Source organism: Carica papaya, chromosome 3, assembly GCF_054855325.1.
Source record: "Carica papaya isolate Zhongbai chromosome 3, ASM5485532v1, whole genome shotgun sequence".
Taxonomy (NCBI): Eukaryota; Viridiplantae; Streptophyta; class Magnoliopsida; order Brassicales; family Caricaceae; genus Carica; species Carica papaya.
Genome location: NC_142311.1, coordinates 32,054,177 through 32,183,069, shown reverse-complemented (window position 1 = coordinate 32,183,069; position 128,893 = coordinate 32,054,177). Strand labels below are relative to the sequence as shown.

The 128,893-nt window shown below is 34.4% G+C and overlaps 7 protein-coding genes and 1 pseudogene across 18 annotated transcripts; 6 read left to right on the top strand and 2 right to left on the bottom strand.

The window, feature by feature from the left end:
- The first annotated feature begins 1,896 nt into the window (after positions 1–1,896).
- Positions 1,897–2,595, top strand: LOC110819939 (protein RALF-like 33 pseudogene; annotated as a pseudogene).
- A 21,557-nt stretch (positions 2,596–24,152) lies between these two features.
- Positions 24,153–31,823, top strand: PPAN (PETER PAN-like protein). Of its 2 annotated transcripts, none has more exons than XM_088216561.1 (8): positions 24,153–24,544; positions 26,107–26,170; positions 26,499–26,678; positions 29,391–29,621; positions 29,951–30,043; positions 30,123–30,310; positions 30,495–30,688; positions 31,452–31,823. In XM_088216561.1, exons 2-8 carry the CDS (start codon positions 26,153–26,155, stop codon positions 31,598–31,600), a joined length of 1,053 nt encoding a protein of 350 aa, XP_088072687.1. In that variant the 5' UTR covers positions 24,153–24,544; positions 26,107–26,152; the 3' UTR covers positions 31,601–31,823. The 2 variants fall into 2 exon arrangements, with proteins under 2 accessions (XP_088072687.1, XP_088072688.1); XM_088216562.1 differs by having other exon boundaries at positions 24,404–24,544; positions 26,083–26,170.
- Positions 31,824–33,811: 1,988 nt separating this feature from the next.
- On the top strand, positions 33,812–52,210 carry LOC110819929 (autophagy-related protein 3-like). Of its 5 annotated transcripts, none has more exons than XM_022049276.2 (12): positions 33,812–34,051; positions 34,256–34,420; positions 34,953–35,155; positions 36,751–36,821; positions 36,986–37,102; positions 37,178–37,341; positions 48,340–48,425; positions 49,662–49,713; positions 50,009–50,074; positions 50,742–50,869; positions 51,179–51,281; positions 51,894–52,210. In XM_022049276.2, the coding sequence occupies exons 3-11, from the start codon at positions 34,995–34,997 to the stop codon at positions 51,273–51,275; spliced, it is 942 nt and encodes a 313-aa protein (XP_021904968.2). In that variant the 5' UTR covers positions 33,812–34,051; positions 34,256–34,420; positions 34,953–34,994; the 3' UTR covers positions 51,276–51,281; positions 51,894–52,210. The 5 variants fall into 5 exon arrangements, with proteins under 5 accessions (XP_021904968.2, XP_021904969.2, XP_021904971.2 ...); XM_022049277.2 differs by having other exon boundaries at positions 34,256–34,655; XM_022049279.2 differs by lacking the exon at positions 34,256–34,420 and having other exon boundaries at positions 33,812–34,047.
- An 11,221-nt stretch (positions 52,211–63,431) lies between these two features.
- Positions 63,432–67,161, top strand: LOC110819960 (threonyl and alanyl tRNA synthetase second additional domain-containing protein). 2 transcript variants are annotated; one of them, XM_088216557.1, is made up of 8 exons: positions 63,433–63,596; positions 63,701–63,847; positions 63,938–64,050; positions 64,421–64,513; positions 64,914–65,016; positions 65,105–65,179; positions 65,741–65,836; positions 66,821–67,161. In XM_088216557.1, exons 1-8 carry the CDS (start codon positions 63,513–63,515, stop codon positions 66,878–66,880), a joined length of 771 nt encoding a protein of 256 aa, XP_088072683.1. In that variant the 5' UTR covers positions 63,433–63,512; the 3' UTR covers positions 66,881–67,161. The 2 variants fall into 2 exon arrangements, with proteins under 2 accessions (XP_088072684.1, XP_088072683.1); XM_088216558.1 differs by lacking the exon at positions 65,105–65,179 and having other exon boundaries at positions 63,432–63,596; positions 66,821–67,074.
- A 2,948-nt stretch (positions 67,162–70,109) lies between these two features.
- LOC110819988 (Protein phosphatase 2C family protein) lies at positions 70,110–96,644 on the top strand. 6 transcript variants are annotated; one of them, XR_015818024.1, is made up of 6 exons: positions 70,110–70,494; positions 72,094–72,140; positions 72,749–73,943; positions 74,491–74,755; positions 75,498–75,702; positions 96,289–96,644. XR_015818024.1 is itself a non-coding variant. In XM_022049347.2 (6 exons), exons 3-6 carry the CDS (start codon positions 72,112–72,114, stop codon positions 75,623–75,625), a joined length of 1,617 nt encoding a protein of 538 aa, XP_021905039.1. In that variant the 5' UTR covers positions 70,110–70,250; positions 70,415–70,494; positions 72,094–72,111; the 3' UTR covers positions 75,626–75,793. The 6 variants fall into 6 exon arrangements, 4 of the variants coding, with proteins under 4 accessions (XP_021905039.1, XP_021905041.1, XP_021905038.1 ...); XR_015818023.1 differs by lacking the exon at positions 96,289–96,644 and adding an exon at positions 75,801–75,937; XM_022049347.2 differs by lacking the exon at positions 96,289–96,644 and having other exon boundaries at positions 70,110–70,250; positions 70,415–70,494; positions 75,498–75,793.
- Positions 76,909–81,783, bottom strand: LOC110819938 (uveal autoantigen with coiled-coil/ankyrin). The gene is made up of 7 exons (XM_022049292.2): positions 81,413–81,783; positions 81,203–81,241; positions 80,980–81,033; positions 80,806–80,859; positions 78,107–78,160; positions 77,959–78,030; positions 76,909–77,249 (listed from the first exon to the last, which is right to left on the bottom strand). The coding sequence occupies exons 1-7, from the start codon at positions 81,470–81,472 to the stop codon at positions 77,136–77,138; spliced, it is 447 nt and encodes a 148-aa protein (XP_021904984.1). The 5' UTR covers positions 81,473–81,783; the 3' UTR covers positions 76,909–77,135.
- Positions 96,645–97,774: 1,130 nt separating the features above from the next.
- On the top strand, positions 97,775–102,656 carry VAMP724 (vesicle-associated membrane protein 724). The gene is made up of 5 exons (XM_088216555.1): positions 97,775–98,107; positions 99,787–99,928; positions 100,037–100,157; positions 101,960–102,022; positions 102,113–102,656. Exons 1-5 carry the CDS (start codon positions 97,918–97,920, stop codon positions 102,260–102,262), a joined length of 666 nt encoding a protein of 221 aa, XP_088072681.1. The 5' UTR covers positions 97,775–97,917; the 3' UTR covers positions 102,263–102,656.
- An 8,246-nt stretch (positions 102,657–110,902) lies between these two features.
- Positions 110,903–111,823, bottom strand: LOC110824422 (flowering-promoting factor 1-like protein 1). The gene has a single exon (XM_022055008.2). The coding sequence runs from the start codon at positions 111,577–111,579 to the stop codon at positions 111,244–111,246; it is 336 nt and encodes a 111-aa protein (XP_021910700.1). The 5' UTR covers positions 111,580–111,823; the 3' UTR covers positions 110,903–111,243.
- Positions 111,824–128,893: the final 17,070 nt, after the last annotated feature.

Genomic DNA, 128,893 nt, shown 5'->3' with positions numbered 1-128,893 from the left:
ACGGCACCACCGGCCACGACGATAATTTACTTCGGCCTAGCCGTTTTTGGCCAATTTTGGGCGGTTTCGATCAGCTTTATACCTATTACTGCGAAAAAACACGTTATGAGGCCTTGGTTGGGCGAAAAAAAAAATCAAAAAACATAAACCTACCGGCAGTGGAGTTTTTCGGGTGTGGTGGCTTCACCGACTCACCTTTGCGGCTGAGAGTTTTTCTTCGGTCAACTTGTAGAAAATAAAACGGTAGAAAAATCGTACGAAACGGAAAACGGAAAGGAGCTCATTGGAGGAGGTTGTAAATTTTGCCCGCGGTAACGCTGCCGGACTTTGCCTGTGATTTCCGACTCACCCGTCGTTTTTTTTCTCCGATTTGGTCATGGGGGTGCTTGGAATTAAATTCCGAGTAGAACGAATAATTTTTTTCTTTTTTAGCAATCAAAGGAGGCTCTGGTGCGGCGGCGGTAGGCGGTCGACTCCCTTCTCAGGCGACTGGTTCTTCTTGTTTAGATAGAGAGTGATGGCTATGATTTGGGTTCAGTGTGTTGCGAAATATTTATACTAATCTTGCGTTAATCTGGACCGTCATCACGTTTGATCTAAATCATTTGATCACGTTTAAAGAAGAAATGAATATGAATCGTTCGATTATGTTTAAAGGATGAACAAATCCGAGTCATCCTCACGCGCGGGATTGATCTTGGGCTATTCGATCGCGGGGCGCGCGGATCACCCGCATGACATCCTGCGTGACATCAACGTCAGCTTGCCTTGCCACGGACCGTGCTCCGGTTTGTTGGGATCGCGACTGGGCAGTCCTACGTGGCAAATTTTTTTTTATTTGCATTTTGACCCCCAGTTTTTTATTTTTCTTTCAAAAATACCTCCGAACCCAAATTTTTACCAATTTTTTTCCAAAATTATTTTCAATTTCATCAATAACCTATTTTTTCCACAAATTCAACAAAAAATTAAAATAAATTAATTTTAAAATAAATTTTTTTATATATTAAAATTAATATCGAACTAAATTCCGGATCTAAGTATTACACACTTTTTTTTTTGCTCCAAAATGAACCAATCATGGATAACCTTATGTATTTTAACGAATTTCAAAATTTTACCACCTCAAAATCTATTTTCTCATCACTCATTTATCTTCTTTTTGTTTGTTCTCTTTTGGGTCATTTTCATAAAATAGGCAAATACCATGGTTAGAGAAAAAAAGATAAAACATATAACAAGTATTTGAGATGTGTTCAATGTTTATCACATAAAACGCCGCGTTTTATTTTCATATAACCATCATGTTTCTTTACAAATAAATATGTGGTAGCGATTGTCACCATCTACGAATTGGAGTTTGAAATGCCTCTTTCACACCCAAACGAAAAACCACAACATATACAATCAATAATTAAATAGATTTGTAAATAAGTTATTGTTTTTAAAATATTCAATTTTGCTTTATGTTAAAAATATTTTAAAATATTTAACCCATCAAAATAAATTATTCGACGAAGTATAATTTTTTTTTTACTAATATATATTAATTTTATTTAAAGTGAAAATCAAAATTAAATTTTTTATCTTAAACTAAAAATTGAGCAATTACGGGATAAAAACATTTTTTTAAGTACAATTTTATTTATGGAATTTGAATTATTTGGAATTTAATTTTTATAAATTTGGTAACAATTAGAAACGCGTTTTCGTATTAATAAAAGTTTTAACATTTTCAAATTTAGAAGTAAAATCTCCAAAAAAGTTTATTTACGCCCATGAATGGATTGACATCTTCAGCTACAAGCAAAAGCCAGTTGTTCAGTGTTCACGCACAATGTCAAAATTGTAAATTCGGTAGTGGCAAATTCATAATAAACTCTCAAACCCAGTGGCGTTTCTGTATTCTGCTCCGCTTATAATCCCTAAACCTGCCTTAACCTGTTTCTCTCCTTCAACTGTGAGAGACTTGGAAGAAAGAGAAGAGACCTGAGAAAGAAAATGGGAACCTCAAACAAACCCTTCGCATCCGTCCTGCTGATTTGCGCGATCCTCGCTGTCCTCGTGTCTCTGTCGGCGTCATCTTCGGTCGTTGGATTCGTCGGGGACCATCACCAGATGGGGTTTTTCCCGATGCAATCGGGATGCAGCGGATCGATCGCAGAGTGCTTCGGAAATGGCAGCGGCGAACTGTTCGACGATGAGGTCGAGTTCCAGATGACCTCGGAGAGCACGCGGCGCATCTTAGCCACCACAAGGTACATAAGCTACGGTGCGCTTAGGAGGAACAGTGTGCCTTGCTCCCGGCGAGGCGCCTCGTACTACAACTGCCGGCCTGGAGGTCAGGCCAACCCCTACACTCGCGGGTGCAGTGCTATTACTCGATGCAGACGTTGATTTATAATTTTTATTATTTTTTAAAATAAATATTCTCAGTTTTTTTTTTAATTCTCTTTAATTATTATTTCAAGTTTTTTTTTTTTTAATATTCCAGAATTAATTGATATTTTTTCTATATGTATGTTTGATGGTAATGCTGGTATTATCTGTGTTATTGTAATTTTTATACATATAAGGAGGAAGACATTGAAATAAGTCTGAAAATTCTTATGATTATTATTGGTATTATAATTTAATTTTTGTACTTGGAATGTAAATGTATTATATTTTGATTATTTAAACATTTATATGAAAATCTGTAATGGGTTATTTTAATTTGATTTGAAATGTATGTAATCTTATTTTTTATTTTTTATTTAGAATTTTCATGGTTTATTAGATAAATTAAATTTGGGTTTTTTTGGATAATTAATTTTTTCATGGTTTATTATTTTAGTTTTACTTAAATTTTTAAGGTGCTAAATCTTATTATTTTCTCAAACTCTTTTGCATTCTTCTAATTAAAATAAGTAGAAGTACATAAGTAAATTAAATTTTATTTTATTTATGACAGAGACACTCTCATTGCTAAGTTAATAATGTACAAGATGCAATCATTTACCCTGGTTGGTAAAATTTTCTAGTGCAAATGAAATTAAAATTTCCAAATTCAAAAGGCAGTAATTTTGTAGAATTAGATTTTTATACGGTGTATATATCTATATATATATATATAATATGGTTCATTTGGTAAATTTGGTGGAGACAGGAGCGGACAAGAACACAAGGTGGAAAAGGCTAGTGAAATTCATTAATTGCATGTCCCATCAAACTCAAAAACTTTCTTTTCTACACGGCGGTGGTTATAAGATTTGTGGGTTTTGAAATTTTACCGTGGAGTCCTTTTTCTTCTCTCTATTTTGATTTTAGGCAAGGAAAAGTTGATTATTTAAAATTGGGCCCAGCATTTCCGATAATTACGTCTCAGAATATAACGTAGAATAACACTTTTATTTGTTCTTATTTGGGTCAATCAAGAATCTATATGGGCACTTAACAGGTTGTCAAAGTCTTTAAAAAGAAAAGAATAACTTAAAATATTGAGGGGCCAATTTGGTATTTCCATAAGTCGCGTGTCCTGTAAAGAATAAAATTAATTTTTTGAGAGAGAAAAATAATGAAAATAAAATTGTTTTAGGTCCAAATTATAAATAATTTAAATTTTGAAAAGGAAATTAGTGGATGTCGAACGGTCTAAGCCAGCTAGCTAATAAGTAAAGAAGACGGAAAGAGCCAACTGTGGCCAACTAATATATATATATATATATACACACACACATATATGAATATATATATCCCTTTCGGCTAATTGTTAATAATTAGAAAAGAATACATAAAGAAATTATATAACAAAATTAATAATTTGGTTCAAAGTAAGAAATTTTGAAGATTTTATACTTTAGAATATTTAAATATAAAAAAATTGCAATATAAATTTTTTTTAAAAATACAATGATATGATTATATTGTGGTGTGGTCTAAACATAATTATGCAAGACTGTAGCTTTTTTTAAAAAAGAAAAAATGAAATGCAATATTATGGGATTGGTACAAGAACACATGAGATTTGATATATAATTATATATATTTTTTTATAAATATACCACCATGATGACGCCCATGTATTAGGAGTAAAGTAACATGTTAAACATGATATAATCTAAACTTTAAAATAAAAAAGAATTTTTAAATTAGTATTTTAATTATGAAAAACAAAGAAAAGTCAAGTAAATATTGATTTAAAGATCATTTTTATTGAATTATTTGGGATAAAACTATAAAAATGTTATTTATAAATCAAAATATTAGATTGAGTTCATTAATTTTTTTTAAAAAAATGTCATTTATGAATTAATAACAAGAATATACGATAAAGTTTAAAATATAAAAAAAAAATTAAATAATAAAAATATATTATTGTTATAATATAAATAATTGATTATATATTTTTTTATCAAACTATGAATTTAAATTTTTAAAATAATTAATTCAATTAATTATTTAAAATAGCATTAGAATTAGAAGTTTAGTGTTTGAATTTTGATAACTTTATTTTTATTAAAAAAATAATTAATTTAATGTTAAAGTTTGTTAGTCTTATATATGATTTATGATTTTAGCCTAGTTGATTAAAGGGTGTGTTAGAATATAAATAATTAATTAAATTATTTTTTTATTAATTTAAGTTAATCAATTATTTAATAACCAAACATCTAAGTCTCAAATAACATTAATTGTGTTTAATTAAAAGGTGAAAGAAGAAATCAATCATCATCCATGTCATGCTATCTTTGCTTATCTCATGGGTTGAATTGAAATTCAATTCAAATCTCAGAAACGCTTCTCATGCCTTTGTCATTTTACCCTTCTCTTATTTATTTATTTATTCAAAGGGAATCATATAAATAAAAATCAACCTCAGGACCACCATGGAGGGCCCAATTCAAAATTCTACATTCATTCAATCTTTACTTACATTACAATATATGTGTGTGTGTGTGTATATATATATATATTATTTTGTTTGAACATTGAAGTGGTGATTTCAATTAAGTCATTTGGTTAGTGGGATACCATGATGGGACACAAATTATGATTCCATTTACCCACCAAATTATTTTTAATGTGATGTTTAGAGCATAAAGAAAACATCTTATTGAAAAAAAACAAAAAAAGAACATACAAAATTCAAGTTAGCAGAAAAAGAAAAGAAAAGGGCAAAACAGAAATGAAATAATAGTACTTTACTAAAGTATTGAAAAGTTTAGGTCACTTATATATATCAAAGTTTTTTTAATAAAGAAAATAAATAAAACTTCTATTTATACAAATATGTATATATATATATATACACCTACTAATTGTGAAAAGAGTAATATAGAAAATAATAAAAATATAACAAATTTAAAAATATTCTTATTCTTTTTTAAACTTGTATAATTTTTGTAATTACTTTAAATATAATTTTGTAATAATCACCCAAGGCCCATGTAACACCCAACATTTATCTTCTTTTTTTTATATATAAATATAATTATTTATTAATTGAATTGAATTTATTTTAATTTAATTTAATAATAATAATAATAAAAATAATAATAAAAATGGTAAAAAATTGGTTAAACATTTAATTGAAAATAATTTTGAGAAAAATGAGTGAAAATTTGGGTTCTTGAGGTATTTTTGAAAGAAAAATCAGAAACCAGAGGTCAAAACGTAATTTAAAAAAGTTATGTCACGTCAGATGCCCGGTCATCAACCCCGACCAACCAGAACGCGCCAGGTGGCAGAGGCGCTGATGCGGGAGGTCACGTGGGTGATCCGCGTGCGCGCGATCGAACGGTTGAGATCTGTTCCCATACGCACGGACGACCCAGATTGAAAACGCGCACGGACGTCCCAGATTGCATTGCGTATGAACGGTTCAGATTAAATCGCGCATGGACGGTCCAGATTGAATCGCGCTGAACAGTCCAGATTCACTTCTTATTTAATCGCGATCGGAAAGTTTAGATTAAAAACAACGGACGGCCCAGATCAAAAGCGGATGGGTATAAATAACCCCATCTGCACCCAAACCCTAACCCTCGCTGCCAGAGCCCCTCACCGGAGAAGATAAATCAGCTGTCAGGGAGCCAACTGCAGCCACTCGCCGCCGCACTGGAGCAATTTTCGACTGCCAAACGAGGTAAAAAATTTTCATCTTGCACGAAATTCAATTTTGAACCCACACATGACTAAATCAGAGTGAAAGAACTGGCCAATTGGCTGACAAATGCTGTTGAAGCTCGACAGCGCCACCGCGGGGTGTTTCAAAAAACGTCTCCGACGAGACCCTTCTCGATTCCCGTTAAATGTAATTTTTTCACCGTTGTGATCACTGTTTCCTTCTCTACAGGTTGACCGAAGCAAAACACTCAACCGCAACGTGAGTCAGAGGAGCCGCCGCACCGAAAAGCCCCACCACCAGTGAGTTTCGGTTTCCTACATTTTTTTGGCCCATCGAGGGTCCTAAGTGTATTTTCTCGCAGGAACTGATGCAAGTTTGGTTGAATTCGGTCGAAAACAGCCAACCCGAGACGGGTCGCCGTACTGGATTTTCAAAATTGGCTGAATGGTCCCTGAGACTTATTTTTGGATTTATTTCTCGGTAGGTGCAGTAACCATTTAGTTTTCGGCGTCAAATCAGGTAAGGACCCCTTACCCTATTACCTATCATAGATGTGAAGTTTGAATAATTAATAATACGGTTTTTTGTACAAGTTAGATAAATATGCTAATGGAGCCCGAAATCGGACATTGTTCTCTGTTGATTTTTATTGATTTATTTTACAGTTTAAAGGTATGAGGGTATATGGTTTAGAGTTTTAAATGCATGTATTACTATCTTACTTGACCACTGTGTGATTTTGGAATTTAAGATATGATTGTATTGCCGGGTGCATGTTCATTGTTTATGTGATTGTGTTTAATTTGGTAACGAAGATTAAGGAGAAATAGGAAAGGAATATGATCTAATAAACATATAAGGTGACAGCCTCACTAGATATTATGGGAGATGGTGGACGAACCGGGTTTATAAGGAACCCTACCGTGAACGTTGTCTCATACCGGACATTATATGGAGACTTAGTCATTTGGTGCTTATACGAGACGGGGTATGGGGACGGCCCGCTTCACCCTCATACTGGACGGGGTATTGAGGTTTAATATTTTAGTGCTCATACCGGACTGAATATGGGGACGCCCCTGGAATTAAGATTGTTAAGAAAAATAGTTCACGTGTAGTGAAGACACCCCTATGAATCCCTATGGATACTAGTAGGCTGGTGAAATGATAAACAGTGATGATTAGTTATTGTTAATGAATATGAATTCATGATATGTTCTATGTTACTGATTATGCATGAAGTTATAATCTGTATGATGTTATTGTCTTTATAGGTTGTTTTCATAAATTCCCTAATAGTAAGTAAAAGGGTAAATGGTTTTATTTTAAATAAATGTATTTGTTTAAATTTACTGCTCTATTGGTTGTTTTGATTTTCTATCAACTTTTGCTTCTGTGACGGTGATATAGTGTGATGTCCTTATTGGGCTAGTATAGCTCATTCCTTATTTAATTATTTTAGATCAATATGACCTGGTTCCCGAGCTCGATCCGCAAGAAGACTGCGAGTAGATACTAGATACTTTATAGTTTCCTTTATTTTTCTCATTTCTCATGTTTCTTTCAGATAATTCATTCTGTAATGTTTGTTTACTACTTTTAAGTTATCGTGTAAGTGATATTAACCTTAACCTTTATTTCGCTTCCGCACTCGAATTATTATATGTATTTCTTTTTAAATTTTCGAGGCCGTTACAGTCCATGTATATTTATTTATATATATGTAGATATATATTAAAAAAGATTTAAATTAAAATAATTATCATTTACTTTAAGAAAGCTTTATAATTGTTTGATCGAATAAAATTTTAAACTTTAGTTTAGCATAGTTTATTTTATGCATAGAAATTAAGTATAGGTGTAAAATTATAATGTAAATAATTTTTTTTACAAAAAATTTAAAAGAAACTTTATTTCTTTTAGTTTACATATTATATATCCAATATTAATTTTAGAAGAAAATTTCATTAAGAAAAGAATAAATAAGAATTATATATAAAGCACCTAGTAATAGCCCTCTTGAATTCAACAACAATGAATAAGATTGTCTTTCTTTGAAACATAAAAACAAATAAACTCGTTGTGCGAGAGGATCTAGCAAGGTTGAAATACTCGGACATGAAACATGGTCTGGAATTAATTTTAAAATTAAAAAAATTTATAAAAATATATTTTTAAAATTAATAAATTTTAATTTAATATAGAATTATGAAAAAATAGGTTGAGGATGAAATTAAAAATAATATTAAAAAAAAAGTGTGAAATTTTGAGTTCGGATGGTGTTTTTGAAAGAAAAATCATAAACTAGGGGCTCAGAACGCAATTAAGAAAATTTACACAACGTAGGACTGCCCAGTCAACAATCCTGATAAACCGGAGCGCGCCACATGCTAAGGCATGTTGAATCGATGCCACGCAAGAGGCCACATCGGCGATCTACATTCATTCAATCTTTACTTACATTACAATATATGTGTGTGTGTGTGTATATATATATATATTATTTTGTTTGAACATTGAAGTGGTGATTTCAATTAAGTCATTTGGTTAGTGGGATACCATGATGGGACACAAATTATGATTCCATTTACCCACCAAATTATTTTTAATGTGATGTTTAGAGCATAAAGAAAACATCTTATTGAAAAAAAACAAAAAAAGAACATACAAAATTCAAGTTAGCAGAAAAAGAAAAGAAAAGGGCAAAACAGAAATGAAATAATAGTACTTTACTAAAGTATTGAAAAGTTTAGGTCACTTATATATATCAAAGTTTTTTTAATAAAGAAAATAAATAAAACTTCTATTTATACAAATATGTATATATATATATATACACCTACTAATTGTGAAAAGAGTAATATAGAAAATAATAAAAATATAACAAATTTAAAAATATTCTTATTCTTTTTTAAACTTGTATAATTTTTGTAATTACTTTAAATATAATTTTGTAATAATCACCCAAGGCCCATGTAACACCCAACATTTATCTTCTTTTTTTTATATATAAATATAATTATTTATTAATTGAATTGAATTTATTTTAATTTAATTTAATAATAATAATAATAAAAATAATAATAAAAATGGTAAAAAATTGGTTAAACATTTAATTGAAAATAATTTTGAGAAAAATGAGTGAAAATTTGGGTTCTTGAGGTATTTTTGAAAGAAAAATCAGAAACCAGAGGTCAAAACGTAATTTAAAAAAGTTATGTCACGTCAGATGCCCGGTCATCAACCCCGACCAACCAGAACGCGCCAGGTGGCAGAGGCGCTGATGCGGGAGGTCACGTGGGTGATCCGCGTGCGCGCGATCGAACGGTTGAGATCTGTTCCCATACGCACGGACGACCCAGATTGAAAACGCGCACGGACGTCCCAGATTGCATTGCGTATGAACGGTTCAGATTAAATCGCGCATGGACGGTCCAGATTGAATCGCGCTGAACAGTCCAGATTCACTTCTTATTTAATCGCGATCGGAAAGTTTAGATTAAAAACAACGGACGGCCCAGATCAAAAGCGGATGGGTATAAATAACCCCATCTGCACCCAAACCCTAACCCTCGCTGCCAGAGCCCCTCACCGGAGAAGATAAATCAGCTGTCAGGGAGCCAACTGCAGCCACTCGCCGCCGCACTGGAGCAATTTTCGACTGCCAAACGAGGTAAAAAATTTTCATCTTGCACGAAATTCAATTTTGAACCCACACATGACTAAATCAGAGTGAAAGAACTGGCCAATTGGCTGACAAATGCTGTTGAAGCTCGACAGCGCCACCGCGGGGTGTTTCAAAAAACGTCTCCGACGAGACCCTTCTCGATTCCCGTTAAATGTAATTTTTTCACCGTTGTGATCACTGTTTCCTTCTCTACAGGTTGACCGAAGCAAAACACTCAACCGCAACGTGAGTCAGAGGAGCCGCCGCACCGAAAAGCCCCACCACCAGTGAGTTTCGGTTTCCTACATTTTTTTGGCCCATCGAGGGTCCTAAGTGTATTTTCTCGCAGGAACTGATGCAAGTTTGGTTGAATTCGGTCGAAAACAGCCAACCCGAGACGGGTCGCCGTACTGGATTTTCAAAATTGGCTGAATGGTCCCTGAGACTTATTTTTGGATTTATTTCTCGGTAGGTGCAGTAACCATTTAGTTTTCGGCGTCAAATCAGGTAAGGACCCCTTACCCTATTACCTATCATAGATGTGAAGTTTGAATAATTAATAATACGGTTTTTTGTACAAGTTAGATAAATATGCTAATGGAGCCCGAAATCGGACATTGTTCTCTGTTGATTTTTATTGATTTATTTTACAGTTTAAAGGTATGAGGGTATATGGTTTAGAGTTTTAAATGCATGTATTACTATCTTACTTGACCACTGTGTGATTTTGGAATTTAAGATATGATTGTATTGCCGGGTGCATGTTCATTGTTTATGTGATTGTGTTTAATTTGGTAACGAAGATTAAGGAGAAATAGGAAAGGAATATGATCTAATAAACATATAAGGTGACAGCCTCACTAGATATTATGGGAGATGGTGGACGAACCGGGTTTATAAGGAACCCTACCGTGAACGTTGTCTCATACCGGACATTATATGGAGACTTAGTCATTTGGTGCTTATACGAGACGGGGTATGGGGACGGCCCGCTTCACCCTCATACTGGACGGGGTATTGAGGTTTAATATTTTAGTGCTCATACCGGACTGAATATGGGGACGCCCCTGGAATTAAGATTGTTAAGAAAAATAGTTCACGTGTAGTGAAGACACCCCTATGAATCCCTATGGATACTAGTAGGCTGGTGAAATGATAAACAGTGATGATTAGTTATTGTTAATGAATATGAATTCATGATATGTTCTATGTTACTGATTATGCATGAAGTTATAATCTGTATGATGTTATTGTCTTTATAGGTTGTTTTCATAAATTCCCTAATAGTAAGTAAAAGGGTAAATGGTTTTATTTTAAATAAATGTATTTGTTTAAATTTACTGCTCTATTGGTTGTTTTGATTTTCTATCAACTTTTGCTTCTGTGACGGTGATATAGTGTGATGTCCTTATTGGGCTAGTATAGCTCATTCCTTATTTAATTATTTTAGATCAATATGACCTGGTTCCCGAGCTCGATCCGCAAGAAGACTGCGAGTAGATACTAGATACTTTATAGTTTCCTTTATTTTTCTCATTTCTCATGTTTCTTTCAGATAATTCATTCTGTAATGTTTGTTTACTACTTTTAAGTTATCGTGTAAGTGATATTAACCTTAACCTTTATTTCGCTTCCGCACTCGAATTATTATATGTATTTCTTTTTAAATTTTCGAGGCCGTTACAGTCCATGTATATTTATTTATATATATGTAGATATATATTAAAAAAGATTTAAATTAAAATAATTATCATTTACTTTAAGAAAGCTTTATAATTGTTTGATCGAATAAAATTTTAAACTTTAGTTTAGCATAGTTTATTTTATGCATAGAAATTAAGTATAGGTGTAAAATTATAATGTAAATAATTTTTTTTACAAAAAATTTAAAAGAAACTTTATTTCTTTTAGTTTACATATTATATATCCAATATTAATTTTAGAAGAAAATTTCATTAAGAAAAGAATAAATAAGAATTATATATAAAGCACCTAGTAATAGCCCTCTTGAATTCAACAACAATGAATAAGATTGTCTTTCTTTGAAACATAAAAACAAATAAACTCGTTGTGCGAGAGGATCTAGCAAGGTTGAAATACTCGGACATGAAACATGGTCTGGAATTAATTTTAAAATTAAAAAAATTTATAAAAATCTATTTTTAAAATTAATAAATTTTAATTTAATATAGAATTATGAAAAAATAGGTTGAGGATGAAATTAAAAATAATATTAAAAAAAAAGTGTGAAATTTTGAGTTCGGATGGTGTTTTTGAAAGAAAAATCATAAACTAGGGGCTCAGAACGCAATTAAGAAAATTTACACAACGTAGGACTGCCCAGTCAACAATCCTGATAAACCGGAGCGCGCCACATGCTAAGGCATGTTGAATCGATGCCACGCAAGAGGCCACATCGGCGATCTACATCCCTGCGATCGGACGGCCTGGGAGAATTCCCGCGCGTGTGGATGGTCTGGATCCGTTCCCTCATCAAGCGCGATTGAACGGTCGCGATTAAACACGATAAACGATCAAGATTCATTTCCTATTTAAAAACGATCGGACAGTCGAGATCAAATCACGATGAACTATAATACCAAAGTTCAGAATTTGACTTGGGATTAGTTCTAAAATTTAAAAAATGTATAAAAATCTAATTTTGAAATTAATAAAATTTAATTTAATATGGAATTATGAAAAAAAAATGGGTTGAGGACGAAATTGAAAATAATTTTAGAAAAAATGGGTGAAATTTTGGGTTCGGATGCTGTTTTTCAAAGAAAAATCAGAAACTGGAGATTAAAATATAATTAAAGAAAACTATGTCATGTAAGACGGCCCAGTCAGCAGTTTTGACGAACCGGAGCACGCCACGTGGCAAGGCATGCTGACTAGGTGCCACGCGGGAGGCTATGCTGGCGATCCGCGTGCCCCGTGATCGGACGACTCGAAAGTGTTCCCGCGCGCGTGGACGGTCCGGATCTGTTCCCTCCTCAGACGCGATCAGGTAATCGTGATTAAACATGATGAATAGTTCAGATTCATTCCCTCCTTAAACGCAATCGGAAAATCGAGATTAAACACGATGAATGACTAAGATTTACGTGAGACTGGTATAAATATTTTGCATCACACCGAACCCAAATCCTAGCCGCTAGCCTTCCACCGGATAAGAAGAATCAATCGCCAAAGAAAGGAGCCGCCCACCGCTCGCCGCCGTGCTGGAGCCACCTCCGACCGCCAAAAAAGGTAAAAATTCTCTCATCTGCTCGAAATTTGATTCCGAGCAACTTCATGGTCAAATCGGAGCAAAAAAGAACGTCAGATGAGCAAACCACCACGGACAAAACCGCAACTATCTCCGACGAGCCACTTCCCGTTTTCCGTTTCGTCCGATTTTTTCACAAATGTGTTCACCGTTCTTTTTTATATAGGTTGACTGAAAAAAAAAAGTCTAGCCACAAAGGTGAGTCGACAGAGCCACAGCACCGAAAAATTCCACTACAATAGGTTTCCATTTTTTGATTTTTTTTTTTGGGCTAACCGAGTCCCCCTAACGTATTTTATCGCAGAGATATGTATAAAACTTGCCAAAATTGACTAAAACTGACTGAGGCAAACCCCTGATGATTCGGGTAAGAATCTCTCACCTTATTCTTTGTTATGGAATTGAAGCTTAATAATCGATAATATGGTATTTTGTGTAATTTAAAAAATTTTAAGAATAATTATAGGTTATTAATTGAGCCGAAATCAGTTAGTCATTTATTTGTTATTTTGTGTAACTAATTATTGAATTTACAACTTTAAATACAAGATGATATATTGAAATAGTTGAATGATTTAGTGGTGCTTCATTGATGTATATATATATATTGTTTATCTTGCGTGATTTACGGTTAATTTGTGAAATTAGAAATTAATATGCAAATGAAAAAATTTTTGGTCATGTGAATTAATGAATAACAGCTTTCCTGGATATCCTGGGAGATGGTGGATGGATCGGGTAAATAAAAAATTCTACCGTGAAGATTGCATCATACCAGACGAAGTATCAATGAATGATAATTTTGGCGTTCATACAGGACGGGGTGCCAGGTGTAAGGAATATAAACCCTAAACTCTATTATTTCGTTTCACATTTAATTCGTGACTTTATTTTCTTTTAATTTCTAGACTTTTACAGTTGGTATTAGAGACTCGTTTTTCGGAACCATTTCTTACACAAAAACCTTGAAAAATACCAAAAATATAAATTATCACTCAACCATTCCTTGTGAAATGCAGGTACAGATAGATGAAGAGAGGAAAACCCTCACTAAATCGAGTAGCTCGGGAGGGTTCACTTCGAGAGAATGTTGATCGATTATTCGGAATGATGGAGAGACTCATTACTGCCCAACAGGCCTGAAAGGAAAGGAGGGAGCTACCTGACCCTCCCCCGCTACCACAGTTTGAGTCACTCCTGTAGTGGGAGGATATTGAGCCACCCCGGTACAATCCTGCTCCTATACAGTACCATCTGGTATCATCACAGTATGGTTCGATGCCTCAACTACATCACCCTGCACAACCACAGTATAATCTGGTGCCTTTACTATATCATCCAGTACCACCACAAGGCCATTTAGTCTCTCCCCAGCACAATCTAATCTCTATCCCACGGGACCTAATTCCACCCATGATGGACCTAAGCTACATTGATAGATACAAACGACTAAACTCATCTATTTTTACAGAGACATCCTCTTTTGAAGAGGTTGAGTATTGGTTAGTTGAGACAGATAAGACTTTCACGACTCTTGGGGTGGTTCCCGAACAGAGAGTTATACTTGCCACTTACATACTGGTGGGAGAGACAGGTCGTTGGTGGCAACTCAAGCAGGACACCCTGCCCATTCTAGTCACTTGAAAATAGTTCCTCATGGTCTTCAATACAAAGTATCTCCCATAGTATCTCCGATATTTGAAGGAAATGGAGCTTGCACACATGATTCAGGGTGATATGACTGTATTAGAGTATGTTTGAAAGTTTTTAAAGTTGTGCTGATATTTCCCTGAGAGCATGATAGATGAAGGCAGAAAGGCAAGAAAATTTGAGTGGGGCTTCTATCTTAAGATTAAATAGCAGTTATATGTGTTAGAACTTTGTACTTATTTAACTGTTATGGCCAAGGCACAACTAGTGGAGAGGAACCTTCACATTTTTTCTCCAGAAGTAGGGAACCTCAAGCCCTCGGTTTCACACCGCACACCAACACCCATTGCACCTATTCAGCAGAACAAGAGACTTAAACTAGTGACTTAGGCTCATCCTCAGATTCAGGCAATAGGATGTGGTAGGACTTGCCCGAACTATGGCAAGAATCATGGAAACCAACCCTGATATCACCTCAATAATATTCGTCGTATATGTAGGAGTGTCCAACATTATGCGAGAGAGTACTCGAGAAATCAAAATCAGGCCAGACTTCTTATTTAGGGTAAAGCTTACAACCTCACTCAACAATATGCAGAAGCCAACCCATATGTGATACAGGGTATGTACACTATTTGTAATCATCTTATACATGTTTTGATTGATATTGGTGTTTCACATTCATTTGTCTCATATTTTTACACCAAACTTGAATGTATTACTTAAAAGACTTGATTTTGTGTTATTTGTGTCTACTCCTAGGAGTAGAACACTATTAGGGAGGTTATATATAGAGCATGTATCATAGATATAATAGATAAAAAATTGAATGTGGACCTAATAGAGATTGATACGGGGGACTTTGATGTAATCCTAGGAACGAACTGATTAATGGTGTGTCACACCCCGTAGATTATTTTTACAAGAAACTTGTATTCAATCCTCCTAATGAAAAGTCATTTACAAATTAATAAAATTTTTGAAACATTATTCCCTCATGGCAAATTTTCTATTACCGAGTGTTTTAACTCAGTTGTTTTCTCTAATTAGGTAAACCTAAAAAAAAATTATATTCGAGATATTATGTTAGTTCGAGACTTCTTAGATGTGGTTTCTGATAAACTACCCAGACTGCCAGTGAAAAGAGAAGTTGAATTTACTATAAATTTTTACCCAGACACCCAGCCTATCTCGGTTGCCCCTTACCGTATGAGTCGTATTGAGATAGAAGAGCTGAGGAAAGAGATTAATGAAGTGTAGGATAGTTGGTTCATCCAACATAATGAGTCTCATTGGGGTGCTAGAGTCACATTTGTAAAGAAAGAGGATGAGATGTTAAAGTTATGTATTGACTACAAGGAACTGAACAAAGTCACGATCGAGAATAAATACCCCACTCCCAGGATCGATTGCCTTTTTGATCAGTTTGATCAGTTATAGGGTGCCTAGGTCTTCTCCAAAATAGATATGGGTTCAAGTTATCACTAGGTAAAAAGCAAGACATAAGAGATTTCCAAAACAGCATTTTGAACCAAGTACGAACACTATGAGTTCCTGGTCATGCTATTTGGACTAACCAACGTACTAGACATCTTTATGGATTTAATGAACAAAATTTTCAGACAATTTCTGAATCAGTTTATCATGTATTTATTGATGATATCTTTATCTATTCAAAAAGTAGAGAGAAACACACTCACCATCTGACTCATATTTTGCAGGTTCTCATAGAAAATAAGTTGTATGTAAAGTTGAGTAAGTGTGGGTTCTGGCTCGAGCAGACTGCCTTCACAGGGCACATTATATCAAGGGATGAAGTGTCAGTGAACTCTGAAAAAATTGAGGCAGTACTTGATTGGAAAAATTTGACATCGGTCAAGGAAATTTGTAACTTTTTGAGAATGACAAGTTATTACCGCAGGTTCGTAGAAGGATTTTCTAGCCTAACTACTCATTTGACTCGGTTCACAAAGAAGAACGTCAAGTTTGAGTGGAACGAGAATTGTGAAATGAGCTTTTCAGAACTAAAGAAGCGATTAACTACTGCACATGTGTTGGCCTTGCCGAGTGGGATAGGTGCAGTAGTCACACATAGAGATAGGCCACATGAGAGCTAGAATTTGACTTCAGAACCCAGTATTCCCAACTGTTTGATTTAGTGAGAGGAAAACAAATTTGAGGGACTAAATTTCTTTTAAGGTTGGGAAAGTTATAATATCGGGTCTGAAATTTTGTACGAGATTCATTTTAATATTTAAATATATAAAAAAATTATTTTTAAATTAATTTATTTTAATTTTTTGTTGAATTTATGGAAAAAAATAGGTTAGAGATGAAATTGAAAATAATTTTGAGAAAAAATGGGTGAACATTTGGGTTCGAGGGGTATCTTTGAAAGAAAAATCAGAAACTTGGGTCATAATGCAAATAAAAATTTTTTTGCCACATAGGACTGCCTAATGAGCAACCTCGAGGAACCGGAGCACGCCGCGTGGTAAGACACACTGATGTCGATGCCATGCAGGCAATCTGCATGCCCCACGATCGAACGGCTCAAGATCGATCCCGTGCACGTGGACAGCCAGAATTTGTTCTCCTTTTAAACGCAATCGGACGGTTGAGATCAAATCGCAATAAACGGTTCAAATTTATTTTTTCTTTAAACGTGATCGGAATGTCGAGATTAAATATGATGAATGACCCAGAGGAATTCGAGATGGGTTTAAATATTTCGCATCACACTGAACTGAAATCCTAACCGCCAGCCTCCCAACGGTTTACATCCCTTACATAAGAACTTAAAAGTACTAACGGAATGAATTCTCTGAAAGAAACACGAGAAATAAGAAAGTAACGGAAAATATAAAGTATATAGCATTTACTCGCAATCTTATTGCGTATCAGGCTCTGGAACCAGGTCCTCCTAATCTGAAATGGTTAAATAAGAGATGATCTACACTAGTCCAATAAGGATATCACACTATATCACCAGCACAGAAGTAAAGGTTGGTAGAAAATCAAAACAACTAATGGAGCACTAAATTTAGCAAATTCGTTTACCAATCATAAAATTATTTACCATTCACTTACTAATATGGAATTTATGAAAACAACATGTAGAGGCAATAATATCATACAGATTATAACTTCATGTACGATCAGCAACATAAAACATATTATAAATTCATATTCATTAATAATAAACTAAATCATAACCGTTTCTCATTTCACCAGCCTACTAGTATCCATGGGGATCCATAGGGGTGTCCCCGCTACACGTGAACCCTTTCTCTTAACAATCTCAATCACAGAGCCGTCCCCATACCCCGTCCAGTATGAGCGCCAAGACATTAAACCTCAATACCCCGTCTAATATAAGGGTGAGGCGGGCTGTCCCTAGACGCTGTCCAGTATGAGCACCAAATTATCAAGTCTCCATACGCCGTCTAGTATGAGATAATATTCACGGTAGGGTTCCCTATGAACCCGGTCCGTCCACTATCTCCAGGATATCTAGTGAGGCTGTCATCTTATTTGTTTATTTGATCAGACCCCTTTTATATTTTCCCTTAATCTCCATTACCAAATCAAATATAATCACATAAATAGATAAACATGCATCCAGTAATGCAATCATGTCTTAAATCCCAAAATTAAACAGTGGTTAGGTAAGTCAGTAATACATGCATTTAAAACATAAAGTAGATAAGCTAGATACCATTATATTTTTAGACTATAAAACAGATCAACAGAAATCAATAAAGAACAATGTCCGGTTCGGGCTCCATTAGCAATCCGTAATTAATTATGCACATCTATTTAATTTGTACAAAATAATGTATTATTATTTATTCAAAATTCATATATATGATAGGAAATAGGGTGAGGGGCCCTTACTTGATTTGACGCCGAAAAACTAAATAGTTTACTGCACCTACGGGGGGTCTCTAGGTTCTCTGAATTTTCTCCGGGAACTGAAACGCACTTATGGTATCTACAAATGTCCCAAATGAGCCCAAAAATCAGTCTCAGGGCCTACTCGGCCAATTTCAGAAATCCAGCACGGCGGCTCCGCCGTGCACCAGCGACGGCGCTGCCGCCTGCGACGGTGGTCCACCTCGGGTCGGTCATTTTTAGCCAAATTCAGTTGATTTTACATCGATTCATACGAGCACACACGTTAAAGGGCTTCGGTGGACCAAAATAGAAAAATCGAAACTCACCGGCAACAGGGCTCTCTGGTGCGGCAGCTCCTCCGGCTCACATTGTGGTTGGGTGTTTCGCTTCAGTGAACCTATAGAGAAGAAAACGGTGATCACAACGATGAAAAAATTATACGAAACGAGAATTGAGAAGGGCCTCATTGGAGGCAATTTGTGAAATTCCCTACAGTAGTACAGCCGGGCTTTGGCAGTATTTTTCAGCCAATTGGTCAGTTCTTTCACTCTGATTTGGCCATGGGTTGGTGGGTTTAAAAATAAATTTCGTGCAAAATGAGAAAGTTTTACATTTTTTGGCGGTCAAAAAGGGTTCTGGTGCGGTGGCGGGTGGCGGCGGTTGGCTCCCTAGCAGGTGGATTGTCTTCTCTAGTGATGGGATCTGGCGGGTAGGGTTAGGGGTTGGGTGCGGATGGAGTTATTTATACCCATTCGCTTTTGATATGGACTGTCCATCGTATTTGATCTGAACCGTCCGATCGCGATTATATAGGAAATGAATCTGAACCGTTCATCGCGATTCAATCTCGGTCGTCCGTGCGCAATTCACTCTGGGCCGTCCATGCACGCTGGAATGGACCTGAGCCGTTCGATCGTGCGTACGCGGATTGCCCACATGACACTCCTGCGTGGCCTCCCGCGTCAGCGCCTCTTGGCGCGTCGTGATTGGTCGGGGCTGCTGACCAGGCGTCTGACGTGGTGCAATTTTTTTAAATTACGTTTTGACCCCCTGTTTTAGATTTTTCTTTTAAAAATACTATTAGAATCCAAAATTTCACCCCTTTTTCTCAAAATTATTTTCAATTTAATCTTTTATCAATTTACTCAATTTTTTATTAAATTAAAATAAAATAAAATATAAATAAATTAATTAAAAATTTATATTTATTAATAAAAAATAAAATAAAATACCTAATTTTTTTTTAGGTGGGTGTTATTGAACCAGTCGCATGAGAAAGGAGCCGATTGCCGACTGCCGTTGCACTTGGTCACATCCGACTGCCAAAATAGGTAAAAATTCTCATATCAGTTCAAAATTTAATTCTGAGCACTCCCATAATGAAATTAGAGCAAAAAAAATGGCGGGTGAGTAGAAAACCATGGGTAAATCCCGGCAGTACCGCCGCGGGCAAACCCGTAACCTCCTCTGATGAGCCGCTTTTCATTTTCCGTTTCATATTATTTTTTTACCATTGTGTTCACCGTTTTGTTTTCTACAAGTTGACCAAAAGAAAAATTCACAGCCGCGATGGTGAGCCGGCGAAGCCACCGCACCCAAAAAATTCTACCACTGGTAGGTTTTTGTTTTCTATTTTTTTTTTGCCAATCGAGATCTCCTAATGTATTTTGTTGCAGGGATATGTATAAAGCCGGCTGAAATCGGCCAAACTGGCCAAAAACAGCCGAGCTGAAGCAAACCGCCGCTGGAGCACGGCTGTGCTGCCTGCCGGAACCCTAAAATTGGCCGAAAATAATTTTTTACACCGATTTTGGATTCCTAAGGTATTTGTAGGTATGTGACAAGTGTTTTATATTTCGCATGGACTATTTAGGAAATCCAGGGACCGCTAGCGGATACAATAGAAAGTTGAATATTTTAAAAACTGATTCGGGTAAGAATCTCTCACTCTTTTCTCTGTTACGATAAATTAAAGATTAATAATTAATAATTGTGTATTTTTATAAAAATTAGAGAATGTTAAAAATAATTACAAGTTACTAGTGGAGTCGGAACTTGTTAGTACACGGTCATTTCGATTTTCTATTTATTTTCTCATATTGCTTATATTTATTTACTATTATATTGTGTGTAACTCAATTGATGGTTTTTATGATCTTTTTGATTATTTTGTTATTTATTTTTTCTACATTACTTGCTGGTATCCCGGTCATTGGTTATTTAGTGGTGTGAAATTATATTATTATTTAAATGAACGGTGAGTATAACATGAGATATTGTTATTGTATGGTTGATTATTATGCTGATGGAAATCTATATAGAAAATACTTAATAAGTACCTGGGAAAGGCAGACAGGTCGGGTACATAGGGAACCCCACCGTGAACGTTACATCAGTCGAACGGGGCTGAGAAGTCGCTTACCGATAAGGTTTGGGAGATACGATTCACATTCATACCGGACGGAGTATCGAGGTGGTGGAATGTTTGGCACCCATTATCGGAATAGGTGTGAGGATGATCGGTTAATTGTTTAATTAGATATTAGATTCACGAGTATAAGGGCATCCCTATAGACCCCCAAGAGTACCGATAAGCGGGTAAATATGTAAAATGATCGTTTCTTGTTATCTTTTACGTGAATATGAATTTTTATAAGTTATTGTTGAGAGATACTTGTTATACAAATGTAGAATAAATGACTTTTTTTTATAGTAAATGAATTTATATGAAATTAAGGGCTCAGTTGGTTGTTTTTCTGATTTTTACCAATATTTAGTTTTCCGTATATGTGATTAGTAGTATGATATTCTTACTGGGTTAGTGTAGCTCACCCATTTATTAATTATTTCATATTAAGAGAATCAAGATCCGGATCCGGATCCCGATCAACAAGAGGGTTGCGAATAGTTCACAACCTGGACTTCATCCAAAAGCTAGTGAAGGTCGTCATAGGATGCTTAGTGATTTGTGTTTTTTTTTATTTCTTTTATTTTCGTTTACTCTTTTAAAATGAATATTGTCGTATCTCTATTAGCCATTCTAAATTATTGTATAATAAATGTAAACCTTAATTCTATTATTTTACTTATGCATTTAATTTATAATTTTATTTTTATTTAAGTTTCGGGTCTTTTCAAAGTGTTTGTTGACCACTAATAATTTTATAACAAATTTTAAATACAATAAGCCAATGTATAACGAAATGCACCTTTAAAATTATTTTTTTAAAAAATATTTTTAATATATTTTAGTTCACTCATATTATAAACTTAAGCATATAATATTTAAAACTAACGAATTTTAATATAAATTTGTAATTATTGAGTAATATTTAAAAATTAAAATTTTTATAAATAAAAAAATTATATATATAATATTAACTGTGTGACATCCCGTAGTCTCACTAAAAAATTACAGTCGTTAACTACTGACTAAAATTGTTAGTAATTAATTAGTAGTTGACAACTGTGGTTTCTTAAATTTGACTGCAGATTATCACAAACTGTAAATATTAATATGCTAATTATTTGATTAAAATTTTATAAAATTATTTTTTAAGATATTAATATCTAAAAACTAAAAAAATTAGTGTTTTATAATTAAATATAACGTTAGGCTTATTGTAACACTAAAGACACGTCCAAACAAAATTATTGGTGCCATAATTTCTAAATTTTAATAAAAATATTTTAAATTTAATTGTTTGACTGTTTGAACTAATAACTTATTTAATGTGAAAGATAGTAATAAATTAATAAATATCGGAAAATATTACGTTAAAATACGAACATAATATAAAAAATATATATCATGAATTAAAAATAAAATAAATGATAAATTTATATTCCGTAATTTAATTAATAAAAGTATAGACTAAATTGGTTGAATTGAGAAACTGATCAAGTCACAAAATTTTTTTATTTTTAAAATTGCATAAAGTTTTAGAATTAAAATATTATTATATCAGAATATAAATTATACCAAAATGCAGATAAGTGTTATACACCATATTTTAAAGTCGAAAACATGTTATTATATATCGCTATGTTTTACTTGCATTGAAGGTAATACAATAATGGAAGTAAAACAAAATAGGTTAAAAGTAAGTAATGGAAGATCAGCAAGTAGTAGTAAGATTTTTGTGGATAAAATGAAAAGGTGAAAAAGGAAACAAAAAAATCTACAAAATTTTGGGACCTCTAAGATAATTAAAAAAAGAATCTGCAATAAAATCCAACCCAGAGAAGCAGATGTGCTGTGTCCATAGATAGACATTTCATGCCCCACACCCAAGATTGATCAAGACAAAATATATCATGCAATTTAAATATTATATATACATATATATATATATGCGCTATAACATTATGTAATATTTATATTTATGAAAAAGTTAAATATAATATTTTCACAATTATGATGCCAAAAAAAAAAATATATTGCAATTAGATATATTTTTGCTTTAGATTTTTCTGTGCATTCACACGGAACCAATTGGCAAACATGATCCTTCAAATTGATCTCAATACACACACATACATATATATATATATATATATGTATGTACAAATTTGTCTAGGAAGCTGGCCCAATATGGAACCCACTATTGGGCTAACCGTTGAGTCCATGCATGTCTTATATGTTGCTTTCTTAATAATTGTCCTGGTGCTTTCTTAGCCTTTTTCTTTAATCATATTTAAAAGAAATTTTAATATTTTGTAGAAACACTTATTTAGAGTTTTACAATATATCTAGAAGAAATCCAGAAATAACATGAAATTCAATTATCAATTGATATTTAAATTAAAATAACAAAAAATTATATATATATATATAGAATTTAATATGAACTGAATTTTCATCATTTTAATTTAAATAATTTATAAATTTACGGGTTTAATTTTATTCTATTGGAATTTTTATCCATCAATTTTAACTATTAAGTGTAATTGAAGAAGCTTATATTTTAAATTTTCATGATATTTAGAATATGTTGTTTTGATTTCACGAAAAAAATTATATAGTATTATTGTTATAATTTTAAGGGAGTATTTTAATAATTTATAATTGAATTAAATAAGGATACGTAAATAAATTCCATCAAAATTTTGAATTTGTTCATACATAATCTTAATCATTATTTACATATTTGATGAATAATAATCACTTATATCTTCATTACATGATAATGCATCTGTGTTTTTATTTGTAATAAAAGAATAATAAAAATACATAATTTCAATTAGGTTATTAATTAATTTTGAATTGAAATATTATTTCCATCCAAATTTTATCATACTTGTGTTATTAAATATATTACTTTTAATTTCATATAAATCCAGTTTTATTTTTATAAAAATATTTTTACTTTCTTTTAACAATTTTTAATAATTTTGGATTAAAAAAACAGATAAGTTAGCAAATGTTTATTTGTTCAAAATTATATATATATTTTTTTAAAGTTGCATTACGCAATTGAGGAAATTATTTTCTTAAAAGCTCAAATATGAAATATGCCCCTTTCCTTCCAACATAGGCTCCTCTTTTCCCTCCATATCAAAACCCTAAAACCCTGCGTCACCGGCACCTCATCGTCCAATCCCTTCCCGACGCACCTGCAAACCTCCTCAGTTTCCCACTCGCCGCCAGATTTCGTGCTCTCTTCGCCGCCTCTGTCGGCCTATTTCAACTTCTTTTAGAAGCATCAGGCGCCAACTTTGGTGGTTGTGCTGAACTGATTTCACAATCTCCTTCTCTCCAGCCGGCGGCTTCTTTGCTCTTGACAAGTTTCCCCGTTGCCTTGGGCATTATATTGGCTGGTTTCGTTTCCAGCTTTTTATTAAGGCACGTGAACCATCACCTCAAATAGCAACCTCGCCTACGTCGTTCTCCTTCGGCGGTGGTGTTCGTCGATAATGGAATAAAGTTCAGGTTTCCAGAAGCTCACGGGTAGCCTCTCTGTCCTCCCTTGAGTTTATGATTTCCGGAAGTTCAGTGTTTTATTTGGTGTTAAGTAGTAATTTGAATGATTAAGTCTATATGGTGTTATGTTCTAGATACTCTTGTTCTATATGTGACTATAAATGTACAGGTGATTATATACATCATTATTGTATATAGAATTGGAATTTAAGTTTAGGGGTGATTATGGTTTAATTATATATATCAAATGTGTTTATGTTGGATAATGTTAAACAAAATAAGGTGAGAAAAGAACGTTGTAGTCGAGGTTGGTTGTGTCGTTTACTTATTTTTTTTGATTGTAAATGGGATTTTGTGCGGGCGAGTTGCGTTGCTTTTCTTCTTTTGGTGTTTGTCGTGTCATTTGTGGAGCTCAATCAAGCTTGGTCGTGTCATTTTTGAGCCTATTCTATTACAACCGTTGAGTACATTGAGGCTCAGCTTTTTGCTGAGCTTTTTGGAATTGAGACAGAACTTTGTGTTTCTTCAATGAGCTAGCTTGAGCTGAATTCGAGCCCGAAGACCAAGCTTAAATACTAATATATTTTGGCTTGCCTAGACTTGTTTTGTTGCTGTCCTGAGAGAAAATTTGAGTTTAGATTACTTCTTTGTATGTGTATTATTTTTTTCATCAATTATATGAATATATTTGTTTACTTATTGTGATGACGTTTGACTATTGCATGTAAATAACCCTTATGTCAAAATTTTTTAGAATTTATGGGCTACTGAGTCTAATTCTGGAGACTAATATCTCCAATATTTACATGAACGTCCCACTCTAGGCCATGGATCAGAGTTTCACCTGGAACATGTCTAAGCCTCTGGTTGGTTGTGGCTTTGAGTTGTTTTTTCCCAAAGCATAATCTTGCATTTGGAGAATTAGCTTTTGACAATGTGTTTCTTAATTTCTTATGCTTTTTACACCACCAGTTAAGTCTAAACATGCTTCATCATATTATTTGTCCACTGCCTTTTGGGTGAGAAATTTGCTGTGACCTTGAGGTTATAATTATACCATCGTTGCTTGGGGCAAAGGATTTATCGCACTGATATGTAGGGGTCATTCATGGTGGTAAGAACCAGGCCTGAGTTCAATCTAGAGTTTAGCCTAGCATCTAAGACTTAATGTGGATTTGAGTACGGGCTTCCTTCCACGATTCACATGAATACTCTACTTTTTTTGGGTAGAAGAATACTCTATTTTAAGAATTGGGAATTTAGACAAGGTTATTATTCACAACATGGGCATGCTGCAATAACCTCTAAGAACTTGTATTGCGGTTATGATTATGTTTTTTGATAAGCATATGGTAACAAATCGGTCAGTTTACCTTACATGTTTGGCATAATTTCAGTTGCCTCGCTGACTCTAGAAATAGGGATTTCCTTCCGCTCTTTAATCTTTATACTATTTTGATTTGTTTCTGTTTTTCATTTTATGCTTTTTTTGAGGCCAAAGAAATGAGATTTATGATTCTAAGGTCGCTAAAGTTATGTTAATTGCTTTGTTACTTGTGGTTAAGTTATTAAGGCATTGAAGTTAGCAGGAATCTTTGAAGCTTTGGGCGAGACGTTATTATCCAGACTTCTTATATGGCTCGCTTCAAAAATGTGAGTGAATGCTGCATCTGCCTCCATCCCTTGTTTCTTTTCCTTTGTTCATAAACTTCCACACTCTGTTTGGTTGGTGAGATGATGAAGGAAATAAAATAAAAGCAAAGCAAACGTAGTGTATTATGCTTTCTTGTTGTTCAGACAAAAGAGAAACTGTAACATTGGAAATGCTGCCGTTCTAGTGTTGGATAAATATTTTTTGCTAACAAGTGGTTTTTCTATGTAGTGAATTTCCTTGTTTCTTCCATTTTATTTAGCATCAAAGCTAGGTATATGTTTCTGATAGGGTTTTGATAGTCACGTCCTATTATTTTAATTAATGCAGAAGAAGAAGTTATTTGTGAAGCCAGTTGTAAAGAAAAACCAGCCCAATGTGAACCATATAACCGGTGATAAGATCCCAAAGAGTTTTGTGTTTTCCAGGGGGAAGTTACCTGGTCCTGTCAGACAACTGCAAATGGACTTGAGAAAATTGATGCTTCCTTATACTGCTCTCAATCTCAAGGTAAATCTTCTCCTTTTTCTCTTATCTTCTTTCTTCCTGAATTAAGTAAAATCTAAAATTTTAGAAGAACAACTATAGTTATATTTTGCTCTTTGGTTGTTTCTTTTCTTAATCGCAATTTTCTTAGAAAAATAATTCGTCTGATGATAATGTGTAGAATGTCAAAGTTATTAGCCACACACAAATTCTTAGTTCTTAGATATAAAAAGATATTCGTTGTACATATTCTGCATAAAACAAATGAACTTAATATTTTCAAGTTTTCAGGAACATGCAATATGTTTTTCTTTCATCTACTTCTTGTTGTCGTGTAATGGCTTATAACATAAATCAACGGTACTTGAAGGAAATGCAATAATAGTTCAGGGAGGCATGGCTTATTTGCTTAACCAAGGGTTTGGATCTATACAAATGAATCATTTAGAGTAAATATGTTCTTAAACATCCCTAAAGTGCATTTCGGTAATATTATGATGCATTAGCGAGAATAAACGATGTATTAAGTAGGTGGACAAGTGTACTGGGGAGAATAGGTCAGTATGTGTTATGTGTAATGATGTGTTAAGACATGTCTATTGGGGATAATAAGTGTAGTAAAGACAAGGAGGTGGTTGATTCTGGAAATAACTTCCAGATAACTACTTTTTCGCTTGTATAAATACATGTTGTCTTTTTTGATAAATTTTTAGTCAAGAAGAAATTTATGAGAAAGTGTTGAGTACTTTCTCAGTCAAGAGATCGTTGTTTTCTCTCTTAATGAGCCTATAATATTAACAAAAAAAATCAGAAATCATTAGGTTCTTTCTTAACGAGCTCACACGATAACAAAATTCCATAACGAGATGCGTAAACTGGAACCATAACAATAGTGGGCTTTGAAGGATGACTTAAACAAATATATTTGGATTAAAAGTAAATTTAAGCTGAAGTATTTCTCTTGTAAGGATCTAAAGTTAAAGTGGCTTCCAATGGTGTCAACTTAAAGCACAAACCAATGTGAGATCCAGTGTCTCTATCCTTGCTAGTGTGGTGAAAAGTTTGGAGTCTCTTCAATGTCAATATTATTTTGAGAATCAGAGGATATATTACTTTGAGTCTGGAACAAGGTTAAGCTTTCGCCTTGCATGGACGACCTTTGTATTAGATCTTTTATTCATTTTGGCAACGTACTTCTTGAGAAATGGCGGTAGAGGTCTATAGCCTCAGCATGGATGACCTTGGGTATTAGATCTTTTTTTTTTTTTTCACTTCAGCAAAGCACTTGATGAAATGGCAGTGGAGATTATATCCTTAGGTGGTGATCTCTAGAGAAGGGTCTGAAAGCTAAATCTAGAGCTTTCTTGAGGAGCTAGAAGATCTGGCCTTCGGGTGGTCCTCATGGGATAGTTGGTGGAAGGTTATCAATAAGGAGTGGAGCATGTTTTCGAGTTTTATTATATTGAAGGTCAGCTTTGGTGAGGGGTTGAGTTTCTAGAAGGATGAGTCGTTTGAAAGGGGTGCCTTGTAGTCTCACTTCCCTGTCGTGCTTATCTTGGAAGAGGAAAGAAGGCCCTTTGTTGGTAAGTACTTTTCAGGCAGGTGGCGTGAAATGTTGATCTTGTGTTAGATCTGAATGATTGGGAAGAAAAATATGTGAACTCCTCTACAATCCTTGTTAAGTGGGGGGATGGTTTGGGGTGTGATGAGCCAGTATGGAGGTCGGGTAATAACTTCAATCTGAGATGCTTCTACTTACAGCTTCCCAACCTCATCTTGCCCAGTGTGTTTTTCTGTGGAATCAAATCTGGAAAATGAATGGATTGCCTAGAATTGCATTATTTGCTCTGGAGGCTGTGAGTGGCAGATCATCACTGCAGACAACCTTTGGAAAATCGCGAAGATTATAGTGAATCAACTCTATTGTGTAAGGGGACAGTTTAACTCTAGATCATTTACTTTTGTGGTGCTGCTTCTGTTACTGCATCTAGCGGATGGCTCTTCACTTGCAAAATTTGCATCTGAAAGTTGATGGGTCTTGTCAGATCACTGACTCATGAGTTGGCGAAGGATTGGCCTTGGTCGTATAGCACGACATTATAGGAGGAAATTTGTATATAAGAATTAGTTGAAGAAGGAGATGAGAAGATGATGAGAATTCGAGAGAAGAGAGGGAGTAGGGTAGAATGCAGAGAACGAGAAGGATCAAATCTTAGATATTTTTTGGATAGATCTTCCAATAATGTTGGAGAGTACATATGCACACACACATACATTGGAGGAGGTCTACACCGGAGGAGGTTATCTGGGTGACAACAAGAGAATAAAATTAATCTCTTTTATCTCTTCGGCGACATTGTTGGTTATTTGGAAGGAAAAAGGGGATTTTGCCTTTTGAGGATGTTTTTTTTTTTTGATAGAGCTAGAGCCTCTTCGCTCCTGACTCTTTTGTTCAAGAGTCATCCTCTTCACATTGACAAGAACTTTGAAGACCTTATTGATATTTTGACTGAGGTGAAAATTCTCTTCCATTGTAAATGAGCGGCATCCTTATGGTGCCTTCTTTAAATATATTCCCTTTTTTTTTTCCCTCTAAAATAGAAGTCGTTTAAGTACTCTGCACTCTTTAAGCTTCACTTTCTGTTGTTGGCTGTGACCAGTGTTTAACTTACTATGTGTTGTTTATTACTTTCAATTATCCAATTCATATCTTAATTTTTAACTTTATTGTTGCAGGAGAAGAGACGAAATAATCTCAAAGACTTTCTGAATGTTGCAGGACCCATGGGTGTTACACATTTCCTAATATTGTCAAAAGCAGAAACTGCACCATATCTAAGAGTTGCAAGGACTCCACAGGGACCGACACTTACATTTAAAATTCAAGAATATTCTTTGGCAGCTGATATTGCTCAGTCTCAGTTGCGTCCTCGATGTCCTCAAGATCTTTTCAAGACCCCCCCTTTGGTAATTTCTTCTTCTTCTTCTCTCTCTCTCTGAGGGACATGGGTGTTCACACATGCACAAACAGATGGACGCACTTGACTCACGTCTCTCCACTGTCCTGCTACAGTTTAGTGTTCTTACGCACGTAATGGTAAAGAACTTGATGTAGAATAACGGATATTTGTAACCACCTCCCTATTTTGTAGACGCTGTTCTTTTCACTTTCCTATTCGTCAAATATAGAGGGAGGGATTATAGCATATTGTTGGCATAAATGTGTACATATAAGTGACATTTCATTTTCATTTTTTTCATTGTAATAATGATCTTTGAATGTATATTTTTGGCAGATTGTTCTTTCTGGTTTTGGCACTGGAGAACAACATCTGAAGCTTGCCACTATTATGTTTCAGAACATATTCCCTGCGATTGATATCAACACTGTGAGTACCTAAGCTAATCTTATCCAGAGGCCAGAATTGGATGAACCTTCACTCTATTAATGTTACTGAATTTTTTCAGGTCAATCTTTCTTCTTGCCAGAGAATTGTGTTACTTAATTACAATAAGGACACAAAGCTTATTGATTTTCGGCATTATTCCATTCGTCTACAACCTGTGTGTGTCTCCCGTAGAATCAGAAAATTTGTTCAGAATCATCAAGTCCCTGACCTTCGAAACTTGCAAGATGTGAGTGATTTTGTAACAAAGTAAGTGTCCTCGCTTGTATGCTTGTCTGTTTCTATCTTATCTTGTATTTTCTTATTTGATAGATTGTAAATGTGATGCCTGGCATAACTGTTCTTAGTTTTAATAGACAACTAGTGGCTATGTTAATGGACCGGGTTATGTTTGTTCTCTCATTTTTCTTTATTTTCTGTTTGATCCTTAAAGGGCTGGTTATGGGTCAGAGAGTGAAGCAGATGATGAAGCTGCAACTGTGACTCTGACTAGTGATATTGGTAGAGTTAACCGGGCATCTGCAAAAAGTGCTGTACGGCTTCAAGAGATTGGCCCAAGAATGACCCTTCAACTTACTAAGGTTGAGGAAGGATTATGTTCTGGTGGAGTCATATTCAACGAATATGGTATGCCATCTTTTTTGACATTGTACTTGCAGTTTCTTGTAGAAAGGCGGCAATTAAAAACAATGTATCTGACCTTAAAAATAAAACAAAAGACACAGAATAATGTAGTTGAAAGAAAAGTTTGTCATTTGTCTTCCTGTGCTTTTCTTTTGTGGCGCCACTTAAGTTGCTCTACCACAACCCTGTTCGAAGTCCTTACTGGCTTATACTATCCGGGTTTTGTTTGTTAATCAACTACCACTTTAATGTTCCAGTTATCTGTGATACCTTGCCAAGCCTTTTACCTTCACTAACTTCAACAATTTCTGGTCCATTTTGTATGTGCTTTTCTTAGTGTTTGTTTAGTGGATTATACTAATTAGACACAGAAGTCACTATAATATGTTTATTAGCTTAAACACTTGGTATTTGACAGAAATGTACTGTAACAGTAAAAAAAGTTAGGTACAGGACCAGATACTATAAGATTGTCCAATATTATGTTTCTTTAAGCTCTGTATTGGCCAGAAACACGCTGTAGCAAGTAAAAAAAATGTTGTAACTATTATACTTTAAGACAAACTTTCTAATCCAGACATCAAGGATTATTATTAGTCCTGCACGCCACAAGAATATTTCTATTTGTATCATCTTCATCTTCAAGATATTTATGTTGTGCTCTATTGCAACACTACCGAATGCTATTATTTGTGTGTGCATGTGTTACTATGCAATTTTCTCTTTTCTAATTCCCATCTATTCTCACCACTCTTGTTGATTTTAGGAAATGTCAGTGAGAAGAAAAAGCATGAAGATGCTGATGAGAACATGGTGACAGATGAAGCAGATGAGGAAGAAGAAAATGAGGACAATGATGAAGATCAGGAAGAAGAGGACGGGGACAATGAAGCCGAAAGTGGTGATGAAGATTGATGTTTGACACAGGCCTGATCGTTCTCTGGAACCAGATGCTCAGAATGGAACGCTTGCCTGTTGGAACTCCCTCTGGACTATGATTTTATTCATGGAGGATCTGGGTATCAAAGGCAGTGGAAAAAGTACTCAGTATTGTACCCACTTGTCAGTTAAATTTTGACATGTGAATTTTCGAGCTTTTAATTAACCTAATTTTTGCAAGAGCTGTTTACTCTAAAAATCCCCTGTTGCAGCCACCTTTTCCTCTTTAACCTTCATTCTACCTGATCTTCGTCTCTTTTGTTTGGGATGACCATACGAGCAGTGGGTTATGTAAGATGTTAGACACTTCATGAAGATTTTAAAATTTTTAGGTATAATTATACATGACTTTACTATCACATTATTATGATAGAAATTAAAAATAAATTAAATGAAAGCTCATTATATCTAAGTCCAGCTTATTATTATTTTTCGCTGAAAATAATTATAATGATGGGTTTTTTCTGGGTGAATTTACAGTTCTATACAAAACTATAATAAGACTTTTATGTAAAATAATTATAAACTATTAGTAATTTAGTATTTTAACACAGTTCACTCTTTACAGGTTTCTATGTAGAGAGGTTGAGTTTTTTCTGGGTGAATTTGAAAAATGCAATTCACATTGTTGTAGGGTAGAGTGATTTTACTCAAAAATACAAGTTGTCAAACTAAGAAGTATATTTTTGTAGAGGTTAAACTAATCTTTGTGGTAATACACTATATTAATATTACTATTTTCTTTTAAGTTATAGTTACTGCCACATGATTTCCTCTTTTAAGTGTATATTTGGTATACCAAATAGGATAAGTTACCGAGTATATAAATTTTTTTTTATCATGTTAATTGTCCGAGAGTAAATTTTTTTATGAGTAGGTTAAGATATATATTGTCCTAAGTTAAGTGGTGTTTTTATATGTACTATTATTTAGATAATACTTTAAAGAAATTATCATTACAATTTTTATTATTACATACTATTATAATCATATCGCTATTTTTATTCTGTTAATATTATTGTTCCCAATTATTATTATGATTATTATTGTTACTACTATTACTATTATTATCACTATTACCACTATTGTTGTTATCGTATTTATCTTGATATTATTATTATTACTACTTTACCATCATTGTTGCCCCCACAACTAATATTTCACTATTATCGTCGTCATTATCCCCATTAGCATCAACATAGCCGTCATAACCATTTCTTTTATAGTTGTTGTTGTCATTGACTATTATTGCTGCCACTCTTGATGTTAGCTATCACCACCGTTGTCCTCTTCACCCTACCACAATTGTTACATTTTTTGAAATGTTTACTCTATTTTTATGCTCTTATAATCTCACTTCTAATATTATTATCGTCACTATTAATATTACTATTATTTCTACAATTCACCTATTAATGGTACCTTCATTTTTTTTTTACCATCATTATTATTGTTACTATCGTTATCATAAGTATTATCACATGTTAAAATTATTATTGTCATTACTATTGTTATTATTATTACTCCTAATTGTAAATATAAATTAAAAAAATTATATTGTGATTTTTGTTATATACTACTTATTTACTTATCTCGTCATTTCAAACATAGAATTAGAAAGAAATTCTTATCTTAAATCAATTATTCTATAATACTAAGTTACCTTAATTTATTTAACACACTACATTATTTATATACCATAAGTAATCTAAGTTGATATAATGTTAAAGAAACATCAATATTTTACTTATTTAATAACTTAATTAATGAAAAATATATCAATTAACATATAAAAATTATTTATTCAATAAAAAAATTGCACTGATTAAATTTTAGTCGTAACAATCAACTAAATATCTTATTTAATACATAATTTATTTACAAATATATGTGTTGAATACATTACAACTTTTGTTAAACATAACATTTTAAATAATTTATTTGAAAATTATCCATCAATAAATATTAAATTAAATACTTTTAAAATTTTATTAAATGGATAGAACTTAAAATATGTTGTTCCAATTTGTTTAAATTTTTTAAAAAATTAGTTTTATTAATTTTAATTAAAGTAACTATAAATTTCTAAATTAATTTTAAAAATTTTATTTATTCGCCTAAGCTTTTCGCCCAAAGTAACTGAATCCATCTCTATTTATCCGTGGAATCATGTGGTAATCCCAAACAAGTCAAATATAAAAAGCAAAGAAGTCGACTCATTCCTTTTTGATGAAGGCAAAATCCACTAGTAAACGAATCATCAAGTCCTGCTCTTCCTCTGCTTCTTCCGCTGCTTCTTCCTCTCTCCCTTTTCGCTTGAGCTCTCTCTCCTTCAATTATCTCAAGTCTCTAAGCCCTAAATTTCTCATTCCTTATAATTTCCGCTCAACTACCAGATTCTGTATAGAAGAGTTGTAAACACGGTTGGTAAGTTTTGCGATCATCTGGTTTTCGTTCCGGGTGTTTTCTATCGAATTTCATGCTAATCTGGTTTCCTCTTTGATTTTCTCATTGAATTTGAAGAGTTTGGATTATCAATTCAATTCTCTTCTTTTCCTTTTTTTTTTCCTATACACAGTGCATCGCCAGTTCAATTAATTTGCTCTTTATCTTTTTCTCTGTCATGGACAGGGATTTTTCTTGTTGTTTCCATGGTGGCGTGTTGATGTGCATTGTTTTTATGTTGGGGAAAGACACACTCGAGTCTGTTTGGAGAAGTAAAAAAGTCTAGGAAAGTACCTAAATAGAAGTTTTTCTAATTAAAAGCGAAAGTCAGCTTAAGCTCTATCAAAAAAGGTAATTTCAGAATTTAGTTATACTAGTGAACTGGTACTCGCAAACGCTAAGAGAATAATTAGACCAAAATGTGGTTAAAACTGGACTTGAAACAGTCATATATATATATATATATATAGATATAGATACCAGTGTGTATGTATACGTAAGCAACCTACTCCATGCACTTATCACGTCGCTAAAGTCACACGATGAGAGATTAGGGATCAGTCCTCACCTCTCGTTAATGCTCCTGGTATGTGTTTCTCACTTATGCAGCCTTTTAGATGCAAGTCTATCAAGTAGTTCACATTTTCCTCTCTGATCTTCAGTTTCATGCCCGGATATCTCCCATTGTTATAATGATCTAATGTAATTGTGGTCTCTCATCCAGATCATGAAATCTACTGAAAAATATAGTGATTTAATATTATGCTAAGAAGTGATATTGACTTTGTTTTCTACTTATATTTTCCAAGTTGTAATGACTTATTTATAACTTTGTATACGAATTTTTTTAATTCTTGTTACTTTGACTTTGGTTTTCATACAGGATTACTGCACGCTCGTCTCGATCTTCTCACTAAAGTAGAGGATGGTTTTGTCACAGAAACTCCACGAAGCATTCAAAGGAACTGTAGAAAGAATCACAGGGCCACGCACAGTCTCTGCTTTCAAAGAAAAAGGAGTGCTTAGCGTAAGTGAATTTATTCTTGCTGGAGATAATCTCGTGACTAAATGCCCCACCTGGTCCTGGTAATTTCCTTATCTTTGTTACTGTCTTACTAATTTATATATATATATATATTAATTTCCTATTTCAGTTATTTTCCAATTTTGACCATATCAATAAATTTCTGGACTAATCTGGATTTAATCTTATGGTGGTTAGCAATTTGGGGAAATTGAGATAAGCTGTTCCATGATACTTTTCTTACTTTCTTTGGATGTAGAGTTTGTTGGTTAGTATTTGTTTCAATTTTTGATGATTAAGGACTCGCTGTGATTTTACAGTGTAATTGATATGCCTTGCTATTTGTTTGTGCGCATGCATGCCTTGATGATAGAGAATGCCTTTCATGTCCTACCACTCGCTGCTACCCAATCTTTTTCAATAGTTATCTTAGGAGGTAAACTAATATAACTTGAGAGCTGACTGAACTTATGTGATGTGACACTAGATCTGATCTAACACAGTTGGCCAGCTACAAAAAAAATATGATTTAGGAACATCAAATATGATTCTTTCTTCACAATATTGATATTTTTTCTACTTCTATTCTTGCTCTTTTGCACCTTTAAGGGAGAACTTTTTTTTTTTTAATAATAATTATCAGAAACAGAGAGAACGATCTGCAAGTTTTGAAAGTCTTAGAATGTGTTTAATAGTTTATTATTTGGGGAATCGAAAGTAAAGTAAGGGATTTTTGTTTGATGATTTTTGAAGAAATAAGGATAAATTAGAGTTTCATTAAATCCCCTACTAACATTGTACCTTTCAATTTACCCAACACCCCAAATCTTTGAGGGTTTCGGAATTCATCTAAGATCATATATGAGGCAAACTTATACGAGTGTCCATTTTATTGTAATTATAACATATCTCTTTTAATGTAGATGGTAGTTTTATCATATTTATCAAATAAGCTACTTTACCCTATTTGACCAAACAAGATGGGGTTGAAAACTTCCCTTTACCTCTTTTAATTTAATTCTGAAACACAGATTGATTATAAACAATTATTTTATTTGTCCTATTTTATTTCTTCATTAACTCTCAGAAATAGTATTAGAAGCTGAGTAATAATGTATCTTGGCTCTTGATGGGTTGTCCTGTTCCTGCTATTTGGCCTTGATTGGTTTTGGCTTTTATGCATTTACCATCTAAATCTATGCTTTACTCAAGATGAGAAACACTGAAAGACAGGTCTAAATCTAGTTAAACCATCAACTTGTCATCTAGCACTATAGTTTTATGCATTTCCTTCTTATTCTGAGTACAGCTTTGCTTATAATAAACATTATATGTAAACTCTTTTATACATAGGTTTCTGCACCCCCTTGGTGCATGTAAGTAATACATTTCATACTTTTTATTTTTAAGAAAACATTATATTACACAATTTTAAACTTTGCAAGAAGAGTGATTTAAGGCATTATATGTCTGTCTCTCTTCAATTTTTAATTTTAATATTATTTTCTTTGTAACATACATATAAGAGTACATAATATACTTAGAAGAATTGGCCTCAATCTGCATTTTCAGTATCTTTTTTTTGAAGTGCTGAATTAATATCTTGATCTCATTTAGGTCGAATTTTTTTGGATACCTGTTTCTATATTCTTAATAGGGAATCAGGTGAGCCCAGCAAAAGGAAGCCATATTTGCCCCTAGACAAACAGTTTCTGATTACTAGAAATGGTAACTTCTTTCATGGTTCAGTTTTGTGTTTGTCCTCTTCAAGTTGGTTTCTTGATCAAGATTTTCATGAAGTTCCCAGATAGTTGTTACACATCCTTCTTTTTTCCCCTCTTTTTCTTTTCTTCCATATTAACTTTATCTGAGCTGACAACTTCCCCTTTCAGTCCCTTGCCTACGTAGAGCTGCATCTGTAGAAGAAGAATATGAAGCTGCTGGAGGTGAAGTTCTGCTTGATAATGAAGATAATGATGGCTGGCTGGCAACTCATGGAAAGCCAAAAGGTACATTTCCCTGTGGAACTGGATATTTCTAATTATATTTCACTTGTTTGACTCGGTACCTCAAATTTATTTTAGATAAATATGATGAGGGTGAGAACTTGCCCACCATGGAGCCCTTAGAAACCAACAAAAGAAACATTATTCAGTCAATCTCCACATATTTTGGAGGTGAGGAAGAGGAAGACATACCGGATATGGCAGGTTATGCAGAACCTGATAACATAATTGAGACAGATCCTGTAAGTTGATTTTGATAATGCTACTTCTGAAGGTCTTTGCTTTCTTAAAAAATATTTTCTACAGAGAGATGCAGAAGAGTTGTATGGAATATTCCCAATCTTTAATTTTCGCATCTTTTCTTTTTTGCCCATTTATTGAGCATTAGAAAATCAAAACTTCTAAAATAATCAAAAGGATGTTTGGCTGTAAAGGCCTAAAACTTGATGAAAATGAATACATTGAATTAGTGAAATAATTGCAGAAGCAATTATGAGTTTATGTTTTACATTCATTGTATAGTAAATCAGAATACTCAATAGAGTTACGGAAATGTCCCTTCAGCGAACTGAAAATAACGAAAATAAAGAATTTATAACTAAAATCCTATAGGGTTAACCTCCGCTGAACAATTATGATGGAATGCAGGAGACAAATCTTTAGTTTCAACCTTTTTGCTGTTTAGAATCTGAATTTTGGTTTTTTGATCTGAAATGGTTAAATAAAGAGAATGAGCTACACTAGTGTACTAAGAATGTCAATACTTAACACCGATACAAAAAATTAAAAGTTGGTAGAAATCATTAAAACAACCAATGGAACCATTTTCTTTCTTAAATAAATTCATTCAATACAAAACATGACTTTCATACCTACCCATTTTAAGTTTTCAAAACTGACTTATGAATGCAGTAATCAGAATAACAATTTATTACACATTTAAAGGAACAATAACAATAAACTTACATTTTTCACCAACATACCAGTACTTTTGGGGGGTCATAGGGATTTCTCCTATACGTGGACCCAATATCCAATTTATTAACTAACCGGCTATCCCCATACCCTATTCGGTGATGGACACCAAACATATCACCGCCTCAATACCTTATCCAGTATGAGGGTGAATTATACCTCATAATCCTTTCTGGTATGAGACTTCTCAGCCCCGTTCGATTGAGATAATGTTTGCGGTAGACTTCCCCTATGTACCTGGTCTGTACACCCATCCACAAGATACTCGATAAGCTTTTTATACACATTTTTACATCATCAATTACATACAACCGTTTCATATTTACAGATCAGTGATACAACATGCAAATAGACAGTACTCACAATCAAGAAAGTATGATTAGGACATTTACTTCAAATCAGTCAATAGGTAAGAATGATCGTAAAACAATCAATGAACGAGAAAGTGATTAAAGTTAATAAATAATAGCAATTTAGGCAGTATAGGAATAAATAGACAACACAGTTAGGGTAATTATACACTGATCGGTGTTGGCTCCAGTAGTGACCTGTCATTAATTTAGGGATATGTAATTTTTTTATAAAACACACCGTTATTTATTATTAAACTTTAATTTACTGTAACGGGACAAAAGAGTGAGAGATTCTTACTTTAGGTCGGTGTTTGAAACATCGCCTTTTTCATTGCGCTTCTTGGTGGTTCGCGGGTTTTCTAGATTTTTTTCTGCGGAATTCAAAAATACGCGTCACGTATTCTAAACTACCCGAAAAGACAAAAAATATGCATTTTTAAGCTTTTCGACCAGTTTAGGGTTCCGACACGGTGGCGGCGCAGTGCTCTGGCGGTGTCTCCTCTCAGCCTAGCCGTTTCCGGCCAGTTTATGCCAGTTTTACATGAAAACCTGCAAAGAATGGGGTTAAGCAGTCTCAGTCGGCCGGAAAAGAGAAAAACCAAAGCCTTACCGATAAGGGGTTTTCCGGTGCGGTGACTTCGTCGTTTCTCTCTTGCAGTCTGTTAACCTGCACCAGAAAAATGAGGAACACAAGGGTTAAAGAATCAAAGAAAATGGGAAACGAGAAAGGGTTCATCAGAGTGGTTTTTGGGTCGTGGCCGCGGCGACTCGGTCAAGCTCCGCTCACCTTTTTCGGCTTACCTGTTGGCCTTTTGGCTCCGATATGGATGTGGGGAGATTTAGAATCGAATTTTGAACGAGAAAGGGGAAAAAAATTACCTCTCCGGCGTCGACGGTGGCGATGACAGCTGGCCTTCTTCTCCGGTGACGGATTCGCTTCCGACCGCCCTTTTCTTCTTCTCTGATCTCCTCTTAACGGCTAGGGTTAGGGTTTCCTGTGGAAGAGGGGTTTAAATACTCATTTTCATTAAATCCGGGCCATCCGTTCGAGGAGACGTGACCCATTCTTAGCCATTGGATCAATCCTATCTAGAAAATGAATCTGGACCGCACGATTAGATGAAATCAGGATCGTCCGATCGTGTTTGAAGGAGAAACGAATCTGGACCGTCCGTGCGCGAGGGAGGAGATATGGGCTGTTGGATCTGCTGGCACGCAGATCGCCCGTGTGGCCTTCCACGTGTCTGCCACGCAGCACACGACGATCGGCCGCGCTGCTGACATGACGGTCCATGTGGCCAAAGTTTCATTATTTTCACTTTTACCCAAATTTTTCAGATTTATTTTCAAATAAGTCATTTATTTCTATTTTAGTAATGATTTTCGAAAATATTTTCAAATACATCCAAAACACAATTTTTCTTCAAAAATTCACTAAAAAGTAAAATTAAATTATTTTATTTTATTTTATTAATATTATTAAATTATTCCAGGCCTAATTTTTGGGTTCGGGTGTTACAACTCTCCTCTCCTTAAGAAAAAATTTGGTATATCAAATTTGCCACTCTCTCAGTAGTCAAATAGTTGAGGGTATAGTCTGATTCTATCTCCCAAGTGGCCTATCTTCAAATGATTATGCCATACGATTTTGATGAAATTTTTTTCTTGTTGCGAAGTACTCTACTATTCTAGTCCAAAATACCTATCGGTACCTTCTCGTAAGATAAATCCTCTTGAAGTGGAAGTGACTTATAAAACAAGATGTAAGGGGTCCGGGTTGTACTTACGTAGTATAGACACATGAAATACATTATGGACTCTGGATAGCTTTGGAGGTAGTGCTAGTCTATATGTTCAAGATCTCAAATGGTTCGATGAATCAGGGGTTTAACTTTCCCTTCTTTCCAAATCTGCTGATACCCTCAAAGGAAGTGACTTTAAGAAACACTTGATCGCCCTTCACAAGTTCCAACTCTCTCATTCGAGTGCCTGCATAAGTCTTCTGCCTGTTTTAGGCTGTTTGGATGTTCTTAATGATTTTGATTATCTTCGCTATGGTCTCATCTATAATGTTTAGGTTAATCAATTTTCTATCACCCACTTCTTCTTAACAGATCGACGACCTATAGGGTCGGTCATATAATGTCTTATACATAGCCATACCAATACTTGCTTGATAACTGTTATTGTAGGCGGACTCTATTAGGGATAGGTGATCATCCCAATGTCCCCCAAAGTCTAGAACACAAGTTATGAGTATATCCTCTAGTGTACGAACGGTTCATTCTGACTGTTTATCTGTTTGAGGGTAGAATACCGTGTTGAGGAACAGTTTCGTTCTCATTGCTTGCTGAAAACTTGACCAAAACCAATAGGTGAACATAGGATTCCTATCTAATACCACTGTCACTGGAACTCCATATAGCCTGACTATCTCTCGGATATAGATTCTTGCTAGCTTGTTTAAGGGGTCGGTCATTTTGATGACCAAGAAATGAGAGGACTTGGTGAGTCGGTCAACAATTACCTAGATTGCATCATGTTCCGAGCGTGCCTTAGACAACCCTGCTGCAAAATTCATAGTGATATGTTCCCATTTCTATTCCGGGATTGGTAGTGACTGAAGTAGCCCGTCTGGACGTTGATGCTCTGCTTTAACCTGTTGACATACAAGGCATTTGGAGATGAAAATGACAATTTTTCTTTTCATTCCGCTCCACTAGAATCAAAGTCGCATGCTTTGATACATTTTAGTACTTTCGGAATGCATGTTAAACTTTGTACTGTGAGCCTCTATCATGATATCCTTTTTTAGTTCACTGTCATTTGAAACACATAATCTGTCCTGCAACCTAAGTAACCTATTGGTAGAGACTTAAAATTTTGGATTTACACCTTGTTCTATATCTTTTTTGAGAGTTACTAGAGTGAGATCAGTCAGTTGAGCTTTTTTTATTCATTGAATCAATTCGGGTTGGACAGGTAGGTGGGTCAGGCATGTGGCTTTTTTCAAATTTTGAAACTATATCTGTTGCGCAACCTTTATTACCCTGCATTCAGAAATCATTATGTGAGCCAAAATACTTACACTTTTCCTGCTAAACGCGTCGGTTACCATATTACCCTTATTTGGGTGATACAAGATCTTAAATCGTAGTCCTTGAGAAGCTTTATTCAACGCTTTTGACGCATGTTGAGATCTTTTTGGGTGGATATATGCTTTAAGCTCTTATGGTCTGTATAAATTTCAAAAGCCTCCCTATACAGGTAGTGGTGTTAGGTATTTAAGGCGTAGATAATAGCAGTAAGCTTTAAGTCGTGGGTGAGATAATTCTTTTCATGACTTTTCAACTGTCTGGACTTATAGGTTATGACTTTTCCGTGCTGCATTAGGATACAACCCAAATCTAGGTAGGAAGTATCATTATACACTGTATATCCGCTTGTCCCATTCGGTAGAGCTAAAACTAGCGCGGTAGTCAATCGTTTCTTGAGTTCGGTAAAGTTTCTTTTACAGTCGTTAGTCCACTCAAACTTGACGTTATTTTTCGTAAGTCGGGTCAGGGGGGCGGCTAGGTTTTAAAACCATTCTATAAACATGCGGTAATAACCTGACATACCAAAAAAGTTACGAACTTTCTTAACCGAAATCAAATTTTCCCAATTCATTACTGTCTCAATCTTCTTGGGTTTTACTGACACCCAATCCTTTGATATTATGTGCCATAGGAAGGTAGTCTGCTCAAATTAAAACCCACACTTGTTCAGTTTTGCATATAGCTTTTTTTCCCTGAGAACCTGTAAAACTTGAGTCAGGTGCTAAGTGTGTTCCTCTCTGCTCTTTGAATTAATTAGGATATCATCAATAAATACTATAACGAATTGATCCAAGAACTGCCTGAAAATCCTATTCATCAAGTTCATAAAAAAGGCAGGTCCATTGGTTATCCCAAATGACATGATCAAGAACTCATAGTGTCCATACCTGGTTCTGAAGACCTAGTTGGGAATGTCCTCTGCTCTGATCTTTACTTGATAGTAACCCGAACGCAAGTCAATCTTGGAGAAAACTTGAACACCCTATAACTGATCGAAAAGATCATCAATCCTGGGGAAGGGTACTTGTTCTTGATTGTGACATTATTCAATTCCCTATAGTCAATACACAACCTTAAAGACCCATCATCTTTCCTTGCAAACGTAACTCTAGCACCCTAAGGAGATATACTGTGTTGGATGAATCCACTGTCATGCAATTCTTTGATCTGTTTTCTCAACTCTTTTATCTCAACACGACTCATTTGGTAAAGAGTAACTGAAATGGGTTGGGTGCTAGGTTGAAGATTTATGGTGAATTCAACTTCTCTATCCACTGGTAATCCTGATAGTTCACCAGGGAATATGTCCGAAAATTTTCGGAGCACAGGAATTTCTTAAATGCAAATTTCTTTTTTAGGCTTGTCTAACGTAAAAAAGAATAACTGGATTAAAGCATCAGATAAACAATGTAGTTACTATGAAGAAATAATATATAAAAATGTTTATTAATTTGTGAAGGGTTCTTCGTTAGAAAGGTTGAATACAATTTTCTTATGAAAACAATTCACGGTGGCGTGATACGCTGCTAAGTAGTTCATTCCCAGAATTACATCAAAATTCCCAGTGTCTAGTGCTATCAGATGTACACTCAATTTTCTACCTGCTATTTATACGATACAAACTTTGTATATGACATTTCCTAACAGTATTCCATTTCCGGGTGTAGACGCAAACAACACAGAATTAAGATTTTCAGATAACACATTCAAATTTTTTGTGAAAGTATGCGAAACGAAAGAATATGAAGCACCGATATCAATTAAAACATGTACAATGTGATTACAGACAATGTACATAGCCTATATCACTTCCGAGTTGGTTTCAGTATCCTGCTGGGTGAGGGTATAGACTCTGCCCTAGATTGGAGGTCTGACCTGATTTTAATTCCGCGGACACTCTCTCGCGTAGTGCTGGACACTTCCATATATGCGGTAGGTATTGTTGAGACGATAGTAGGGTCGGTCCCCATGATTCTTTCCGCAGTGCTGACTAGTCCTGCTGTGTCCTGTTGCCGGGGTTTGAGGAGGAGCTTGAGTCGCAGGCTTAGGCCTCTTATTCTGCTGAATCGGTGTAGTGGGTGTTGGTCTGCAATGTGGAACTGGGGTCCTGGAATTTTCCACCGCTGGAGGGAAGATGTGGACGTTCCTTTCTATTAGCTGTGTCTTACCTAGAACTACTAAGTAGGTACTAAGATCGAATACATACACCTGTTGTTTGATCTCAGGACGAAGACCCCACTCAAACTTCCTTACCTTTCTGCCTTCGTTCATCATGTTCTCGGGAGAGTATCAGCTCAACTCCAGAAATTTCCAAGTATATTCGGACATTGTTATATCACCTTGGATCAGGTGTGCAAACTCCATCTCCTTCAAATGTCGAAGGTGTTTTGGGAGGTACTTTGCATTGAAAGCTGTCAGGAACTGTTCTCCGATGATCGAAATGGGTAAGGTGAGCTGCTTCAGTTGCCACCAACGACCAGCCTTACCTACGAGCATGTAAGTATCAAGTATGACTTTCTGTTCGGGAACCGCTTCGAGAATTGTGAAGGTCTTTTCTGTCTCTGTCAACCAGTATTCAGCTTTTTCGAAAATAGATGCCCCTTTAAAGGTAAATGAGTTAAGTCTTTTGTACCTCTCAATGTAGTCTGAGTCCATCACGGGTGGAACTGGATCTTATTAAAGAGGAATTGGATTATACTGAGGAGGGACCGGGTGATCCTGTGGTAGAATCTAGTTGTATGGGAGCACCGGATTGTACTGTAGCGCTTTCGGATGATATAGTGGAGGACTAAGGTTGTACCAAGGTCGCATTGGATCTTCCTGTTACAGGGGTGGCTCATACTGTGGCAGAGGTGGAGTGTTAGATAGCTTCCTCCTCTTTTCCCTGGCCTGCTGAGTAGAGATGAGTCTCTCCAGCATCTCAAAGAGCTGATCGACATTCTCTCAAAGCGACCCATCCTGGGCTGCGTTGTTCAGTGAGGACCTTCCTCTTCTCATATCTTTGTACCTGTATTTCACAAGAAAGAATTGAGTGTCGAGTTGTATTGAATGATTCTATCCTCTGTGCAAGGAATGATTCCGAAGAACGCGACTTTAATACCAACTGTAAAGGTCCAAAACTTGATAGAAATGGATACATTGTATTAGTAAAATAATAGCGGAAGCAATTATGAGTTTAGAGTTTACATTTCTTGCACAGTAAATCAAGATACTCAATAGGATTATGAGAATGTCCCTTCAGCGAACTGAAAATAATGGAAATAAAGAATTCATAACTAAAGTCCTACAAGGTTAACCTCCACTAGGCAATTATATTAGAATGCGAGAGGCAAACCTTTAGTCGCAACATTTTTACTATTCAGGATCTGAATTTTGGTATTTTTGATCTAAAATGGTTAAATAAGGGGGCATGAGATACACTAGCTTAGTAAGAATGTTAACACTTAACACCGATACGGAAAACCAAAGGTTGGTAGAAATAATTAAAACAACCAATAAAACCATTTTCTTTCTTAAATAAATTCATTTAATACAAAATGTGACTTTCATACCTACCTTTTTAAGTTTTCAAAACCAACTTATGAAAACAATAATCAGGATAACAATTTATTACACATTTAAAGGAACAATAATAGTAAACTTACTTTTTTACCCACTTACCAGTACCTCTGGGGGGGGGGGGGGGGTGGGTCATAGGGATTTTCCCTACGCGTGGACCCAATATCCAATTTATCAACTAACCGGCCGTTTTCATACTCCGTCCAGTGATAGGTGCCAAATATAGTATCGCCTCAATACCCTGTTCGGTATGAGGGTGAACTATACCTCCCAATCCATTCCGATATGAGACTTCTCAGCGCTGTTTGACTGAGATAATGTTTACGGTAGGGTTCTCCTATGTACCGGGTCCGTACACTGATTCCCAGGATACCCGATAAGTCTTTTATACACATCTCCACATCATTAACCAGACACCAATTATATACAACCGTTTTATATTTACAGATCAGTAATATAACATGCAAATAGACAATACTAACAATTAAGAAAAGGTGATTAGAACATTTATTTCGAATAAGTTAATAGACGAGAATGACCGCCAAAGAATCAATAAACGAAAAAGCGATTAAAATCAATAAGCAATAGTAATTTAGGTAGTATGGGAATAAATAGACAACACAGTTAGGGCAATTGTACATTGAGTAGTTCTGGTTATACTGGTGACCTGTAATTAATTTAGGAACTTTTAACTTTTTTACAAAACACACTGTTATTAATTATTAAAATTTATTTTACTGTAACGGGAGAAAAAGGTGAGAAATTTTTATCCCGGGTTGGTGTTCAAAATACCACGTTTTTCACTACATTTCCTGGTGGTTCTCGGGTTTCCTGGGTTTTTTTTGCGGAATTCAAAAATACGCGTCATGTATTCTAAAATACTAAAAAAAATGCCAAAAATACGCATTTTTAAACTTTTCGGCCAGTTTAGGATTCTGGCACGGCTGTGGCTCCATTGCCCACGATGGCATCTTCTCTCGGCTTCGCCGTTTCCGGTCGGTTTTGGCCGATTTTACGCGAAAACCTACAAAGAATGAGGTTAGGCAGCCTTTGTCTGCTGGAAAAGGGAAAAACCGAAGCCTTACCAGCAAGGGGTTTCCCGGTGTGGCAGCTCTGCCGTTCCTCTTTCACGGTCGGAGGTTCTCTTCGGTTAACCTACACTAGAAAAAGATGAGGGGAACACAAGGGTCAAAGAATTGAAGAAAACAGGAAAGAGCTCATCAAAGTGGTTTTTGGGTCGCGGCTGCGGCGACTTAGCCGAACTCCACTCACCTTTTTCGGCTTACCCATTGGCCTTTTGGCTCCGATATAGATATGGGGAGGTTTAGAATAGAATTCCGAATGAGAAGGGGGAAAAAATTTACCTCTCTGGCGTCGGCGGTGGCTCTAGTGCGGTGGCGACGATGGCCAGTCTTATTCTCCGACGACTGGTTGGCTTCCGGCCGCCCTTCTTCTTCTTCTCTGATCTCCTCTTGGCGGCTAGGTTAGGGTTTTCTGTGGAAGAGGGGTTTAAATACTACTCTTCACTAAATCCGGGCCGTCCGTTCGAGGAGACATGACTTATTCTCAGCCGTTGGATCAATCTTATATGGGGAATAAATCTGGACACACGATCAATGAAATCAGGACCGTTCGATCATGCCTGAAGGGAAAACGAATCTGGGCCGTCCGTGTGCACGAAAGGAGATCTGAGCCGTTGGATTAGCTGGCACGTAGATCGCCCACGTCGCCTCCCGCGTAGATACGTGCCCACGTGTTTGCCACGCGGCACACGGCGACCGGCCACGCTGCTGATGTGGCGGTGCATGTGACCAAAGTTTTATTGTTTTCACTTTTGCATCAATTTTTTATATATTTTTTTAAAAATAAATCATCCCTTATTTTTAATTTATCCATAATTTTTTAAAATATTTTCAAATTCATACAAAACACAATTTTTCTTAAAAAATCTACTAAAAATTAAAATTAAATTATTTTATTTTATTTTATTAATATTATTAAATTATCTCAGACCTAATTTTCGGGCTCGGGTGCTACATTGGCAATACATTTTTTAACTTTCCAAGCTTACTCTCTGGTAGAGGGAAATGAGTTTTGTAAGAACTTAAAATATCTGGTGGTTTGTTTAGTAATTGATGAAAAGCTTATAAGCTATATAGTGTATAAGCTCTTGTAATAATGCTTTTCTAAAAGCTGGAGGGTGTAACTTTTCTTTTCCATTTTTGCTTCATGCCTGCTACTGGGGCAAATAGACCAGAACTCAAGCCGATATACTCCTGGAGAAGGGTGAAGTACTGACCACCCAGCCAATAAATAGTCTTGTGTTAGACTAAGTAAAGGACGTTTTTTATCCTTGAACTTTATACTTCAAGTTCAAAAACTTCTTTTTATCAGCTTCTTCAATTTTTATCAAATTAATAAGTGCGTTTAGCATTCTTTTTAATAAAAAAGTTCAACAGCTTAAACCTCATACAAGTTTAAGCTAGTGAAGAGCTTGTAAGCTCATTTATTTTAAGTTAAGCTCATACAAGTGTAATGTTTGTAAATTTGAGGGCTACAGTAAATAGGGGTTTGCTAATAAGGTTAGAAGAAATAGATTAGGCACTAAACTAGGAAATTGAAAATTATGAAATCATCTCAAACCCCCCAATTTTGGGGTTGAAAATTAGAGCTTTTGAGGGGTAATGAGGGGTTTGGATTACCGCTAGTTGTCTTTGTTGAACTTTTTGAAAACTACCATATGGAGTTTGATATCAAACCCCTATTAGCAAACCGCTACTTGCTAAGCTTATTAGCAAACCCCCATTTAGTGTCTTACTTTACTCTCCTTCACCCAGAGAAAATAAATCCTCAGGTAACTTATAAGACTACAATTCAAAAGGTCAAATCAAATTTATCTCTGCACCATGGTGCAACAATGATGATAATACTACAGGTTTCAACCATTCATTATGAAGACATGAACATCCTTTCTGGTACTTGAAATTTTAGATGCTGAGAAGTATCTTGAACAGGGGTTTGAAAATGAATATGTTTTCACTAAATGATTTGTCTTTGATTTGTATGCATGGTATCAGCTACTGATTATAATTATTGGCACACCCTTCTGATAATCTGTCGATTTCTAAATTTTGACCAATTTTTGAGCATAGGTTAAAAATGGCATAAGTTTGTATTAATATGATCTGTCTTTGTTGATGTGATTTTATTGTGCTACCTGTTTTTGCTATTTGAGCTTATTATTAGTTTTGCACAGGCAACACTTCAGACTACATATCTCGTGGCTCATGAACCTGCTGATGATAATATTCTGCGGACCCGAACTTATGATGTCAGCATCTCGTAAGTATAGTATCCACTGTGATTTTTGCACTGAAATGCTTTAGGTTCCAGGTGATATCTCCAGGGTTTTTGTCTTAGCTAGTTGTCTATTTTTGGTGGTGTTTGGGATTGCTCATTTTCTACTTGAGCACCTTTGTGCACTTGGTCTCAATCTCTCTTTTAGGTAGAAGGTACTTACTAGGTTAAAGTGATTTTAAAAAGGTAAAAAATAGATATATCATTCCTAACATTTTAGGTTCTGTTTTTTTTATAATACTGTACATTTTTATTATTTTTTTTACAAAAAAATACCACTCCTTTTTTGCAATTAGTACTTTATCCAACCGTATAATTGCTTATATTTGAAATAAAAATCTATCAGCTCTAAGCACATTTCTTGAAGCAATCCCAAACATCCTATTTGATTTGTGGTTTTTCATAAGGGTAAACGCATGTTATCTTATGTTTTAATGTTTAATGCTGAGGAGTCTTCATATATTGATAATTTGAGCCTATTGGCTTCTGTTAAGAGGATGTTTTGACAAGCAATATTACCTTGAAAAGGTCATAAGAGAGCACCTAACAAGTCTAGTAGTTTGGAGACTGATCTGCTGAGGACTCTATTCCTTTCTATAGATAACTTGTTGATAGATTCTGATGGGAGGATAAACTTGTATTTTTTCCTTGGGGCAAATTAACCTCTAATCTAAGTGTGGTTAGAGTGATGGGAGTTGGATCAACCAGGTTATTTAAAGTTATTCTGGATTATAAAGAGAGAAAATGTGTGGGGTTTGGAATTGAGCTGGGGTTTTGAATTGTTATAGATTTTAAAGCTGGTGCTGCTTCCCTAGTAAGATTGTTAGATTGCCCACAAAATTTTGTAGAATCCTGTAATAATTTTTTGGTCGATGAACATATGGTTGGCAATATTGCAAGAGCATAGCTCATTTGTTTTATTTATTATGGAAATTTTTTTCTGTTTGTCTTCTTTCCATATAAGTGGGAGATTTTTCCAGTGACCTTGCAAAAATGATTTCAACTTAAACTTTATAATCTAAAAGAAAGTGTGCCACTAGTCACTATTATCAATTTCTCCGGTGCAGTAACTTTTTACTGCTTAAAGAAAGAACAGTCTCTTCTGCCATTCATTCGTAATATTATTTTTCCTCAGAAAAGTGCATTTATTGGTGCACCAATCTTATTGAAATCCTTGAAGATCTTTTGACCATTGTGAAATGGCTTTCTTTTTCTTTTCAGGTATGATAAATACTACCAAACTCCACGCATTTGGCTCACTGGATATGATGAGGTCTCTCACCTAAGACATTCAACTTTGTGGCTTTGTTTTGTTAATCATCAGTTTCCAATTTTTTTTTTTTGAAGAGTATTTCATGTATTGATTTTTTTGTTGTAGACTTTTTATTTAATAAAAAAAAAGAAAAAAAAAGATTATTTGTCATGCTTGACAATCTCTCGCAAACTTTGACTGGTTCTTTCTTTTGTTTCAAATGTTCTGAAATAATTTCCTGAATGTATGCATATTTGCTGAACGAATTATAATTAACAACTATATTTATTTAGAATCTTCGGGTGTTTTGTGGCAGTCAAGGATGCTATTGCAGCCAGAACTTGTCCTTGAGGATGTTAGTCAAGACCATGCACGTAAAACGGTGAGATTTGGAGCACCATCTATGTCTGAGATTCATTGCACTCCCCTTAGAGAATTCATCTCTATTCCTTTATATTTGGTTCCTGATGACACAGATTTCAAGTATTTATAAAAATATTAATAAAGCTCCTGGAACATGGAGCTAAATAGTTGTTTTCCCTGGTGGTGGATAAATAATTTATGATACCTTCAAGTGGGGTTTTCAGTAGGAGCATTGAAGTTTTTTGTTCCCCTCTGATTAAGACATCTAAATCATTGAGCTAAAATATCGTTATAGTCTGTTGCATAAAATTTTAACCGGTCAATCTTTTTCCCATTCTCTGCCTGGCGGTTAGTAATCCATGTCCAAGAGCTAAGATTATATGAATAAGCTTGTCTGTGCATCAATGGAATTTACTTGTGCAAATTGATTTTACTTCGCTTAACATTTGCTTCTTAAATTGTTGCATGAAATGCTCTAAATGACCTCTTTGTAGAAATTTTAGAAATTTCGGATTGTCAAAGACTAATTTCTGAGTGCATATAATTTTTGTTTCATTAGTTTGTCTTCTACTAATTGTCAATTCACATCGAACTATTTTGAAAATGGTGGTTCTTTCATTTGACTGATTGTATTTCGTAAAGTTTTAAAAATTGTATCTTATGATCTGAACTTCTATCATATAAAGGTAACTATTGAAGATCATCCTCACTTGCCTGGGAAGCATGCGTCTGTTCATCCCTGTCGACATGGAGCTGTAATGAAGAAAATTATTGATGTTCTAATGTCACATGGCGTGGAGCCTGAAGTTGACAAGTACGTTTCCTTTTCTCATTGATAATAACATGATTTATCAATAGCTGTTGTACTCTACTTGTACAAGCTCTGACCAGATAAATTAAAACTGGTCATTTCAAAGCCAGTTAGATGCTCCTTTATATAATGCAAAATTACTATTTTATTGACCTTTTCAAATGCTTCCATAAGTATGCATGCTTATACATCTTTCTTGCTACTTAATTGCACAATTCAGGCTGGTTGCTGCTAACCAAATACATCTACTTTTCCCACGGATAAAACTTTGTAACCTAAATTATGGCTAATTTATTATCAATTACTTTGTAGGTACCTTGTCATATTCTTGAAATTCATGACCTCTGTAATTCCGACAATTGAGTATGATTACACCATGGATTTTGATCTTGGTAGCTCAAGCAACTGATCTAAGGTAATTTTCATTCTCAGTGTATTATTATTCTGCTCCCATTGTTCAAACGGCTACCAGAAGTAGTGGTTGTGACAGTGCTTGATTAGCTCTGGGAATTAGTGCTCATTACGCCTCAGGATTATGAGTGTTGGAATAGATTTGTGGTCAAAGGTGTTTAAAGTATACTTTGATTAAAAACCTGGTGTTTGCATCACCTTAATAATGCTAAAAGTTAATAGGGTTTTAGCCTAAAGAAAAAGAGTTCCAAAGTCAAACTTTTTAGAGCTGTTAAGTAAGAAACTTTAGTTTCTTTGATCTTTTTTTTCAATCAACACACCTCTATCAAACAAAATATTATGTTTAGATAACTGTTAATTAACAGACCAGCACATGCCATTTTTCTTCTTAAAAGTTCTGATTTTACCAAATACAGGGACAACTTATTAATATCTGAAAGTAAAGTATTCCAACTCTTTTTCTGCTTAAAGCATTACAAGTTTAAATCTCAATAGAGCTCAAAGTCCTGTGCTGAATTATGCATGTACTGTATTTGTGACTTTGATTTTTTCTTTTTCTTTTCCTATTATTCCTTTGGCGACTGTACCATTCTTTAATTTCTCTTTGTTTTGCCAGATAGCTTTTCGTTGAGGAACTAAAGCATTATTATGTTGCCACTGACTACTTCCCCTGCAACTATCCGATCTTGTGTATATATGTACAGACAAAAAATTCACTCACGGGTAACTCTTTTAAGGCTATGTCAAATTATGCAGTCACAAATTCATCTTGTATATCTGTATATTTAAAGATTGTATATAAAATAATTTCACAATAAATAAACTAAGTCTATGTGAGCACAACGCGAGTTACTGTTATCCCGAAGTGTTTAATTACATATCTGGCATTTTATTGTTTAAGGCTGAGTTTGGAGCCAATGAGCTTTATTTATATATATGGGTTCCATGTATTTTCTTTTAAGTTCTGATTAAAAAATTATATTATATTAGTGTGTTTGTTTCATATTATTAATTAAATATATGCATTTTCATTTATAATTCAAAAAAATATGAGAGTTTTATTTCTTTTTGCAAAATAATAAACTATTTTAAATGGAATAGAAAAGTAAAATATTTTGAATTTTATTAATGTTCCATCACCTATTCATTAAAAAATGGTGTGCTACGTTGTCGTTTTCATACTCTATATTGTTTTAGAGATAATACGTAAAGACACCCATGTATTTTTACATTTGTATTAAATTACATCTTCCCACCACCATACATTATGGTATTGAATCAAATTATATCTTTTGTTCACAAAAATCATTAGTTCTAACCGTAACCTTTTTAAGGAATTTTTTGTTAAAAAGTAATTATAATTCTTTACCCAATTTCATTTTTTTTTTTCATGTTTTAAAATATTTTATAAATATTTTGGATAAAAATACTATTACCTTATGTCATTCTTCTGTAATTTTAAAATGGCATGTGTCTGCAAAATTAAAGTTATTTATTTTATAAATGAAAAGAATAATTTAGTATAAAATTATAGAATTAAATTTAACAAAAATATAAAAATATGAAGATATTTTTAATTACTTTTATTTTATTAAAAATTAATTGTAAAATTCTAAAATGTAAAGAAAATAAATTTATATTTTAAATACGGAAGTAAATAAATAAATTAGGCTTTACATTTCTTACAAGTAAATTATATTAGCCAATAAGATTAAGAAAATGTTCTTTTTACAACAGTTCGTAAAAAAAAAATTATTGAAAACAAATAATTAAATGTTCTAGGGGGTTAACCTCCACTAACACTTAAAGGAGGTTCGAGAGAAAAATTACTCACAATTCTCTTACTGATCTGGTTCTGAATTTTTGTCTTTTTAATATGAAATGGTTAATAGAAGAGTGGATTACACTAGCCTACTAAGAATATCACACTAATCACTGATACAAAAAATAGAGGTTGGTAAAAATTACAAAACAATTAATGGAGCCCTTAATTTAGGTAAATTCATTTAATATTAAAAACATTATTCCCATACTTAACGTTACGAGTTTTTTAAAATCAACTTATGAGACAAATATTCATATAACATTATGATTTTATATACAAGTGAGTAAGGTAGCCAATTCTCCATTTTTTACCTGCTTACTAAAATCTTTATGGGTCTATAGGGATATTTTTCTACTCATGAATGCAATATCTAGATTTGTCAATTAGCTTGGCTGTCTCCATACATCGTTCGGTAATGGGTGCCAAACATACTATCGTCTTGATACCCCGTTCAGTATAAGGGTAAATCATATCTTTCAAATCCTTTGGGTATAAGACTTCTCAGCCTCGTCCGACTGAGGTAATGTCCACAGTAGGGTTCCTTAAGTACCGGATCTGTCGACTTGTTCTCAGGATACCTAGTAAGCCTTTATTACATGGAATCACACCACAAACTGATTACCAGTTACATACCAATATCTTATATTCTCATATCAATGACAAGTTATGCAAATGAGTGATACATACATTAAGAATATAATTGAGACAATTATTGCAGAATAGACCAGCAAAGGAATGTGCAGTAAGGTAAACAAAACAATCGAGAAAATAAATTAAAATTATCAACTTAATATGCACAATATAATAGTAAGTAATTTAAGTAGCATAGGAAAATAAACAGTGAATCAGGGCAAACATGAATTGACTGGTTTAAGCTCTACTAGTGATATGTAATTATTTTTAGGATTTTTTTAATTTTCATAAAATATAAGATTTATTGATTATTAAGCCTCAATTTATCATAACAGAGTATTTTGAAATACTGTATGTCTCCTACGCCTCCTAACGGTCCTCAAGTTTCTTGAATTTTCTTTGCGAAAATTAAAATACTCGTTATGTATTCAAAAATACTCCAAAATAACAAAATCGGTGTTGAAAAACTTTTCTAGCAAATTTTAGGGTTTCAGCACGACGGTGTTGCCATGCTCCGGCGCTGGCTGTCACCCACGGTGGTGGTTCGCCTAAGCCTGGTCGATTTTGATCAGTTTTACACGTATCTCTGTGAAAAAATATGTTAGGGAATCTTGGTTAGTCAAAAAAATAAAAAAACTAAAACCTACCGGCGGGGGTGTCTCTAGGTGTGGCGGCTCCGTAGGTCCTCATTCGTAGTTGGGGTTCCTCTTTGGCTAACCTGCATTAGAAAAAGATAGTGAATACTGTGGTCAAAGAATTGTGTGAAATGGGAAATGACAAAGGGATCATCAGAGAGGGTTTCGGGTTCTGGTCGTGGCGGCTTAGTCGAGTTTTGCCCCTGGTTTTTGACTCACCCATTGATCTTTTGGCTCCAATATGGACACATGGAGGTTCGAGATTGAATTTTGAGCTAGAAAAGGGGAAAAAGTACATGTTTTAGCATCGGCGGTGGCTTTGGTGCGACGGTGATAGTTGTCGGCCTCTTTCTCCAGCATCTGATTTTTTCTCCAACCGCCATTCTTCTTCTTCTCCAGTCACCCCTCTGTCGACTAGGGCTTTGGTTCCCTGCGAATAGGAGTTTAAATACTCATATTCTCTTCGATCTAAGTTGCTCATTTGAGCCGACGTGGGGTGAGGAGGGTCATTCAATGATTCCCCATTTAGGTTGATTGTGTTGACGAATTTGGACTGTCTATCGCAATCAATCTCGTCCATCCGATTGCGTCTAAAGAATGAATGCATCTTGGCTGTTTATGCACGTGGGATGAGGTTTGGACCGTTATATTTTCAGATACACGGATCGCTCGGGTGACCTCCCGCGTGATGCTAATGTCAGTGTGCCTTCCACGTGATGTACTCTAGTTCGCCATGACTGCTGATACGTCCCACTTAGCTAAATTTTTTATTTTGTGATTTTACTTTATGTGTTTAAGTTTTCTTTTAAAAACATTCTGTTATCCAAAATTTTACCCATTTTCTCTAAAATTATTTTTAATTTCGCGTCTAATTTATTTTTTGTAAAAAATTTAATAAAATTTAAATTAAATAATTTTTTTAAATTATTTATATATTTTATAAATGTAATAAAAATTATCTCGAGCCGATTTTCGAGCCCGGGTATTACAACTTTCTCCCATTAAAAAAAAATTTAGTCCTTCAAATTTATCACCTTCTCACTTAGTTAAATAGTTGAAGGTATTGGGTTTTGAAGTCCGATTCTCACTCCCAAGTGGCCTCTTCCTATGTGTGATTTTGCCATAGGACTTTGATGAAGGAAATTTATCTATTACAAAGTACTCTATTCTTCCAATCCACAATGTCTACTGGTACCTCCTTATAAGATAGATCCTCCTGAAGTGAAAGGGGCTTGTGAGATAAGATATGTGAGGGGTCCAGGTTGTACTTGCGTAGCATAGACATATTATGGACTCTAGATAGCGCTAGAGGTAGTGCTAGTCTATAAGCGGACGTACCAATCCTGTCTAAGATTTCAAACGGTCTAATTAATCGAGAATTTAATTTTTTTCTTTTACCAAACCTGCTGATTTCCTTGAAAGAAGTGACCTTAAGAAATACTCGATCGCTTTTCTCGAGTTCTAAATCTCTCTTCCAAGTGTTGGCATAACATAACTCTTTTGTTTACTCTAAGCTGTCTGGATATTCTTTCTGATTTTAACTATCTTAGTTGTAGTCTCCTCTATAAGATCAGGACCAAACAACTTTCTATCACCAATCTATTCATAACAGATTTGCGACCTACAGGGTCAGTCATACAATGTCTCATACGGGGTCATGCCGATACTCGATTGGTAGCTATTATTATAGGCGAACTCTATCAAGGTAGGTGATCATCCCAATGACCCCCGAATTCTAGAACATCTCGGAGCGTATCCTCAAGTGTGCGAATTATCCGTTATGATTGTCCATCGGTTTGAGAGTGGAATACAGTGTTGAAGGATAGTTTCATTCCCATTACTTGTTAAAAACTAGACCAAAATTGAGAGGTAAACCTAGGATCTCTGTCGGATACATCGTCATCGAAACTCCATGTAGCTTGGCTATATCCTCGATATAAATTTTTACTATCTTGTTTAAGGGGTCGGTCATTTTGATAGCTAAAAAATGAGAGGACTTAGTGAGTCGGTTGATAATTACTCAGATAGCATCATGTCTTGAGTGTACCTTAGGCAACACTGTCACAAAATTTATGGTGATATGTTCCCATTTCCACTCCGGGATCGGTAATGACTGAAGTATCATGTTTGGACGTTGATGCTCTGCCTTAACCTATTGACGTACAAGACATTTGGAGACGAAATTGACTATCTCTCTTTTCATCCCACTCCACCAGAAAACAGGGCCGCATACTTTGATACATCTTAGTACTTCTTAGATGCATGACAAACTTTGAGCTATGAATCTCTGTCATGATGTCTCTTTTTAGTTCACTGTCATCTAAAACACACACCCTGTCCTGGAACCTGAGCAACCCATCAGTAGAGACTCGGAATCCTAAATTTACTCCATGTTCTGCATCCTTCCTACAAACTGCTAGGGTGGAATCAGTCAGTTGGGCTTCCTTTATTCTCTGAATCAGTCCAAGTGGGACAGTAAGATGGGTCAGACATGTAACCCTCTTCAAGTCCTGAAGCCGTATTTGCTGTGCAGCCCCTATTACCTTGCATTCAGAAACTATTAAGTGAGCCTACATATCTGCATTTTTTTTGCTAAACGCATCAGCTACCATATTGTCCTTACCCGAATGATACAAGATCTTACAATCGTAATTCTTGAGAAGCTCTATCCAACGCCTCTGATGCATGTTGAGATCTATTTGAGTGAATATATGCTTTAAGTTCTTATGGTCTGTGTAAATATCAAAAGTCTCATCATACAAGTAGTGGCACTAGGTTTTTAAAGCGTGGATGATAGCGACAAGTTTCAAGTCATGGGTGGGTTAATTCTTTTTATGACTCTTCAACTGCATAGACTCATAGGCTATAATATTTTCACACTGTATCATAATACAATCTAATCCCATATAGGAGGCATCACTATACACTGTGTATCCACCTGTCTCACTTAGTAGATCCAAAATAGGTGCGATAGTCAACTGCTTCTTGAGTTCTGTAAAACTCATTTCGCAATTCTTATTCCACTTAAACTTAACGTTCTTCTTTGTAAGTAGGTTAAGGAGCAGCTATGCTAGAAAACTCTTCCACAAACTTGTAGTAATAACCTATTATTCTCAAAAAGCTACGAATCTCCTTAACCAAAGTTAATTTCTCCTACCAAATGGTGCCTCAATTTTCTCGGGATTCACTGACACTCCCTCTTTTGATATTATATACCCTAAAAAGGTAGTCTACTCGAGATAGAACTCACACTTGCTCAATTTTGTATATAATTTCTTTTTCCTGAGAACTTGTAAAACCTGAGTTAGGTAATGAGTGTGTTCTTCTCTGCTATTTGAATAGATTAGGATATCATCAATATACATAATGACGAATTGATTTAGGAATTCTTTAAAAACTCTATTCATCAAATTCATAAAAATAATTGACACATTGGTTAGTCTAAAAGCCATTACCAAAAATTTATAGTGTCTGTAGCTAGTTCTGAAAGCTATATTGAGAATGTCCTCTACCCTGATCTTTACTTGATGGTAACCCGAACGCAAATCTATCCTGGAGAAAACCTGTGCACTCTATAATTAGTCAAAAAGGTCATCAATTCTAAGAAGTGGATACTTGTTCTTGATTGTGACTCTGTTCAATCCCCTACAGTCAATACATAATCTCAATGCCCCATCCCTTTTCCTTGCAAACGTGACTCCAGCATGCCAAGGAGATACATTGTATTGGATGAACCCACTATCATGTAATTCTTTGATCTGTTTTATCAGTTCTTCCATCTTAACACAACTCATGCGGTAAGGGGCAACTGAGAAGGAATGGGTACCAAGCTGGAAATCTATGGTGAATTCAACTTTTCTATCCACTAACAATGCAGATAATTCATCAAGGAATACTTCTAAAAATTCTCAGATTATAAGGATCTCTTGAATACAAACTTTTTTTATTAGGTTTGCCTAATGTAGAAAAGACAACCAAGTTAAAACATCATATAACAAGAAAATTTCCATAGGGGAATAATATTTAAAACTTTTATTAATTTGTAAATGACTCTTCATTAGAAGAATTGAATACAAGTTTCTTGTGAAAATAATCTACGATGGCGTGATACGCCGCTAACTAGTTCATTCCCAGAATTATGTCAAAATTCCTTATGTCTATCTCTATCAAGTCTATACTCAATTTTTTATCTGTTATTCTACAAGATAAGCTTTGTATATGACATCCCCTAGTAGTTTTATATCCCCATGAGTAGACACAAATAGCACAGAATCAAGATTCTTAGGCAATACATTCAACTTTTTTTACAAAAGTATATGAGACAAACGAATATGAATCACCAGTATCAATCAAAATATGTGCAATATGATTACAGATAGTGTACGTACCCTGTATCACATATGGGTTGGCTTCAGCATCTTGTTGAGTGAGGTTTTAAGCTCTACCCTGGATAGGAGTTTTGGTCTAATTTTGATTTTGCGAGCACTCACTCGCGTAGTGTTGGGCACTCCCACATATGTGGCAGGTATTGTTAAGATGATAGCAGGGTTGGTCCCTATGATTTTTGCCACAGTACTAGTAAGTCCTGCCACGTCCTGTTGCTAGAGCTTGAGGAAGAGCTTTAGCCACAGACCTAGGCCTCTTGTTCTGTTGAACCGATACAGTGGGTGCTGGTCTGCGGTGTGAAACTAAAAGTCTGAAATTTCTCACTACTGGAGAGAAGATATGCAGGTTCCTCTCTACTACTTGTGTCTTGGCCAGAACAGCAGAGTAGGTACTGAGCTTAAACACATACAGCTGTTGTCTGATATCAAGACGGATGCCCCACTTGAACTTTCATGTTTTTCTACCTTCATCCATCATACTCTCGCAGGAATACCGATCCAACTCTAGGAACCTTCGAGCATACTCTGACATAGTCACATCACCATAGACTAGGTGTACAAACTTTATTTCCTTCAAATGCCAAAAGTGCTCTAGGAGGTACTCTGCATTAAAGGTCATCAGGAACTGTTCCCAAGAGACTGGAATGAGCAAGGTGGCCTGCTTTAATTGTCACCAATGACTTGCCTCTCTCACGAGCATGTAGGTAGTAAGTATCACCTTCTGTTCAAGAGTCATCTCAAGAGTCGCGAAAGCTTTCTTTATCTCAGCTAACTAATACTTGGTCTCTTCGAAAGAGGATGCTCTTGCAAAGGTAGATAAGTTTAGTCTCTTATACCTCTCAATGTAGTTTGGGTCCATTATGGGTGGAATCAGCTCTAATTGAAGAGGGATTAGATTGTGTTGGGGAAGGGCTGGGTAGCCCTGTGACGGCACTTGGTTATATGATGGGGGCACCGGATTGTACTGCAGTGGTGCTTGATGATATGGTGGAGGAGCAAGGCTGTACCGGGGTGACATTTGATCTTTTCGCTGTAAGGGTGGCTTAAACTGTGGCAGTAGTGGAGGGTCAAACAACTCTCTCCTTTCTTTTCAGGCCTACTGGACAGAGATAAGTCTCTCTAATATCTCAAAGATTCGATCGACATCCTCTCAAAGTGACCCATCATGGGCAGCTCAGTTTAGTGGATGTCTTCCTCTCCTTATATTCTTGGACTTGCATTTCATAAAAAAGGGTTGAACGAGAGTTTGTACTTTGGTGTTTTTAAATCTGTATAAGGAATGGTTTCAAGGAATACAACTCTGATACCAACTATAAAACCCTAAAACTTAAAGAAAATGAATTTATATTTTAAATGCAGAAGCAAACAAATAAGTTAGGATTTACATTTCTTATACAGTAAATTAGAATGCACAATAATACTACAGAAATATCCTTTCTATAGTGGTTCAAAAAAAAAGTAAATAAATTATTATAAATAAATATTCTAAGGGGTTAACCTCTACTAGTACTTAAACAGGGTCTGAGAGGTAAACTACTCACAACCCTCTTACTGATCGGATTTTGGATCTTGGTCATTTTAATATGAAATGGTTAATAGAAGAGTGATCTATATTATCTCAGTAAGAATATCACACTAAGAACCGATACGGAAATCGAACGTTGATAAAAATCATAAAACAACTAATAGAACCCTTAATTTAAGTAAATTCATTTAACATTAAAACATTATTCATATAAATATTACGAGTTTTTCAAAATCAACCTATGAGACAAATACTCATATAACATTATAATTTCATGTATAAGTGAGTAAGGTCGGCAATTCTCCCCTTTTTACCTACTTAGTGGAACCCCTTGAGGTTCATAGGGATATTCCCCTATTCATGAACTCAATATTTAGATTTATCAATTAATCCGGTCATTCCCATACCTCATTCAGTAATGGGTGTCAAACACACTATCGCCTTGATACCCCGTTCGGTATGAGGGTGAACTATATCTCCTAAACCCTTCAGGTATGAGACTTCTCAGCCCCATCTGACTGAAATAATGTCTATAGTAGGGTTCTCTACGTACTAGGTCCATCCACCCGTTCCTAGGGTAACTAGTAAGTCTTTCTTACATGGAATTATACCACGAACCGATTACCAGTTACATACTAATATCTTATATTTTCAGTTAATGAAAAGTTATGCAAATAGACGATACATACATTAAGAATATAATTGAGACAATTATTGCAGAACAGACCAGTAAAAGAATGTGCAATAAGGTAAACCAAAAAATCGAAAAAATAAATCAAAACTATCAATTTAATACGTACAATATAACAATAAGCAATTTAAGCAGTACAAAAAAATAAACGGTGAATCAGGGTAAATATGAACTGACTGGTTCCGACTTCACTAATAATCTATAATTATTTTTAAGATTTTTTAATTTTCACAAAACACAAGATTTATCGATTATTAAGCCTCAATTTATCGTAATAAGGAATAGAGTGAGGGATTCTTACCCATGTCGGAGTTTTGAAACACTATGTTATCTCATATGCCTCCTGACGGTCATCGGATTTTCTAAATTTTCTATGCGAAAATTAAAATATTCGTCACGTACTCAAAAATATCTAAAATACCAAAATTGTTGTTGAAAAATCTTTATGGCAAAATTTAGAGGTTTGGCATGGCGGCGTCGCCATGCTCCATCGCAGGCTCTGCTGTCCACGATAGTGGTTCACCTCGGCCTGACCAGTTTTGTTCAGTTTAGGCTTATTTTGGCCGGTTTTAGCCAGTTTTACACGTATCCCTGCGAAAAAAATACGTTAGGGAGCCTCAGTTAGTCGAAAGAAAATAAAAAACGGAAACCTATTGCAGGGGGGTGTTCGGGTGCGGTAGCTCTGCCGGTCTTCATTCGCAGTTGGAGTTCCTCTTCGGCTAACCTACATCAGAAAAAAAAACGGTGAATATGATGATCAAAGAATCGCGTAAAATGGGAAATGGGAAGGGGGTCATTTGAGAGGATTTCGGGTTTTGGCCGTGGCGGCTCGTCCGAACTTTATCTGCAGTTTTCGGCTCATCCATAGATCCTTTGGTTCCGATATGGTCATAGGGAGGCTCGGGATTGAATTTCGAGCGGGAAGGGGGTCATTAGATAGGGTTTCAAGTTTTGGCCGTGGCGGCTCAGCCGGGCTTTATTTGCAATTTTTGGCTCGTCGATCCTTTGGCTCCGATATGGTCACAGGAAGGCTTGGGATTGAATTTCGAGCGAAAAAGGGGAAAAAAGTACATGTTTTGGCATCAGTAGTGGCTCTAGTGGGGCGGCGACGGTGGTTGGTCTCCTTCTCCGGCGTCTAGTTCTTTTCTCGGCCACCATTCTTCTTCTTCGCCAGTCACCCCTCTGTCAGCTAAGGCTTTGGTTCCCTACGAAGTGGAGTTTAAATACTCATATCTTCTTCGATCCAAATCGCTCGTTTGAGTCGACGTGGGGTGAGGAAGGTCGTTCGATGATTTTCTGTTTAGGTTGATTGCATGAACAAATCTAGACCGTCTATCACGATTAATTTCGTCCGTCCGATCGCCTCTAAAGAGGGAATGCATTTGGGCTGTTCATGCACGCGGGATGAGGTCTAGACCGTCGGATTGTCAGACATGCAGATTGCTCGAATGACCTCTTACGTGGTGCCGATGTCAGCGTGCTTGCCAGGCGGCATCTTTTGGTTCGCCCTGGCTGTTGATTGGGTCGTTCCACCTGATCGAATTTTTGTTTGCGATTTTACTCAATGTTTTCAAGTTTTATTTCAAAAACACCTTATTAATTCAAAATTTCACCAATTTTTTTTTTAAATTATTTTCAATTTCGTCACTAATTCATTTTTTCTAAAAAATTTAATAAAATTTAAATTAAAATAAATTTTTTAATTATTTATATATTTTATAAATGTAATAAAAATTATATCGAACCAATTTTCGAATCCAATTATTATATTAATATTATTTTAAGATTACTTTGTATTTTTATCAATTGTATTAAATTGTTATTTGATAAGTTAACGGAATCAAATAGTAATTCCAACTCGACTATTTCTACTCCTCCCCATAAAAAGAGCGGAGACTCAAAGGTTATTACCCCTTTGGAGGCTATTAAAAATAAATAAATAGCAATTTATTTTTTCTTCTCCGTCCTTGGCTTTGCTCAGACGGTTAGTGTTCTCTACTTCCCCACATGGTTAATTCATCTGGGTCATTTCTATATTATGTTTTATAAATACTAATTAGCAAATTTTTATTTATTTATTTATTTATTTTTAAATTTCTCTATATCGAAGAGATGATAAATTTATAACTGGCTAATCAGTTTATGATAACTAATATATAAATTATTTACATAAATTGATCAACTGAAGAAAAATAATTAGAAATTTTGGTCAAAATAATAATAGAGAAGAAGAAATAACATACTGTGGTTATTTTAATTAAAATAATAATAATTATTGCATTTCTTTTATTTAAAAATATAATAAATTTATTAAAATTTAAATTAATTTAATAGTTGCTTAATTTATAAAACGAAATATCACTATGGATTTTTGAGTCCAACCTGGCATGTGAAGAGTCCATTGGCAACCTGCCACGTCACTGTCCACCTGGATTTTGGCCTGTAAGAAGTTATAGCGGAGCTCGACTGTTTCGCAGAAAGGAAGGTACTTTCGGCGAGGTGACTCAGTTTTGGCTCTGGCAACTCAATTGAACACCAAGAATGGAGGTGGCTCCAACAAGATTGGATTACTATGAAGATATGTGGAAACTACAATCCAAATCCATACTCGTCTCCTGCTTCAAGGTCTGATTTCCTTCAATATATTCAAATCCATTTTCTCTTTAATCAGGCATATTTCGTTTATAGTCACGATGTTAATATGCATATCAATGGCGTCTACTTGTTAGGGTGATGATGGTAGGCGTGCTCTAATATTGGAGTCAACGATATTCCACCCACAAGGCGGTGGTCAACCGTCCGACACAGGGTTCATTACAATATCCGATTTGAACCTCAAGTTCGTCGTGCAAGATGTTCGACCCAAAGATGGAATTGTAAATTAATCCCCTATTGGTAACTTATTTCTAGTTCTCGCCATGATTCTCTGGGGTTAACTTGTTGGTCTTGTTTGGTTGCTTGAATAGGTGTTTCATTATGGAGTTGTTGAGGGTGCGGATGAGGAATGTGAATTTGAGATGGAGAAAGGAAAAGAAGTTCTTTTGTTTGTTGATGAGTCAGGGCGCCACCTTAATTCCAGGCATACAGCTTAATTCCCCACTCAATTCTTAATCAAATTTTACATTTAATTTTTACGTTAGTGTTAACAGCATTATTAGAACATGATTTATTTTATTATTTTAAGCTATCTGTAACAAAGCTTGAATTTTTGAAGGTAAAGTCCATTAAATGTATTTCATGGCAGTAACTGAATTCATAATACCAAAGAATTTAAGTTTGGATGGTGATAAATTGAAAAATATATATGTTGTAGTATCAAGAACTAATAAAAAAATGGATTGAAAATTGGCTAGGAATTGAATGAGATATGAACGAAGGCAGAGTTAAAAAGTTTAAAAGATAAAGTTTTGCGGGTTTGAAAATGTTTCATTTTTTTTCCTTGTTTGCAGATTACACTCGGCTGGACATTTACTGGATGTATGTATGCAAAAAGTTGGGCTAGGGCATCTGGAGCCTGGCAAAGGATACCATTTTCCAGATGGGTATGCTATAAATAAGTATTAGAATTGCATTAGGACTGTCTATCATCTAATTTCCAGTTGTACAAGGAACACGTGAGCTTCAACATTTAATTACCTCTGATGTTTTGTTTCCTCTCGATATAATGGGTGTGGTTTGTTACAATTATATAATGTGACTAAGGAAAAACTTTCTCACTTGCTTATCTGCAACTACTGATGATTTTTCTCCAACAACTCATGATCAATGTTGGAAGTACTGCAGTCTTCATACTTCCTTTCCTTTATTCTTTTCTGTTCTCCCCTTCTCTATGGACTAGTTTGTCTAATAAACATACACATGTTCATGTCATTGAGATGCTGAGTTATTTCATTCAAAAGTTTGGTTCTTGATGTTGAATATACGTAGATGATTTCCTACCAGGCCATTTGTAGAATACAAAGGCACGATTCCACAGAATGAATTGCAAAGTAAGCAGAAAGAATTAGAGCTGGAAGCTAATGCATTAATATCCAGGGGAGGGAAAGTATGTTACAGCTTAATGTTCTCTGCTGAATGCACTTATTTGATTCTTGCATCATTATTTGGTAAAATGTTGTTCCCTATTTTTTTAGGTTTCCGCTGAAATTTTACCCTATGGAGATGCTACTGAACTGTGTGGTGGTTCACTTCCCCACTACATACCCAAGGTATATAAGAAATAACATGTAGTAGAACAGGAAGTTTGGAGAGTTATCTGCATAATGAGTCCTGTGTCTAGTATATCAAATCTATAGTTGGAGGTCAGTGAATATTCTGGGACTAAATGAACACACTGACTTTTATTTATGAAAATTATAAAAACTTAATCACATGACGAATTTTTAATCTTATGTATTCTTTGAATGAAGTCTGACATAATGGTTCCTCTCATGTTGGATGCTACATATGGTGTTGTAGGCATGATATTAACTTATGCTGTTGCATAATATATTCATGGGTGCAAAATATATAGATCGGCTGTATTTTCTTTTTTGGGGTGATAGGATGGACAGGTAGGCTGCTGCTTCATTGTAATGGGGTCTATTTCGTATATATCAGCTAATGGAGTTTATTAATGCTATCTGAGTTTGTATCTGCACATTTGAATACCCTAACAATGATGAAATCCTTCAGGGTTGCAAAACATAGAAATTTGGCCATCTTGTTTAGTTTGTATGTTAGGTTGGTTTAATCAAACATGTAATAGTTTGTTTTTATACATTTTGCAGGGCAGCTATCCTCGCATTGTACAATTAGGGAGTAATCCAGGTTGCCCTTGTGGTGGTACCCATGTCTCTGATATTTCAGAGATCCGGAGCATGAAGGTATAGTGTTATCTTCATTCAACTGGATGATATTTTGCTTTATGATCAACATTTCTTGTGATTTTACGTGGATAGTGTGATAATATACATAAACAAAGTTTATAGTGTTACCTAACAGCAGGAACTCTCCTAGCCAATGAAAAAAAAAGCACTGGCAGTGTTATTGCCAGTAATACTGCTTTGAGTTTCTTTTGAGATCAAGTGTAGTGACTATTGTATTGTGAAATAAATTATTTTGTGTCATTTGAAGCATCGTATTCGTCCACAATGTTATTGTAGCCTTTGAGCCATTGATTAACAGAAGGAGATTGCGATTAATAGGAACTCTTTTCACATTTGATTTTCTATCACCAGAGTGATTAAAAGGAGATTGTTTTTCTAAGAAACTCTTTGCACATACATATTAGTTGTTTACTTGTTTCCTGATGTTTGTGGCATTGCTTAGTCTCTTTTCTTTTTTTTGAAACTAAGCTTTGTTTCAACAGTAAAAAAGAGAGATTCTCTAGGAATTACTTGGACATAGGTCTATTATTAGTTAGAAATCTTATTTCATTATTGTCTTCCTATTTAGATTCTAGATATTTTAGGTTATTAGACACCGATAAATACATTTGTGAATTTTCATTGCCATAAAGATTGCTTACGTATTAACCATCTGGACATTCTACCGTTCTTTTGAGTTGAGCAACAAAACAACATCGTGATCGAGGTTCTGACAGTTCTGCAACTGTGGCTATTGGTTTCTCGTACTTCAAATCATTGAAAATTTATTATTATTACTATTTTTGTTTCTTATCTTTTCTAAACTCTACTCTGCAAGGCTACATCAGTTACCTAGGAGTGTATAATGCTATATGTATGTCTTGTTTAATTTTTGTTCTTTTGATATTACTCTTATAAAGCATCTATTGATGCTTGCGAGAGAGCGTCTGACTTTGACGGATGGAGTTAATATGGTTTCTCTATCAAATTCTGTTTGCTCAGGTTTCTCAAATACGGACAAAGAAGGGAACAACTAAAGTCTTTTACACAGTTGAATCCTGATTTCTGGTATCACATTCTTAATCATCATTAGTACAAATGTATGCTACTTATGTTAAGGACCAGTATGCACCCATCTGGACTAGTCCTCACATAGTTGAAATGAGGTATTGCACTTATCTGTTAACATTTAGCATGCTACCGGGATTTTGAAACCTCGAAAATTAGTAACAACGCCATGGCATTTCCCCCCTCTATATTATATCATTGCGAGTTCAAAGATAAGAAGAGATGAAATACTTTATCCTTGTAAATTCAGCAACTGTTTTCTCTTTTTGGCTCTTTCTCTCTCTCCTACTTCTACTTGCTGACTTATTTTGTGAGATAATTCACAAAACACCCTGTTATAACATAATTATAAAAATGTAGTATTATTTTATTTTAAAAATATCTTTTTATTTTATAATCTGTTATAAACTAAACAAGTGAATAATTTTATAATTATTTTAGATAACTGTTATACTCTATCGGACGATTGTATATTATTAAAATTTTTAAAATAAAGTGAATAAAATATTAATAAAAAAATATTTTTCGTAATTAAAAAAATAAAAGGCTTTATTATGATTATGATTAAACTAGAAGAATATTTTTTTGTAAATTAGCCTCTTTTATATGGTTCAATATCCTTGTTTCCATCATGTTTTCGCCTGGTTTCGTTCTCCTCAGTGGATCATGAAGCTTGACATGGAAATCTAGCATTCACGTATTTTGGACATGTATGGAGTGGGGTCTTTGGTTACAATCTTACGTTGAATGAGTTTTTTATTAATAAATTATTCTTCAATCCTAAGAATTATCTCTGATGATCATTAGATTAAGAGTCGCTTCCAATGCCTCAAAGAACCAAACTTTTTTATTTTTCATGGTCCCGCTGCTTTTGCTCAAGTCAAATATTTGAGAATTGCTAAGCCTTTTTATGTTGTTTCTATACTATAATTGCATATGTAAAATGATTCTAATTGTCTCCACTACGTGTACATGTACTATACTTTTATGCTCATATGCTCACTTTATCAGGGTTTTGATTTCTCAAATCGATGTTTATACTATTCTCGTTATAAAAATGATAGTATTACTGTAAATTCAAAGAGTTTACATTAGTGTAAATATAAATTTAGATATTAACATCTAATGATGAAAAAATTAGTCGTAAATTTGAATTTATTTAATTATTTTCTTTCATAAACTAGATTTAGATATTGTGTTGCATGGACAATCTAGAGACTGATGCCAAGAGCGTGCAAATGCAGAAGCACGCTGAACAGTGCCCACTACTAGTTACGATTGGGGTGGCAACGTCTCCATGGACATGTTTAGCACCCGAGCTTGAGCCATTGTCCCGATATGCGTTGTTCATGCTCTCCCAATCAAAACCGGCTCATCGCATTTCACATTTGACCAAACTACACTAATAAATTAATAATTTTATGTAAAATAATATAAAATCAAACAGTAAAAATTAAATTATTGCAAAAATAAAAAATGTGGAACTCGTCAGATCACAACACCATACCATATTTTAATTGATATTTTTAGTTAATACTCCATCTTTTTAATTAAAATCATTTTCTTTCCATTTTTCATGCATTTCACAAGTAAAATCTTCTTTAAAAAATTAAATATTGAACTAAAAGAAATGGTATAAACACAAAATAATATATATTTTTTGATCAATATAAATGTATGTGTGTTGAATTTTTTTTTTTAATTAGATGTTTGTAATTTTTATATTTTTTATGAAATTATAAATTTGAGTGGGAGTATATGATAAGATTGATTATATTAATTTTTGTATGTAAATATTACAAAATTAGTAAAAAGTAGAAGTATATATTAAAATAAAATGTGTATATGTGTCTGGTGAGGGTAGATTTTGTGCAGTGGGTCTAGTGGTTGGCACTGGACGCAACCTGGTACTTTACGTGGTCCACATTAGCAGTCTCTTCAGTTCAGCCATCTTTTGGTCTTGTCTGCGGACCCCACCATATCCAACCTTTCTGATTGCCCATCGCTTTTCTTTTTTATATTAAAAATTAAAACTCTTTTTTTTTCCCGAAAAATACAAAAAAGAAAAAAAAAAGTCTTAAAAAATACTACTAAAATAATTATTAATAAAAAAATATTTCAATAAAAAATCATCTAATATTTATTAAAATTAATTATAAAAAGTATTGTCATTTTTAAAAAAAAAAATTGAAGTTTTATGTTTTAAAATTTAAGTGTAAGTTGTTAATAAAATTTAAAATTATTTTTTAAGAATTACATATTGTATTTTTTTACTCCAAATTTATGAAAAATAAATTTTGAATTTAATTATTATAAAAAATATTTTATATTTTATTCTATTCGTTCAATTATAAAAATATTTTAAAACACAAAAATATGTGAAAATCACATTAGCTAATCTAGCAAAAAAGTCAAATTATCCACTTAAAAAATAAAAAGTCAATTTATCACATTAGCTAATCTTGCATAATGCTCTGTATATTTTTGTTTGTTTGTTTTTTTTTTGTTTTTTTGGGGTCTACTTGTTGCTTTGATATGCTTCTGATATGGGTTTGATGTATAACTTTCTCTTTATATAATAAATTTATTTTTATCTTATAAAAATTTAATCTTTAATTAATTATAAGCTATATAATATATAATTAATTTTTAAAATTATGACTTGTGTCTAGCACGAGACACTTTCTTTATTTGCAAAAGCTGAGATTTTTTTTTTTTTTCTAAAAAAGCCACATAGTTATATGGCCTGGCCAAATGTGATACATTATTGTTTTATTTTATACAAAGGAATGAAATCAAACCTTAATTATTTACGTTTTTTAATGAGATTTATTTCCATTTTCAAATAAATTTACCCATTTTTTTTCAGATTATGATTACATTATGCAAGTGTATAAAAATAGTATATGTATATGCATGCACCTTATATATTTTTTTAATATATAAGAGAGGCGTCCCTCTCTAACACCCAAGAGTTGAGACAAAAAAAAAAAAAAAAAAGAAAAAGAAAAAGTTCAACTTGTCCAAAACACAGTACAAAAAGAAAACAGGACTTTTCCGTACACACCGAAACGCGGTGGCAATAGTGTAAATAAGGAAAAGAAAGAGGGCCAATTAGTAAATTTTGCCCTTTCCATTAATTCAAAAGAAGAGAGAGGTGTAGAGGAGTTTTTGTAGAAAAAAGAGTTCAAATGTGACCCGGAAAACGGCATTACCGGTAATAGTGAATCTGACTGGAAAAAGAAAGCTCTCCCTGGTGCACCCCGAAAATTCCGCTATTTATAGCAAACCCCCCTCTAACAACATTTCTCCTAACCATCCAATCTTCTTCTTCTCAGATTCTCCACTCAATTTTCTCTTCACTGTAACAGATCTCTTCTTCTTCGTCTTCTTCTTCGCTTTTTTCTGCTCTTTTCACTCCTTTCACTCCTTTTATCTTCTTCTCCCCCCTTTCTTTTCTTTCTTTTTTTTTTTTTCAGACTCCGCGTCTTTTTCTATATTCTTCTCACTTTCTTCTTCAATATACAGAGGAAAACTCCACTTGTACACTTGCATTCTTCGTCGCTGTCTCTTCTCTGCTTCTGTTTGCTTTGCTGAGAATTCTCGAGGTAAGTTTCGTGTTATATTTTTTGGCCTTTTCAAATCGTAATTCGATTTCTCTTGTTTTCTCCTTTTGTGTTTAATTTTTGATCCTTCTATTCCTTGCTGGATCCCTCATTGAGTTGATTGAGAAAACTGGTTGAAAGTGACGGACGACGTGTATTACTTGCTTCGATTTTCTACATATTGTAACGTTTGGTGTCTCTGAGCTGTAGCTCTTTGTTTTGCTCGTCTCAATCTCCTCTTTTCCTTTTTCTATAAATAAATGTGTATGTATGTATTATATATTATGAAGAAGGAAGGTTTCGCATAGTTTGCCGTCCTTTTCTTTTTTTGTTGTATGTGCGATAAATAATAACTATATGCATGCCTATCTTGTGTTAGTGCCTTTTAATATACCTAAACTCTATTTGCAGAACTCGCTAGTGTTTCTAGTTAAAGAGAAAACAAGCCAAAGAACTGGTAGATGAAAATATTGTTTCTAACTTTTATTTTTGAAGATTAGAAAAGATATCAATTTTTTAGTTCTAAAATTTAAAGAACTTGCTTTTAATGATTAAATTCAGATATTATTTTTGGTAAATAGAGAAAAGGCACAGATATGAAAAGAAAAAGAATCAAACAAACTTCGGCTGCATTTGCTTTGGAAAAATTATTTTAGTTTTATTTCTATATTCATATATGTTTAGCTTAAAAACATACGTGGTGGTTAAAATGAAAAAGAATGTTTTCGATAATGAATGTAAAATTGGGACATGAACTTGAAAATAATAAAAAGAAATTAGGACCATATGTGTTAGTTGAGAGTTAAAACACTTTTAGCAAATAAAACTAAAATTATAACATGAATGTGGACTACTTAGTATTTTATAGAATTTGTTTTCATAAACTTAAGAATTATAGACACCCTTCCCAGAATGAAAAATAATTGACCCATACATAGACATATCAACATTAGACATAAACATAAGCATGTGCCGAAAAGAAAAACTTCACAACGTGTATCAAAACAGACCTTATTCCTAGTGTTCTCTGTAGAAATGTAATCTATTTGTACATAAAGTACCGTTCATATGTATATATACGAATTAGTACTTATATATGAATAGAAAATGAAAATTTAAAAATGTTTCTTGTATCATGTAGAAACCTTATTATTTTTCTCTAATTGTTTCATATATGTTTTTTAATACTTTATTTTATTTTCAACAGTCAAACGTATTGTTGTTGCATTGTTTTATTATCAAAGAAATTAGAGAAACCAGTTGGTTTTAGACAATGAAACACAACCTAGTATTTCCGTTCAACCCTTGCTCCATTTTGGCCTCAAAATGATCTTTGAAAAGTTTTTCAAATACTACGTAGTGATTTGATTAAACATCTTATGTCTATGTTGTTTGCTTAACGTTTGCAAACCTCAATTTTCTGTTAATTTGGATTTCTTCTGATCAAGCGTCAAGAAACTAAATGGATGTGGATGAATGAAAATCCTGAGGTGTAGCCTTAAATCATGGTTATAGCACAAACATATATACATGAGAAATTGAGAGATCAACTATCTTTTTTTTTAGTTCAAGTATTTATTCATTGATGTACTTCTGCTTCAGTTTCTTCGGGCAAAAAAGATGCATACCGATGGATATTTGAGTTGCAGGTAAACCAAGAAGGTTACTGTAAATTGTTATCAGTTTGTTCATAGCAGGACCATTCAATATCGTTTCTCTTACTGTAGTTCACTGAAAATAAATAAAGCTTAGATATCTCTGTTTTCATATGGCTAAAAAAATAAGTAGAAGTGGGGTGTGGAGCAAAAAGACCAGAGGTCAAGTAAATTGAGCCTCAGGGTGTAAGTAAGACACATAAACAGAAAAAATGGAACAATCATTCTTATCCGCAGAGAGAAGTAAATAAGGGAAGAAATGGCACTTGTTGAATATTGACCTGATCTGCATTGCACGTTCTGCTGAGTAATTTGCATTAGTTTTTTTTTTTTTCCTTCCTAAGCTTCAAGTTGAAGAGATGTTAATATCGTGATAACTTTCTGGAAAGGAGAGAGAAGTTTGCAATCGAGTTTATTAATTAATTTACCACAAAATGCTAAAGACCTTTGAGTAGTGTTCTTCATTCCAAGTTTATTTTTGATTAGATTTTCCAAACGATGATTACGGTGTTTTATCCCCGCAATTGTGGCCTCTCAAAATTCTGATCTTACTTTGAGAAATTTTTAGAGATATTATCATAATGTTGCTTGCACTGTTTCAGGCATACAATGCGAGGAGAAAATACTACTTATCCGGAAGGAGAAATTAAGATAAGTTTTGGCTATCAATGCAACAGCAGTAAAGGTAGCTCTTGTGAGGCCTCCAATGCTTGTGAAATCCTATCTGGCACTGGTCTCTCAAGGGCCAGCAGTTTTTCTTGTTTGTCTGGTGCTGCATTAAGTGCCAATGCTACATTGGCTAACACAAATATCTGCAATGGAGTGATTGGGGCAGAAATACTTCCCAGTTGGGATTCCCCTAATTCATTTCGTAGGATTCCATCTTCACCAACTCTTTCAAGGTTGGATATATTATCATCGTCTCTCCAAAGCAGTATGTCAAATTTAAGCTGCAGTCCTTCCAGTCCGACTGATGCACCTGAGTATGATTATTTGTTGAAATCCATGAGTGCTCCTTCCAGAAGTGAAGGTTTTCTTAGTGCTATGGAAGTACAAGTGGCAGGTGGCGCTGCTGGTGAGGACAGGGTTCAAGCTGTTTGTTCTGAAGAAAATGGCTGGCTATTTTGTGGTATCTATGATGGCTTTAATGGAAGAGATGCAGCTGATTTTTTGGCAGGAACATTATATGAAACCATCATGTTTTACTTTAATCTATTGAATTTCGAAACAAAGCAGGAGGCTATTAGAACATGTGAAGATTTCAACGTGGATAGATCTTTTCAATGTATTACTGAAGCTAATAATAGTAGCTATCAGAAAATTTCTTCAAGAACTGATAGCACTGAGGTTAATAATTTTACCAAAAAAAATCCATCTCCCAAAGTTGATGTCTCATCTGATTCATTTAGACAAGGGGTGCTTGATAGCCTCCAGCGTGCTTTAAGTCAGGCAGAGAATGACTTCTTATATATGGTAGAGCAGGAAATGGAGGACCGGCCTGACTTAGTTTCTGTAGGTTCTTGTGTTCTGGTCGTGTTTCTTGTTGGAAAGGATTTGTACACGCTCAATTTAGGTGACAGTAGAGCTGTTTTGGCATCATATGGTGAAGAAAATGAAATGAGCTACAGCGGAATGCTGAAAGCTGTTCAACTTACGGACAATCACACTGTTGAAAATGAAGTTGAAAGGAGGAGACTTTTGCACAATCATCCCGATGACCCCATGCCAATTATAGCGGGAAAAGTGAAAGGAAAATTGAAGGTCACACGTGCACTTGGAGTTGGTTACTTGAAAAAGGTAGGTATTGCTTGCAGCTCTTTTTTTCTCCTTTTAAGTTTGATCTTTTTGTTCTACCACATAAAAAATCAATTAAATTATGATCCATGTTTGACCAGTGAATTGACTATTAGATAGCCCACCTTTTGCTTTTGTCAGGAAAAGAAAAAAAAAGCTTTGTCATTTAGGTAACGGTGGTCTAGTGACTTGGTAGTCTTCCACCCTTCCAACTGTTTAGGGCATGAAAGGGAGAATCATTTTTAAATGGTATCCTTATTCATGGGATAAAGAATTTCTTTTAGAAATTGAGCTTAAAGATAGTTGGAATCTACTGCACCACCTAGCGAAGCTACCATGGGAAAATTAGCAGATAAATGGTTCAATGAATAACAACGATCATAATTCTCAACAAAGGTTTCCTGATTCATTTTGACTTAGCAAGATATTATAATAGAGTGAGCAGTATTTATGGCATGCTTCCTTTATGTGGAATGTAACCATTTTAAGGTGCAAAATCAATGTGGGAGTTTTCTTAATAGGATATAAACAAGCTTTTACTTTCCTGCAGAAAAATCTAAATGATGCATTGATGGGTATTCTTCGAGTTCGTAACCTCCAAAGCCCTCCCTATATCTCAACACAGCCATCAGCGAACGTGCATAGAATCTCAAAATCTGATCAGTTCATTATAGTCGCGAGTGATGGTCTATTTGACTTCTTTAGCAATGAGGAGGCAGTAAAGTTGGTCCATTCTTATATTTTGAGCAACCCTTCTGGTGACCCAGCAAAGTTTTTATTAGAGCAGCTTGTGGTGCGAGCTGCTGATTGTGCAGGTAAATAGCTTGATCTCTAATTTATTACTATTCTGAATAGAAGCTTCTGGTTTGGACATTTTTTTAATTAGGATGGGTCTTCTTGGAATGTAATTTATATGGTTGGTTGTTAGACACTATACCCTTATTACACGGGTATATTTTTTTAGTACAATAATAGGAAAATCAGATCGAGTTGTTAATCTGGGTATGGAAAATAGCTGGTTAATCCAATCTTTACTCAATTTGGTTAATCAGTTGCAAATTAAAACTGTGATAATATCTTTCTTTCACGTCTTGCCCGTAAGCAACTTTTGGATATCATCAATACAACCATTTTCTTGCAACTTCAAGGTGTAGAGTAATTTTCATTTTAGTGGCTGTTCCCATTATTTATGATAAAACATCTTGGTTAAATCTATGATAAACAAACTAAGTTACGGTACAATTCTAGTCTTTAGCCATCATTTGTGAGTAACTAGTGATGTTACCTTGACTCTATCTATCTTACATGTTCTGCGTAGTACATAAGGAGATAATTGTGCTATTCTCAACTTCCATGTGTTTCTCATTTCGATATTGAAACAGATCATGATATGAAACTAATTCCAACTTACATGTTCCATATTGAGCTCAGATGTTCATCAAATGAGAAAACATAAAGGTCATGTGGGATGGAATTGATTTCAGAAGCCAATCTCTGAACTCAGACATAAACAGTTAAGCTGTTTGTTTCTCAAAGCCATTGATTTTATTATTGCAGGTTTCAGTATGGAAGAATTGATGAATGTTCCAGCTGGTAGGAGGAGGAAATATCATGATGATGTCACTGTGATTGTGATTATTCTGGGAACAAATCACCGCACGTCAAAGGCATCGACTTGTCTATAAGATTTTTACAGCTGGTTTATCTGTCTAGCAACAGTATTCAATCTATTCCCTGCCTTCTGCCTGTATATATAGCTAAGGTTAGATGCATATCCTCTTGTACAAAAGCTTTTTATTGCCCAATTTTTGCATGGCACTCAATTTTGTCGAAACTTTTTTTTTTTTTTTTCCCTAATAGAAATTAAGCTTATTCCTTTAAAAAGAATGCTCTCAATTTTGCACTCAAGAGGGGTGCACCACCTGCATAGACGTATCTATACCAGATGCTGTTACATTTAAAGGGTATGCAATAAATTGTTCCATTTACTGTCATAATACATCCACTGCATTTAATAATTTCTTATTCAATGCTTCATATTCCATTTTAGTCTCAGTAAATATGCATAATCAAAATATAATTTACTGCATTCTAGTTAATATTGTTCCTACTGTCAATTATTTAACTTCGTGAATTCCGTTTTTACTTTAAAATATAAGAACTATATTTTTACTGTCAAGGTATTCAAGCTTGGACAGAGGGATTTGCAAACAAGTTATATTATAATTATACATATTAAGGCTAATATAACATTGAAACAGTAAATTGATCAGAAATCTGGATAATGAAACAAATAGAAGAAGAGCAGCTATTGACATTAGGTAAAGAGTTTCAGACATCAGGTAATTTTCCTCCCTATGAGCACAAAAAAAAGCACGTATCAAAAGTTTTTTGGAGACAAAAGAGTTGCTAATTGTTCGATCCAGCATTTCCTTGGAAAGCGTGTAAAATTAAGTTGAAGGACGGGTAAAAAATTAAGTGGTCACTATATTTTGGCACTGTAAAATTTTGAGAGAGAATTTTAATACGAATTAGTTATCAAATATTGAAATTTTAAAGACTGAAAACCCAATTGAAACCAAATTAAATTTTGTATGGATAAAAAATAAGATAATTTTAATCTGAACTAGATATCAGATATTGAAATTTTAGAGATTGAAAACCCAAATCTAAACCAAATTAAATTTTGTATGGGTGAAAAATAAGATAACTTAATCAGAGCTAGATATCAGATATTGAAATTTTAGAGACTGAAAACCCAAATTTAACACAAATTAAATTCAATCTAGTTTTAATGTTGTTAGTCCGAACCATTTTAAAGTTTTCCAACCCAAAACAAATAATAAAACTACTTTCCTCCCAGCATTAGAAGCTATGAATCTTTAATTGCTCAAAACAATTAAAGAAAACTGGCAACTTTAACACTCATTATTCCTGCCGAAGTTAAAGAAAATACTTTAAAATGCAATTGAACAAGGAAAGCGATTTCACTGGAGAAAAGAAACTACAGATATGAGATATTAGTTCCGTATCAATCATCTGCTTTCTGTCTTATGCTACACAAACACGTAGCTGCAGAATTTAATTTAACACAACTGTGAGATTGGGAGGAATAGGCCTCGTGGAGAGAATTCCCTCATCTTCTCTGGCAGGATAAAGTGCAAAAAAAGTGCATATTACAGCAAGAAAAGCTATTCAGTTTTCAGCCTCCTTAGTATTATCCTCTTTTGAATCATGTTCCACTTCCCCTTCTTTTTCCTCAACCTTTGGATCTTGGCCCTCTTTAGCATCTCCTGAGATATCCTGCAACTGCAACAAGCTCACATAATTAAGGTACTCGCACTGCTTCTTGTAAGAGTGTTTGATCAGCTTATTAGTTTTAGTACTTCAAATACATAGATCTTTAGCTTCAATGCTTTAAGTTCATTGTGCCTCAAGAAAAGAGTTTAGATTCCTAGGATGTTTTGAAAACATTTGCAAGTTCATGCTTAATTCAATTAGGTGAGAAAATAAATTGTATTAAAATAATAAAATTTTTGATCTCACAAAATTTCATAAATGAAATTACTCCAGTGACATAAGATTTGAGGTCAAATTTTTTAAGGAGAGTCTTATCATCTTCTTGAATTATGTATGGATTTGCAAATGAATTTCACGAAATCTCTAAAATTGTTAAAAACATACCTAAAGATAAAAATTTAATAAAATGAACAAAAATGATAATTATTTACTCAACAAAGTAAAAAATAGTTAAGTTTAACTTTGTTTTCTAGGAAGCATTCTGGTCGAATGTAATAGTCAAAAGAGCTTTTAGCTTCCTAGTTCAATCTCTAAAAGACACTTTTTATTTTGAGCAAAAACCTAACACTTCTAATAGCTATCTAAAGATAAAACCCTTATTTTTAACCAAATGTGTTTTAAGCATCTTTAACCACTAGCGATAATATTTTTAACAAAAATATATTTTAAGCATTTTTGACTTCTAACACTAAACTGAGATATTAGAAGATGGACTTACACCCAAATTCCTGAGGCTAGCAGTAACATCCTCTTGTTGCTGATGGAGAGTATCCTTAAGTTCTTTAAATTCCTACTTCCATAAAGATAAAAATAACATTAATATAGATGAATTTGGAAGGGAAAGAAACTATTGAAGCAGCACTTACTACTCGAAGCTGCTCCACTTCAACATTAAGCGTCTTCTTTAGCTCTGATAGCTCCTGCATAACGTGTAAACAATTATACCAAAATGAAAAACTGAAAAAGTTCTTACATAGTTTTGAGATACCCAAGAAGAAAGCATACTAGCAAGACAAGGACATAGGGGACAAAAGCAAAGAGCACCCCGGTAGTGGAGGACAAGTGAGGTGCAAAATTATTAAGTATAGGATTAATTTTGACTTTGGTTGCATTTTAAGAAAACTATTGAGTTTAGTTAAAATTCCAATTCTATAAAATAATGAGAATACAATATAAACAAAGCTAAATCAAACCAATTTCATGTCCAATTAAAGATACATAGTTTCATCCTTCATCAGTCAGTGGAAATATAAATCATTGTTGTAAAATTAAAAATAAGTATGTTAGTGTAATTATGGAGTAGATAATTAAATCACATACTGAAATTCAACTTATCAAATGATTAATATCTAAAGACATAGTAGAAATAGAAGAGATTTGAATCAAACACAATGTAGCAAAACAAAACACATTAAACTTCAGGAAATTTGAGAAAATAGAGAAATAAGAGAAAGATAAAAAAGAAACCTGGGATAGATAAAATAAGAACAAGGAGAGAGAATAACAGCAGGATAAACAAAAAAAATAAAACCTTAGCAGAAAGTAACTCAGCTCAAAGTCAAAGTCATACTGGCGTATAAGTTAGAATGGCATTAAGAAAACTACAACAACAATGAATACATAGTAAAAAGTTTATAAGTCCTAACTAAACTCAAAATCTACTTAATCTACCTAAGTAGCCTAAACAAGTTGAAGTTATTGAATACTAAGAATAATTAGAAAAATCTTCCTTCAAACTAAAATTGATCCAAATTTAATTTCTCTTCTTTGCAAATAAAATGTGATCTCGAATTTTGTAGTGAAAATGTATAAAATAATTATGGAAAAGATATAAGGTTGGCCAAAGTTGTGATTCTGAAGGACCTTGAGGTCAACTGGTAGAATGAAAACGGAAGGGCTGAATCTGTAGCAACAGTTGAAGGTACTTGTCCGAGAATTTACAAACTCGGCACAAGATATCAGCCTATAGAGATGGCATTCTGTCCAGAATACAGTTAACTCACCATCAAAAGTTGGCCACAGATCAAAGCTATGTTGGACCTTATGCAGTTGGTAAGATTCCAATTATCTAAAATTCCCCAGATCAAGTTGGGGAAAAAATAAGACAAGAAATAACAAGCAAGCTTTGATGCATATCAAAAATGCTTGGTCTGAATAACCAATGTTTATTTGAATAACCAACACTAGTAATTTGCCAAGGCAGTCTTAAATCATAGAGTCAAAATTTTAAACTTCACTATCTTATCTCAAAGGACGACCTGACCAAACCATTTGAATAAAAAAATTCTAATTTACAATGTTGCTGAAGAATATACCAATTTTTTTTTTTAGTGTGATCTTCAATTTAAACTTTTCTACCTTTATTTTTTTCAAGAACAACTAGGATAAATATTACAACAAAAGAAAATAGAGGATTTTGCTAGGTTCAGGTTCAGCAATGTCCCTGCTACTTAAAACAGTTAACATCACAATGCCTTTATCCGGAAGTGCATTAGAATCTGTTAACAATCTGATTCTATGTAAATTTTTACAATGCATAGTCAGAGTATCACTAAACTCAGCAATGCTTCTTTACCTTCAGTTTCTACATAATAGCTCAAATGAGAAGGGGCAAGATGACTTTATTGCAATTTCCGTTTGACTTAGAGTCACATATACACAGTGAAAGAAGTGTATAATCCTAAGATAAAAGTTTGGGAAAGAAACTCTAAAATTCCACACGAGAAGGCACAAAAAACTTCAGCCATTGACTACATTTTATCCCTGTACTAAGAAAAAGACAACCATACAACTGTCACAAGAAAAAAGTGAAGCATTAGAGGATGTTTGAGATTGCTGAAAGAAGCATGCGCCATAAAATAATATATGTTTTAAGTTACTACGAGTATATAGTTTCCTACTTAAAATAAAAGGTTATACGTGTGGATGAAATATATACATTGTTAAATTAAAGGATGTCGAGCATGATTAAATAAATTAGTTACATAAATAAAACAAAAATCTAAAAGGTTAGGCATTGTTTACTTAGTTTTTTCTCTGCAAAAGAGTAAGTAAAAAAACTAACAAGTTTCCTAATGTTTACATTAGCAAAGACTTAAGTTAGAACAACTTGCTTAAGAGGGTTTTTGGGTTTGCTGGCAGCTTAGGTGTTTTAGATCACTTCAAAAAATTAGGATTAGATGTGTTATTTTCTGATCTCTTGAAGTCAGTTATAAGAACTTAGTAAGTAGCATATTCTTTTATGTAATTAAACGGGAAAACGGAGCAAAACTGCTTAAAGCTACTTATAAGCACCAAATAAACAAATATCAAACCCCGTAAAACTACTAAGAAAAGAGCATATAAGCATCCCAAAAATCCTCCTAGAGAGCTATAGCTCCAACATCTGAAGAACATCATTCAAAAGTCCAAAAACTCAAAAAATAAGGTCAATTATCAAACTAAAGGAAATATCACAAAGTTGATCAATTGTCAAACAAAATGAAAATGACAAAAATTGCAAAAAGTGATAACATTGGGGGCAAAAAAAAACAAAGGAAATCGAACCAAAGAAAGCAAGACTCACATCGCGGTAAATCTTAACTTGGGTGTCTAGCTTTGATCTCCAATTTTGCAAATCCTAAGCAAACAAACATCCCCCTTGTGGTCAAATACGAAAAATCCACCAAGTAAAAAATCATCCATAAATTGTCAAACCTGTAAAGACAACAGAATCGATGAGAACAAATAATTTCCTCACCTGCTTCAACCCCTGAATCCGATTAAGCAGCTCAGTCCTCGACTCATTCAATTCCTAGCAATAAATAGATCACACTTTAGAAAAACTTCATCGGACTCTAAATCCTGATTTTAGCTATCAGAATCTTTAAGGAAAAAAAAAAGACATCAGTTAGCCTATACCAAGAAACCCAACAGAATTTTTAAAATTTGATAAAAAAATCTCGAAAATTAAATGAAGATACCGCGAGTTTTGAACCCATGGGAGTTACATTCTCTTTCTTCTGCAATAACAAGCAAAATCACACTGATTATCAGTACCACGGGAAAGTCATAAAATTCCTAAATTAATCCTTACTAATTCAAATCTTCTAAGTTACGAAAGAGTTGAGTGCAAAAAGAAAGTAAAAAAAAGTCTGAAATTGAATATGCAGAGAGAGAGAGAGAGAGAGTACGGGAGCGAGTGGAGCAGGGACGGGAAGAGGAGGAGTAGAATCGGAGGGGTTGGTTGCCATTACTGGAAGTTAAGATTGGACGAGTTGAGTAAATGAAGAGGAATTTGGGGATTTTAACTGGAGCGAAGATTGGATGAGTTGAGTAATGATGGCGGATTTCGGGGTAGAGATCTGAAGCGGAGACGGGCGAATGAAGATATGGAAAAGGGGTAGGTGGAGATTGAACTTGATGATGGAATTGAAGTAGATTTGCAGTGGGGGAGGAAACAAAATTCAATTTTTTGAATTTTGGTGGTTTAGGTTAAGGGCGTGTTTGGGCGGGCAAAAAAGAAATCTCAACTGGGGAACCTCATAATCTCTGTCTCTGTTTCTCCATCTTCTTTTAAACGTTAGATTGGATTGCTCCTTTCTAGAAGTTTCTCTGTAGAGGCGCACGCGTGGGACCCACTTGATGATCGTTTTAAAATCAGAACCGTTAATTCTAAATTGCCTGATAAAATAATTTAGTAAAAAATATTAAATTGTTAATTAACGTCGACAGTATACCTTTTAAATTAAAAAAGTATTATAATAAAAATGAGGAGAAAATAGAAAATTAATTTATAATTATCTCTTGATAATTAATTTTTTATAATTATTGTTGATAATGGAGTATGGAAGGAGGAGGTGTTTCCAATATAATCCAAAATGTCTCACTTTAGTAAGAAACATTGATTGGGTTTTTCCATCATCAAAGTCATAAAACAATAATTTAGTTCTTTCTTTCTCTTTAATTTGACAATGAAAATTAAAATGAGCTTAGAAGGTAAATTATCATGCCCAAAATAAAAAATAATAATATATTAAATTAGAAAACAAAAATAATAATAACAATAATAAAATAAAATTTGTATAAATGGTAAACGTATTTCTTGTATATATTTGTTTCCAAAATATTCTAAGCGAGCGTTCAAAATATATATACATATGTCTTTATAATTATAATATTTATTTTTAACGGCTAAAATAATATTTTAGCTTCTCCAATATTAATTTTTGCTATTAGTTCATATCTCAAATTTTCTATCTACCTTTAAAAAACTTTGGGTTTAGTATATTTCATTTTGTGTCTTTCTCTTTGGGTTTAGTATATTTCAAATTTTCTATCTACCTTTATATTTCATCTCAATTTTGACAAGATATTTCATCTCAACATCATATTTTTCTCTTTTTTTTTTATTTTTTTCTTTTACCTCTAATTATCTATTGATTTCTTTATCTTCCCTTAATCTCGTACTCTTATTTTATGTCCCCTTTTTTCTTTTTCTACCTATTCATTTTTAGGTCTTCATGTAGATTAATTTATAGGTTTGTTCATTTTTGTGTCTAAATTGATCTCTCTCCTTAACTTTTTTTTATCTCATTTTCTATTTGTTTTTATTAACAACATCTCTTTCTCTCTCTCTCTCTATATATGCATACGCCCCCCTTCAACAACAATGTCTCTCTTTTTTTGTCTAGAATATAGATATAGAAATTAGGATATAGACGACACAAAAAGAAAAAGACGAAGAACTATTAAGATATTTTTTCCTAATAGTCCAGTGTTGTTGAGTGTTAATAATGAAATGATAAAGGCTTACTAACTAAATTGAACATGGACCCATACCACAAAAATATGTGATTAATTGATCTTTATATAAGAGTTCGAGGTACAAAACTACTAAAAACTTGAGTTTAAACTTTGAATGCCAGTAATTTGAGTATAAAATACTATTGGCTAGTGGTACTTAAACATGTGCAAAGTGTTACAAATGATATTACAATATGTGGGCGACAAACCTGATGCCAGAGCTCGGCAATGCAACTGTAGCGACCCCGAAAATTAAAAAGGAAATATATAATAATTTAAGTGCGGAAGCAAAATAAAATATTAAGGTTTACATCCCTTACACAATAATTTAAAAGTATTGAACAACATTACGGAATGAATTATCTGAAATAAACACGAGAAATAAGAAAAATAATAGAAAATAGAAAGTATCTAGCATCTACTTGCAATATTCTTACGGATCGGGCTCTGGAACCAGGTGCTCTTGATCTGAAATAGTTAAATAAAGGATAAGGTACACTAACTCAGTAAGAATATGTAACGACCCCGGAAATATTAAAATGAAATGAGTATTTAAATATATCAAATGCGGAAGCGAGATCAAAATTTCAGTTAACATCCCTTACACGAAAAACCAAAAACGTACTTAAAATATAAAAGATTAAACTAACTAAGAGAGAAACTCGAAAATAAAACTATGAGTATGACTACAGAGTCTCTAGGCATCCCCTTCGTCGTCCTCCTGCGGAACGGGCTCGGGAACCACGTCTTCCTGATCTGAAATGGTTAAATAAGGAGTGAGCTACACTAGCTCAGTAAGAACATCACGATATCTCACCGTCACGGAGGTAAAGGTGGGTAGAAAAACACAAAAAGACCAATGGAGCATAATTTACAATAAACTCGTTTATTAACATGAAAACCTTCACCATCCACTTACCTCGGTGGAATTTATGAAAACAATATAAGAAAAATAATAACATTATCATAATTATGGAATAATATAAGCTGTAAAACATAACACTTATCACGCCTCTTGTAATTCAATCATTATACAACATATCCTTTTCTCATTTACCAGCCTACTAGTATCCATGGGGGTCCCTAGGGGTCCCGCTACCCGTTAACCTTTAACATTCATAATCAGTTTCCAGGGCCGTCCCCATACCCCGTCCGGTATGGGCGCCAAAACCATAAACCTCAATACCCCGTCCGGTATGAGGGTGAAACGAGCCGTCCCCATACCCCGTCCGGTATGGGCGCCAAAACCATAAGATCTCCATACCCCGTCCGGCATGTGAGACCACAATCCCGGTAGGGTTCCCTACGGACCTGGTCCGTCCACCATCTCCCAGGATATCTAGTCAAGCTGACCCCATCATACAATTATCAGTCTATACAATGTTTCATTTCCCTTTTCCTCAATAAGCATCATCAATTCACATTTAAACAAGCAAATCGTAATTCATGCCGAACAGACAACATACAGTATCAGTTCTTCAGTCATTCAACCCATAATTAATAAAACAGTAATATATGCATTCGAAACTATAAAATGAACACATCAAACCCCATAATGCATTTAAAGCTATAAAACAGTGTAAAACAGGCCAAATAACAGTAAATCATCAATCACACTAGACTCGGGCTCCATTAGCAACCTTAAGCAATTTCACACATGCGTTAATTCAAGAAATACCGTTTTATCATTTTGAACTTTAATACCGTGATAGGAAATAGGGTGAGGGGTCCTTACCTGTTTTCGGGATCCGAATACGATTCACAGTGCGCCTGCAGGCCGTCCCTAATTTTCCCTGAATTTTTTCCGGGGAACTGAAACACATTAACAGTACCTGCACGTGTTCCAAAAAAAATCCAAATTAGGCCCAGGGCCCTTTTCGGACCAAATCGCAACTCCGGCACGGCGGCTCCGCCGCTGGCGGCGGCGAGTCGCCTCGGGTTGGCTGTTTTCGGCCGTTTTCGGCCGAATTCGGCCACACTCGCATTGGTCCTTGTCAGAAAACAACCCTAGGGCCCTCGGGGGGCCAAAAATCACGGAAAAAATGGAGCTTACCGGCGGCGGCGCTCTCGGGTACGGCGGCTCTCCGGCGAGGTTCGTGTTTTGGTGATTCGGCTTCGGTCAACCTGTAGAGAAAAGAATGGTGATCACAGTGATATAAAAATTGCATCGAACGGAGGCCGGGAAGGACCTCGTCGGAGGCAAAAATCGAGAGGGGTGCGGCGGCGCCGCTGGGTTTCGGCCGCGTATTCCGGCTGTTTGGCCGGGATTTCGGCCTCAATTTGGCCATAGGAGGAATCAGCGGAGAAAAACGAGTCGGGGGTATGAAATTTACCTCGATCGGCGGTCGGAAATTTCCCCGGTGCGGCGGCGGTCGGCCTCTAGTTCGTCTTCTCCGGCGAGCGACGGGCGGCTAGGGTTTGTGGTCTGGTGTGGGGGTTCTATTTATAACCCCTTGCCTTTTGATCACAGCCGTTCATTTCGTTTTAATCTGTGCCGTTCGTTTTTGATTGAATCTGGGCCGTCCGTGCGATTGAATCTGGGCCGTCCGATCGCGCGATTGATCTGGGCCGTCGGATCGCACCCACGCGGATCGCCAACGTGGCTCCTTTTGGAGTGACGCGGTCTTGCCACGTGGCAGGCCCCGGTTGGCCGGGACTGCTGACCGGGCCTGCTGACGTGGCCCCTTTTTTTTTTTTTTCCTCCTTTCCAGGTGCTACAACTCTCCCCCCCATAAAGAAATTTGGTCCCCAAATTTGCCTCATTACTCTTGATCAAACAGATGAGGATATTGGGCCCTAAATTCTGATTCCAGCTCCCAAGTCGCCTCCCTAGGCGTGTGGTTCTGCCACAAGACTTTTACAAATGATATTTCTCGGTTACGGAGTATTCTGCTTTCTCGGTCCGTGATACTGACCGGTACTTCTTCATAAGACAAGTCCTCTCGGAGTGAAAGCGGTTCATGAGCCACGACATGAGAAGGGTCCGGATTGTACTTGCGCAGCATAGATACATGAAACACATTGTGAACCCGGGAGAGCTCAGGGGGCAGTGCAAGTCTGTAGGCAGTGGTACCAATCTTGTCTAAGATTTCAAAGGGTCCAATGTATCTGGGGTTTAATTTTCCCCTTCTGCCGAACCTACTAATTCCCTTGAAGGGGGTGACGTTAAAAAACACCCGGTCACCTTTCTCAAAGGCCAGGTCTCTCCTCCGGGTATCAGCATAGCTCTTCTGCCTACTCTGAGCTGTCTGGATGTTCTTCTTGATCTTAACTATCTTGGACGTGGTTTCTTCCACCAAATCCGGGCCAAACAATCTTCTATCGCCCACTTCCTCCCAACAAATCGGTGACCTGCACGGACGCCCGTATAGCGCCTCGTATGGGGCCATGCCGATGCTTGCTTGGTAACTGTTGTTGTAGGCAAACTCTATAAGGGGTAGATGGTCGTCCCAATGGCCTCCGGAGTCAAGGACACAAGCTCGGAGCATATCCTCCAGCGTACGGATTGTCCTCTCTGATTGTCCATCGGTTTGGGGGTGGAAGGCAGTACTAAGGGACAGCTTTGTTCCCATAGCTTGCTGGAAACTATTCCAGAACCGAGAAGTGAATCTGGGATCCCTGTCGGACACCACTGTTACTGGGACCCCATGCAGTCTGACTATTTCCCGGACATACATTCTTGCCAACTTGTCCAACGAATCAGTCATTCTGATGGCCAGGAAGTGGGAAGACTTAGTAAGTCGGTCAACAATTACCCATATGGCATCGTGTCCCGATCGTGCCTTGGGTAGTCCCGATACGAAGTCCATGGTGATGTGTTCCCACTTCTATTCTGGAATCGGTAAAGGCTGAAGCAACCCCCCTGGGCGTTGATGTTCTGCCTTGACCTGCTGACATACCAAGCACTTAGATACAAAGTCGGCTATATCTCTCTTCATCCCATTCCACCAGAATCGGGGTCGCATAGTTTGGTACATTTTTGTACTTCCTGGATGCATGGCGAACCTTGAACTATGGGACTCTGTCATGATGTCTCTTTTTAATTCATTGTCGTCTGGGACACACATTCTGTCCTTGAAACGAATCAATCCGTCGGCAGAGATATGAAATTCTGAGTTCACTCCCTGTTCTGCATCCTTCTTGCGGTTTACTAGGGCGGGGTCGATTGACTGGGCTTCCTTTATTCTTTGGATTAACTCGGGTTGGACTGCTAGGTGGCTCAAACATGTGGCCCTCTTCAGATCTTGCAGTCGAACCTGCTGCGTAGCCCCAATGGACCTGCATTCCGAAACCATCAGATGGGCTAGGGTGCCTGCACTCTTCCTACTGAGGGCATCGGCTACTACGTTGCCCTTACCTGGATGGTACAGGATGTCACAATCATAGTCCTTGAGGAGTTCCATCCACCTTCTCTGACGCATGTTGAGATCCTTCTGAGTGAAGATGTGCTTCAAGCTCTTATGATCGGTGTAGATCTGAAAGGTCTCTCCATACAAATAATGGCGCCAGATTTTCAAGGCGTGTATGATTGCGGCAAGCTCCAAGTCATGGGTAGGATAGTTCTTCTCATGATTCTTTAGCTGTCTAGACCCATATGCTATAACCTTTCCATGCTGCATCAGGACACAACCCAGGCCCAGATAGGAGGCATCACTATAGACTGTATACCCTCCTGATCCACTCGGTAGAGCCAGCACGGGTGCAGTAGTCAGTCGCTTCTTCAATTCGGAAAAACTCCTTTCGCAGTTCTCATTCTAATCAAACTTTGCATTCTTCTTTGTGAGTCGGGTTAGAGGGGCCGCTAGACTGGAGAACCCTTCGACAAACCGGCGGTAATAACCCGCCATCCCTAGGAAACTGCGAATTTCCTTAACTGTTGTCAGCCTTTCCCAACCAAGTACCGCTTCAACCTTTTCGGGGTTCACCGACACCCCTTCCTTCGATATAACATGTCCTAGGAAGGCGGTTTGCTTGAGCCAAAATCCACACTTGCTCAACTTTGCATACAACTTCTTTTCCTTGAGTACCTGGAGGACTTGGGCAAGATGATGAGCATGTTCTTCTCTACTTTTTGAGTAGACTAAGATATCATCGATGAACACGATGACAAATTTATCCAAAAACTCTCTGAAGATTCTGTTCATTAGATCCATAAAGATGGTCGGGGCGTTGGTTAGCCCAAACGGCATAACCAGGAACTCATAGTGTCCGTACCTGGTTCGGAATGCCGTCTTGGGGATGTCTTCAGCTCTCACCTTCACCTGATGGTAACCTGATCGTAGATCTATTTTAGAAAAGACCTGTGCACCCTGCAACTGATCGAAAAGGTCATCAATCCGGGGGAGAGGGTACTTGTTTTTAATTGTTACCTTGTTTATCCTTCTATAATCAATACACAGTCTCAACGTTCCATCTCCTTTCTTTGCAAAAGTAACCCCGGCACCCCATGGGGAAATGCTGTGTCTAATGAAGCCACTGTTTTGTAGCTCAGTGATTTGTTTCCTTAGCTCTTCCATCTCGATGCGGCTCATTCGGTAAGGAGCTACCGAGATGGGTTGGGTTCCTGGCTGTAAGTCTATGGTGAACTCGACCTCTCTGTCCCCTGGTAGACCGGGCAGTTCATCCGGAAATACGTCTGGAAAGTCTCGGACTACTGGAATCTCTTGGATACAAACTTCCTTCTTGGGTTTACCATGTACCACGTCCGGGTCTGCATCGGCATCCTTCTGGGTAAGGTTGTAAACTCTGCCCTGGATTGGAGGCCTCCCTTGATTCTGGTTCCTAGGGCACTCCCTCGCATAGTGCTGGGCACTGCCGCATATGCGACAGGTGTTGTTGAGGCGGTAGCAGGGTCGGTCCCCATGATCCCTGCCGCAGTACTGGCAGGTCTTCCCACGAGCTGCCCCCATAGCCTGAGGAGGGCCCTGAATGGCAGGCCTGGGTCTCTTACTGGGTTGGACAGGCATGGTAGGCGCTGGCCTGCGGAGCGGGGCTGAAGGTCGGGAACTTCCCGTTAGCTGAGGGCGGGTGTCGAAGCTCCTTTCTATGATCTGCGCCTTTGCCAGGACTGCCGAATATGTCTCGAGCTCCATCACCAACAAGTGCTGTCTGATCGCCGGGCGGAGACCCCACTGGAATTTCCTGGCCTTTCGGCCCTCATCCAACAATGTCTCCGGGGCATGTCGGCCCAGCTCCAGGAACTTGCGGGCATACTCCGACACTGTCATATTACCCTGGACCAACTGAGCAAATTCCATTTCCTTTAAATGTTGGATGTGTTTAGGGAGATACTCCGCATGGAAAGCCGCTAGGAACTGCTCCCAAGTAACTGGTACAGGCAGGGTGGCCCGCTTGAGCTCCCACCAGCGTACTGCTTCCCCTACCAGCATGTAGGAGGCAATGGCAGCCCTCTGCTCAGGAATTACTCCCAAGGTCTCAAAGGCTCTCTCAGTCTCCGCCAGCCAGTATTGGGCCTCTTCGAAAGAGGATCCCCCTGAAAAAGTAGAAGGGTTCAGTCTCCTGTACCTCTCTATGAAGCCGGGGTCGATCAAGGAGGGAGCGGGGTCCCGGGGTAGAGGGACTGGGGCCGGCTGAGGGTGAACTGGGGGACCCTGTGGTGGCGCCTGCTGATGGGGTGGGGGCACTGGAATGTGCTGTGGCGGTACCTGTTGGTACTGTGGCTGTGGTACCGGGTCGTACCGCGGCTGTGGTGCCGGGTGGTACTGCGGAGGAACAGGCTCCTGCCGGGGTGGTTCGGGATCAGCCTGCTGTAACGGGGGCTCAACCTGCGCTAGCGGAGGAGGTCCGGGTAACTCCCTTCTCTCCTCTTGCCTTCGCTGGGCAGCTACGAGAGCTTCCACCATCTCATATAATCTGTCCAAATCCTCCCGAAGCGAATTATCTTGGGCCGCTCGGTTTAGTGGGGGCCTTCCTCTCCTCATTTCTGTGTACCTGCATTTACAAGGAATGGTTGAGTAACGACCAATCGGTGAGTATTTCTTTAAAGGACTATAGTGTAAGGGATGGGTCCGAGGAAACGCGGCTCTGATACCAACTGTAACGACCCCGGAAATATTAAAATGAAATGAGTATTTAAATATATCAAATGCGGAAGCGAGATCAAAATTTCAGTTAACATCCCTTACACGAAAAACCAAAAACGTACTTAAAATATAAAAGATTAAACTAACTAAGAGAGAAACTCGAAAATAAAACTATGAGTATGACTACAGAGTCTCTAGGCATCCCCTTCGTCGTCCTCCTGCGGAACGGGCTCGGGAACCACGTCTTCCTGATCTGAAATGGTTAAATAAGGAGTGAGCTACACTAGCCCAGTAAGAACATCACGATATCTCACCGTCACGGAGGTAAAGGTGGGTAGAAAAACACAAAAAGACCAATGGAGCATAATTTACAATAAACTCGTTTATTAACATGAAAACCTTCACCATCCACTTACCTCGGTGGAATTTATGAAAACAATATAAGAAAAATAATAACATTATCATAATCATGGAATAATATAAGCTGTAAAACATAACACTTATCACGCCTCTTGTAATTCAATCATTATACAACATATCCTTTTCTCATTTACCAGCCTACTAGTATCCATGGGGGTCCCTAGGGGTCCCGCTACCCGTTAACCTTTAACATTCATAATCAGTTTCCAGGGCCGTCCCCATACCCCGTCCGGTATGGGCGCCAAAACCATAAACCTCAATACCCCGTCCGGTATGAGGGTGAAACGGGCCGTCCCCATACCCCGTCCGGTATGGGCGCCAAAACCATAAGATCTCCATACCCCGTCCGGCATGTGAGACCACAATCCCGGTAGGGTTCCCTACGGACCCGGTCCGTCCACCATCTCCCAGGATATCTAGTCAGGCTGACCCCATCATACAATTATCAGTCTATACAATGTTTCATTTCCCTTTTCCTCAATAAGCATCATCAATTCACATTTAAACAAGCAAATCGTAATTCATGCCGAACAGACAACATACAGTATCAGTTCTTCAGTCATTCAACCCATAATTAATAAAACAGTAATATATGCATTCGAAACTATAAAATGAACACATCAAACCCCATAATGCATTTAAAGCTGTAAAACAGTGTAAAACAGGCCAAATAACAGTAAATCATCAATCACACTAGACTCGGGCTCCATTAGCAACCTTAAGCAATTTCACACATGCGTTAATTCAAGAAATACCGTTTTATCATTTTGAACTTTAATACCGTGATAGGAAATAGGGTGAGGGGTCCTTACCTGTTTTCGGGATCCGAATACGATTCACAATGCGCCTGCAGGCCGTCCCTAATTTTCTCTGAATTTTTTCCGGGGAACTGAAACACACTAACAGTACCTGCACGTGTTCCAAAAAAAATCCAAATGAGGCCCAGGGCCCTTTTCGGACCAAATCGCAACTCCGGCACGGCGGCTCCGCCGTGCTCCGGCGACGGCGCCGCCGCTGGCGGCGGCGAGTCGCCTCGGGTTGGCTGTTTTCGGCCGTTTTCGGCCGAATTCGGCCACACACGCATTGGTCCTTGTCAGAAAACAACCCTAGGGCCCTCGGGGGGCCAAAAATCACAGAAAAAACGGAGCTTACCGGCGGCGGCGCTCTCGGGTACGGCGGCTCTCCGGCGAGGTTCGTGTTTTGGTGATTCGGCTTCGGTCAACCTGTAGAGAAAAGAATGGTGATCACGGTGATATAAAAATTGCATCGAACGGAGGCCGGGAAGGACCTTGTCGGAGGCAAAAACCGAGAGGGGCGCGGCGGCGCCGCTGGGTTTCGGCCGCGTATTCCGGCCGTTTGGCCGGGATTTCGGCCTCAATTTGGCCATAGGAGGAATCAGCGGAGAAAAACGAGTCGGGGGTATGAAATTTACCTCGATCGGCGGTCGGAAATTTCCCCGGTGCGGCGGCGGTCGGCCTCTGGTTCGTCTTCTCCGGCGAGCGGCGGGCAGCTAGGGTTTGTGGTCTGGTGTGGGGGTTCTATTTATAACCCCTTGCCTTTTGATCACAGCCGTTCATTTCGTTTTAATCTGTGCCGTTCGTTTTTGATTGAATCTGGGCCGTCCGTGCGATTGAATCTGGGCCGTCCGATCGCGCGATTGATCTGGGCCGTCGGATCGCACCCACGCGGATCGCCAACGTGGCTCCTTTTGGAGTGACGCGGTCTTGCCACGTGGCAGGCCCCGGTTGGCCGGGACTGCTGACCGGGCCTGCTAACGTGGCTGCTGACGTGGCCCCCTTTTTTTTTTTTTTTTTTTTTTCCTCCTTTCCGGGTGCTACAGAATATCACACTATATCACCGGCACAGAAGCAAATGTTGGTATAAAATCAAAACAACTAATGGAGCACTAAATTTAGCAAATTCGTTTATTAATCATAGAACCATTTACCGTTCACTTACCGTAGTGGAATTTATGAAAACAATCTATAGAGACAATAATACATACAAATCATAACTTCATGAACATCCAGCAACATAGAACATATCATAAATTCATATCCATTAACAATAAACTAAATCATATCTGTTTTTTATTTCACCAGCCTATTAGTATCCATGGGGGTTCAGAGGGATGTTCCCTCTACACGTGAACCCTTTCATTTAACAATCTCAATTACAGGGTCGTCCTCATACCCCGTCAGATGTGAGCGCCAAATTACCAAGTCTCTATACCCCATCTGGTATGAGACAACGTTCACGGTAGGGTTCCCTATGTACTCGGTCCATCCATCATCTCTCAGGATATCTAGTAACACTATCATTCCATCTGTTCATTTGATCATACCCATTTTCTAATTTTTCTTTAGTCTCTATTACCCAATCAAACATAATCACATAAACAAATAAACATACATCCGGTAATGCAATCATATTTCAAATCCCAAATCAAACAGTAGTCAGGTAAGACAATAATACATGCATTTAAACCATAAAATAAATAAATCAGATACTATTATATTTTTAAATTGTAAAATAAATCAACAGAGAACAATATCCGGTTCAGGCTCCATAAGCAATCTGTAATTAGTTATACACATATATTTAACTTATACAAAATATCATATTATTATTTATTTAAACTTCAATTTTATGATAGAGAATAGGGTGAGGGGTCCTTACTCGATTTGATGTCAAAAAGCTAAACGGTTTATTGCGTTTACGGGTAGCCCCTGAATTCCATGAATTTTTCTCCGGGAACTGAAACGCGCTTATAGTACCTACAAATATTCTAAATAAACCAAAAATCAATCACAGGGCCCGCTCGGCCGATTTTGCATCGATTCCTGCGAGCACAACGCTAAAGGGCCTCAGTGGGCCGAAAAAGTACGAAACATCGAAACTCACCTGCGGCGGGGCTCTCCAATGCGGCGGCTCCTCCGGCTCACGTTGTGGTTGGGTGTTTCGTTTCGGTCAACCTGTAGAGAAGAAAACAGTGATCACAATGGTGGAAAAATTACATGAAACGGGAATCGAAAATGGCCTTATAAGAAGCAGTTTGTGAAATTTTTCGCAGCGGCGCCGCCGGGCTTCGTCAATATTTTCCAGCCAATTGGCTGGTTCTTTCACTCTAATTTGGCCATGAGTGGGTTTAAAATTAAATTTCGTGCAAAAAAAATTTTTTTTTACCTTTTTTGACAGTCAGAAAGGGTTCCGATGCGGCGGCGGATGCCGGCGGTCGACTCCCCGATGGCTGTGTTATCTTCTCCAATGAGGAGTTCTGGCGACTAGGGTTAGGGTTCGGCGCAGATGGGGTTATTTATGTCTATTCGCTTTTGATTTGAACTGTCTATTGCATTTGATCTATACTGTCCGATCGCGATTAAATAGGAAATGAATCTGAAACGTTCATCGTGATCCAATCTGGACCATCCATCGCGATTCACTCTAGGCTGTCCATGCGCGTGGGAACGGACCTCAGTCGTTCGATCTTGCGCACGCCAATCGCCTACGTGGCTTCCCCCGCGTGGCCTCCCGCGTCAGCGCCTCTGCCACTTGGCGCGTCCTAGTTGGTCGGAGGTTGCTGACTGCAAGCATCTGACGTGGCAAATTTTTTCTAAATTGAGTTTTGACCCCCTGGTTTCTGATTTTTCTTTTAAAAATACCCAATGAACCCAATTTTTTACCCATTTTTCTCAAAATTATTTTTAATTTAATCATCTGTAAATTTTACTCCATTTTTTATTAAAATAAAATATAATAAAGTAAATAAATAATTATATTTATTAATTTTTAATAATCGATTTTAATTTTTTGGGGTATTTTTAGGTATGTGACGAGTGTTTTCGATTTTCACATGAAAAATTTAAGAAATTCGGTACCATTAGGAGGCGTAGTAGATAGTGCGACGTCTCAAAATACTGATGCGAGTAAGGATCCCTTACCCTATTCTCCGTTACGATAAATTAAGACTTAATGATGTATAATTTGTACTTTTGTAAAAAAATTAGAAAACTCTAAAAATAATTACAGGTCATCAGTGAAGTTGGAACTGGTTAGTTTACGATTATCCTTATAATACCCTTGATTAATTAATTTTAATGTAATTAAAATTAGCGTATAAATATAAAAAATTAAAAAGAGTGAAAATTTAGGTTCTCGAGATATTTTTGAAAAAAAAATTAGAAACTGAAGGTTAAAATACAATTTAGAAAAATTGTGTCACGTAGGACGCCTAGTCAGCAGACTCGACGAACCGGAGCGCACCACGTGGCAAGGGACACTGACACAGTACCACGCAGGAGGCCACACTGGTGATCTGCGTGCCCGTAATCGGACAATCCAGATTTATTTCTGTGCGCACGGACGGTCCGGATCCGTTTACTCCTCAGACGCAATTGGACGGTCACAATTAAATGCAATGAACAATTCAAATCTACTTCTTATTTAAATACGATCGGACGACTCATATCAAATTGCGATGAATAGTCCAGATTTACTTTCTATTTAAACGTGATCGGACGGTTTAGATCAAACGCGATAAACAGCTCAAAGTAAAAGGAGACATATATAAATGACTCTCTTCACACCAAACTCTAACCCTAGCCACCAGACCCCCCTTCCCCCCGGGAGAATAAGACTCAGTCGCTGAGAAGGAAGCCAACTACCGCCGCGACCGCGCCGGAGCCATTTCCAACCGCCAAAAGAGGTAAAAAAAATTTCATTTTCTTGAAATTTGATTTTAAACACCTTCATGGCTAATCAGAGCAAAAGGATCGACGGATTGGCCAAAAATTGCGGGCAAAACTCGATGACACTACTGCAGAAAAAGAAAAAATTGCCTCCAATGAGGGATGATATCTTTGGTAATTTGGTGCTCATACCGGACGGGGTACGGGGACGACCTGTTTCACCCTCATACCGGATGGGGTATTGAGGGATGGTATTTTTTGGCACTCATATTAGACGGAGTATGAGAACGACCCGTTAATTGAAAATGTTAAAAAATAGTTCACGCGTAGTGGGAATATCTCTATAGACCCCCATGAATACCAGTAGGCTGATAAAAGGGAAGGTTGTTATTCCGACTGATTGTATATGAAATTATGGTATGTGTTATGTTATTGACTCTATAGGTTGTTTTTGGAAATCTTGCTACGGTAAGTATGCAATAAATGATTTTATTTATGACAAACGAATTTACTTAAATTAAGAGCTCTACTAGTTGTTTTGATTATTTCTACAAACTTTCATTTTTGTGTCGGTGAGTAGTGTGATATTCTTACTGGGCTAGTGTAGTTCATTCTTTCATTAATCATTTTAGATCAAAATGACCAGGATCCAGAGCCCGATCCGCAAGAAGGTTGCGAGTAGGATGCCCAGTTGCTTATTTTTTGTTTATTTCTTTAATTTTTTGTTATTTTTTTAAAAGGATTATTTTTATAATTCTATTAGGTAATCTGAATTATTGTGTAAGGAATGTAAACCCTAACTATTTATTTCATTTCCGCACTAAATTTATAATTTATTAACTTTGGAGTTTTTGGAGTCGTTACAGTCCTAATTTTCTATTTATTTTTCTGTAATGCCCTACTTGCTTGTTATTATATAGTGCATGTTCTTAATTTGTAGTTTCTGTAGTCTTATCGATTTATTTAATTTATTCGGTTATCTGGTTACTCGATCCATTGTTATGACAAACTATATCATCTACATAAATATCGTCTAATTGATCGGTAAATATAATATGAGATATTGGTATGCGTTTGTTTATGATTTTGTTAATGAAAATCTTTATGTGAAAGACTTATTAGGTACTTAAAGAAAGAGTGGACATGTCCGGTACATAAGAAACTCTATCGTGAACGTTATCTCAATCGAACAGGATTGGAAAGTTCCTTACCGAAAAAGTTTGGGAGATATGGTTTACTCTCATACCGGACGAGATATTGAGGAGATGGAATATTTAGCACTAATTACCAGACGGGGTACAAGAACGACCGATTAATTATTTAAATTGGATATTGGGTTCATGAGTAAAGGGACATCCTCATGGACCCTTCAGGGGTACCAGTAAACAAGTAAGAAATGAAAGTTATCATCTTTTGTTCTCTTATGCATGAAAATAAAAAACGGTATGAATATGGATTTTTATAGTTTATTTTTGGAAAACTTATTACGGTAAATATAGAATAAACGAGTTTTTTTAATATTAAATAAATTTACTCAAATTAAGGGTTCAATTAGTTATTTTTCTATTCCATTAGTCATTTCAGATTAAGAAGACCAAAATTCAGATCCCGATAAGTAAGAGAATTATGAATAATTCACCACCCGGACTCTCTTTAAGTACTAATGAATGTTGTTTTAAAATGTTTATTTATTCGTTTTTCTTTTTATTTCTTTAATTTTTTAGAAAAAAATATTCTTATAAGCCTATTGAGTATTTTAAATTATTATGTAAATAATATAAATCATAACTCTATTTTTTACTTCCTATTAAAATTATAAATTTATTTTTTTAAAAAAAATTGGATCTTTACGAATGATACTATACTATTCTTATTAGAGAAAAAAAATACAAATTAAAAGAAGATATAAAAACTACTTTTGTATTTTAAAGATGTTGTCTAAATAGTACTTAGTCATTATAATAAATGTTGTTATAAAAATTTATTTTCAAATATTAAGTAAAATAAAATAAAATTTTATCCATTTATTACCATTTTTTGTTCTTTAAATATAATATACTTTAAGCAGCAAGAGAGATAAATCGTTTCCTAAAAAGATCAAATCGAGTACTAAATCCCTTTCACCATTTAGGGAGGCATCGACAAGGATATTGTTGTCATTTTGCAAACCGCAGAAGAAATAGCGATGGGTCACGGCCATTGGTGGGTCCATTTTGGTCCCACCTGAAAATAATTGATCATCACTAATTTTAATTTAATAAAATCCACAAGTTAAGAATAATGAATCGCCGCAACCCCTGTCTCAAGCCTTTTTATACTTTCCTTTTCTCCCTCAAATATCATAATTAATTAATTACTAAAACAAAACAAAATTATTTTCTTTTTTATATTTTTAATTGAAATGTACCAGGAGTTCCCCATTCAATTCACTCGTACGCAAAACGCTGTCGTATTTTTCATTAAACCAATTATTACTCGTCGAGATCGCTTTACGAAAATAAATATTCCATTAGTTTAATAGCACTAATTAGAAAAAATAAAATAAAAATAAAAATAAAAAACAAAGGCGTGTCTGCCTTTGCAGCAAAGAAACCAAACAGCGCCTTACAAAAAGTGTTAATGCAGTAGAGCAAGAACGAGCTCTCTTCTTCTCTCTCTCCCTTTCTCTCTCTCTTTCTGTGTCCTTGTGGTCCTCCCCTGTCTCGAATTTTTGTTCTTGCTGAGCTGACTCGGTGCAATTCAATGAGTCAGGAGTCGTTTATATACAGTTTTGTGGCTCGAGGCACGATGATCCTGGCCGAGTACACCGAGTTCACTGGGAATTTCCCGGCAATTGCAACTCAGTGCTTGCAGAAACTCCCCTCTTCCAACAACAAGTTCACCTACAACTGTGATCATCACACCTTTAATTTCCTCGTCGAAGATGGTTACGGTAATTCCACCATTTCTTTATTTCTCTAGCTATTTGTTTTTTTTTTTCTTCGAAAAGCAAACAGAGTGGGAGTTTGAATTGAAAGTGAGAGAGCTGTTGGATCTAGCTTGGTATGCTAAACACAACTAAGCATATAGCAAATACGAAGCTAAACCGCTGAGAAAAAGAGTTCTGGTGAATGGATGTTGCTTACTTTTCCGGATTTTTGCTGGTTTTATTCGTTGTTTGTTTAGCCGCGGGAGGAAAGAAGAAAGTCTAACAGATGACTATTTGGTGTTTGAGTTTGGTTTCCAGGAAATGAATTCAATAATTGAAATTTGCTTAGTAGTAATCCTTTATTCATTGAATGGCGGGACGTTATTGTTCTAGATCCTAAAGGGGTAGAAAGAGAAGATTGTATCCATTCTGTGTTTTTTCTTAATCTCGTTTTCTTGGATCAAAACTGTGGCTAAAGATTTTGTAGCTATTTTTAATATTAAGTTTATATGCTGGGGGCTTTTGTCCAAATTTATTTGAAGGATGATGCATAATCTATGATAATTTGGAAAGAGTATCTGATGCCTATGCTTTTGAAGGAAGATTAAAGAACTTCTATAATGAGAAAGTAGGTATAGATGGGCAAATCCTCAGCTGAATGTTGAAGCTTAATCTACATTTTGTTTTATTGTTTTCTCCATGTTAATGAATTCAAAGTATTGTATATTACTTAAATATAGTAGCATTTGATTCCTTGAGTGCCCCAAAAGAGATATGGGTTAGAAGGAATCTTCAATTTTAAAATGCCGGGTGTGTGCACGAGACTTAAAGATCTTTTCTCATGTAATGCATACCAGCCAAAGCTCATGGAAGCATTGGGGTCCTTAGACATCAATCTGTTTGATGTGATTAGTACTTGGGGCAGTTTTGAATCGCAAAGTCAACAAGAGATAAACTGTTAGGCATGAGCCCAAAGTTTTCTTGTTTATGCATGTGTTGAAGACTAGTCACTTCATCTGCACAGGATGTAGACTTTCGGTGTTATGCCTTATAGGAGAAGATTTATCTTTAGCACCCGATCCTTTTTATGTCACATTTCACTTCAACACCATGAATCTTGCACTATCACCGCAGAATTTGTTGTCAAAATGTTGGAGAAACTTCTAAACCCCTGATTTCTCTGAATATCAATGATTGAAAGCCTCACGAATCATTTCATGTTACTTCCTATGTCCTCTAGGGTAACCACTCAGATCATTCACATGGAAATACCTGTTTTAGTGTTACATGTTTGGGAAAATGTCAGTGATTCAGCTGTGTACAGATTTTATGCAACCATAAGCTTAGTCATGACTAGTGCATGTAGTGGCCTCAGGAACCAAGATAGCTGTAGCATTCGGTAATAGCTCTAATCTTTTTATCTTATTTGATTCCTGATGAGGGTCTAAATATTTTATCCTTATGTTTTTTCTCCTTATTGTTATATTTTTCAGCACCATCCAAGCCTATCGATTGCAAAATTCTAATATGTTTATGCCTGGGAAAACTAGTGCCGATAAGAGCAGTCTTGTGACCTTAATTAATTTATTGTATGCTTATTCACTGTTGATTTGTTGATATGAATCCGGTCATTTATGGTTGTGATTTCTTATTTCTTTTTTGCCCTTCAAACACCTTGACATGATCCATTATGCAATTGGCAGCATACTGTGGCGTTGCTAAAGATTCAGTCAGTAAGCAGATTTCCATTGCTTTTTTGGAACGCATGAAGGCAGACTTCAAAAAGAGATATGGGGGTGGAAAAGCAGATACGGCTATTGCCAAAAGTCTCAACAAGGAATTTGGGTATGCTAAATGATAGATAGATTCTCTTTGAGGACAACATTTCGGTATAATGAATTTATTTAAAAAACTTGTCGTTAAAAGTAAACTAACATTAACTTTAATTTACAGCCCAATTATGAAAGAGCATATGAAATATATTATTGACCATGCCGAAGAGATCGAAAAATTATTAAAAGTAAAGGCACAAGTTTCAGAAGTCAAAAGTATCATGCTGGAGAATATTGACAAGGTAAACTCAATGTAGTAGAAGAATGTAATTTCTTCCTTTAGTACCCTAAGCTCATCAACATCTGCATTTTTTGTTTTGACATTTTATTTTTTTGCATTTGCTAATAGCATTCTGACTATTGATGTGTTTGCATTTTGTGCCTTTTACATTTTATTTCGTGTGTTTGCCAACGTTATTCTGAGTAGTGATGTAATTTTATCAAATTTGTGGCCTCTGTCTTTTCTTTTCAGAAAATGATAGGGCTGTTAGAAGTCAGGTAACTATTTGCTAGAATAGAAATGATGGAGTTAGACAATTTTCTTTGTGTTTAAGCTTTTAGTACAATTCATTACTCAACTTGATTGTTTCATATGGTACCAAAATCGGATTCTTTTGTTTTTTTGAAATATATCAGAATCAAATTCTAGTCCTGAAACCTCTTAGTTATGGGCTCAAACTATATGAGAATCAGGTTTGATCTTAAAACCCATACATTATTAGTTTGCCGAGCTTATAGTATGCCTGATCTTATTATTTTATATTCTAAGAGAGACTAAGAGCCTTTCTATAAGGGCCCAGTTCTGCCAAACAAATTACTAAATGATGAGAGATCTTTAAATTTGAACCTACTACCTCTCTTTCTCTTTTCCCTTTTTTCCTTCAAAAAAATTTATTTTAGATTTAAGTCGATGATAAATGGTCAACTTTATTATTTATATCCTAAGTTTTAAAACAGTGAATCTCTTTATGGAGATGCATCTTTGTTCTTTGCTGAAAATTCATGTCAAAAGAAGGGATCTTTGCACACCATGCATTCCTAAAGTACTGGGCTAAGGTGATACTCTTCGTGGAAAACTCCCTCTAGAGAAAAAAAATACTTATATGCCTGTGCACTATTTATTCAGGATGATACTTTACAAGTAGAAAGTTGTTTGTTGTATGATAAAGGTTGGTGCATCTAAGTGCCTTTTCTCGGTCATAGATGTAAAGTGATGTAGAGAGACATCTTTGAGAGTATGATTTCTATTTTTTCATATGATTATGACTGAAATTTTCATGATCAAACTATGACAGGGAGATTTACTTCTGGCTTTGCAAGTGGACAACCAACTATTTTTAAATTTTAATGTCCTAATATTGGCTATTGCACTATCACTTAGTCAACTAGACATAAATAGTTAACTTTATGAGAGTAAGAGAGTGGATGCTGAGGGAGTTAGCAAGTTTGAAGTTATGTTTAGAATAAATCGATAATTCATGTGGAATTTATTTACAAATCTACACTTATTTTAACTAGAGAAAATAAAAAGTGTTTTAGGGAGATGATAAAATTAAGTTCCATATTAAATTCCATTTAAGCTCAAATTGCTTTACTTTATATAAGCATAACCTTCTAGTTGAAATAAGTATTGATTTGCAAATGATTCTCCCACAAATTTTGAATCTTAGCCTTGTGAAATTTTCGCATGGACTGACTAAAACTATCACCTAATCTTTCCTTTGAAGTTTGACCATTCTCTCTTTTCGGTAGCTGTTTGAATTCTCAATGCAACAAAATTATCCAGCGTATAACATCTTAAAGGTTGGGTGAGAGAAACTTAGTTTTCAAGCATCTAAGTGTTATCACATCTTAAATCACTACCTATATATGTAGAGTATTAGATCAATTAATTCCACTAGCAAAACTTTCTAAAAGTGATTCATTTTTTTTTCCTGTTCACTGCAATTCAATCTGACCAAAATTAGTTTCATGACTGGAATAAAACTAGAGCTAAAGGTGACTGCACTTCTTATTTAGTTGATCATATTTATATGCATTTCAGGCTCTTGACCGAGGGGAAAACCTAACAATTCTCGCAGACAAGACTGAAAATCTTCGTTCTCAGGTAAATCAATCAGAGCAGGGTTAACCGCACAATCAAATTCCTTCTCTTCTACGAGCTAAATGCTGACCAGATTTCTTTTGTGATTTTCAGGCCCAAGAATACCGGAAACAAGGAACGCAAATCCGTAGGAAGATGTGGTACCAGAATATGAAGATAAAGTTGGTTGTTCTTGGAATCTTACTACTTCTGGTACTGGTAATCTGGCTTTCAATTTGCCATGGATTTGATTGCACAAACTAGAACAATCATCAGAACATTAATAGAGCATACAGAAACTTTCAATTAAAACAAAGACGCATGTTTGGCAAGGGGTTTTCCAATTATTCCTTACTATCTTCCGGCATTCAGAGATTTTAGAGCCATCATTAGAGGAGAGGAATCTGTATAATGTGTTGTTGTATCAGGTAACAGAAATGAGGTGGTCTTGTATCTTATTTTGTTTGATTTATTGTAATAAAACTTTTGTTTTTCTTTTTTTTTTTTTCCCTTTATAAGACTCATATAAATATAGCTCCAGACATCCATGAAAACCATTTGGTTGCACTGTTAAAGAACTAAGGTACTTGTAATCAAGAACCTAAGGAACAAAAAACACATGAAAGTTTATAGAATTTATTCATATTTATTTTTACTATGAGATGGTAAAAGTTTTATTTTTTATTTTTTATTACATGGTGAAATTTACATCTTAACCAATTTATATGGAATTGAATTAATCTATTATAAATATCAATTAAATTAGTGAAATTTATAAAATATTCTTTGAATTCAAATTGGAATGATTTAAAATGTTTTTTTTTTTTCCGTTGTGTTTTAATCCCCATCCCCTAAGCTAAAATAAATATAGATAGATACATTTAACTATGTTATATGTATATATATATATAACAAATAAATTTTGTTAGTGAAATTTATTTTGACATTCATGTTTATTGTAACCATGTGAGGATAGAGATTTCTTATAAAATAATAACATTAAGGCACTAAATACTTTTTTTTAGAAATGATTAACAAATTATGTTTGTATTTTGCTAAATCAATTGAACTATGATCCTTCAAGACTTAAATAGGATCGCAAAAACCTCTTTCGAGCACTCTGGCATAATGGTGAAAAATAGAAAGGTAATGTCATAAATATACAAAATTGACTTACTACTCAGATAAATTTTAACAATTTTATTTTAGAATTTTAATAACACGAATATCATATTCAAGATCTAAAAAAGAAATATAATGATTCATAAGCTCGATATTTGTAAGTAATTAATATTTCATAATTAATTGTTATTGCCAAAAAAAAATATATTTATTTAGTTAATATGTATACTCAAAATAATTTTTTTCAATTTTTAATTTACATTTTTTATATTAAATATTCTTAAAATTTTGATTTTAAATGTATATACTTATGTATTCAAAATTTTATAAAATACATATAAAAAAATATTGTTTATAATATAAAGTAAAACCACACTTAACTTCAATGACATAAGTCACAAATAGGACATTACTTTGTCATCAACGTTATATTATTGAGACTAGTTTTGTGTAATACAAACATATTATTATAGTTAATGTTTAACCATCGTTACTAAAATTGTAACGCACAATGTTTAATTTTTATGACAGGATCATAAATTGTCAATCAATATTAACTCTCATTGTTAGGGTCAAAACTTACAATATTTAACCAATGATCACAATTTCACATAATAATATTAGGAGATTGCAATTTATCATTATTTTTAACTGAATTTTTATCATTTATCCAAAATAATTTGAAATCCCAATACATATTTTTCACAATACGTAAAAATAAAACTTATTGTATAGTTAAAATTATAAAAAAAAAACTATATTAGGCCCAATTTTCAAAATAGTTAAATGTTAGGAAGTAGATAAAAGAATAAAATATATCTTGAAATGAAATTTAACAAAGTATAAATAAATACAAACATATACATAACAACATCCTCAAAATATATACTCATATATATAATAGTAAAATTTGACATTCATAATTGAAATTATCTGTTTGTAAATTAATATATATCTATATTTTATTCAAAAAAATATCATTAGGAAGTATAAGTTACTTAATTATCAATTGCAATCTATTTGAAAGAAATACTTGAATTAAATTAAATTAAATTATCACTTAAAATCACATAAATTTTTTTTATTTATCGAAACAAATATAAATATATACTCATTAATTCTGAGCATCTAACTTTACTATATTGGACTCTCTATAGGTTAATCAACCTAAGTTTTATGGATGTATCAAAATTTTTACAAAAATGATATTTTTAGATTTAATTTAAACAAACTAGAAAATTAGGTTTCAGTATAAAATATATATCATAGTGTAGATCCCTTAGAATTATTAAGAGCATGTGAAAAAAGTATTTTCTATAAAATTTTGAAGTTCTAGAACATTAAAAATCAAGTACACTCTTCATGACAAACAAAATTATGAAATTCATGAATTTTTTAAAAATATATTACTTCAATAAAGATTATAAAAAATAGATAGAAATATTATTATATTTTTAAAAAACATATAAAAACTTCAACTTCAAATTCATTTAGAAAGATCGGGTTTGAATAAAATTCTTAGGGACTTGAGAATAGAATGTCTTCAATTTTTTTTTTTAAAAAAATTTAAATTAAGATGATGGGAAATCCAATTTTATATCATGATATCTCTCAATCTAGAATGAACCAAAATACAAACTTAGTATCATTAAAAAGTTTGTTCTAATAGCTATAAGATCTATCCAAGAATCACCCAAGATGATGGCTGGAAATATATTTTTCGACTCCATTAAGTTGGACCTCCTGTTTTTAAATTTAATTTTCTCTTACCACACAATTTAGTTGACTGCAATTTTGATATAAACTTTTTACTAGAAGCTTTCCAATGATATATAATTTGCTAAAATAATAAAGTTATAGTAGAAAAACTAAAAAAATTATATTACCAAACTCTCGTAGAAAATATATTGATTTCAAATTAATACAAAAAAAATCAATTAATATTAATTTCAATTTCAAATTTTTATTGTTAAATCTCTTTCTTCTCCTTGGAGTTTGTCACAAAGCTCTTTCAAAATTTGTTTAGAAAAATAAATTTAGAGTTTTAAAGTTTGAGATTTACTATAGTTTATTAAAAGGGTAATTTAAGGAAATGCTAACATCTTAATATTATAATTAATCAATTTTCTATTATTTATTTATTCATTATTTGAGTATCTATATGTTCTATATATATATATATATGTGGTCAAAGATAGTCAATTTTGTTAGGACTATAATGTAACATCCAATATCGTCACCTAAGTTATAATTTAGTCAAGAGATAAACCACCATGGAAGATAATAAACTCCACAAGCATAAGTTTTAAGACATTTTCATCACCCACTTCCTCATCATTATGTGGGATCCAATATCACTAAACAAAGAACTAAATCACTCATTTCATCGCAAAATTCTTTTGAACTTTTTTTAGAACATATGTTTTTTTCTCTCGAAGAACTCTAAATTCTTTTTATTCTTAGTTTTAGATTATGTAACATCTTTTGGGATTGTCATGGGTTAAGCTCTTTTAATTTCTTACTCATATATATCTACGTGTGTGTGTGTGTATATATATATATATATATATATATAGTTTAGATTATATGTCTGGTAGAGTTGTCTTAGATTCCCGTATACATCATTGCTCATGTCATGCATGAGGTGATCAAAAGTGAGAAATTATCCAATGGATAATGTGTTGTTGTCAATAAAAAGACAAAAAGGATCGAGGATAAACCCAGCTATACTCCTCTCTCTCTCTCTCTATATATATATATATATATACTTATTTTTTTGTATTATACCCTTTTATTTATTTAGAAAATTATAAAATAATATAATAATTTAAAGCATATATATGTGACGAAGAAGACAAAGAATCTGAAGAGAAGACAGCTACCATGATTCAAACTCATAAGAAGACAAAACAGGATCTCCCTTGCCCCATCCTCACTGGATAGGTTTGAAAGACCAGCTTTCTCTTCCCCATAACCTCCTTTATGACTTCCATTATTAAATCTCTCTTACTAAATGAACCCAAGTCAAGTCAAGTCAATGTTCATACACTGAAATTAATATAATAATTTATATATTTTTTTTATTGTAAATTATATATTTATATACTGACTAGATGATTGGAAATTTATATTAAAAAATATAGATTAATATCTAAAGAAAAATACACTTAATTATCTGCCAAGTAAACTCTTGTAATGGATAATATCTCTACCGGTAATATATATAGATATATGTATATGTATATAGCAAAACAAACATTAATTTAAGCAACAAGTACCGAAGCCCACGAAATGACTGTTCAATGAAAAAGTTCATACAACCCATTCAGTCCAGGGAATGGGCTCCCAGTGGCATGGAGCAGCAGCCATGCATGCATTCATCTTCATTATATTTCTACACCTTTTTAATGATTTTTTTCCTCTTCTTTTTCTGGGTTGATAAATGTCTTATCCGCACGAGTTTATTGTGCCACTACGTTCATAGAATGTCAATCCTATGCATGAGACTGTTCAAACGAATATATATGTATATATATATATGTACATGGAGGAATGTATATGTATATTCAGAAAATATAGCTGCTCTTAAAAGATCTTCTGAAGCACGTGTGGTTTGGAAGCTTGCGTTATTGCCCAAGAAGATTGGTGAGACTTAGGTTCATGAACTCTTACTCATGAATCAATCTGTATATACATATATATGTAGATATATATATATATATGCACGCACAAGAGAGTGGGTTGTCTTTGTTAATACGTATATATATATATATATATATTGGCTTGTAGTTGTCTCTCCAAGATTCTATATATATGGTTTGGACATGGACCATGTCTATTCGCTAAATAAATCTATATTCGCTAAATAAATCTATACGACGAGGCCAACTTGTCAACTCGACTCTATATCTTGATCAGAGCTTTTGATTCTACCCTCTATCCACATAAAACCGGTGAATTTGATAACGTGTGTATATACGGGTGTGTGTGATATATATATATATATATATATATACATATGTATATATAGTTTCCAAGAAATGTGGGCAAATTACGTCTTGTGTCAGAATTCGTCATGTCCTTTTTTTTTTCCGGGGCATCTCTTCCGTTTTGCTCAATTCAAATCGTTTTAATTTTTTTTAATCATTCCTAATTAATATATTTTAAAAATTCAATTTCATAATTAATTATTATTAAAAAATAAAAGTTGAATTGAACAAACTAAAATAAACTACGCCATTTTTAAAGACAAGCCCAAACTAATGAGTCATGTGTATATGTATCTATAAATTGAGTGATTATTATTAAATATTTCAAGAAAATATTAAAATTGATAGAATAAATAAAGATTGATAAGTAGAATAACTTAATAGATAAATCATAAATCTTCACATTTGTAACCCTCTTGTGGATCGAGATCTGAATCTTAATTCTTCTAATCTAAAATGGTTAATGAAAGAGTAAGTTATACTAACCCAGTAAGAATATCACGCTACTCACCGGTACAAAAATGAAAATAGGTAAAAATCATAAAAATAACTAATGAAACTCTTAATTTAGGTAAATTCATTTATCATAAATAAAATCATTTATTACATATTTACCGTAGTGAGATTTCCAAAACCAACATATTGAGACAATAACACAAAAAATATCATAATCTCATTTTCAGTTAGTCAGAATAACAACTTTTCATTTTTATCTAACTACTGGTATTTATGAGGGTTCATAGGGATGTTCCCACTACGCGTGAACCTTTATTCAATATTGTCAACTAACTAGTTGTTCCTATACCCCGTCCGATATGAACATCAAAACTACCATCCATCAATACTTCGTCCGGTATGAGAGTGAAACATGACGTCTTCATACCCTATTCGGTATGAGCACCAAAAATATCATCCCTCAATATCCCGTTCGGTATAAGCATGAAACGGGCCGTCACCATACCGCATCTGGTATGCGTGCCAAAATATCAATCATCGATACCCCGTCCGGTATAAAGGAACGTTCATGGTAGGATTTTCTATGTACCCGTTCTATTCACCATTTCTCAAGATATCCAATAAGGTTACCATTCATTCATTCACTTAATCAAACAATTTTTCGTTTACATTTAATTTTTAATTTCACAATTTAAATGTAAATTACGCAAAACAAGTAATACATGCATTAAGAAAATACAATCGAATCATCTTATTAATTTTATTATATTATCATGCATTCGAAATTGTAATATCAAACAATTAGTTAAAAAATGACAAACAGTAATAAATAATCGGTTCCGCCTCCATTAGTAACTTGCAATTAATTATCGATATTTTCTAAATTATGCAAAATACGGTGTTATTTATAATTAAATTTCAATTTCATAACAGAGAATAAGGTGAGAGATTCTTACTCGAATCGGTGTCCAAAACACTAAATTTTCAGTTGCACCTACTGGCGGTCCTGAGTTTCCTAAATTTTCATTCGGAGGTTAAAACACACTTCAAGTACCTAAAAATACCCAAAAAAATCCAAAATCAGTGTTAAAAATCTTTTCTGCCCAATTTTAGAATTTCAGCACGGAGGTGACGATTTGAATCGAATTGGCCGTTTTTAACATTTTTTGGCAGATTTCGACCGATTTTATACTCATCCCTGTGAGAAATTTTCCGGTGACGAAATTTTGGCAGATTTCGCAGTTGAACATTTTTTTTGGCCAACCTATAGAAAACATAATGGTGATTACAATAGTGAAAAAATCGTGCGAAACGAAAATCGAAAAGTGGCTCTTCGGAGGCAGCTTTGGTTTTTCCTGTGGTGGCACCGCTAGGCTTTACTTGCAGTTTTTGACTCATCCACCGGTCCTTTTGCTCTGATTTAGTTATGGAGGTGTTTATAATCAAATTTCAAGAGAATAAATTTTTTTTACCTTTTTTGGCAGTCTGAGGTGGCTCCGGTGCGGTGGTGGGCTGCAGTTGGTTCCCTTCTCCAACAACTGATTTTTCTTCTCTGGCGGGGGGCTGGCGGGTAAGGTTAGAGTTTGGTGTGAAGTAAAGTATTTATATCCGTCTTCCTTTAACCTATGTCGTTCATCGCGTTCTGGTTCGTCGGGCCTGCTGATTAGTCAGTTTTACGTGACACATTTTTTTAAAATTGTGTTGACCCCTAGTTTCTAATTTTTCTTTCAAAAATATCATAAGAACCCAAAATTTTACTCTTTTTTACAAAAAATATTTTCAATTTTATTCTCAACCTATTTTTTTTCTAATTTTTACATTAAATAAAAATTCATAATTTTAAAATTTATATTTTATATATTAATTTAAAAATTTTAAAATCAATTTTAGGTATTATATTTTTACTAAAAAAATGTAATTTGAATGAATTTATTTGATGTGAAATATCATAGTTAAGATTGTAACAAGGTGGCCGCCATGTCTAAGTAAATGAGACAAGTTAAAATCGTAAGGAGTCCAAAAAGAAGTAACACATCGGCCCATATTGTTTATTAACATGGATTCATTAAAGGACAATTTTATAGATGCTGTTCCCCTACAAATATGCATATACATACATATATATATATATATGGGGTAAAGAATTATTAATCATAACTTCAAAGATGTGGACAAAATCCCACAAATTATCATGTTACTTATATATATATATATATATTTATATAAAGCCACTTCCTTAGTTGAGATTGAAAATTTGTCTTTCATGTTACAATCAATGTTAATTCAAAATAAATTAACCACAACATACGATTCATTCATTTTTTTTTTGGTATATTTCCTTTTTTAATTAGTATGTTTTAGTTAAATTTTAAATTAAAACTAAAATTTAGTTTTTGACATTTTAATTTATTTCGAATATTTATTTATTTTTTGATGGGTATGTCATATTTAAATATTTTAGAAAATAATTAAAAAATAAATTGAATAATTAATTAAATTATTGGTTGAAATAATTTGAGAAATATTACTTTAACAAAAATAAAAAATAAAATAAAAATTTATGCATGGTTGAGAAATTTGGGGGCCGGATATGGTTTGGCGTCATTTGGTTAATGGAATTGGTTTCCAGCTGGCAACATCTACATCGGGTATGGGCTAAACAGCCAAGAGCCTCAACACTACAACTTAACTCATCCTTTTCCATTTTTAGACATTAACTACTTTCCATTTTTAGTAACATTTGGTTCCTATATGGGACACGTGTCTCTTTTTTATTGGTTTTCTCTAATTATAAGCATGGGCAATTTAGGAATTTCACTCACTGCCTTAAAAGTACTAGAACGGATCGAGAGCAGCATTATTAAGCTCTCGCAGTCTCCCTATAAACGGGGATGAATGAACAGAGACGTCTATCCAATCAGGAAATGACACTTGTCAACACCACGTTATTGGTAAACAAAACCAAATTTTTTATGTATCTTACTACCTTTATTACAATTCCGTCTTCCGTCTCGTCATGCCAAATTATTGGCATAATTAACATATATATATATATGTGACGTGATTCAGCCGTATCTGTATATATCTACATATGTATACATGAAATTCCAATGACATGTCAACGCACTTTTGTCCACGTTATTATAACTCCAGCTTCCACGTTAAACGAAAACACTCATGTCACCCTCAACAACATGGGCTATATAGCTACAGCTTCTTCCTCTATGTATACACATATACATATACATATTTATATAGATGGAGAGAGAGGAGGGAGAAGGAGAAAAATATCCCAATTCTCATTGCAATAAAGATTTACGTAGAAATTTGACAAATATCACATCAAAGTCACACTTTTTTATATAGCAAACTACATTTTCTTCCTGCAAAACCTAGTAATTATGACCAAAATCAACCCACTATACATACATACATATATATACACACACACACATACACCTGAATACATATATGTATATATATCCGCTTACAGATGAAAATCCAGCAGCACAAACTCACGTAGGAGAAGTATTATGAGAAGAAACCAACTAAATTTGATCATAATTAGAGACTAATTATTAAAAAGCACACTGAGATTCACACTTACAAACACAAGCACACAGTGGACGGACCGATACATACATATCTGTGTATGTATATATATATATATATATGGCGCTACATATCTCTGACTTCAAAGACGTTACGGTTCTTGACGACGATATCGTACATGTGCATGGATTTGAACTTGTTGAAGTCCTTGGGGAGGGAGATCAAATGGATGGTGGATCTTTTGTGGAACTGTAGAAGATCAGGGTCGTCGTAGTACCTCTCCCACCCAAGTGACGTCAGCTTCCGCTCAAGAACGGCGTATGACGTAATCACCTCATTGCTGGGCGTGTGTACCAGGACCTTCCGCCGGCTGTTCGTTGACCGGCTTCCGTCCAATGACTCCACCCCTGGGTTCTCCACCAACCGAACGACGCCGTTTTTGAACACCCATACACCAGACATTCTCTCTCTCTCTCTCTCTCTCTCTATGAAGCCTGTTATATATATATATATATATCTCTCTCTATATATATATATGTAGTACTGAGGTTTTGTGAGGTTGAAGATGAAGGTGGTGATGGGGTAGTAGGGGGTTATGGGTGTATATATATATATATAGAGAGAGAGAGGGAGACACACACACACACACAGAGAAGTGAAGTGAGTTGTGAGATAAAATTTATTTTAGTAAACACGACCCATATACTTTTATGAAGAAGGTGATAGTATTTTCGGTTTACGGCAAGGGGGGATGTGGATATAAGGGGGGTGATTGGACACAGGGATAGCATACTGTGGGCCCCAGTGGGAGAGCTTGACTCTTTTGACATTTCGGAATTAGGGTTTAAAGTTTGTACAGGAAGGAGAGAGGACTAAAAAATCAAGCTTTCTATAAATTTCAATAAGTTGAAATTTTTTTTAATTATTATAATTAATTTTTTAAATAAAATTTAAATAATTATAATTAATTTTCTAAAATTACTTAAATAATTAAAAGTATTTATTATGCCACGTGGACATGTAGCAGGATTGAATCGAATCCGGTTTGTTCCTTTGTATTTTTCTCTTCTATATACAAATTAAAGTGTCGGGTAATTATAAAAATAATTTCTTTTTTTAAAGATAAAAATAAAAATAAAAACAGTAGGAATCTTCATTCCATTTTGTTTTGTTAAAAAAACAAATAGTACCGTGAATAAGAATGATTCTAGAGGAGGCTATAAAGAAAAAGACTTGTACATGCTTCTATATATATATATATATATATGTATATTTGTGTGTGTGTATATATATATATATACTAAATGGGTATTGTGGGCGTAACTATCAAAATTTGTACACTACTGATATCACATTCAATATATATGTGTGTATGTATATGTATGTGTATAGACAAAGATTCCGGTATTCCATGAGTTTACGTGGTATCTTGGAAAGAGAGAGTTAGAGATAATTGATTCTAATTAATTATATATACATATATATGTATATATTATAATATATTTTTTTCATCATAAAAAATTGAATAATAGTAATTTTTATTTCACATGAAAAATATGTTATAATTTTACTGATGTTGGAATAGTTTATTTTAGTTAAATACATTATTTATTTCCCCCCCCCCCCCCCCACATTAATTTTTATTCCTTACGTTTCTACTAACTAAAGTAATAATAAAAAAATTAAGTATATATTTGAGATGAATATATAACGTGTTACTAAATTAAGCCACCTTATTATATTTTAATTAATTTTTTTAAAAAAAATTATTGAATAATTTTACTTATTTATATAGGAGGATATGTATTTAACTTTATGGTATGATAATATTTAATTATAAGGTGATTAATAACAATTACCAAAATAAATTTTACAATTACTAACTTTTTCAGTTATATCAGCTTTACTTATTTGCATACAAAAGTATATTTGAATCTATTTTATTATTATTAATATGTAAATCTTGTTTAATAGCATTGAATTATAAAATGGATTGTTCAATATATTACATCATTAATAATTATTTAAATATCTCTATATATGTAGAATAATAATATTCTATATATATTAATTAGGTAATTATGGTATAACTAACGAAGAAATGCAAATATAACCATTAATTATATTTAAAATAAACACTAAATTAAATTACAGAAATTTTAATTTATATAACAAGAAAAAAAAACAAAAATTAAAATGTAATAACATAATAATTATAAGAAGTTACTAAATTGTTTCTTTTTTTAATGGAAAAAAAATGTAAATGAGATTTTCAACTATTATTTTTATCATAATTAAAAAAATTTAATTAATGTAAAATATTTAAAAATTAATAAATTTATTAAAATTTAATTTAACTTAATTATCACTGTAGTTCCATCGATATATTAATAAATTAAATTCTTATTTATATTAAATTAAAAATTATACATCAATTACCGTCAATTCATAATATACCTAAAATAGTAATTTTAAATTTATATATTTATGTTTTTATATTATCAAATTATAAATGTATGCTAAATTACTATTTTCATTTAATTTTTTTTTTCTAAAAGCAAAAAACAAAAACAAAAAGGATGTTAGTGTAAAAGTTTCTAAGCCTAAATAGCTAATAGGCCAAATCCCACCTAATGGACGGTGTAGTTGTAAGTCTTCCCAAGGAATTGGTCAATTGTCATGCCAAATTTGACCTCACGTCTAATTCCACATTTATGAACATAAAGATTTAGTGATTGAATAATTAGAATTTGTTTGCATAAAAACATGTATTAATGTGACGATAACATGAAAAAGATTTTGCCACTTCTTTTTGTTGAATTATTTATTTTTCGGTACATATAATATTATTAATAACATTCTTATTTTTTATCGATTGAATGGTTGTCATCTATCTTCCTTTCTACGAGCAAAAACCCAAAATAATTTTAAGGTTAGACTAAATATGACCCGATTGCTATCTCTAAAATCTTTAATTTATTAATGCCAAAACTTTAGAAAATGTAGCTTATCTTGTTATACAACATGAGAGTTGTTGTATTGAAAAAGAATGCTTCTCTTAATAAAGTACACCCAGAGCGGAGTTGAAGGTTAACAAAATTCACTCAACGTTAAAAATAATATTTTTATCACAATATTTTATGTAAAACTTTATTAGTTGATTGGGATAATTTTAATATTTATATGCTCGAATATTAAAGAATTTACGAATAAAAATTGTCTTAATTATTTATTACTTAATACAATTACACTTATTAAAGTTTAAGATAAACTTGAAATTATGAAAATCTAGACGAGTGAATTAGTATATTATACGAATTTATAAGTAAAATTAGGATTAACTATATAAGACAAGATCATCTAGGAAGATATGACTTCCTTTATAGGATAGGTGTGGTTAGTTATTCTAATTATCATATACAATATTTTTTAAATGTAAAAGATATACATAATCTAATGAGGAAAAAGGAGAGAGATGATACATACATATATATATATATACATACATACATACATAATTTAATGATAGAATTAGATGGTCATGGAATATAATTTAATTAAGGAGGAAAGAGAGATGCCCATTTTGGCATGAAAGGATTTAGTAGAAGTATATAAACATGCATATGTAATACCCTACAAATTTCCAAAATTTCTGAATGGTCCGTAGGCAAAGATCAAATATTGTGGAGAGGGTGGGACCAAAACTTGGAAGGGATTCTCAATTCTTTTTCTTTTTTTTTTTTTTAAAATTTTTGGAAGAATATTAATTAATTAATTAATTAATTAGTCAATTTAATCTTTTTGGCAATGGGAATTGAACCAGTGTGGGGTTTTCCTGACATGCCTAACTGTTGTTGACTAACGCCTCTCATTTGCCTTCCAATTTCTCCATTTGGAACCATGATGAAAATGATAGTAGCATATATATATATATATATATATATACATATATACATACATACACGCCCGCACTTATATATATATTATCAGACACACACACACATATATATATAGTAAATTCTTTTTTTTAAAAGCATATATGCCTATCACGTTTTCTGTAAATTCTGTTAAAAAAAAAAAAAAAGCAAGCACGATATAGATATATAAAAGCAGTTGCTTATAGTACATATGGATGGTATATGTTATATAGGTTGAACTTTTAATATTAATTTCTTTCATTATTTTGAGTTGTAACTGCGTGTGAAAGAGTTGATGTGTTTCCTGTATTTTTATTAAAAATTTAATTATATTATTATAACAAAAAATATTAATTAATAACTAAAGTTAGGGATTTTTAATTACAATATTAGTAATATTTTAATATATGTGTGTACATATATATATATTTATATATGTATAATATGTATACTGTGGCCTCCAATAATATTCCTAAGTGCCCTGGTAGCTAGCTCCATGTATTGTCTTCAGTGTGCTTGTCAATTATATATACATATATATATGTATAGGTTGAAGAAGAAGCTTCAAGCTTAAAAGCTAATGAGATTGAGATAGGTACAATGATATTTTTATAGAATCCTCTGCCATTTCTAATATAGAAAATGATGAAGTAAACAAGATTAGAAATAATTACATATCTTTAAAACAAATTTGTTATCTTTTTAAAAGATTTATACAGTAAATCTTTCTATAAATGGAAGTAAGAAACTAAATACACATGTTTACATATGTATATGTATATACATAGAGTTATCATTTGAGAAATGCCCATATAGAGGGAAAAGAGGTAAATAAATATGCATACATGTAAGGATATACGTGTATATATATATATATATATATATGTGAAAGGAATTAGGAGTCATTGAAAAGGAGGAAAGTGAAGAGTGTAGGGCTTTAGGGCACATATATAATCACTTTATATTAAGAAGGAGAGGTAGATGGTTATGCTTGACACAGACTTAACCTTTCTCTTCTCAGACATGCATATCCCATGGATTACTTATTCCACTCTCTTGCCTTCTTTCAAGAGATTTTTCTTTTTTACTAATTCATCTCTTTGGACCACCCCATTTTCATTTTCTCTCAATTACTTTCTTATTTTGTATACCATCTTTATTATTCTCAAATATATTCTTCAAAATCTTATTATTTTTTCCTCATATTGTTGACTCGTTCATCCTTTTAATTTGTTATGATTACTTATTAACAACGTTACAGAATTTTACTTACGCTATTTACATTAATATGTGAGTAATTCTTAAAAGGGCGCAAGAAGATGCGAGTTATATAAAGTTTGAAACAAGCTTTGCATAGTTTAAAAGTCCAATAATTGATTCTTTTCGTGTCAAATTTTTTTTGTCACTTATGAGTTAGATTTTTTTAGATGCGCACTTTAATAATTATTATGTATAATGAAAAAAGATATTTTGTATGTTATTGGTATACTTTTATTATGATGAAATTCATTCTTTCTGCATAAACTCATGCTATCTGTATTTGATATATAAAGATTTTATCAATCATATTATGAAGTAGATTTGTAATATTCAGAGGACGTAGGTCCCAAATACGTATTCTAAAACTTTTTTTTTTAATTTGACTGCTTGATTTTTTTTTTATATTAATAACAAATTTATTTTAAAAATAAAATAAAATACTCTGCTTAGATCGGAGCCTAGAAATCTTTTGAAGGAAGAAAAGCCAATGACACAAAGGATGAGGTGGAAGAAGGAATATTATGAATGTCCACATCATACAAAGACGAATCTCTATATCCCACCAAGGAATTCCACATTGGCTTTTTTCTCATATAATGTTTATATAAAGTTATTTTTATTTGTTGAATTAACTTTTTAGATTTTGATATAGTTATTTTGTTTTGCCATAATTAAATTTCTAGACCTCAAAACGACAAAACTTTCTCAAACATGCTTTGGCTTTTGATCCCCTAGAAATGAAACATTTGAGGATCATAATTGGAAAACATTCACTCATCATGCCCTACAAACCCATGTGATTGTCCCTTCAAACTCCATCTTGCATTTTTCCCTCCTTGTTTTTAACCCAACATGTACCTTATTCACCTTTTACATATATTTTCCCCTCTTTTTCTATATGTTTGTATATATATAGATATATGTAAAAGTGTGTATATTTGAAAAAACATCTTAATCAATCAAAACAACTTGTTGGTTTTTCCTTAAAACACAAAACTAAGCCATTGCATGAAATTTATGGTGTGTATTGTAAAGGAGTTTTATTAGGTGTCCACAAAATTTTAGTGGATATTAGTGTGAATGTTCTTATTTTTTTCTCTTATAATGTTAATGGTATCTTATTTAATTTTATATACATTTATATTTATGTTATTTACTTTTATATAATTAATATTTACGTATTTTTTAGAAAATTATGTTATCAATAATGGTGTATAAGTGTTAATTAATAAGATATATAATTTTTTTTATTTAAAAAGGAGTGTCATTTTTACAATTTAGATATACATATACACACATGAATGTAATTTTAGGTAGTGAGTTTGGACAAGTAAATAAAGAAACAAAATAGTTTAACTTTCATATATCTCTCTTGATTCCTCCACATGTTGTGTGGGGTATTTGGTGGTGTCAAGACCAATGAATTCATCAAGCCATGTGGATACCTCCAAAAGAGCTTATTTCTAGATTGCATGGCAAAGTTGACAAGTTAGAATCGGCAAGTAACCTCATACCTATACTCATTGAATTACTATGATTAAGAGATAACATTGGCAAATTATGGTGTTCTCAGCAAAATGATACATATAAGATTAACTACAACGTATATATTAGAGAGAATAAGTGCTTCCAATTAAGAGTGGTTTGTCAAGGTTTTGATGGGGAAGTTTTATTTGCAGGAATGAGGACAATTCCAACCCTACCATATATTATTATAACTAAAGCACGAGCTCTGATCTATGACTTCAAATAACAAATTGAGAGACTTAAAATAGTGTTTAATTTTTTAAAAGTTTCGGTTATCACCAACCGGAGTTACTGATAAAAGATCTTAATCGCTTAAAATAAATATTTGTTTTGATTTTCTTTGATTAAATTTTTAAAAATTACGAAGAAGTTGCCCATTATTTAGCTAATTTCTTTTAAGCTCTTATTAGCACTTTTAAAATCCTAATTAATTAGTATGCATCACTGTTTGTTAAAATTGAAAAGCTAAAGACTTTAGGTTATAACTTTATGATTGTTTTTTTTTTTTTTAATTATGCCCATAAAGAATTAAGCTTTCTAATCACACCATTATTACAAGTATAGCTACCCATTTACATATATATATATATATATATATAAAGATAAGTTATAGCTACCCAAATTTTAATTAATTAATTGTGTGGTTAGGGTTTTAAATGTACTTAATTATAGGATGATGCCTTAATCTTGATTTCCTGCCAAGAGAAGCAACTGGATTCCACTATTCATGCAACTACCTCACTTAATTAGCGTAATTAATCATTCAAAAATCCAAGAGCAAATTCTTTCATAAAGGTTCCAATTTGCAGAACCGAATTAAAATGTATATGAACTTATTCTCCATAAACCACTTGAATTAATAATAGGACAAAAAATTTCATTGGGTAATTTAATTTATTAAAGGAACTTGGGTGTACATACATTTTAATATAGTTAATTATCCATGAGAATTTAGGTCATTTCTTGAAAGACTAATTATAAAAGAAAGATATACAAAGTTAATTTTTGCTATTAAGGGAATAAAATTAAAGCTAATGAAGAATGATTTGCTTATCTATATATTGTTATGTTTATGCCTAACTTTGAATTTTAAAAATAAAATAAATAAAAGATAGAATGTGACCATTTACATTGATTTTGAGAATAAAGTTATTAAACATTTGGAATGTGGGATCAATTCCCTCAAAAGAACAAATCATTTGAAGGGTATTTTTTTTAAAAAAAAAATCATAATATATATTCTATAATTCATCGAACTATATCTGAAGGATTAATGTATTCTAATTTAATCAGGGACAAGACTAATTAGAAGTTGTTACATTCCCTCACATAAGAACAAATCATTATAAGGGTATTTTTTATCAAATTAAAAGTGAGTTAAATTCTCTAGTAAAAATATATTATTGGATAGTATTCTTTATATTATAATACATATTTTTATTTGTAACGACTCTGAACTTGAAAAGAAATAAATTATAAATTGAATGCGGAAGCGAAATAATAACGTTAGGATTTTCATTACACAATAATTTAGAATACTCAATAAGGTTACGAGAATAACCATTCTAAAAGGACAACGAAAAAGCAAAGAAATAATGGAAAGCAAATAATTGAGCATCGTATTCGTAACCCTCTTATGGATCGAGATCTGGATATTGGTCATCTTAATTTGAAATGATTAATGAATGAGTGAGCTATACTAACGCAGTAAAAATATCATGTTACTCACCGATACAGAAATGAAGGTTGGTAAAAAATCATGAAATCAACTGATGAAGTTCTTAATTTAAGTAAATTCATTTATCATAAGTAAAATTATTTATTGTACACTTACCGTAGCAAAATTTTCAAAACTGACCTATAGAGGCAATAACACAAATAATATCATAATCTCATATTCAATTAACGAGAATAATAATTTTCTCTTTTTATCTACCTATTGGTATCTATTGGGGTCCATAGGGATGTGTTCACTATGCATAAACCCTTATTTAACATTTTCAAGTAACCGACCGTCTCCATATCCCGTTCGGTATGAACGCTAAAAGTGTCATCCATCAATACTCCGTCTGGTATGAGGATGAAACAGGTCATCATCATACTCTGTTCGGTATGAATGCCAAAATACCAATTCTCGATACCCCGTCCAGTATGAGGCAATGTTCATGGTAGGATTTCTTATGCACCTGATCCGTCCACCATCTCCTAAGATATTCAGTAAAGCTATTATTCATTAATCAAATAATTTTTCGTTTATATTTAATTTCTAGTTTCACAATTTAACTGTAAATCACGCAGAACAAGCAATACATGCATCAAGAAAACACCATTGAATCATCATAATAACTTCAATATAATATTATGCATTTGAAACAATAAAATCAATCAAACAGGATCAATAATGAATAGTAACCGGTTCCGGCTCTATTATTAACATGTGATTAATTATCGAGATTTTTAAAATTGTACAAAATACCACATTATTTATAATTAAATTTTAATTCCATAACAAAGAATACAATAAAAAATTCTTACTCGAATCGATGTTAGAAATGCTAAACTTTCAGTTGTGCCTTCTTGTTGTCCCCAGGTTCATTGAATTTTTCTTCAGAGATTAAAAGACGCTGCAAGTACTTAAAAATACTCTAAAAACTCCAAAATCGGAGTTATAAACCATTTCCAGCCAATTTTAGAATTTCGGTACGTTGGCGCTGCTGACTGGTGGTCCTACATGACATTTTTTTTAAATTACGTTTTGACCTCCAATTTTTTATTTTTATTTTCGAAAACCCCCATAAAACCCAAATTTTTACCCTTTTTTCTCAAAATTATTTTTAATTTCATCTTCCACCTATTTTTCTTAATTTTTACATTAAATAAAAATTCATAAATTTAAAAATTATATTTTATACATTAATTTTAAACATTTTAAAATTAATTCCGGTTATTACAACTCTTTCTCCCCCCCTCCCTAAAAGAAATTTGGTCCCTCAAATTTGTCTCTCGCTTACTCAATCAAATAATTGGGAATACTGGGCTCTAAAGTCTTATTGTAACTCCCAAGAAGTCTCTCCCTATGTGTAATTCTGTCATAGAACCTTAACGAAAGAAATTTCTCAGTTGCGGAGTACTATGCTTTTTCGGTCCATAATATCGACCGGTACCTCATCGTAAAGCAGATCCTCCTGGAGTGAAAGAGGCTTGTGAGCTAAAACATGAGAGAGGTTCGGGTTGTACTTGCATAGCATGGACATATGAAACACGTTATGGACCCTAAAAAGTTCTGAAGGTAGTGCCAGTTTGTAGGCAGCGGTGCCAATTCTGTCTAAGATTTCAAATGGCCTAATAAAGTGGGGATTTAGTTTTTCTCTCTTGCCAAACTTACTAATTTTCTTGAACGGAGTGACTTTAAGGAACACATGTTCACCTTTCTCAAATTCTAAATCCCTCATCCGGGTATCCGAATAACTTTTCTATCTGCTCTAAGTTATCTGGATATTCTTTCTGATCTTAACTATTTTGACTGTAATCTCCTCAACAAGATCTGAAGCAAACAATCTTTTATCACTCATATCTTCCCAACAGATCGGTGATCTGCATGTGCGACCATACAACGTCTCGTACGGAGCCACGCTGATACTTGCTTGGTAGCTGTTATTGCAGGTGAACTATATTAGGGGTAAATGATCATCCCAATGGCCCCCGAAATCAAGAATACAAGCTCGAAGCATATCCTTCAGTGTGCGGATTGTCATTTCTGATTGTCCATCAGTATGAGAGTGGAATACAGTACTAAGGGACGGTTTCATTTCCATGACCTGTTAGAAACTAGACCAGAACAGAGAAGTGAACCTAGGGTCCCTATCGGATAACTACTGTCACTGACACTCTGTGTAACCTGACTATCTCTCGGATATACATTCTTGCTACCTTGTCCAAGGAGTCAGTCATCCTGATGACTAAGAAGTGAAAAAACTTGGTGATTCGGTCAATAATTACCCAAATGACATCATGTCCCGGGTGTGCCCTAAGCAATCCTGTCACGAAATCCATTGTGATATGTTTCCACTTCCACTCTAGAATCGATAATGGCTGAAGTAGCCTGCCTGGGCGTTGATGATCTGCCTTGACTTGTGACATACCAAACACTTGGAAACAAAGTCGATCACATCTCTTTTCATCTCGTTCTACCAAAATCGGAGGTCATATACTTTAATACATCTTAGTGCTTCTGAGATACATGACAAACTTTGAGTTATGAGTCTCTGTTATGATGTCCATTTTCAGCTCACTGTCACATGGAACACACACCCTGTCCTAAAATCTATGCAACCCATCAGCAGAGACTCGAAATTCTGAATTAATTCTATGTTCTGCATCTTTCTTGAGTGCTGCTAGGGTAGAATTGACGGATTGAACTTCCTTTATTCTCTGCATCAACTCCGGTTGAATAGTCAGGTAGGCTAAATATGTGACTCTATTCAGGTCCTAAAGTCGTACCTATTGTGCGACCCCTATTGCCCTGCATTCTGAAACCATTAAGTGATGTAATATACCTGTACTTTTTTCGCTTAGTGCTTCGGCTACCATATTACTCTTACCCAGGTGATATAAGATGTTGCAATTGTAGTCTTTGAGGAGTTCTATCTATATTCTCTGACACATGTTAAGATATTTTTAATTGAATATGTATTTCAAGCTCTTATTATCGATATAAATATGAAAGGTCTTCCCATACAAGTAATGACGCTAGTCTTCAAAGTGTAAATAATCGCGGTAACTTTTATGTCATGGGTATGGTAGTTTTTCTCATGACTCTTCAACTGCATGCACCCATAAGTTATGACCTTCTTATGCTGCATCAAAACACAACCCAACCCCCGGTAAGAGGCATCACTATAAACTGTATATCCTCATGTCCCGCTCGACAAGGCCAACACATGTGCAGTAGTCAACTGCTTCTTTAGTTTTAAAACACTCCTTTCACAATTTTCGTTCCACTCAAATTTGACGTTCTTCTTTGTGAGCCGAGTCAAAGAAGCGACTAGGCTAGAAAATCGTTCCACGAACCTATGGTAATAATCTACCATTCCCAGAAAGCTCCGAATCTCTTTGACCGAGATTAATTTTTTCCAGTCGAGCACTGTCTCAACCTTTTCAGGGTTCATCGACACTCCATCCCTTGATATGATATGCCCTACGAAAGTAGTCTGCTTGAGGCAGAACCCACACTTGCTCAGCTTTGCATGCAACTTCTTTTCTCTAAGAACCTGCAAAACCTGAGTCAGATGGTGAACGTGCTCATCTCTACTTTTTGAATAGATCAGGATATCATCGATAAATATAATGACGAACTAATATAAGAATTGTCTAAAAATCCTGTTTATCAAATCCATGAAGATGGCTGGTGCGTTGGTTAATATAAATAGCATGACTAACAACTCATAGTGTCCGTACCTGGTTCGAAAAGCTATTTTGAGAATGTCTTCTGCCTTAATCTTTACCTTATAGTAACCTAAACATAAGTCTATTTTGGAGAAAATCTGGGTACCCTGCAACTAATCAAAAAGGTCACTAATCCTGGGAAAGGAGTACTTGTCTTGACAGTGATACTACTCAGTCCTCTATAGTCAAACATAACCTTAACGTCTCATCCCCCTTCATTGCAAATGTGACTTCAACACCCCAATGGGACACACTATGTCAAATGAATCAACTATCCTGTAATTTTTTGATCTATTTTCTCAACTCTTCCATCTTCACATGACTTATGCAGTAAGGAAAAACTAAGATAGGTTACGTGTCAGGCTAAATGTCTATGGTGAACTCAACTTTCCTGTCCACTGGTAGTCTGGAAAGTTTATCAGGAAACATATTCAGGAATTCTCGGACTACTGGGATCTCTTGTATGTAAACTTTTTTCTTAAGTTTGCCTAGTTAGAGAAAACAATCGAGTTAAAGTGCTATGTAATAAGGAAATTACTATGAGGAAATAATATTCAAAACTTTTATTGGCTTGTAAATAACTTTTCGTTAGGAGGCTTAAATACAATTTTTCTTGTGGGAGCAATCCACGGTAGCGTGATACGTTGCTAACCAGTTCATCCTTGAAAATACATTAGGATCCTCAGTGTCAATCTCTATCAGGTCCATCATGGGTGAATCCGAGTTCTGTGGAAGAGGGGCCAGATGTTGCTGGGGAGGGACCGGGTGGCTTTGTAACGGTGTCGAATGATACGGTGGGGGCTCTGAATTGTATTATGACGTTGTTGGATGATATGACGGAGGAGCAAGGTTGCATCGACGTAACGTTAGATCCTCTCATTGTAGGAGTGGCTCATTTTATGGAAGTGGTGGAGGGTCAGACAGTTTCCTCCTCTCTTTTCTGGCCTACTGGATAGAGATGATTCTCTTTAAAAATCTCGACGAGCCGATCGACATTCTCTCGAAGCAACCCGTCTTGGGCTACCCTATTCAGTAAGGGACCTCATCTCCTTATGTCTTTGTACTCATTTTTCACAAGAAAAGGTTGGACGTTAGTTTGTATTTGGTGTTTCTAAATCTTTGTGTAGGGAATAGTTCTGAGGAATGCGGCTTTGATACCAACGATAACAGTCTGATACTTGAAAATAAATAAATTATAAATTGAATGCGAAAGCAAAATAATAGTGTTATGATTTTCATTCCTTACACAATAATTCAGAATACCCAATAGTGCTATAGGAATAATCCTTTTTAAAGGACAACAAAAAAGTAAATAAATAAAGCAAATAATTGAACATCCTATTCGCAACCCTCTTGTGGATCTGAATATGGATATTGGTACTCTTGATCTGAAATTGTTAATAAAAGAATTAGTTACACTAGCCCGGTAAGAATATCACGCTACTCACCGATATAAAAATGAAGATTGGTAAAAAATCATGAAATCAACTAATGGAGCTCTTAATTTAAGTAAATTCATTTATTATAAGTAAAATCATTTATTGTACATTTATTGTAACGAAAATTTCAAAACTGACCTATAAAGGTAATATCACAAACAATATTATAATCTCATATTCAATTGATCAGAACAACAATTTTTCCTTTTTATCTGCCTATTGGTATCCATGGGGGTCCATAGGGGTGTCACCACTACGCGTGAACCGTTATTTAATATTTTCAAGTAACTGGTCGGCCCCATACCCCATCTGGTATGAGCACAAAAAATGTTATCCCTCAATACCCCGTTCGGTTTGAGAGTGAAACGGGTGGTTCCCATACCTCATCTGGTATGAGTGCCAAAATACCAATCATCAATACCCCATCCGGTGTGAGACAATGTTCACAGTAGAGTTTCCTATGCACCCAATTCGTCCACTATCTCATAAGATATCCAATAAGCCTACCATTCAATCATTCACTTAATCAAATAATTTCTCATTTATATTTAATTTTCAGTTTCATAATTTAACTATAAATCACGCAGAATAAGCAATTAATGCATCAAAGAAATGCCACTAAATCATCATAACAACTCTAGTGTAATATTATGCATTTGAAACAGTAAAATCAATCAAATAGGATCAACAGTGAATAGTAACTGGTTCCAGTTCCATTAGTAACCTATGATTAATTATCGAGATTTTCTAAATTGTACAAAAAACTACATTATTTATAATTAAACTTAATTCCATAATAAAAAATAGAGTAATGGATTCTTACTCGAATCGATGTTCGAAACGCTGAGTTTTCAGTTGCGCCTATTGGCAGTTCCTGGGTTCTCTAATTTTTTTTTCTGGGATTAAAACACGCTTTAAGTATCTAGAAATAACAAAAAAATTCTAAATCGGTGTTAGAACCGTTATTTAATATTGTTTTCGGCCAGTTTCGGTCGATTTCAGCCGATTTTGTACTCATCTCTGTGAGAAAATATATTAAGGGGTCTCGGTTGGCCGAAAAAAGTCGAAAAACTGAAGCTTATCGGCGGCGAAATTTTTTGGTGTCGCGGCTCCGCCGGCTCACCTTCGCGGTTAGGTATTTTTCTTAAGTCAACCTATGGAAAACAAAATAGTGAATACAATAGTGGAAAAATTGCACGAAACGGGAATCGAGAAGGGCCTCATTGGAGGCGGTTTTTGATTTTTCTCGCGGCGGCGGCGCTAGGCTTTACCCGTGATTTTCGGCTCACATCCACCAGTCCTTTTGCTCTGATTTGGCCATGTAGGTGTTCAAAATTAAATTTCGAGCGACTAGGAAAAATTTTGAACTTTTTGGCGGTTGGCTCCCTTCCCGACGACTGGTTCTTCTTCTCCAGCGCGCCGGGGGAGGGGGGTTATTGGCGACTAGGGTTAGGATTTGGTATAAAGTGAAGTATTTATATCCATCCCCTTTTAATCTAGGCCGTTTATCGCATTTGATCTAGACCGTCCGATCGCATTTAAATAGAAAGTGAATCTGGACCGTTCATCGTGATTTAATCTGGACGGTACGATCGCATTTAAAGAAAGAAAAAATCTATACCATTCATCGCATTTAATCGCGACTGTCTGATCGCGCCTGAAGAGGAAACGGATCCGGACCGTCCACACGAGCGGGAACAAATTTGGACCGTCCAATCGCGGGCATGTGGATTGCCAGCGTGGCCTCCCGCGTGGTACCGCGTCAGCGTGCTTTGCCACGCGGTCTGCTCCGGTTCATCGGGGCTGCTGATTGGGCAATTTTAAGTGGCACATTTTTTTCAAATTGTATTTTGACTCTCAGTTTTTAATTTTTCTTTCAAAAACACTCGTATAATCTAAATTTTCACCCATTTTTTCCAAAATTATTTTTAATTTCATTATCCACCTATTTTTCTTAATTTTATATTAAATAAAAATTTATAAATTTAAAAATTATATTTTATATATTAATTTTAAATATTTTAAAATTAATTCTGGATATTACATTATTAATTAAATTAAGTGAATTATAAGATACATTGATGTATATATAACAAATTGAATATTTTATATTAATTTAAATTTTTAGAAAAAAATAATGATAACATATTTATGTATGTAATGTCATAGCTCAAAATTTTGATTTTGTGAAAACAAATTCATAAGTGCGAAAAAATAATTGAAATGAACAATCATTCTTACATTCTAGGTATATAAGATTAATAATTTTCTCATAGAGAGTGAGCTTTTAATTAATAAGTACAAAGTAATATTTAAAACATAAAAATTTAAATTACTAAAAATAAATCATAAAGTCTTGAAAATCTTAGATTATGTTAAGTATGAAATTGTATTCCATACTTAAATTACTTTATGTATAACTTGGGAAGTTATATTGGAAAATTAGTTTTATAAATTGTGATATACAAATATTTTGTTGTGAATAAAATATAAAGAATGTATGTAGTAATCACACCGGCCAAAACAATGTTTTTTTTACTCCTCGTGTGAGTATTTGGTCTACATCATGCCTAACTAGTTTTGAAAATTTGATGGAAAGTTTGAATGGTAAATTACTTTTTCACCATTTTTGATGGTATCATCATTGTCAATTCCCAAATATTAGGGCATGGTCGAGAATTAGAGACAATAGAGAAACTAATATATATATATATATATACATATACATATAAGAAATCATTTGGTTTGGTTGATTTTTTAATTTATAAATAGGTGAGGTATATAACTTATAAAGCTTATAAATTGTTGTGAATAAATAAAATAGGTGCTTTGATAATACATTTTTGTTTCTTTTATAATTTTTTAATATAAATAATTTGTATTTTGATAAAATAACATAAAATAATATTGGGATACTATCGATGGTAAAGTATTTGATTATAATAATAATAATCTCTATTAAATACCATTAGTTCAATAATTCTATAATATTATATTTGGAGCATTGACTATATATTATTTGACGATTAATTTATTAATACTTTTAGTAATATAGAATATATATTACACCAATTGCCTTAAATTTTATTTAAACTTAAAGTTTTATATTTTGTATTTGAATTAAATAATTTATTTGTTCCAAACATATAATTGGTTTTTATGTTTATGATTAAATTTATTAAAAACAAATTTAAAATTATGTACTTGAGAAAACGAATTAAACATAAATAGGCACAAATTAGTCCTTAAACTTTAATTAGTTTATAATTAGCTTGAATTCTCTTATGCTTTACCTCATTTATTTGAAAGTAAATCCACTACAAGATTAGTCTTGAAATTTAAAAAAAAAAAAAAATCTCTTCATTTTTTATGATTTAGGTAAAAGAACACCCAAAATGTTGTTTGAATTCGTCAAACATGCTCTAACAACAATACATTATAGTTTCATCATATCGAAATGAATGTATTGTGTACATATATATATATATGTATATTATAATAACCCAAAAAAAGAAGAAGTAAATCTAATAGAAAATTTTAAGAAGGAATGAGATATTAAGCCCAAGCCCATTTAACTGGCAAAAACGTTCATTACAATTTTGGACGAGCGCAGCTGGGGTAGTGGTATCATAGTACCCACCCACGGAGCTGACCCGGTTTCGATTCCCCGGACGCGCAGGATTTTATTTTTTTACGCTATATGTTTAGAATAAATTCTGTACTTCATTTAGAAATTTATACTTTGGTTTATTAGATTGGCAAAATAAACTTACAATTTGATAAACTTTGAATGCACTTTTATGTTGAATTTGAAAATTCTTCAAATTCAATTATATCATTTTAGTTAATTATCAGCCTCATCTATTCATACATGACCCATAATGCTATATGTAGATAGCATATAACTATATCGACCATCATGTTAGGCAAACCTTTATAAATCATATCAGCATCAACTATTTTCATAAGTGCAGACAACCACAATAACTATCATCAAGGTGTCCGAGGAACCTAATCAAGCACCCGAATGATAACACACAGACTTTCCGAGGTACTAGAGTTCATGCATATTTGATGAATCCTCTTTTGCCTGTTTAGTTGGGTGGAAATCAAAAAATGGTTCAGCTTCAAATAAATGTGGAAGGGAAGTTCATCTAGATGTCAATACAAAAGCTTTTCTATGTAAAT

Coding starts and splice junctions, on each gene's coding strand:
- LOC110819960 (XM_088216557.1), top strand. CDS start 63,513: ATGGAGGTGGCTCCAACAAGATTGGATTACTATGAAGATATGTGGAAA. Junction 65,017..65,104: donor TAATATCCAGGGGAGGGAAA/GTATGTTACAGC, acceptor CTATTTTTTTAG/GTTTCCGCTGAAATTTTACC. Junction 65,837..66,820: donor CAGAGATCCGGAGCATGAAG/GTATAGTGTTAT, acceptor CTGTTTGCTCAG/GTTTCTCAAATACGGACAAA.
- LOC110824422 (XM_022055008.2), bottom strand. CDS start 111,579: ATGTCTGGTGTATGGGTGTTCAAAAACGGCGTCGTTCGGTTGGTGGAG.
- LOC110819929 (XM_022049279.2), top strand. CDS start 34,995: ATGGTTTTGTCACAGAAACTCCACGAAGCATTCAAAGGAACTGTAGAA. Junction 35,156..36,750: donor AAATGCCCCACCTGGTCCTG/GTAATTTCCTTA, acceptor TATTCTTAATAG/GGAATCAGGTGAGCCCAGCA. Junction 36,822..36,985: donor GTTTCTGATTACTAGAAATG/GTAACTTCTTTC, acceptor TTCCCCTTTCAG/TCCCTTGCCTACGTAGAGCT.
- PPAN (XM_088216561.1), top strand. Junction 30,044..30,122: donor CTGCGATTGATATCAACACT/GTGAGTACCTAA, acceptor GAATTTTTTCAG/GTCAATCTTTCTTCTTGCCA. Junction 30,311..30,494: donor GTGAGTGATTTTGTAACAAA/GTAAGTGTCCTC, acceptor TGATCCTTAAAG/GGCTGGTTATGGGTCAGAGA.
- VAMP724 (XM_088216555.1), top strand. CDS start 97,918: ATGAGTCAGGAGTCGTTTATATACAGTTTTGTGGCTCGAGGCACGATG. Junction 98,108..99,786: donor CCTCGTCGAAGATGGTTACG/GTAATTCCACCA, acceptor TGCAATTGGCAG/CATACTGTGGCGTTGCTAAA. Junction 99,929..100,036: donor AGTCTCAACAAGGAATTTGG/GTATGCTAAATG, acceptor TTTAATTTACAG/CCCAATTATGAAAGAGCATA.
- LOC110819938 (XM_022049292.2), bottom strand. CDS start 81,472: ATGGCAACCAACCCCTCCGATTCTACTCCTCCTCTTCCCGTCCCTGCT. Junction 81,242..81,412: donor TCCCTGCTCCACTCGCTCCC/GTACTCTCTCTC, acceptor TTGTTATTGCAG/AAGAAAGAGAATGTAACTCC. Junction 78,031..78,106: donor AAGTGGAGCAGCTTCGAGTA/GTAAGTGCTGCT, acceptor TTATGGAAGTAG/GAATTTAAAGAACTTAAGGA.
- LOC110819988 (XM_022049347.2), top strand. CDS start 72,112: ATGCATACCGATGGATATTTGAGTTGCAG. Junction 72,141..72,748: donor GATGGATATTTGAGTTGCAG/GTAAACCAAGAA, acceptor GCACTGTTTCAG/GCATACAATGCGAGGAGAAA. Junction 73,944..74,490: donor GAGTTGGTTACTTGAAAAAG/GTAGGTATTGCT, acceptor ACTTTCCTGCAG/AAAAATCTAAATGATGCATT.